The sequence below is a fragment of the Uloborus diversus genome, chromosome 4 (assembly GCF_026930045.1).
Source record: "Uloborus diversus isolate 005 chromosome 4, Udiv.v.3.1, whole genome shotgun sequence".
Taxonomy (NCBI): domain Eukaryota; kingdom Metazoa; phylum Arthropoda; class Arachnida; order Araneae; family Uloboridae; genus Uloborus; species Uloborus diversus.
The window spans coordinates 186,852,625-186,979,221 of record NC_072734.1 but is presented as its reverse complement, the minus strand read 5'-3'; the positions used below and the strand labels follow the sequence as shown (position 1 = coordinate 186,979,221).

The window sequence follows — 126,597 nt, the reverse complement described above, 5'->3', positions numbered from 1 at the left end:
ACCTCCCCTGCTGCTTAGGGATCTCCAAATGGCTGAAATCGTTTTAGCCAAAGGTTAAAGTTGTAAGGATTGACTACAGGAGGGAGGGAGGGGGGAAGAAAGTTTGGCTTAGGGCCTCCCAATATCTTAATCGAGCTTTGATATTTCCTGTTCTGCTAAACAGGGTGTTGGGGAGACAATCTAAACTAACCTAAAGAACCCATCGCATTAAAAAAAAAAAAAAAAAAAAAAAAAAAAAATCACCCCAAAAATATTTGATACATTGTTTCAATTTCAATCTAGAAAACTGTACGAAGCTTCTTTAGGTCAATAATTAGCAAGCATTTTCAATAACCAGTAATCCACAAATCTTGTAACCTGCAAGTAGGGTAAGAGTGTAGAATAGGAGTACATTGGAGCTTGGCGAGTTGTTTAACTTTCTATTTTGGCAAAAGCAGAAAAATATCTTTTATGTGGTAGTCATATTTGCGCCTCATTTTACAACTTAGTGGAACTTTTAGTAACATATTAAAGAACTTATTTTATTCTTTTGTGGGATTTTTTAAACATTTGATGACTTTATTTACTTATTTGACAGATTATTTTACATTTCATGGAGTTTAATCGCATTTTAGTTAAAAGTAACTTGAAAAGATTTAGTCCGGGATATCATAAAATAAAGTTTCCACCTAACTTTGACAAAACCTGGCGACACAAATACTATGGGTGCCATTCAGTTGTAAAACGTTCTAATTAGAAGATGATTAGTTTCCAGTGGTGATAAATCTGTTATATCACCTGGTACCTCTATTCTATACTTTTTAAGGGATTGAACTTATTAGTTTTTCCTTTTAATGAAGAAAATCTGCAGTTTTAATCGAAATTTTTAAAATGGTCATCAGTTTGTTAAACAATTTGGATTATTGTTAAGATAACATTATTACAATAGAATCTAACATCCTGATGGTGGATCATATACTATCATAATGTTATTCCTTACCAAAAAGGAAAGAAAAAAAAAACAAATCCTGTATGCAAGAGCAACATAAACACAATTAATGTGAAATGTTGAAATTGATATGCTTGATCAAAAGCATTTTTAAAACACATTTTAAAATTTTAGTTTTAACAAATGTATAATACAACTGTAAATATCATTTGTGTCTATTTGAATGTATATAAAAGGGTACGAGCAGAAGAGTTTGTAAATAGTATACAAATATTATGTGTTAGTAAACAAGAAGGGTAAAATTTAAGTAAGAGCTGAACTAAGCTATTTTCCAAACTTATGGAAAATAGCACACATCCAGGATATGGATGGATATGATTTTCTCATATGTCTCAGGCTTCTTCATAGCACAAATGAACGAATATGGGTTGTTCAAAGCTCTTTGTGGATCATGATTTTAATTTTCATTGGACAGGGGACTAACCTAAGCTTCAAAGGGTCAGCTTGTGATTGGTTTATTTTCTTTGGTAGTAGGGGAAAAAGTAGCTCGGGACTCTTTCCTTTTCAGCTTACGAAAAGAAAAGAGTCCGTTTTGCTTCTTAGATGCAGCACTAAATTTCACTCGACCCCAGATTTTAGTATAAGCTTTAAATTTCCGTACATTATCTTGTAAAAGAATACTTTCATTGAATCCCATTGTAAGAAACTGCAGTAAATATTAGAAAATCTCTAGGAAATTCAGATTCCACATATTTTCCAGTAACCGATACAGCTTCCTCTCAAATAGTGTAATAACGGTTCCATAAGAAGAAGCTGCATCTGTTACTGGAAAATTTTGTGGAATCCAAGTTTCTTGCATGTTTTGCAGCTGTTTCAGCATTATTATTATGTTTTTCCCTTTATTTTCTTCTTTTCCCTTTTTAGTGCTGGTATGCAAAAATAATTTAATTTTTACATCAATCGAGTCTAAATTTGATTGAAAGTGACACAGTGCTGCAATGTACAAGTTGGTTATAAAGTAATGTGGACCCTCTATTGTACAAAGTACTGGGCGAAACATCGCCAAATTTCATGAGCGCAGAAAGTAGACCATGGAATTACGTTTTCCGAAATAAAATATTTCCAAAACTTGCCACCAGGGTAAACTTTGGCTCTGCAAAAGTGTATTACAGTGGATATTGAAGAATTAAATGCCAGCTGGACAAAATATAACCGTCATTTAACACCGATGAAACACAGTTAGGCAAATGATTGCATTCTGTCCAGTAAGACTATAACTTCACTGTATAACTTCACTGGGGATTGTAAATTGACTAGGACCAGTCTAGCTGGGCCCAGAGCCTGTTGCTGGTCGTCACTTTTGTATTTGTATTAGTTTTTCTTTTTTTAACATGAAATTCTAAGTCGGTTTATTAAACCTCAATTGTAAATAAGATTTTTTTTTTTCATAAAATAAATGCATGCAGCATCTTTTCAAATTCAGTCCTACAATGCCCAGAATAATACACTTTTGCAGCGCCAAAATATCAGCTGGTGGCTTTTTTTTGGAACTATTTTATTTTATTTCAAAATCGAAATCCCACTATGTGCGCCCATGAAATTTGGCAAAGTTTCGTCTGGTATTTTATGCACTAGAGAGCTCTAAACACCTCATGTTATTTTATAACCACCTTGCATATACAACTGCTAGAGCTAAGAGTAATTTAAAATTTAGAGCAAGAAATTAAGCTTGCCTAAAGTTGTACCATGTCTTAAGGCGAGGCACTCTCCCCTAGAGCCAAAAAGGATTTAACAGCTTCTTTTTGGAGATAGTGGTTTTCTCATTTCCATAGATTTATAGAAACTCCATAAACATTTAATTAATCTTAACGGAAAACAAGTCAATTTTGAAAACTTTCCAGTACTTTAGAATGCAGAATAAGAAGAAGTGGGATCAAAGTTAAGATTAGCTCCAAACGATAAGGAAGATCAACAGAAAACCGTCAAGGGCCGGATTTCTTTGAATTCATTTTTGCTCAGGAGAAGTTGCAGCAAATGAAATATTAACCATAAATACCCTGTGTGGAACCTAACCTGTAAGCGAAGAAAATTGTTAAGTAAAATTAAATATGCTTGAAGTACAAATAGTTAGATAGAAAAACATAACAAATGTATTTAGAAAAGAAAGTTTACATCAAGAGACACATTTAATCAATTTTAATTGTAAATTGCAATAGATAAAGATGAAAATAACAATACTTTTTTACAAAGTTAATATGCAAGTAAGCCAAAATTGCAGCAATATTTTCATAACCTATAGTTTTATAAAAATAAACCCAAAACTTAATTTTTGATAAAATAATAAGAATAAGTGCATCAGCATACAAAATTTTATGCATTATTAAACTAATATCGAATCACAAGAGATTGAGAAAACAAAATACCACATGTAGTAAATACGACAGTCTTGTGTTCTTCGAATTTTAACTTAAATGTTTTTAAGAATGTGGCAAAGCTTATATTCAAAGTCTCACTTGAAATCAAAATGAATTCAGATCTTTTAATCATCTTTGTCAACACTAAAATTTTTGTGAATAATTATCCCAATGAAACAAGGATTCATAACATTACAAGCAACTTTTCAATAAACATTGTAAAGTGTACTTTTACACCTTTATATTTAAGTAAAACCTTTCTTCCAATTTGTACAAAAAAACTTCATTTGCTCATTGAAATTTTGCTTTTGGAGATTACTTGTGAGATGTGTTATTTTGTTAATGTCTCATACATGCCAACAGTTATTTAACAGCTGGATGTTCCTCTTAACACATTCATGAATATTTCAAACATTCAAAGTTTTAGTACTGTATTTCAGTGCATCGTTTAAAATAAAGTTATTCCAATACTATTTTTGTAGTCCTTAGTCCTTTTTTTTCTTTTAAAAAACATACCTTATTGAAATCAAACAATTTGAGAGCGCTTTCAGCATTCATTGTGCATTATAGCTTACATCTTTGAAAAAGGTAATCAATTTTAATACCTTGGCACAAACTATTAAAAATTGATGAGGGCCTGATTTAAAATGGCTCATAAATGCTTCTATGAAGCTTGGAGCAAAGGAGAATTAGAGGGGACATGATTCAGTTGCTTAATTTTATCAAATGAAAGACATTAATGGGTTAAATATTTGCACCAAAAGCAGGACAAGGAGTCATTGTTTCAAGCTATTCAAATCTCAGGCTAACTTGGATTGAATGTAGTCAACTACTAGTATTTTGCTGTTTGGGGTGTAATAAGCACCACCTAACCAAAAGATTACAATTTTCCCCCATTCCAATATTTAGTTACTTAATTTTTTTTACTTTTTTTTTTTTACTTTTTCAATACCTTTAAATCAATTATTCTGTTCCTATATGATGCCTAAATTTTAAGATTTCTACACTTGCATACAAAGTTTTGTAATTAACATGCATGGCTTTATATTACAACAGTACACTTATGCTACTATTGTAGCAGCATTTTTATATAAATAAACAGTACAAAAATCGTTGGCACTTTTTCTGTTTTAACTTGCTAAATTTCGTGGAGTGCACAAATACAAAAGTGACGACAAGCAACAGGCTCTGGGCCCAGCTAGACTGGTCCTAGTCAATTTACAATCCCCAGTGAAGATCAAGGGCCCTCTTAAAACTATCTACTCCCTTGCTCATTACCACCTCTTCCGGTAAACTGTTCCAAGGTTCCACTACCCTGCTAAAATAATAATTTTTCTTAACATCCATGTTAGCTTGAGATTTAAATAGCTTTAGGAAGAATTACTACTTCAGTAGGGTCATGGGCACTTGGAACAGCTTACCGGAAGAGGCGGTAATGAGCAAGGGAGTGGATAGCTTTAAGAGGGCCATTGATCTTCATTGGGGACTAATTAATTGACTAGGACCAGCCTAGCTGGGCCCAGAGCCTGTTGCTGGTTGGCACATTTGTATTTGGACTGAGAAACCACTCAAGATCTATATTTGCAAAATGAGGTATTTTGTTTGAGACTCAGTAGCAATTTCAGCGCGTCACATTTTTGCGGTTATTTTAAAAGTTACTTTAAAAAATGTGTTTTTGAATTCCTTTCGAGGACAGCAAATACTTTGCACTGAGGCAATGCAACCGTTAGCATACTTACAGTTGCAAAATCCTATACAAAGGAGAATTTTCTTTTATAGAAGGAACTTCTTTTAAATTCTTTGCACAGGCATCGCCGTGAGGGTACAGCTATTATTTCAATACTTCCTTAAAAATTAGCTCAGTTTTCTTTTCCCATTTGTGCCTTTAACCCCTTGGCATACGAATAAAATCACTTGTAGTAACAGCAATTTAACAGCTTTAACCTCATGATACACAATGGCATATAGAAGATGCCATTTATTCTATGAACCATTGTAGACTGTGATGGCACGGAGATGTCATGCACTTCAAGTTACCATTGCATACCGAGGTCTGCGAGATGTCATTCATTTCATAAGCCATTGCAAACTCTTTGACATCTCCGAGACTTCACTGAATGTCAAGGAGTTAAATTCACAAGAAAGGCAGTCAAGTCATTTCATGAAATGAATTTAGAGCTCATGCAATATTTTCATAAAACTGGCCCAAATGTATGTGGTACATACGTCGGAAAATCTATTAGATTTCATAACTCCATAGGCATCATTACCAACTAGACCAAGTTTAATAACCTTTATTTGGAGCTTTAATTTACAGAAGAAACAGATAATAAGTTGGACCTATTATAAGATGGAAGAGTTCTGAGATTGTGCCTTATCTTGAACTTGAGGAGTGCTTTTAATTTTCTGGAAAAGAGATAAAAGTTAATGCACATATCTTTGCAATGACAATAGAACTCACAAAATGCACGGAAAAGTAATTAATTTCATTAACTGGGAATAAAAACTAATATTTAAATAAAACATTACGTGCAGATATAAGCAATCAAGTTTTACTTTCACAAAGTCATAATTAAAAGTTTAATTTAGTAACTTTTATATGTATTATTTATAAGAGTCTACAATTTTTAGAACACTTTATGGTAAAGTCTCAACATCATGATTGGGTTTTCCATTAGGCAGGTTATATGTGCTCTTTGCAATTCTCTCATGCATGAAGAGTGTTTATGGAATGTAGAAAATTAAAAAACCCTTTGTCAGCATTAATTTAAAATGTAAACTAAAAGACAGCCTACTTTTAAGAGAATAATTTGCAAAAAATATATATTTGACTGTGCTATGTACTCAAACTAGGGAATTTACTGAAATTCTTGAATGGCTGAATTGAGGATTAATTCTTGAAACTAGGTAGGAATATAATAAGTAGATAAAGCACTTTTGTGTACGATTGCTGTAAGATCTAATCGAACAGTCACTTCTAAACAATGGCAACCTCCAAAGGATGGTGATAGAGTTGCAGAATTGAACACGCTTCGTAAGGTTTCCATGACATTTGATCTTTAAACAGCAAATTTCAAGCAATTGCCAGTCATACTCATCATCCTTATAGTTCATTAATTTTTAAAGAAATTGTTTTCCTTTTTCACTCCTTGAAGTGGAAATTATTATGGATCGTCTTACAGAACATAATCCAGCTACTAAGAACAGCTCAGATCTTACTGGTCTCGCACAAAAACCTTTACGCTGCAGGGTTTGTCATCAAGATCACAACTATGACATATGTACCCCTTGTCATTCAGTTGAAGCAAATAAGTCCAGAAAATGATCCTAACAAAATTTCTTACACTGAAAAATGACCTCAAAGTTACTAAAGATGGTTAAAAAAGAAAAAGTGCGCAAAAACCGGTGTTACTTTGTTTAGCGATGAAAGGATGCAAAATTTGTAAAACTTTAACCAAAAAAAAAGGTAATACTTTTATGGTTTGAAACTGGACTCAAAAACTAAATGCAGTAAAACAGGCTGGAAATCTGGATAGAATTGTGTAAAAACTGTTAGAAAAGTGTGTTAGAAAAATGTATTCATTCCAAGACTGGTTTCTCAGGAAAGCACTATAAAAATTGCAGAACAATTGAAAGTCAAAGATTTCAAAGGTTCGTTTAAGCTTCCTGACTAACAGACTTGAAAAATGATCATGTAAATGTCTAAGAAAAAACTCTTGCAATCATTATCAACCCAGAGAGAAAAATGCTTGTTTTAAAGAGAAAAACTATGAATGACCAATGTTCCCCAGTGTTATATAATAAAGCACTTAGTGGTTGAGTTAATAGTGAGTTTTACATTATTTTAAAGTTATTAAACTTGTGCGTTTTGATTTTCTGAAGAATCATTTTTCAAGTCTCCTTACAAATTACCTCCAGGACAGGATTTACAAATACAAATACGATACAAACACAAATGTGATGACCAACAATAGGCTCTCCGCTCAGCTACGCTGCTCCTAGTCAGTTTATAAGTCTCCAATGAAGATCAATAGCCCTCTTAAAGCTACTCACCCCCCCCCCCCCCCCGCTCATTACCGCCTCTTCCAGTAAGCTGTTCCAAGTTCCCACGGCCCTATTTAAGAAGTAATTTTTCCTTATTTCCAGGTTAGCTTGAGATTTGAATAGCTTTTAACAATGACCCCCCCCCCTCCCCCATCATTCTTTCCATGCAAAAATTTAACCTAGTAACATCATTCATTCTGATAAATTTAAACAACTGAATCATGTCCCCTCTGACTTCTTTGCTCCAAACTATACATATTAAGCTTACCACTAAGCCTAGGCTTTGGAGCATCCTAAAAATAACAGAAGACAAAAAAATCATACCAAAACATGGCTTTAATTTCTTTGCTATGGTATTTAAAAACAAGAGTAAGAAAGCTTATACATTTCGATGCACATATTACAAGTACAAAATATACTTTCAACAGTGCAGCATTGCAAGTAACAAAGCCGACAGAATGCTTGGGTTTATCAATAGATCTGTTTCAAACAAATCTAAAAAGAATCTTCTGCCTTTATATAGGAGTTTAGTAAGACCACATTTGGAGTATGCTGTTCAGTTTTGGTCTCCTTATCTCAGGAAAGATATTTCTGTATTGGAAAGGGTTCAAAGAAGGGTAACTAGACCAGTATTGGAACTTTCAAATTTAGATTATGATACCAGACTAAAAAAGCTTAATATGTATCAGGGGCGCCAACTTGCAAAAATTATTGGGGGGGGGGGGGGGGCTAAACGTCACCGATGATCCAGGGGTATGTAATCCCACGGAGCCCCCCCCCCCCTTTTTCCAAAAAAGAATGAAAGCTCAAGATTTTTGAACCTTGAAAATGCCAATTTACATATTTTCTGATTTATACAAACAAACAACATGTGGCATGGCGTTTTCAAAGTCAATCTAAGAATTGGTACACAAATTTTCTGGTTCAATTAGATCATGTCACTTGTCTTCCAATGAGGGACATTTTTACACTTCTGTTTTGGAGAAAGTCGTCGTGCAGTGCCGTGGCTAGGCATTGATATAAAGTAGGGCACTTTGACTTGCATGGAAGGGCACTTGACTTGCATCCCAGTGGCGCCAACCCACCAAAAATATTGGTAGGGTAGGGGACATACCGCGGGGGCAACCCCAGGAAATATTTTCTAAATTGGAGATGGAAAAAGTAAGTTTTACAGTTTTTTAAGCATTTTAGAGCAATATATTATCAACATTAGAATCCCGAAAACTCTACTCTCGCTAACTCGACACAAGTTTTGCTTTGAAAAACGGCAAAGAAAAAAAAACACTTGTACGGTATTTTCGTAAAAAGTTAATTTAATTTATAGTATACTAATTTTGTTTTTAGACTATTACAGAACAGTGAATATATGTCTATAAAAAGATTGAAAATATATTTAAATAAATCTTAAACAATCATTTAAAAAAAAAAAAAAACATAAAACATTGCTGTCGCACTTTGATTAATAAGTGAAATAGCTAATTTAAACTTGCTTTGAATAAGACTCAGAGTTCATTAAATAAAAATAATATTCCAAAGTTAATTTGTTTAATATTAGTTAATAAAGTTAATATAGTATGTAAATAGCTGGTTTTTATAGGGTCTTATATCCTAAAAATATTTAAGTATTTGAAAATAACTAATGCAGTACTATACGGTAATAAAATAGTACTAATATTTCGAAATTTTAACTCTAACATTCTGTATGTAGTTAATTAGCACCATAACATTATCCACACCACTCGTTTTTAGTTAACCTGCTTTTTACCGTAATAATTATTTGTTTTAACTCATTACGGAATGTATAGGTAACTATCTTCAAACGAGGAAAATAAAAAATACTAAGACAAATTTGAGTTTAGAAAGCATTAAATAGCTAATAATTTTCTTAAATTATTGGGGGGGCTCGGGCCCCCTCAAGCCCCATGGAGTCGGCGCCACTGATATGTATAGCCTGGAGCAAAGGAGGATCAGAGGGGACATGATTCAGTTGTTCAAATTTATCAAAATGAATGATGTTAATGGATTAAATTTTTGCTCCGAAAGCAAGACGAGGGGTCATTGTTTTAAGCTATTTAAATCTCAGGCTAACCTGGAAATAAGGAAAAACTACTACTTTAGTAGGGTTGTGGACACTTGGAACAGCTAACCGGAAGAGGCGGTAATGAGCAAGGGGGTGGATAGCTTTAAGAGGGCGAATGATCTTCATTCGGGACTAATAAATTGACTAGGACAAGCCTAGCTGGGCCAAGAGCCTGTTGCTGGTCGACACATTTGTATTTGTACATAGAAATGTGCCCTTTAACATTAAAACAGCTATGTTTCGCTCTCTTAGATTAGGTAGTTCACACCCTCAGTCAGCCCTAGCCAGTGGTAGAAGCAATATCAAAAACGGAGTGCAGTTGGAACTCTATAGCGCTTTTGTCAATTGTTATACTCAAGGGTGCCACTGCAGAGGCACAATCAATATTCTAATATTTCCCCTCATACCCTTTATTATTTTAATCAAGCTTTTAGACTTTAAAGAAAAAATCAGTACCGTTTAATATTCTTGCTCATCAACAAAAGGAAACTTCCCATAAATGCCAAGCAGGCAAAATAAAAAACAATACTCAGTAATATTCATAATAATACAAGCAATGATAAAATTAAAAATTAAAAAAACTCCCAACTGAGTCCCGATTGTAAAATCAAGAGGGAAAATTGAAAATAATTTTAAAAGTCTTATATTATTAAAAAACAATGTCAAGTATTTCATTTGCTATTAAATAAAAACTGGCAACAGATAAAAATTTTAAATCATTGCATTTTATTTCCTTGTCGGCCAACAATGAATTCCGTTATCAATCGTGTGAATAAAGGCTTAGCCATTATTAAAATCTGCTTTAAACAAACATTATAATTCAAATCCTATGAAACATGGGTGTTCCAAAAACATTCTATCAGACGCCGAAAAAATTCTCCTTATTTTGGTGTCAAATTTTAAATTTTTTAACTATTTTTTCACTGCAAAAATCACAAAAAACCTTTTAGAGATTTTTAATTAATATCTTTGTTAACTAATGCAATCCAAAGATGCAACCTAGCTAAGAACACTCTCGATCAATTCTCCTTTCAAACATTTTTTTTTTTCAAAATCGGTCCATCCGTTTAAGCGCTAGAGTGCCACAGACAGACACACACACACGTCAAACTTATAACCCCCTTCCTTTGTGTGTCGGGGGTTAAAAATTCAAACAAAAAACACTCACAGGAAGAATCTGTTTCTTATGAGAATAACATTTGTTCAGCCTCTTATGTTCTTCCCTCAATTCTATGAGCTCATAACACAGCTTTGTATCTTCAAATCTTAGTTTGTCCAAGGATTTGAATGTTTTGTTCTCCAGTACCTAGAAAATTTTCAAAATAGAAGTGAAACTGATACTTAATAACAGTTTTAAATACAAATCCAGTCGGGGTTACTCTTATATATGTTGCCGTTAAAGTATGAAATCCGTTTTTTTATAGAATACCTAGTTATTTCATGGAATAACTGATCGTGTCCGTTAAAGTGTAAAACTCTCTTGTATTACATGGTTTAACTAGTTATGTCATAGAATAACAATCTGCAGCCCGTTAAAGAGTAAAATAATCTATATCATATATCTTGCACGACAAATACATTTACCTTCCACCCCTGTGTTACCCCCAATATGTTTGTGTAAAACCCGGTGTGTCAACAAAAAATGTTTTTGTTTTAGAAGTAATGTTATTTGTAATTCCAAGTGTCATTTTAGTAATCCTTGTTGTAACAAATGATTTTATGGTACATTTTCATAAATACCATTTGTACGATGCATAAATTAGATAAATTGCTTCTTTTTCAATTTAATCAACAATCATTAGTTTATTTATGGAATACCCAGTTATTTCATTTTAGATAAATTGTTTATTTTACACTTTAACTGTCTCTCATTAGTTAATTTATAGAATACCTAGTTATTTCGGAGAATAACTAGTTAAAGTGTCAAATTAATAACATATTACACACTTTAACGGACATGATCAGTTATTTCATGGAATAACTGGGTATTCTATAAAATAACTGCATTATATACTTTAACGGTAACATATACACTAAACAGCTAGAAACATGTTTTGAAAAATGGAAGTCAACACTTGGAAGTCCAAATATCAACTTTCTAAAAAAGTTTGAATCTTCAAAGAAATTTTTCATTGATACTTTCTATTTGAGTTAAAGTTTGCATGAATTCAGAAGCAAAATTTATATTTGTACATGATCATGCACTAATAATTAAAATAATTAAGCAATTAAACATTCTAAAATTTAAAAGCAAGTGTAGAAGTGCATTAAATATTTTTAAAAAAAGCAAAAGAAATACATACACACATATATAAAAATGTCTAAGTAAAAACATACTTTTTTTCTGTGAAAACGAATATTGTAGTAAAATTTCTGTAAGATGGGAATTTTAAATTGAATCTTGTTGTTTTGTTATAAATAAAATATTTTCAAGATAAAATTGAAATTTCACTGAAATATTAGTTAGTTTGATGAAGGAAAAGTAAGATGAAGTAGCTCGCATAAATGAATCAGAGAATGAGGAAGTGAAAAATCAATTGCAGATACGAATGCAACTCTTAAGTCAGTTAAGAAAATTAATAAAAAAGTTGTTTTCAACTGAAATGGAACACAATACTGCCAGGGCGGGGTTAGTTGCATGTACATTTAGTGAGAATGTACGTAAAATGAGCTCATAATTTATATTTGTCTTTTATGCATATTAGTTATATGAGACTTTAGTTAAATCACATAAATAAAGATAAGTTTCTGAAAATTTCAGGAACTACATATTTAAACAAGGCTAAAAATGTACAGTCTTGAGCAAAGAAGAGACCGAGGGGACATGATTCAGTTGTTTAAATTTATTAAAATGAAAAATGTTACGGGGCTGAAGTTTAGCACTGAAAACAGGACAAGGGGTCATTGTTTTAAGCTATTTAAATCTCAGGCTAACATGGATATTAGGATAAATTATTATTTTAGCAGGGTAGTGGAACCTTGGAACAGCTTACCGGAAGAGGTGGTAATGAGCAAGGGCATAGACAGTTTTAAGAGGGCCATTGATCTTCACTGGGGATTGTAAATTGACTAGGACCAGTCTAGCTGGGCCCAGAGCCTGTTGCTGGTCGTCACTTTTGTATTTGTATTTGTAAACATCAGAATTTGGGGTGGGAGGGAGGGTAGGAGCATGCCGCACATTATCCCACCAGGTGTCACTTGTGCTAAAAACATCGCTGCATTTTTTGCAAACCTTGATTATTTGAATCCCTGATTTATCTAAAATTTCTACAGAAACTTCAGAAATATAGGGGAGGGTGGCCAAAGCGGGTAGGTTTTCAAAGAACGCTCAAAAATTGTAGTTTTTGACTTTTTATCAAAACTATTTTGGTTTTATATCCTAACAGGGTTATCGAACTTCAAAATAAAAGTGATTCGTGCATTATTTCAAACCCAATATTTTTTTTATTATCAAACTTTACAAACATTTGAAAACCCGGCTTTGCCTTACCAGGGAGTCCAAAGTGGGTAAGCTTAACTAATTGTGATTTGGCAGATTTGCCGATCAAATATGAAGTTATAAATGATTAAAATAGTTGACTAGCTACCTGCCGTTAAAAAAAATATATAAATATATAAAAGTTATACTTATCCAATTTAAAGTCAGTCATTTGTTTATAAAACATAAAGAAATAACTAATTAAATTAATAGACTAATTAATTGCCAACATAAAAAATAACTTTTTAAAGTTATACTTATCCAATTTAAATAGAAAATCTAAGTCAGCACATATTTCAAGAAATTATAAATAAATACATGATTAAATCCTATACCCGCTTTGCCCAAATGCACATTTTTTATTTCAATAATTATAACCTTAAATTAATAATTTAAAAAAAAAAACCGGAATGACATCGAAGTTTATAGGTGGATAGTGTCAGAGTAACGTAATATTATTGACAATCAAAAAAATAAGCTGGTCTTCGACTAATCACAAGTTACAAAACTTTTTTTTTTAAATGTATCATTTTTGAAAAATTTTAAGCCTGGTTGTGCCATGCCGCTTCACTGGGACTGATAATAACTCGGGGGTATTCGGGTATACACGACATACGTATTCATTGCCGCTCACACACCATGTGGGTAGGCACACCATGGTGGTTACACACCATGTGGGGGGTACCCACCAAAGTGGGTAGGCATACGAAGGTCTACCCACTTTGGGTCACCCTCCCCTATAACAAAAGAAAATAATACAAAAGCACCAAATAAATTTGAGTTCTACAGGGGCGATAGTGGATTCAAATAAATTAATTATTCAGTAATAAATTAATAAATTAATAATAAATTAATAAATAATAATGAATTAATAATAATAATAAATAATAAATTAACTATTAATAATAAATTAACTATTAATAATAAATTAATAATTAATAAATAATAATAGATAATTAATAATAAATAATAATAAATTAATAATTAATAGTAAATTAATTATTAAGTAATTCAGACAATTTTTGGAAAGTATGATAAAGTTCAAATTAAAAAAACTGGGGTTTTTAAATTTAATCTGTCGAGTGCCAATGTTTTGCACTGGTTAGCTAGTTGTTTTGATTTTTTTAAAGGCCTAACAAGTTGCAGTAAATTTACTTCAAAACTATGATAGATATAGATGAGCCCCTTTATCATAAAACATTTTAAAACATACTTTTATTTTCTTAAGCTCTTTTTGCAAGGATTCAATAAGCTTTTCTGCTTCATATTTCTTGATTCGGAAATGTGGGTTGTCTAAGATATCTTGCAGCAATTCCAAATCTAAGTGTTTTCCAAACTTTAACATCATTTCATTTGCTTTCTCTCTATGCACTCGGTTGATTTCTTCTTGCTTATATATTAACTTGTGTCGTAGTTTGTCAACTTTCTTCGGTAAGACCCTGTGAATATTGTTTTAAAATTCAGAACACAATATGCCAAAATTTCTTAAGTGGGTATTCTAGTCTAGAAATTCAAAAAAAATCGAAATTTTTTCCCTTCATATTCTCAGAGTTTAGATCTTTAAGAATAAGTTTTTAAGAGGATTTATGGAAATTCAAATTATTTTTGGAGTTACAGTTAACTTTGTTGAAATAAACTCTTTTGCTGAAATGAGAATGCAAACTTTAAAAGCATTTTTCTGGAAACTAGTTTTTTCGATGCGGTTGACAAGAGATCTCAAGTTCTAATGCACCGATTTACTTGAAATTTGGAACAGACTTTCTCAGTACTATCAAAATTGCTCCCACGTAGGGGTTTTTAAAAAAATTGATTTTTATTATTTTTAAAAAAAACTACCAAACTTCAAAAAAGGAGCCGAAAAATCAACTTTTTTTCAAAAAGATGCCATTTTGTGAGAAAATTTTTTTTTCAAATTGGCTACATCCAGACAATTCTACATCTTTGTTTAGTAAGAATTAACCTTGACTTTATGTTTCAGATCACCTGGAGGATTGGAATCACGTCAAGCAGGAGACCCCCTTTTTTTTTAGAATCCCACTTTGCCAGCCTCCCCAATTAAAATTTTGAATTTATTTTCAACTATTATGCATTTTTATACTTTTAAAGTATTAATAAAAAACTGATAAAAATGGATAGCGAAATTAGCTGCTGTTTTTTTCTATTACGCCTGTAAAATCACCTTAAAATTAAGCCTCATAGACTATGATACCCCAGGGTTTAAGCTGGGTTCAAAAGTTCTTTAGCATAAAAGCTAAAATTGAGGAAAAAATGTTAGCAAAATGCTAAAATGTTACACATTCTCATATATTTATGTATGCCTCAGTGTGTTTCATCTAAAGTTGAAAATAAAATTCACATTTCATCTGTGATATCTTTGAAAAAATAAGTACAACAGCGATTTTTTTAAAACATAAAATAAAAAAAAGAAAACACGATTTTTGTTTAGAACGTTGTTGTCCCCTCCTCCTAATAAAGCAGTCATTCAGGGGACATAATGCTGGATAAGACTAATAGTTATTGAACTTAATTGTAGTTTAAACATCTTAGCTAAGTTTTAAAAAAGATTAAGTTGATTATCGCCATGCACGCTTCCTCTCTAGGATCATACATTTCTTTTTTATTTAAAAAAATAATTTATTTTTTATTTGAGCAAAAGAGCGAAAATGCATTGCTTTATTTTCGCAATTGATATAGTGTTTTCGCATTATGCGAAAAATGCGACCGTAGCGGAAACCCTGGAATACCCCCTTAATTCTTGTTCAGGTTAAGATAAGAGAACTTTTAAAATTAGCATACCCTCAATTGGGGCAACTTTGCTAAGTGGGACATCTTCGCCAGTTTTTAAAAACAATGATGTTTGTTGATACACTAAATTCCAGCTAATAGATGTAGCAGTGTTTTATTGAACAAGGCCTATACTGCCGTGCTAAGCACAGATGTGGTATCTACACATTTTATCAAAATTGAGTTATTGTCACGAGGTGGTCGTTAGTCATTTAATTTAGCTAAATCTCAAGTTTTTTGGCAATTTGTGAACAAGAAATATTAAAAAAAGCTTTAAGAAAAAAGTCATAAATGCAAATTTGTTTAGTTTGCTAAGGCAATTTGAACGTAAGTGACAAATACTAAGACTTTAAAGTGGTATCTGCGCAGTTACCACTTTTTTCCTTAGTAATTTGTAGATACGACTTTTATACCTTAGTAAAGCAGCATATTTAATAACGTAGCACTTTATTGTAACAGAGTATTAAAATTAGTTTATCATTAAATAGTTGATACAGGTTGATAATAAAAACTAATACAATTTTGCATAATTGTTAAAGTAAATATTCAGCTTTTTCTATTTAAATGTTTATTTAAAATGCAAATTCTAAAAATGAAATGCATGTAAAATATTCATATCTAATTCTTTCATGCAAAAAAAAAAAAAATAAATAAATAAATAAAATAAAATGCATTTCATTCTACGGCCAGTAATATTTTTATTACAGTTTTAACTGTCCGGAGTTTTGAAAATGGTATCTTTCAGAAGGTAAATTCTGTTAGATTTGTATTAACATAATAAAGCGAAACAGCTAAGTCCAAAGAAAGCAGATGTTTTCAGTATTATTTAATGATACATTGAGCACGTTTGACTAAGCTATTTTTGCCGTATCTGTGCAGATACCCCTAAAAATGCCTAGTAATTGTCACTTACGGTGAAAATAGCTTAGTATGTGAAAAGGTTTTGAAAAGAAAATTTGTCGTAACTACATTTATTAATTTTAAAATAAGATTTTTACAAAAATACTCTCTTACCGTTCTTAGATAAGTTATTTACGAAACAACTATCGCAAGTTGAGCATTTAATTAAGTCATAAATCAAAGAAACGAGTTGTAAAACTTTATTCATCAATTTCTCGTTTTGAGCTCTGCTGCAGATACCACATCTGTGCTTAGCACGGCAGTATACCACATCTATTAGTTGGTTTCGAAATTCAGTATGGAGCCAAATATCATCAAAACCGTAATTCAATTTTCAAAAACTGGAAAGGTGTCTCACTTTGCTAAGTTGTCTCAGTTGACGGTACTAATTATTTCCTCATTATATTTATACTTGAAAATTAAAACTACAAAAATCCACTATAATATTAAAATCTGTTCGCGTCCGTCTGTCTGTCTGTCTGAAGATCGATCTTCTCGAGAACCACTGCGAATTGGGAGTCAAACGAGATACCGATCAATTCGAAATTTTCCAAAGAAAACAATAGGACCAATCTCGTAATTGTATGACTTTAATTAGCGGAGATATTAATTAAAACGTTAATTAACATAACGCTATTCAGGAATTTTTATTTCTTTCCTGTTGCCATTTTGCATATGGGTGAGCAAATAAAATTCTAATAATTGTGTCAAAAGAGATTTTTTTGGCTGCTGTCCAAATCTTAAAACAACGTTTCCATCTAGAATTTCATTTTTAATTAGTTTAAAATTGGTTGCTCTATTCGGACATTTATCGTCTGTCCTTTCTTATTTTTTCACATTCAACGTTCTTAACTCTTTTCAGCATATGAAAAATGTTTCTTTAGTAATGTTTATTGATTGAAGTGTAAGTTTATCATTCACCGGCCTCATATTTGGGTACATTTAGGATGTGCGACTAATTATGCTTATTTTGTTGGACTTTTTTCCGTCACATGGGTGAGTTTTCGAATTGTAATAAATCTCTTTTTCCTTCCTGTTTCGATTTTTGCAATACAGTTTGTATCGTTAAAAGAACACGTTAAATTAAGATTGTTTGGATTTCTTTTAGTGAAACAGAGTTGAACAAAAAAGATTGTTTTTAAGGATTTTAACTAAAGCTTAATTGGAATCTGATGGCTTGATATTAAATTAATGCTTATTGGTATTTAATAAGTCTTGGTGCTTTAGTTTCACATAATCAACAAAAAAGTGTGTGTCATTTTATGTAAAAAGCTGATCGTAATTGTACATAAATATTTCAGATATATTCTATCAGATTTAATTCAGTTTAAAGTGAGCACATATTATAGTTGAGAATGCATATATTTTCATCTTTTGCGCTAACTGAAAATACTCATAACTTGCATTATCGATAACTATGATTAACTTTAAAGAGATTTTTGGCAAAAATATGCTCTACTGGTGTTTTGCAAACCTTGCATTACGCGTAATTATTTACTCCTTAGCGCTTTAGAAAATGATGTCAGAATAATACCAGGGGTCTGTCCAGGATTTTTCACAGGGTCCGTTTTTTGTGAAAAATCAAATAATTTTGTGAAAAATGAATTAATTTTGTGAAAAATCAAAAAATTTCGCAAAAAAAAAAAAAAAAAAAAAAAAAAAAAAAAATTTTTTTTTTTGTTAAAACGAAATTTTAGAATTTAGAGATGGCACAAACTGCATCAATTAAACTTAAAGTTGAGTGTTTTCTTCTTCTATGACGAGAAAATCATTCTGGATTTTTTTTCTGATATTTGGCGGGGGGGGGGGGGGGCATCGCTCTTTTAAGTATCAATATTTATCTACCATTCTGCATTATGTTAAATTATACTAGATATATTTCTGTACAGTATTTAAAATAATTGTAACAAAAATATAAATAAATAAAACAAAATTCAGAATAGGGTTCAGCATTCATCTTTTTGACCCAAGACACTCTTAAAAAGCACGAAATTTCGTTTCTAACTTTTAAATTCCGTGATATTAACAAAAAAAAGATATTTCAATTGTTTACCTCTTAACAAAGCGTAATAATCATCAAAAATTCGAAAAATCGGATTCCCATAGCGGATGCAAAGAGATCGCAATTCTCAAAGTGAAGGCATCAAAAGTATAAAAACGGTTTGTAAAAGAAATATTTTTGATAAAATTATTTTAAAATTGCATTTTAGAGTCCTATGATAACATATCATTAATATCTGTGAACACAGTTGACCCCCCCCAAAAAAAATAATAAAATAAACCATCTATTCAACATTTTAATTTTTGACTCATAACAGAAAATGGAATTTTGCTTTAAAAACTTGAAATGAGAGTTCTAACAGAAATAAAAAAGAGACTTTTCATTTATTTGAATCCTAATAAAGCGAAGTTAGCTTGAAAAAAGAACAAAATATGATTCTCATATCGGATGTTAAAAGATTGCATTTTTCAAAATGTAGACATCTAAAGAAAAAAAACGGTAATTAAAAGAGTTTACTTAAAGTTAATCATCCTTGTTAGCATCGAAAAATCAAAACCCATATAATTCTCTCCCAAAATAACTATTGAACATCGCACCACACTGTAAAAACGCAAATATTGACAAGCCCACAAAATGATGAGAATATTTTCTAATCTCATTATAAAGGTTCAACGCCAGACGCTAAGTGGTGATAGTTTTGAAGTTGGTAACCATATCTGAAGCGATCATATTTTTTCCTCACCCTTACTATCCCTTTGCAGTTCTAAGTTCATTTTGCAGATATATATTATTATTGTTTATTAAATCATGAGCAGAGAAAAGTGCTTACCAATGCCTTTTCAGAAAAGTTTACAACAACACCGCTGTTAATTAGCTGTGATAAAACAAACAACCACTATATTTATTTGGCAGTAGCAATTATTTATCGCTTGCAGGAGCATCGGAACATCGCAAGAGTGCCGATTTTTGTTTTTTTTTTTTTTTCAAAATTAGCCGATTTTGTATAAGCTGATCCCTCTATTTTGACTTAAAAAAAGGTTCCAGAAATTATCGATTTATACACAGAAATATGAGTTATTTTGCTTTCAGATTTGCTCTTTCAATAAACAATTTGTGACAGATCCGATCTTGTTTATTAGAATTTTGTGAAGGGTCCGTTTTGTAAGATCGGGATTTTGTGAAAGATCCGTTTTGTTTGATCGGGATTTTGTGAAAGGTCCGTTTTGGTTGATCGGATTTTTGTGAAGGGTCCGTTAACGGACCCAAATATCCTCTGGCCAGACCCCTGAATACAAAAACATCAAATGAACAGCTCTTTCATTTTTTAAGTAGCCCGTGCAACGCCGGGCACGCAGGCTAGTTCTATGTAAAAAGCTGATTGTAATTGTACATAAATAGTTCAGATATAGTCTATCAGATGTAATTCATTTTAACGTGAGCACGGATTATAGTTGATAATTCATATATTTTCATCTTTTGTGCTAATTGAAAATACTCATAACTTGATTAACGTTAAAGAGATTTTTGACAAAAATATGCTCTACTGGTGTTTTGCAAACCTTGCATTACGCGTATTTACTTACTGCTCAGCGTTTTAGAAACTGATGTCAGAGTAATACAAAAACATCAATTGGACATCTCTTTCATTTTTTAAGTAGCCCGTGCAACGCCGGGCACGCAGCTAGTAATGCATCTAAAATTGATGGTCAAAATACAAATCCATAATTGAAATGACATGAAACTGAGCACTGTCCTTCTTTGTTCAAGACAATGCATATTGAGCATTCTAACTATCAAACAGCATGACCTTGAGGGTCACAGATCTGGAGGAAATTCTGGATTTAGGTCAGTTCACACTAGATATGAACCGAGGGAAAGCGGTTTGACAGCACAGGCCCTAGTTCGGCCGCAACAGGGGTCCAAAGTTGCTGCTAGAGTCCAGAAATGCAATGGTTTTTCCTTTGAAATTAAACTTTCTTTCTTGATTTGCATTGCCGTATGTGTCAATTAAATGCATTCACAACATCCCCCTCCTCCTCATTGCACTGAAAAGAGACTTAGAATATCTTCGGAGGGTAGATATTGCCCCAGAGTTTCAAATTCCAATAAAGACACCATTGCAATTCTGGAGTCCTGCAAATCATAGTAGTACAGACGGCAAAAACTTGAGCAGTGGCGTAGCTAGACCCAACTCTTGGACTAGTTCTAAATTCTCATTAACTGTTCGATCCGGTGATGGTGCTGCCATCTATCGGTATATAAAATAATGTAGGCAAGGCACTTAGTATGCAGTCCTCGACATAAATACAGTTGTAGTCAGTGTGACTCTTGAATAGAATAGAATAGAATAGAATATATATATATATATATATATATATATATATATATATATATATATATATATATATATATATATATATATATATATATATATATGTATAATCGCTTGGAATTTTTTCCTTTTCTTCTTTTTTTTTTCTTTCACTTCTCTCTTCTTTTTCTCTTTTTTTTGAGACTAACTTTTCGGGGGGGGGGGGGGGGGGGGGGGTTTGTCCCCTAAACCCCCCCCTTAGCTACGCCCCTGAACTTGAGCGTCATAAATTTGGGTAAAACTTCTGGATTTAGATCAATTCGTACTAGATATGAGCCCAGGTAAAAAGTTTGAGCACGTAGGCTTTAGTTCGGCTGCAAGGAAGGACCAACTTTGTTGGTTTGACTCCGAAACTGCAATAACGTTTTCTTTGGAATTTGAAATTTTGGACAATATTTGCTCTCCTAACATCTGTCGCGTCTCTTGTTAGTACAACCTAGGGGCGGTAGAATTTATTCTGTACTGTGAATGCGTTCAGTTGAGTGACACTGCCATGCAGTATCAAGAAAAGAGTAAAAATAGGTTAATTTCCAAGGGAAAACCATTGCATTTCGGAGCTAAACTAGAATTTTTTGACCCCCATTATGGCTGAACTAGGACCTATGCAGTCCAATTGCTTTACCTGGGCTCATATCTAGTGGGAAGCAACCCAAATCCAGAGTTTCCTCCAGATCCGTGACCCTCAAGGTCGTGCCGTTTGGTAGTAAGCCAGGAATAACAATCTAAATTTGAAAGCTCATTTATTAACCTTCTAGCTCTCTTTTTAACCCTTTCTAATGGCTTAATGTCGTTCCTAAGACGAGTACAGTAAACTCCTGATTATCCGTGGAATTAGGTGGCACGGTGAACGCGGATAAGCGAAATCGCGGATAATCCACAAAATCAGAAAAAAACAATGCTAGTGTATGCAATTGCTTAAATACAAATACAAAAGTGACGACCAGCAACAGGCTCTGGGCCCAGCTAGACTGGTCCTAGTCAATTTATAATCCCCAGTGAAGATCAATGGCCCTCTTAAAACTATCTACTCCCTTGCTCATTACCACCTCTTCCGGTAAGCTGTTCCAAGGTTCCACTACCCTGCTAAAATAATAATTTTTCCTAATATCCATGTTAGCCTGAGATTTAAATAGCTTAAAACAATGACCCCTTGTCCTGTTTTCAGTGCTAAACTTCAGCCCCGTAACATCTTTCGTTTTAATAAATTTAAACAGCTGAATCATGTCCCCTCGGTCTCTTTTTTGCTCAAGACTGTACATTTTAAGCCTTCTAAGCCTGAAATCATAATCTAAGTGAGAAAGTCCATTTATTAGCCTTGTAGCTTGCCTTTGAATCCTTTGCAATACATTAATATCTCTCTTAAGATAAGGAGACCAAAACTGAACAGCATACTCCAAATGAGGTCTTACCAAACTTCTATATAAGGGCAGAAGAACTTCTTTAGATTTGTTTGAAATAGATCTATTGATAAACCCAAGCATCTTATTGGCCTTGTTACTAGCAATGCTGCACTGTTGGCTGAACTTTAAATCCTGACTTATTAAGACCCCCAAATCAGTAACTTTGTCTGCCTGACTAATGACTGAACCTTGCAAATAATAACTAAATAATAATAATAATAACTTAAAGATATCAATAAAACTCGCATACATTTAAACTATGCTGAAACGGTAACATCATAAGTAAAAGCTAATTATTGCAAACGGATTACCCACACATGCGGGCAAATTGGAAACAGATTAAGTAAGATTACTCCAAAATCACATAGGGGAGAAGAGGGTAATTCTTTCAACACTGGCCCAGTCATTTGTTTATGCACGTAAGTAGCAAAGCTCTAAAAAATTATTAAATGTCATGCATGAAAAGTCTGAAATAACTTGTTGCCCTAAGCCGCTGCCTATTCAGTCTTATTACAGATTCAGTTCTACATGATTTAGAGTAGAAGCATAAAAATAAGCAAACTTTTCTTGAAGCTTTTTTTTTTTTTTTTGAATAATTTGAAATTAATAGACCTCAAATTTTAATATCTTGGATTGAATACATATTTCTGAAAAGTACATTGCTGAAAAGTCTTAACTTTTCTGACGCCGGTTGGAGCAAAAAATGATTAGGCGTAGGTTTCTAAAGCCCAAGATATAGTAATTTTATTTAGTATTATTTCTTCCTACATTCGAGAGGTGAAATAATTATTGTTCATTGACACAAAGTAAATCTACAAATGTATTAATTTCAATCAAATTTTTACATATACACCTTGATCTTAGGTGGGGAAAAAAAGAAACTTTTCAGTAAAATACGTTTTTTAAAAAATGGTACACAATTGAAAATATTAAAATTTCAAATTGTTGAAAAAAATTTAATAGTATTATATAGAAATTAAAAATATTTTCATTAGATTTACTTACTTTTGTTTTAATATACATATAAGGTACCGCATGTTGCTCTTCTCAGCAAGTTAGCTGACATAGGAATAGGAGGAAAAACTTTACTTTGGGTTAGAAAATGGCTTACTGGTAGGAAGCAAAGAGTAGTTGTGAGAGGAAATCATTCGAATTGGAGTGATGTTTTAAGCGGGGTTCCTCAGGGATCAGTTTTAGGGCCTCTTTTGTTTATTGTATTTATGAACGACATCAATGAAAATATTTCTGGAAGCATGAATTGTTTTGCTGACGATGTAAAAGTTATGGGGATTGTCAAAAATGAAGAACAAGTAAAACAGCTGCAAGAGGATTTAGATCATATTACTAAGTGGGCAGATAAATGGGGTATGGCAAGTGCTACACTTAGGTCATGGAAATAAGCGTATGAGATATCGTTTACAGGGTTCAGTCATAAATCAGGCAGAAAATGTTATGGATCTGGGTATCTTTATAAATCAGGACTTCAAGTTTAGTCAACAGTGCAGTATTGCTAGTAACAAAGCCAACAAAATGCTTGGGTTTATCAATAGATCTATTTCAAACAAATCTAAGAAGGTTCTTCTGCCTTTATATAGGAGTTTAGTAAGCCCCCATTTTTGGAGCATGATATGCAGTTTTGGTCTCCTTATCCGAGGAAAGATATTTGTGTGTTGGAAGGGGTTCAAAGAAGGGTAACTAGACTAGTAAGGGACTTTCAGATTTAGGTTATGATATCAGACTTAATAGGCTTAATATGTATAGCCTGGAGCAAAGGAGAGTCAGAGGGGACATGATTCAGTTATTTAAATTTATCAAAATGAAAGATGTAAATGGATTAAATTTTTGCGGGGAAAGCAGGACAAGGGGTCATTGTTTTAAGCTATTTAAATCTCAGGCTAACTTGGAAATCAGGAAAAACTACTACTTTAGCAGGGTCGTGGGCACTTGGAATAGCTTACCGGAAGAGGCGGTAATGAGCAAGGGAGTGGATAGCTTTAATAGGGCCATTGATCTTCATTGGGGACTAATTAATTGACTAGGACCAGCCTAGCTGGGCCCAGAGCCTGTTGCTGGTCGTCACATTTGTATTTGTATTTGTATTTCTCTGTGCTGTAGTTGGAAAAGAACTGATAGGGACATCGTCCCCCGAAATATATATGAGGCAGTGAGAAGCAAAGGGATGCAAGTGGACATTTTCAAGTTTCGAGTAAAAGACTATAAAGATAATGTTCTAGAAAGGCTTTCATTGATTCTCCCCCCCTAAATCATGCTGTACAGCAGGCTCTACCAGGGCTAATAGTACTATCTCTTACACAAAGACAGAGGAGAGATTCTCCTATCATTTGTGCTGGTTATCTCCAAATTTTTAATTTTGCCACTTACATCCCTTTGCTTCTCACTGCCTCATATATATTTTAATTGAAAAAATAATGCAAATGTAATGCACAAATTATTTTCCAAGCACATTTTCTATTACTGAGCACCCCCAAACCCAAAGATGAGTTCCCCAAATAATTTTTCCAAACTACAACAGTGTGCATACAGCTTAGAGAAAAAGCATTATATTCAACCCCTGTATTTATTTTCTTTTAATTTTCAGTATTTTATTCGAATTTGAAACCCTCTTTACTACACACATTTATGATGCCACATAGCAAACAGTTATCAAAAATAATCAAGCAAGAAAAAAAAATCCAATGAAATTGAAGGTAATTTCAAACTAAAATATAATATTTATTACATTATAACTGAATGAAACAAAAATGTTCAAATTTTTTACCTCATTTCATGTTGGAGCTCAGTAGTTGATTCTCTAATAGCATTAAAAGACTGCAGCCTCCCAGTAACATTTCTTACATCAACAATGAGATAGTCTGCAATGGATTTTGAGGGAATACGATAAAAACTACTAATTTCTTCTTCTCTAACAATAGAAATATTGATACTTTGAGGTTTTTCAGCAACTTCTGCATACTGCTCAAATTTCTGAAAAAAATAAGGGTATGGGAAAAAAATCGGATCGTCTTTTTGAAGTTCTCTCAGAGAAGAAAGAGACACACACAATCCACCACCCTTCAAAGTTCGAAATTCTGGATTATTGGGTTTGTCATTCTCTCTAAACGCAACAGAATGCTCTTTACCAGCCCAAAAATCTTCTAAAAGTCGTGAAATGAGTTTTTGTTCTGGACTCTGCGATTTCTGAATTGGGTGCTTCACAGAGCTAAAAAGTCTAGAATTTTCTTTTAATTTAATGACATACTTATTCGCTTCGTTTTCAAAACACCAAATATAATAATCGAATCCAGAATCCCGAAACAGAAGGGATCCGAAATCTATGAACAGCAATCCTTCCATTTTGGTTTCATTAGAACTTGAAGATTCAACCACATGTGTCTTTCTTTCGACGGAGACATTAGAATCATCGAGCGGATCTCTTGACACAAAATACGTCACACTTTCTTTTAGCTCATTCAAACTATTCATAAATAAGTTCAGATCTGTTTCAAGCTCCTCATCAGAAGGAAATAGGGAATAAGTATCTGATGATTGCTCACTTAGTTTCTGATGAAATGACGTATCTTCCAGGTTGTTTTCATCTACAACTTCTTTGATTTCCGGTTCCGAAGGCAGTGACAAAATGTCTCTGAAAACATTAAAAGACTTCTTAAAGAAAATTTTCATTAATTCTGACTTTTTCCTGACACATGTTCTTGTAACTTCTTGTTTTTTCCCCCCATGAGCAAGTCCTGTAATTTCATACTTTTTTTCATCACCTTCATCAGAATTCAGCGTTTCTTTGTCGAGCAATTCATCTGAATTTTGTTGCCTCAGTTTATTTTCAGATTGGAATTCAATTTCATTTTCAACATTGCCTTCACTGAACACATCGAGTAGAAAATATTTTTCCGGTGAAGTGGACACTTCTTCGACAATAAAATCAAGCAAAACGAGAACATCAATTGAATCATTTACTTCAACAGAAGCAGTGGCATTTCCTAAGGCATTTACAGACGCATCCACATAGTTATTAATCAAATCACTATGAGTTGATATAATCTCAGATATTCTGGACATTTCACTTAGTATTGCCTCTTTTTGCTCAGCTGTAGAAGTCTCTAGAGTATTAACATAATCAGAATGTATGTTCTCAGGATATAATATAACAGGCCAACTTAGGTTCACCAATCTACTCTCTCCTTTTTCCTAGTGAGGAAAAATATTCTCCATTAACTTCAAATCATTTAAAAGCAGTGATGTTCCCATCAATTTTTCTGAGGGTATACTCCCAGAACCCATTATGCACAATGTGTGTATGCGATTATAAGGTGTTCAAAAGGCATTGATTTATTAAGTGTTCAGAAATATAAAGAAATAAGGTTAACATAAAAACATTATTTTTGCTTTAGGAAAATTTAAAAATGCGATGATAAGACCCGATTTTAAATGAAAATTTTTGAAGCTTGAGAGTATATGCTATAATTTTAAAAAAGGTTTGAGAGTATATGGCGTATGTACCCTATGGGAACACCACTGTTTAAAAGTTTGATACTTAAAATAGAACCTAGCTTAACTGAAGATTCACAAGACGAACTAAGAGCAATGCCTTGTTATTTTACAAAAAAAAAAAACCCCCCGCAATCATTATTTTTAAAGTTTCAACAAGTTCTTCTACTTATCGTTGCTACCATGCTAAACTAACGAATGTGAAAATTGGCACTTTTCAGGAAAGCCAAAACACTGAATATAACTTTTCTCCACTTGATGCGTTCTGCTGTTTTCAATGCTTTAATTTTTATAGATAACTTTAAGAGTAAAAAAACTGTCATTTGAAGCAAATATAATCAGTAACCCTTGTTGAGTGCTATGGCAAACATCAAACTTGATCTATCATTCTTTAGTTTAGCATGGTGCCGACGTCATGTTAAGAAAAAATCAAATTACTAAGCTTGTTTAATACAGTCAATTCTCGATAACTCGAATCTGAAGGGGAACGACGAAAAACTTCGACTTATCGGAAGATCAACTTACCACTAGTTTTGGTTTTCGACATTTTAATATTAAAAACCATCGAATCCCTTGAGTAGAGCTGATTCTACTTCAGGAAAGGTGCACATCTTCATTCGCTTTTAATTCAGATTCATTGATTTGTACCGCTTTTGAAGTTTCTCTTTTAATATCGTTGGTAGAGTGTTTGGAGCTTTATTTCAATGCATTATCTTTCTTTTTGATTGTTGGATACCTTTGAATGCTATAAATAAGATCTTCTTTACTTTCTAAATCCAAGGTTTTTAGGTTTCGCTTAGACATCTATAGAGAACTCTCTCGGGAACTTATAAGTAAGTGATCGAACTAAAAAATGATGGGGAATGCATCTTAACTTAGGTCGACCTTTTAACAAAGGTACAATATATTGAGTTGGCTATTTGACAGCTAAAAAGCAGATTTGTAGTCCAGCAACATGTCTAAGTGTAAACAGTACATTACAACAAATGAAAACAAGCTATACTCATTTTCGCTAGTGTAACTCCTTTATAGCACACTAGCTCAAGAGGTTCTCCTTGCTTTAGAGGTCTATTGTGCAGGAATTGCAAGTGAAGGTGAATGAATTCTTCTCTAATAATCACTTGAATCTTTATATATAAAAATGGACTTTGGTAAATTTGTTCCCTAAGATCTCAGAAACTACCCGGCAGATTTGGCTGAAACTTTCACCGTTTGTTCTTTTTGGTACTGGGGAGGTTTGTAGACCAGTTCGATAAAAATCCGATTGATAGTTCCTTTTTTATTCTAATTTGTCCAAATTTTCGCATAAATACCCCGATATGACGGTTAAAAAATACGTGCACATATTAAAATTATGTGTCCATTGAAAGCGCTTATTTTTCTGCTGAAGATGGCATCTGTTAGAAAGTTCTAAGTTGTATGAAAAACGAGTTATGGGCTTTTTTTGTTCCATGTTCGAAGGTTTTCCTCAACCCAATTCATTATTTAGTGTATCATCTCAACTCTGAGTTCATAGTTAGAATTGTTGAATGTTTTTGTGTTTCGTCTGACTGTTTGAGGCTTTTCTCAAGTCAAATCTTAAAGTAACGTTTTCCCCCCAAGATTGGCTAATAATAACTATAGATTCGGTTGATTATTTTCCCTTTAAACGGAACTTTAGTGTAATTAATAGGGTTTTTTTTATTATTTGTGCTGATTGGATTTTTTAATCATTATCCAATCTAACAGCAGAAACTTTGCCAAAGTTTATGCAGAAAGATTTCAGTAGCGGATGCATTTGGCAGTTTTTTCAACTGTCGCGGTTTTTGAAGCCAAAGACTATTTAATAATGTTTGTCAGCTTTCACCATGTAAACAAAATATCGTCAATCAAAGAATCTTTAAAAACTTTTTTTACTGTAAAATAATCCAGCAACTAAATTAGGCAAATCCATAAACAGCACAAAAACTTCTATTAATGTGACTTTGTGCACAAATTCAAACCATCGCCAAATTTTACTACTTATTTTGTAAATATTACGGATGAAATTGTTTAGCGCCATTTTATGGTGACCAAAAGTATTTTAGCATATTGCGACAATATCTCTTTAACAAAAATTAGTAACATACCGTTTTCCAAAGTAAGGAGGGGGAGCATTATCCAAGGTATCCCAAAACGATTCCCGCAAATTCGGTAATATTTTAAATCGCACCTAGAACCCACAATAATTAAAATTTTCCAAAATAACTAAAGCAAGTTTAAGGGGATCACGGGCGTGCGGCTACATTTTTTAAAACAGTTCGTTCTTCAATAGACATACAGAGAAGGTAAGACTCAATGTAAAAAAAAATAAGTATTAACTGATAAATCTTTTTAAACATGTGAAGTTTAATTTCATATTTCGGAAATTCTTCAAATTTGTATACGCTTAAATTTCGTGTTTTCGTTTCTAAATGAATACTATTTTGCTCTTTTTACTAACTACTACTTTAGTTTTATGAGTAAGGAAGAAGCTAGATTTTAAGTCACGTCGAAAAGGTGTGTTTTAAGTTCTTTCACTTAAAACAGAAAATAAATGCAAGTAACGATTGTATCTCATAATTATTGCTAACCCAGGCAACGCCGGGTATTTTTGCTAGTTATATATATATTTCCTTCTTTCAAAATAAATTTCAAGTCATCTTTGATTTATTGAAAAAACTATGAGTTAAAGGAAGTTAACTTCGAGATATTGAGCATAATTAGCATGGAATTAAATACAAAGGGATCGGGACCTGATAAAAACTTCGAGTTATAGTAACATTCGAGTTATCGGACTTCGAGTTATCGCGAATTGACTGTAATTAATTTGTACTGTTCCATCTGAAAATCAAAGAATAAAATGGAAACTAAATAAAATTATGGCAAATGTTTTAGGTCTCTCAGCACAAAACCAATTTTTCATATGGTTGTTCTATCTGCATCAAACTGTGAATGCTTTATGTAAATTATAGTATAACTAATTAAAAATTATTAAAAGAAATCATTTGACTAAATTTGTAAATAAATGTAAAATAAACAAGACCAGCTCTAGGGTTAAATCACCAATGTAAAGGGCAGTGGATTCTATTGAACAGCAAATTTCATGGCGTAAAAATGAAAAAAAAAAAAAAAAAAGGTAAATGTTTATTTTGGTATCTTTTAAAATTAAAGGTTACCTTCATCAAAGATATTACTGACATTCTTAAAAACTTTTTACCCCCGTGTTTTCAACAGAAGCTGTTTCAACAGTTGACATGGCACCACAGTCAAAGCTAATGGGGTCATTCCATTTTAAATCAACAAATTTTCAAAAAAGTTGTTGCATCACCATTTTTGATTTTGATGAAAAATTGCATGTGCATTCCTTTCATTTCCTAGACCCCAAAAAATATATTTTTTATTTTAAAAAAAATTACCCTTTGATATATAGGCCATTTTTGTTGTTGGCAACAGCAAAAGGGCATTTTGATGCTTTGTCTTATGGACAATAACTTTTTTCTATCAAAGCTTTTGAGCTCAAACATAGCTCATTGGAAAGCTAAGAAAAAGATCTTTTCATATATGATATCAATAAATTTCAGGTTAAAAAAAATACCAATTTTTTCAAGGTCAAAGTTTGCGATGAAAAATTATTTTTTTACCACTTTTGAAAATTAAAAAACCCATGAAGGGTCTAGAATAACAAGCCCTATTTTTTCATCACATATTTATATGCATGGCTACTTATTGTATAAAAATAATTGGCTTGTTACTCCGACCCCTTTATGAGATATGCTCCCCCCAAAGTTGCAAATTTTCAAAAAAATCCAGTTTTCAACGCTAAAAAAATGCATGTGGGGGGGAGGGGGGGCAGATAATTTTTTTTTTATTTGTGGTATTTTAAGTACTTTTTACCAGCTTTCTAACAAAATAAAAGTTGCTTTGTTATTCAAAGGTGTTTGGCAGATATAAGGGTCTGAATTTTCAAATAATTTCACTAAAACAACGCATTTTTTTTTCCACTTTTTAATCTTAGGTTTTTATTGAAATGTAATTATATACCTTATTCTTTGCTTTAAATGGTTTTAAAAAAAAAAGACTTGAAGAGTTATGACGTATTGTATTTGAACTTTAAAAAGACAATTTAACATTTTTAACAGTTAGGAACATAAATCTTTCAATGCTGTTTTCTTCAGTATTTTGTTTCAAGGAGAAGAGTTGATAAATGTTCACTCATCACAGGTGTGATATTGTGACCTCTTCCTTGTGCAGACCATAGTTCTGATGCAATCAAGATTTTTAAAATGTCTTTCAACTGAACCCAAGTTTGGTCATAATCACTTGATTTTTTACTTTCTTCTATATCTAATATATAGAAGAAAGTATTGGATTCGTGCAAATTTTCGAATTTCGAATTTTGACGGATTCGAACGTTTTGAGGTGTGCTGAGTCCATTTCGACCATTTTTGGAAAATGTCTGTCTGTCTGTGTGTGTGTGTGTATGTATGTATGTGTGTGTGTATGTATGTGTGTCACGTCTGTGTGTGACCAGTTTTTTGTGGCCGCTCTACAACAAAAACTACCGCATGAAATCGAACGAAATTTAGTACACATATGTGCCCCTATGTGAACTTGTGCCCATTAGTTTTTGGCGCGAATTCCTCCAAGGGGGGTTCAGCAATGGGACGTTTTTCGAGTTACGCGTGCTTGCTATTCCTCAGGAAGTTACTGGCGGAATCAAACAAAATTTGGTCCATATGTTGGTATTAACAGGAACAGGTGCTGATTCAATTTTGGTGTCAATAACTCAAACGGGGGTTGAGCTATAGAACGTTTTTTGTCGTCAATTGTGACTGCTGTATCTCAAGAAATAATGAACGGAATGAAAGAAAAATTTATCGGCAAGTAGCCCTTAGTGGGTATAAGAACTGATTTTATTTTTGTGTCAACAGCTAAAAAGGAGGTAGCGCAATCACCCGTTCTTTTTTTCCATTTTGAGTGCCCTATCTCAAGAAGTAATGCTACGTTCTGGTTGAAATTTGGAATATATGTGAATCCATATGTAAACAGGCTTTGGTTCTATTTTGACGCCGATTGCTCCAAGAGGTGTTGATTTTTTTTTTGCGAATAAAAATATTTTTATTAATGCAACAATAAGAAAGATAAATCGTAATAGATTGTCGTCTGCGTATTTCTCGTGATTTTAATTGTATGGAAATGATCGGAAATATTATCACAATGATTTAAAATTTTTAACTGTTGCCATCTTATGTTTGTTAACAAATAAAATATTTGTAATTCATTCAAGCAAGGCTTTTAAAATAACTTTCAATTTTCGCTCTTTGCTTTGCTTTTGCAATAGTTCAGACATCGGGATAGTCGTCAAGTTTTTGCATGTGTAATTTCGTTTTTGTTGGGAATATTGCTTCCTCGTCAAGCATGGGGAGGGATCAGAAAAAAAAGAAAAATATAGAAGAAAGTTTCGTGATGGCCACAACATACTAGTTAAATGATGTTACAGGCCCTTTAGGATGAAAAATTGGATCCTGTATTCTTCTTCTACATTGAATGCTTTTACTTTCAACACTTCTCCTAGCCACAAGTCACTATCATACACACAGCAAACATAATCTGATAATTTCGATTGTATTCTTGCTTTTTGTTCAGCAGGTTGGTCTTTCATGACCAGAAAAATTGTAAAATCTGAGGGAACAGATGCACTTCTGACATGAATGATATGTCTGTTGATAGGGATGTAGCAGCGAAAAGACAGTTTGGGGTAGTGGCAGTGCTGCTTTATATCTTTTTTCGAGATCCTTTGCTACTATGTTAACATCATCACAGGAAACATAGAAAATTGTTAAACCATTAATATGTTCGGTGCAATAATCATGTACATCTAATGGATTTAAGACAGGGTTGGTTTTCTGCCGGCAGAAACTAGTTTTTGCCGTGCCAGTGGCAGAAACTGGTTATAACCGGTAAAAAGCGGCAGAAACTGGCAAAAACTTAAAAGTGTCTTTAATAACTCAAGTAATTAACAAATGATATTTGTTTAAGTAAACTAAAAAATTAAACATCATTTCATCATTTTAAAAAATAAAATCCAATGCTAGTGCCCTTGATTTAGTTCAGAAAGTGAACTTTTCAATTACAGAGGCTCATAGTATTTGGATTAATTTAACAAAGGATAAAAAATCATACGGGAGAGCTTAGAAAAGAGGAGTTACATTAAACAGGCATTACTGATTGTAATTTGCTCAGTTATATGCTTCCTCTAAATTGTTTGTGATTGAAATTATAATGTCATGAGCTTCAAGAAGAAAGTGCCAGAATTTTACTTGCCTAGAATTTTGTACCTAATGTCACGGCTTTGCAAAACAAATTGGCCCCATTACTCAAAACTTATTTTTCTAGTCAAATTTTTACCACAACCCCAGTTACTACATGGTGGACCAGTAATACAATAGATGAAAGTTTCACAAACATTGTTTGCTTCTTGATGCATTGTCTGCTAGTTCTTCTGTTTCAAGAATATTCTTAAGTTTCTCATTTGTGCATATTAAATTGAGAACGTGTTTAGATTTTAGAACCCACCTTTTCGAAGACGCAATTGCAGGGTCCCAACAATGTAACATTTGATTTTGAATTGTGATAATTTTGCAATAAAATTACAGTGCTTAACAATTAATTATTTTTTCCATGTATTTTCTGTTGTATTTAAAGAATTAATTTTTCATTTTGTGAGTTTTTGCCAGTTTCTGCCACAAATATGGCAGAAAGTGGTTTTTGCCATGCGGTTTTAACCGGTTTCTACCAGTGGTTTTAACCACCTCGGCAGAAACTTGCCAACCCTGAATTAAGATTTGATTATTAATTGGGAACTGTAAACTAACCTTTCGAACTAGCCTCCTTACTGTTCCATCAATCCAATCGCATGAGCCTTTCCCATGGGACGTAGCAAAAAAATGCCACTCTGCTTTTTTGGCTGAGGTTAATGAAGTTCTTTCTGTTTTTATACTGTGCAGCAGACCTATCTGAAAAGTAGGTTAATTTTGAAACTGAAGGGTGGTTTGCCATAATTTTTTCAACAAGGATCTTTGCGGTAGTGTTGTGATCCAGGTAATCACTTACAAAGCAAAAACTTTCAGCTTGAACATTTCCATTTTTTTGCCAGTATACAACAAAAGGATGAAGTGTGCATTGAACACCTGACCAGTGATAGGTCTGGACCTCATCTTGGACAACACAAGAAAGTTTTTCTGAGAAGTCTCCAAGTACCAAAACTTCTACCTTATCCAAGGGTGCCCATATGGTAGGTGGGGGGAGGGGCAAGTAGGGGCTCACTCCCCCCCCCTTATAAATTGGAAATTCCTTGCTTTTAGTACTGTAGAACATTTCTTCTTTTGCCACTAACGAATAAGTTATTTTTAAAAATGTTAAATTTTATTGACTCTAATCGGTACTGAAATCGGCTTCTACAGGAAAAATATCTTGCTAAACCATGAGGAAAATATATGAGTCCCCCTCACCCCTGAAAATTTTGCCTATGGGCGCCCATGCCCTTATCCAGAGCGTTTTTTTTTTTTTTTTTTTAAAAACTCTGCTTGCTTACTGGCAATAAAATGGTGGCTCTTCAGGTGTTCCAAATTTTTCACAACACTTAACCAAAAATTCTTACAAGGGGAGCGCACGTTTCAATAAAAAACTAAGATTAAAAAGTGAAAAAAAAAAATTACGTTGTTCCAGTGCAATTATTTAGAAATTCAGACCCTTACATTTGGCAAACGCCTTTGAATAACAAAGCAACTTTTATTTTGTTAGAAAGCTGGTAAAAAGTACTTGAAATACCACAAATAAAAATTTTTTTTATCTAGCCCCCCCACATGCATTTTTTTAGCGTTGAAAACTGGATTTTTTTTGAAAATTTGCAACTTTGGGGGAGCATATCTCACAAAGGGGTCGGAGTAACAAGCCAATTATTTTTATACAATAAGTAGCCATGCATATAAATATGTGATGAAAAAATAGGGCTTGTTATTCTAGACCCTTCATGGGTTTTTAATTTTCAAAAGTGGTAAAAAAATAGTTTTTCATCGCAAACTTTGACCTTGAAAAAAAATTGTTTTTTTTTTTTTTTTTTTTAAATCTGAAATTTATTGACATCATATATGAAAAGATCTTTTTCTTAGCTTTCCAATGAGCTATGTTTGAGCTCAAAAGCTTTGATAGAAAAAAAGTTGTTGTCCATAAGACAAAGCATCAAAATGCTCTATTTTTGCTGTTGCCAACAACAAAAAGGGTCTATATATATCAAAGGGTAAATTTTTTTAAAATAAAATATTTTTTTGACGTCTAGAAAATAAAAGGAATGCACATGCAAATTTTCATCAAGATCAAAAATGGTGAACCCCATTTGTTGATTTAAAATGGAATCACCCAATGGCAATATAGTTTGAGGATTTTGTGTTTTCTATGCGAATGATTTATTTTATACTAAAGAATTAAAGTCACTAAGGCACCAGCATGGTTGTGGCTGGTAGGTTATTCAAATGGAGATTCGCAAAAATTAAATTAAAAAGCAATGAATAAATAAATATAAAAATGCAGTTGATTCTCTATTTAACAATTTTCAAGGGACCACAAAAAAAAAAAATCATTTTTAAGTAGAAAGCATTTTTGAATAGAATGCTTCTAAAGCTACAGTGGAGCATCTGGGACAGTGAAAAGTCCTCTTTAGACAGAGAAAGTTGTTAATTAGAGTGCCGTTAAACAGAGAACCAACTGTACAAATAAGTTTAGTGAAAAGTAAGTACGCAGATATATGACTTGCATGTTAAAATAAATTAAGCCATCAAAGTTACTCAATCATTCACATTTTCTTTAGTTTAATGTCATACATACTATTCAGTGCAATATAACTATATTTGTCACAAACAAAATATCTTTCAAAAATCAGGGTCTTTAAGGTCAAAATTATAAAGTCAATAACACTATCTCTAACAGAATTGAAATTTGAATAGACACTCACAGCTTTAGTTTTTAGCGCCATTTTTTAGTGTAAAATTAGCATTCACTTCAACAAATGGCATTCAACAATGAAAATGTATTCACAAAATATAAATGAGAGTTGAAATATTCACCTGAACACGATTAATTTCACCAACCACTTGACACATTGCTTCATTAGTTTTCTCAATTCGTTTTTTAATTGCACTTTCTTTCATGTTGATTTGACGAACTTGGCGTTTTAATTTCTTTATACTACCATCAACATCTTGCCTTTTCATTTGTAGAAGCGTGACTATCATGAGTAGATTTTGGTCAACTTTGCTTGGATCAATATCTTTGCTGTTGTTCTCTTCACTATCAGTACTTTCACTGCTTGATTCATCTAAACATTAACAGTTTACAATCATTAGTAGTTAGTCGCAAACAAATTACAGTCTAATTAAAAATCAAACAAAGCTGGAATATAAAACCAAAAATTATCTCTTAAAGCAATTTTTTAGCTTTAAAGTGAAAAAGAATCAATTTTTTTATTGAATTAATAACAAAAATAATGAAAAAAAACCTAAAATTTGCTTCTGAATCATTCTAGCAAAATAGGGTAAAAAAGCAATAGTTTTCAAAGATTTCAGAAAGACATCCCTCTTTGAAGACTTCCGAAGAAAGAATACAAGCATAATTCATAGTGTTAAAAAAAAGTAAAGTGTTAATGTCTTCCTTCGTACGTTTTATTTTTATTCATTGATAAAAATAAGTGTCATATGACTCCTTATACAAATACAAATACGATGACCAGCAACATGCTCTGGGCCCAGCTAGGCTGGTCCTAGTCAATTTACAAACCCCAGTGAAGATCAATGGCCCTCTTAAAACTATCTACTCCCTTGCTCATTACCACCCCTTCCGGTGTAAGCTGTTCCAAGGTTCCACTGACCTGCTAAAATAATAATTTTTCCTAATATCTAATATCTTGAATAACAGAATGGAGCTAAAATGTTGCAAGTTATAGACAAGATAATACAAAGATGAACATGAGTATAATTTTTTCCCAAAATTAGTTTTCACTAGCAGCTTGCTGACCACATGAAAATTTCTCATGGACCACAGGTTGAAAAGCACTCTAGTCTGAATCATCTCATAACTACAAAAGTTGCACATGTTAAAGTGTAGTACAGTGCCCGCCGCTTATTAAAATCACATTCGTTCTGAGACATTTGACAGGGGCGTAGCTAAGGGGGGGGTTTTGGGGACAAACCCCCCCCCCCCCCGAAAAGTTAGTCTCAAAAAAAAAAAGAGAAAAAGAAGAGAGAAGAGAAAGAAAAAAAAAGAAGAAAAGGAAAAAATTCCAAGCGATTACACACACACATATATATATATATATATATATATATATATATATATATATATATATATATAATATATATATAATATATATATATATATATATATAATATATATATATATATATATATATATATATATATATATAATATATATATATATATATATATATATATATTATATATATATATATATATATATATAGATATATATAAAAGAACTAACCCCCCCCCGAAAGTCGGGTCTAGCTACGCCACTGACATTTGATTTTATAAAGCGGCTGATTTTATGAACCGGCACTCATGCACTGAAAAAAAAAAAAGGTTTTTTAAGTATAAATACTCTATAAAAGAAATAAATTACAATTAGTTGTATTTTATTTTTAGTCTAGTTGTATTAATTTTAGTTCAGTTGCAAAATACAGTTGACATTTTCACTTACATAAGGTACATTTTTAAAATTTCACAAGGCTATTACAATATTGACTTATTGTTGTTTGAGAAAGAGATTTTGAAAGTAAAAATTGAGAAATCCCTAATTTAATTGCAGCATCACACTAACTACATTTAGGAAGCTTGTCATACTAATTCATACTAATGTCATACTTCATTCTTCTTTTTTTTTCATTCAACTCCCCAAGAAAAAAAACGCACAACCTTCACCTTTTTTTTCGTCTTTGTTTATGTAGAGTTTGTTATTTTATTAGTGATGCACTGTTTTAAATCTTGAAAGTAAAAATAAAATCCTGGTTCTATTCAGAGAAGAATTTACATATGCTCTCCAAAAGTTTGATTTTATAAAAAGGCGAGGATGATTTTATTAAAGGATAATTCTAACATGTTTTGATATAGTAATGATTCTGTTCTTCCAGATTTGATTTTATAATCCAGTGATTTTATTAGTGGCGGGCACTGTAATGTGATGAAAAACTTTTTTAGATATCAGAGTCAAAATAGTACCGTATTTTCCTGTGTATTATACACAGTAGAGTATAATCCGCAGGTCAAAAGTCGGGCTGAAGGAAAAAAAATCTTCGTATACTCTGCGGTGGCGTATAATACAAAGTAAAAAAAAAAATAAAGTTTTTATTTCACATACAGTTTTAACAACTAAATTGAAAGCGTGAAGAATTAATAACTTTTAAGGTATAATCAAAATTAATCGAAAATATAATAATTTCTCCTTGAAATTGTGATTATAGTAAGCTAATTACTTAAAGATAAAGGAGCAAATGATCTAATCTTGTGCATATGAAGGCTTCTTCCTTGACTGTATGGTTGATTTTTTTTTTTTTTTTTTTTTTAAAGCCTGAATCTTCTTTGACAGCATTTATTTTACATAGCCGAATCGCACAAAAGAAACATTGAAGAACAAACCTTGAAATTAACAACCTAGAGGCAGCGAAATGATCTCGCCTCTATTGGTGAATCCTACTGTAGATATAGAGGTTCAGAGAAAAAAAAAACAACACAGACAATTTGCAGCAGCAAAAACACACACGTCATTAATTTTACATTTTTAACAGATAATCTGCAATATACGCACTAAAATATGGTAAAAAAAAAGAATTAATATTTATGATTAAGTCAGAAAAAATTAATTTTGAAATGAATTTTCTGGATTAGTGTGAGACTATAAACAGTGCGTGTCATTCCTTTAATCTTGATGAGAAAGCTTTTTAAAATGTATTTTTCAGTTTAAAAACATTTTTCAGCTGTTAAGGACAAATCTGAATTAAATAAAAATTCTGTAGAGCACTTTCAAGCAGGCATACATTGCAAATAAAAACAGATGAATTAACTAATTTTTGACTCAAAAATTGTTATGAGTCTAAAAAATTAAAAACAGTGCTCTTAAAGTAAGACAAAACAACGTTAGAAGAAGCACAAATTTGTAAATTACAGCAGACATGTGTTTCAGAGTTACAGGGAACGCCTTTTTCAATGAAAAGACATCCGACAAAAGCTTTTGTCAGATGTCTTTTCATCCATAAGCTCATTATTTTTTTGCATTGAAAAAGGCGTTCCCTGTAACTCCGAAACACGTGTCTGCTGTAATTTACAAATTTGTGCTTCTTCTAACGTTGTTTTGTCTTACTTTACTGTTCAGCACAAAGGTATTTATTTATCTTACAGTCCTCTTACTTTAGGAGCTTTTAAAACAAAATGTATAAAAGTTACCCTGTGAAGTTTCTTTTTCTTCTTCCCTAATGACTTTTTTCTTAAACAACTTTTTGAAATAGCCTTCATACTTGGGTTCTTGATCTATTACTTTTTGCAGTTCACTGCACAGATTTCTTAATTTCTCTGACTCTTTAACTTGCATCTCTTTATGTAAATACAGCTCATCCTTAATATTTGAAAGCTGGCAAATTTTTTGAACATAAATTTTAACGCCAGATTATATTGAATAATAATAATATAAAAAAAAACACTTAAAACATGATGCAGAAAGGGACAAAATAGATGAATCGTTTCAACATTTAAAAGGAAGAGTTCATTAAAACAACATCAAATAATGAAAAGTGTTCAAATATATTTTTCCATAAAACATTTATAAGAGGAAATATATTTGAGAACATTAAAAAGGGGAAATATATTTGTGGGCTTAAACATTTTCATTTTAAAAAAGCTTAATGTGTTTCATTCAGAAGGTTTTCCTTCGTGTCTTCATTTATTTAATTACATTTGGAAAATTAAAAACAATAGTAAAAAAACTATTAACCAGTTGTTTTTCTTTTTTCTTTCTTTTACTGGAAAAAACAAGATTTGTTCTTTTCATGCACAAGACATACGATCATATAATAGGAATTACTCACTGTACAAAAGTGTGAAAAGATTACAAAAAATAATAATAACAATTTAATTAGTTTTTGATGCAGGTGAGACATTCTGAGAGTTCCGGGAGTTTTCAACCAGTTGCGTAGGTGTCACCTGAGAATACTAGGAATTTTTTCAAAGCTAGAAAATTCGCTTTGACATCTTTTTAAAAGAAGACAAGGCAAAAAATTTGCCTTGACATCTTTTTAGAATATATGAAAATCCAAAAGACCATAATAGAAATTAATTCCAATAAAAAAAACCTAACTTTCTATGGATGAAAAGGAAGATGGGCAGGGAAAAAGAGAGATTTCTTGATTTAACATTTAAAATGTTCAAAATTTTGTATTATAAAAATAAAAGATTAAAAAAATATTTAAATGCAATTTTTAAAAAATTTCAGTTGCTTTCTCTCCCTCCTCCATTTGCCACCATGCAAAATTTTTATTTTTAATACAAAGCATGAAAATACGCTTGACTAAACATGATTCAGATTTTCAAGGCATGAAATAAGCTTGTAGAGGCGTTAAAAATATCTCGGGTTGTCACCAAGGGCGCCCATATAGGGGGCAAGGGGGGCTCGAGTCCCCCCCTTAGAAATTAGAATTTCCTTGTTTTTAGTACTTCTTTCTTTGCAAAAATGTCAAAACATTTGTTCTCCAGCCATTAATGAATAAGTAATTAAAAATGTCAAATTTTAATGATTCTAATCTGTCCTGAAATCTACTTCCATGGGGAAAATGTCCTGCTAAACCATGGTTAAAATATCTGAGCCCCCCCCCCCTTACAATTTTACATATGGGCGCCCATGGTTGTCACTATTGATGGATGTCACTATGAAATATTTTTTAACCCAAGTTAAGTGATCTTACATTTTCTTCTCTAGCAGAAGTTTAACTGCCAAGTAAGTGATTTTAAGTACTTTAGTTTGTTGAATAAAAATTTTGAATCATTTTGGGAGGAGCATCATCACTCTTGTAGGGGAGGGGAGATATCACATCTTGGGGGGGGGGGGGGTAAGGTACCTCTGATGTTTTTCATTTACATATAGATATTACACCTGTGGTGTAGATGGAAACAACTAAACTTGTCACACTTCTATCAGTTTGGAAGACAATATAAAATGTCTTTACGTAAAGTACATTTCTTAGTGTATTTTATACGTAATTAATTTAGAGTAATTTAATTTTTCTTCACATTTTTCTCTTTAAATGATTTAGGCTACATTTGGAGGGAGCACATTACCCAAGGGCCAGATATTGAATACTGTTACTGTAGAAAAGCTTCTTAAGCCTCTAAGCTGAGTATGTGTATCACAAAACTTTCTATCTCAACTCAACCCAAAGGCAGGGAAAGATCGATTGAGAAATTGTTCCCAATTCCCTACTAGATGAACTGAATAGCCATTTCAGTTCAACTTTTTCATGAACTCATTTTTTGAACCTGATTCAAAAGAATGTCAATACATGTGAAAATATTTTTTAAACTGAACCCAATCTGGAATGAAAATAAAATTTGAGGTTTTTAATAAATTACCTCTTTCATTTCAGCTGTTAAAATTTCTTCTAGTTCCTTCATAATATTGATCCACTTCTTTTGATGAGAATATGCGTCTTTCAATAAATCCAATTCCATACATTTGACATAAGATCTGTCAATAAGAGCAATTTTTAGGGAACCGCATAAATACTATGTGCAAGAAAGATAGATTAAAACCTTAGAATTGAAAAGAAAAAATAAAAACCAGCAGATCGTTCAAATGATATAAGATTAGACTTTTTTAAATAATAGAAAATGCTCCAATTTTAAAACTCACCAACAAAAGGATTATTTCATACTTTCATTGATTTTCAAAAAAAGTTTAAAGAATGTAAGATAAGCAGACCTTGTAGTGACTTTGAAAAAAAATAAGGATACATTATTACAAAAAAAATCAGGGCACTTAACATTCTTTAATGCATATACATTTATTAGGTAAGGTTTCAACTACCTCCCCCCCCCATTTTAGAAGCAAAGTAATTATGCATTTATGAATAAGTTTTGTTGTTTTCTGCAAAAAATGCATTGAGTATATACACCCATTCCGCCCCCTCTCCCCCACTTGGAAAATTTTTGTGAAAAAATAAAAACCCTGTTTTAAATAAATGTTAAACATTATTTTAACATTATTTTGCGTTGACTTAAAGTGATAGAATACAGAAGGGGGCTTCCAAAGCATTGAGGGCCTTGGACCTCAATATTAGATAGTCAGGCCCTGCGTGTATAATAACATTTTTGCGAAAGAAAGACCTTTTTTTCGAAAGTTTGTGGAAAAGAGAAGTATTTTCGCCCAAGAAAGAAATATAATACTCTTCCAAAATCAAGAACAAAGTTTAGTCCAACTCATCAATAAGTTAAGAAATTAAAGCAACTGAAAACAAATTAATGTTTTTTACTTTCTTCTATATCTAATATATAGAAGAAAGTATTGGATTCGTGCAAATTTTCGAATTTCGACGGATTCGAACGTTTTGAGGTGTGCTGAGTCCATTTCGATCATTTTTGGAAAATGTCTGTCTGTGTGTGTGTATGTATGTGTGTGTGTGTGTGTATGTGTGTGTGTCACATCTGTGTGTGACCAGTTTTTTGTGGCCGCTGTACAGCAAAAACTACCGCATGAAATCAAACGAAATTTAGTACACGTATGTGCCCCTATGTGAACTTGTGCCCATTGGTTTTTGGCGCGAATTCCTCCAAGGGGGGTGGAGCAATGGGACGTTTTTTGAGTTACGCGTGCTTGCTCTTCCTCAGGAAGTAACTGGCGGAATCAAACAAAATTTGGTCCATATGTTGCCATTAACAGGAACAGGTGCTGATTCAATTTTGGTGTCAATAACTCAAACGGGGGTTGAGCTATAGAACGTTTTTTGTCGTCAATTGTGACTGCTGTATTTCAAGAAATAATGAACGGAACGAAAGAAAAATTTATCGGCAAGTAGCCCTTAGTGGGTATAAGAACTGATTTTATTTTTGTGTCAACAGCTAAAAAGGGGGTAGCTCAATCACCCGTTTTTTTTTTCCATTGTGTGTGCCCTATCTCAAGAAGTAATGCTACGTTCAGGTTGAAATTTGGAATATATGTGAATCCATATGTAAACAGGCTTTGGTTCAATTTTGGCGCCAATCGCGCCAAGAGGTGCTGATTTATTTTTATTATCATTATTTTTTTGCGAATAAAAATATTTTTATTAATGCAACAATAAGAAAGATAAATCGTAATAGATTGTCGTCTGCGTATTTCTCGTGATTTTAATTGTATGGAAATGATCGGAAATATTATCTCAATGATTTAAAATTTTTAACTGTTGCCATCTTATGTTTGTTAACAAATAAAATATTGGTAATTAATTCAAGCAAGGCTTTTAAAATAACTTTCAATTTTCGCTCTTTGCTTTGCTTTTGCAATAATTCAGACATTGGGATGGTCGTCAAGTTTTTGCATGTGTAATTTTGTTTTTGTTGGGAATATTGCTTCCTCGTCAAGCATGGGGAGGGATCAGAAAAAAAAGAAAAATATAGAAGAAAGTTTCGTGATGGCCACAACATACTAGTTTTTCATGACTTTCTTTTTTTCTTCTTTTTCTCCCTCTCATTTGACAATTTCTCCCCTCTACTTTAGGTCTTATTTTAAGTATTTTATATTTTGGAAGTGGTCTTCAAAGCTGCTCTCCCTTGCCCCACTCTGGATACACTACAATGATTCTAATCCTTTGATTGTATTTGGTCAAATTTATATATATATATATATATATACTTTTAGGTAGATTTTCTATATTTTTACGAAACTTTTAGGGGAATTATTATAACTTTAAAATTATGGTACATTTACAAAAAAAAAAAGCCAAATTGGTCAAAGCAAAGCGCTTATTATTATTTTTACTTCCTTTTACAAAAAAAGGAAGTATTGTATTCGCGAAAAAATTTTCACCCAAAAATCTGCCTTAATTTCCATTTTGCTCACTCACTAATGAACGTTGAGTTTTTTTCAACCTGACCACACGTGAATATACGCCTAGGAACGTACAGACACGCGAAATATTCATAATGACGATTCCTGAGTTAATTACAACGACTTTCCCCGTGACGTCTGATGTACGTATGTATGTGCATATGTACGTACGTATGTCGCATAACTCAAGAACGGAATGTCCTAGAAAGTTGAAATTTGGTACTTAGACTCCTAGTGGGATCTAGTTGTGCACCTCCCTTTTTGGTTGCTGTCGGATAATCCAAACGGGGTCTTTTGCCCCTTTGTGGGGAAAAATCATTGTTAATTTCAATGTAAACTCAAGTGGTGTTACAATTTGACGGACACTTGGCGATATATCGCCAGTCTTTTGATCGCCAAGTTTTGTCGTCAACTTGGTGACAAATTTGGCGATTTAAAAAAAAAATTTAAATCTGGTTTCAATTTGGCCACTGTTGGTGATATTTAGAGAGTAAACTATTGAATCACATTAAGACTGCCAATAATGAGAAAATGACATTAAATTGGAGTAAAAGGAAGTCATGTGATGCACACATCAGCTAGTTTTTTTTTTGGTTTCATTAATTGGATTTCTTTTTCAATTGAAAAATTTACTTTCTTATAGCAAAATGATAAACTGAATAATGGAGAATCTTTGAAAAAAAAAATTGTTATGAGTGGCACCTTTAAATTATAACTTTTAGAAACACAGAATAATGAACGGGCCACAATTTTTGATTGGAAAAACTTTTAATTTTTCTGAACTGAATTCAAGTTTTTATCTTTTTTTGTCTTTGCACCTACATTTGTTTTTATTTGTCAAGAAATAGCATTTGGTTTTGTGAAATATTTAAATTTAATAATTAATCCAAATGTCATTAGAGTCCAAATTGTCATTATTGAATGAGTTTTACTAAATTGGACATTAACTCACCTAGTTTCAAGAAACTTCTTTTCACAATTCATTCTGAATTTGGCAGTGGACAGAAAATGTTGCATACTTATCGACATCTTCTGCTTTAAGACCTTTCTATATTCAGTTTCAACAGATTTTGAATTTTCACAACTTCAAGAAGAAAAACAATGAAAAAAAGAAACCAGTTAAAGATTATTGGATTCAAAATTTAAAATTGATTTAACTAAAGATGGCCTAATTTAAAGGTTTAGTCCCAAAATGATATGCATGAATTATAAATACATTTAAAAAAAAGACAATTCCTACTGTACAATAAACTACTAAAGAATTACTACATATGTCCAGAAATGTGTTAATACATACTTCTTAACAAAAACTTAAAAAGCTTTTGACTAAATTTCTAAAACTAGAGACTTAACAATCAGCTTTGAAGAAAGAGGATAAAGAACAAATAAAAACGTATAAGACAATACATAAACGTAAAGAACAAACAAAACGTATTCTTGTTTGAATTGGATTATTGGTAATCCACGAAAAATAAGCAAATTAATACACAAACACACGAACACACACCCTTACATATTTTGTGAAATCTTTTTGACTAAACACCTCTATTAAATGACCACATTTTCAAATGAGCAGTATTCTTCCCTTTACTTGAATGCTAACTGGCTCTTCAGTAAGCAAAACACTCCAGATGCCCTCAAACGACTAATTTTCACCCTTAAAGCATGTTCAAATGAGAAACCAATTTTATTTCTAGCTTACACAATGCAGCACATTGATGTAGCGTAGCAGAAATGAGATTTTTTTGATTAAATATGCTAATAAGGGAGTGAGCCTCTACAAACAGCTATGACGTTAAGGATGAGCATAGCCGAGAATTGGCATGAATAGTTCCTGCAGTGACTCATTTCATTTATGTCCAATGAGAAACCTTCTGATGAAATATGGTATCCTGCTAGGAGGCAGAGTACTAACAGGTGTCTGGTTAATACAATTAAAAAAAGAAGTTTGGCACTATGCCTAATAAGCCCATTGAGAAGGAATACTAATGGAGGGAGCCATAGCAAATGTCTCAGTGAAATAAGCTTGGGAACCAATGTTTCCCAGGTCAGGTGACTTGTTTGGCTGGGAAGTTGTCGCGTTTTGGCACGCAATCGCTCTTTTGGCATTAAATATTTTTCAGACAGCGCTTATTATGAAGTCGGGACTACAAATCAGAGCAACTCTGGCTCCAACTCCTTTACCGCATGATAAAAAATAACGGATACAAATACAGGCCTATCATTCAAACTCCCTCTCCCCACTTCTTTCCGGATTTTAAAATACAATGAAATTCCATTTTTCATGTATTTTAATGTTTATTCCTTGAAATGACGGGCATGTACAAATAGTTTAAAGTGTTCTGTAATTGATTGAAAATTTATGGATTCATATGTATTGTAATCAATGTTTTGAAATGATTTCATACGCAGGCATACTAGTAATTAAATTGAAGCATGAAAATAGCAGATCTTTATTCTTGCGCATCTGCTGTTCACAGGAGCTTGGCGAGAAGATACTCGCCAACAAAGCAAATTTACACAAATTACTTGAGAGCCGTTAAAATAATTACTAGTTAAGTAAAAAGTGTTTTTATGGAACTAAAATGTTATTTGCACTCAAGATATACAATGTTTTATAACTTTTATAGGTAAAATAAGTACAAAAATTCAAAAATTATAGGCAACTGTGGAATATGTTCTCGTTGAATGCATATAAATGTTATTTTTTCTTTATTTAGAAGTAAAAAACATTCGTACACGCTAGGGAACAGTCACTGGACCTCCTGGTGTGGCTTTTTCCTCACAGTTTTACAATGCCAGAATACTGCACTATTACTATAAATCTAATTTTTCCCTCCTACAGTTAAAGGTTGTTATCATGCATGGCTTCAGCTAATCAAAACTTTTTCAGCGGTTACGGTCAACTCGAAATTGCTCCCCAAGTCACATGGTACTGTTGCCGTATCAGGATAGTAGGGTTGCACTCTCTCCATCTATTCCTTCTCAATGATAAGCCCAGTTCTTACCCATTAAACCCAGTTATAACTCATTGCTAAAATCCCTCTGTAAAAGGAGGAGGGAGGCCTTATGCCTCTATTTCATTGGCTAGTGCAATCTAGAAGCAGACAGAAATTTTACATCCATACAGCAAACCTCCCGATTATCCGCAGAATTGAGTGGCACAAGTGCCGCAGATGACAAAATTGCAGATAATCGGCAAAAATGAGGGACGTATAAGGTCAAAATTGTCCTTTCACAAAAACTTAAGCTGAACTGATGCATAAAACTTTCATCAAACAGTAAAACAATATACAGTACAGTAAAAATGTTTTGTACACAGAACTTAACATCAGTAAGGAACAAATGTATGTACGATGAAGAAAGTACAAAATAAAAAAAAAGAGTTTATTTACAATATTTTGACAAAAAAAAAAGCCACTGGTATGTGCTTTTTACAGCAAAAATACATGTTCCTGATCGTTAAATACCTCGCGGATAATCTGCCCCATGCATAATCAGGAGTTTACTGTAATTAGAATAAACAAAAAACAATGCAAATGCTCTAAATTTGATGCACTTCCATACTACATTTTCAGAGTTTTTGAAATGTCATGAATGGCTCTATGATACTTTGTTCTTATTAAACGAGCTGATGTGTGCATCACATGACTTCCTTTTACTCCAATTTAATGTCATTTCCCCATTACTGGCAGTGTTAATGGGATTCAATTGTTTACTCTCTAAATATCACCAACAGTGGCCAAATTGAAACCAGGATTTTAAAAAAATTTATAAAAATTGCCCAATTTGTCTCAAAGTTGGCGACAAAACTTGGTGACCAAAAGACTGGCGATATATCGCCAAGTGTCCGCCAAATTATAACACCACTTGAGTTTACATCGAAATTAACAATGATTTCTCCCAAAAAGCGGCAAAAGACCCCTTTAGAAACACCCAAATGCAACCAAAAGGGGAGGTCCACTAGGACTCTATGTACCAAATTTCAACTTTCTAGGACATACCGTTCTTGAGTTATACAATGTTGGCATAAATTAAAGTTAAGTTTAAAATCCAGAAGTTAAGATATTTAAACTAAGCCAACATTAACTGGCCGTGTAATGTCAAGTTGGAGACAAGCAAAAACATGTTTCAGAAAAATACATTTATTAAATATGACTAGAATAACATCCCCATAAAATACACCCCCAAAATATCATAACAGAAGTGGTTCCAAAATATAAAGAAAAATGTCACCAAGATGTCGATGCAGTCACTTGCCACTCCGAAGGATCAGGTAGAAAACTCACAAAAGGTCCGCCGAATCACACTTCAGGAATGTCCGAATGAAAAGCACCATTACACAATTCGTAGATCGGTGAACATCACAGGTAGACACATGGAACTCACATCCCCGACATTTTAATTTGCCGGACACAACACAACAGGTTCTTCACCTGGATTCACTAATTCCAGGACTTGGAATATTAAACATCACATACCACAAAAACCCCCGCTAGCATCGCGGGGAAAAACCCCCCTACACGTGAGCCGGACTAGGCTTCACGTTCAGAACCAACCACTGGGGATAGTTGAAAGAAGAAAAACGAGAGAGAGATCGCCGCCACTCGCTACAATATTATGTTTTATCAACCAATGAGATTCCATGCCTCGATGACGTCACCACACTAACTTCTACTTCGACCATCACTCATTGCATATTCCACTACCGCGAATCTTCGTACTCCTCTCCATAGCACGTGCGGTCAACGAGTGGAATTAATTCGAGTCGATCAGGTGACAACTCAACTTTTCTGAATCAACACATCGAGACATGCAATCTCCGATGGTTTCAGTAAACAGTCGCCATTAATTATGGCGTGGGGGAATCGTCGATTGAAGTGTTAGCACCAACTAGTTGACAGGTTCTACTTTTACCAGACTGGGATTAAAGTAGGTACACTTAACTTTAAATTATTTTCTTTAAATTATCGGCTGTGGACCGAGAATAAAAACTAAATAAAATAAAATAATATTTTATGCTAACAAATTCCCCCCTTCTCGGTTACACAGCACGATACACTTCAAAACGACATGAAAACTGACATATTTTCACACAACAATTAAAAAATTTAAACACTTTTGAGAAACATTGAAAAAATTTACACATTTTGAATATTAAACTTTTACATTTTCATAATTACCAAAAATGAGTTTGCACATTTTTTTCAATGTACCCCGAGTCAGAGGCTTGGTAAACGTATCTGCAGGATTTTCTGCGCTTTTCACATATTTTTAATTCAAATGTATTCTCCTCTACTAAGTTTCTCAAAAAATGATATCTGACATCAATATGCTTTGTTCTGGAATTTTCTATAGGGGAATTTGAAAATTCTATTGCAGCTATATTGTCACAATTAATTACAGACCCGTTAAATTTATATCCAGCTATTTCAAAATGTGATGTTTTCTTCTAAAATTCTTTTTAACCACACCACCTCTTTTGCTGCTTCTGTCAAAGATATATACTCAGCTTCCATGGTGGACAATGAAACACACTTTTGTTTAAATGTTCGCCAGATAATGGGTACTTTGTCAATGTAAATAATAATTCCCCCCATCGAAATCCTATCGTCCCTATTTGCAGCATAGTCTGAGTCAGAAAAACCATTGATTTTAATTTCATTTATTGCAGATAGACTTAATTTATAATAATTTGTATATTTTAAATACCCTAAAAGTCTTAATAAACACTGCCAATGTCTTTTACCGGATTTGCTTGAAATTGAGATAATAAATTAACTGTATATGCAATATCCGGTCTAGTTTTCCCTGCTATATAGGACAAACATCCCAATAAGTTGCGATAAGGTACTTTCTCCATTTCTTTTATTTCTTGGTCCGTTTTTGGACAATCACCTAAAGACAAAATTGTACCTTTCGCTATTGGGAGGGTCGAGTATGGGTATTGATACTTTTCAAAATTTTCACAAACTGTCTTAATATAAGAATTTTGGTGTATAAAAATTCCCCCATTGATTTCTTCAAATTCTACCCCCAATAATTTTTTAGTTCTCCCTAATTCTTTAATATCGTAATGTTTTGATAAATCCTGAATTGTTTCCTGAATTATGATTTCATTTTTTCCAAAAATTATTATATCATCTACATACATCAATAAAAACACATTTCTGTTTCTTGTATAGACACAGTTACTACATTTAAATTTCAAAAAATTCAGACCTTGGAGAACCTTATCAATTTCCAGGTACCAATTTCTCCCCGATTGATGGAGACCATATAGCGATTTCTTTAGACGGCATACCCAGTCTTCTTTTCCCGGGATTACAAAAACCCTGTGGTTGTCGCATATAGATTTCTTCATGCAAATCAGCATAAAGATATGCGTTTTTTACGTCTAATTGAAAATGGCTCCAACCCAGGAATATCACCAGAATTGAGAAAAACATTCTTATCAGGGAGAAATTGATAACTGGGGAGAAAACCTGAGAATACGATTCACCTGCCACCTGCCTGTTTCCCATCGCAACCAATCTGCTTTTAAATCTGGCAATTTCCCCTTTAGCATTCCTCTTCAAGTCATAGACCCACTTATTACCAAGTACTGGTTTACCAACTGGCTGGGGAAACTAACTGCCACACCCCCCCTTTCTTGAATCACTTTCATTTCTTCTGACATGGCTTCTTGCCAATGTTTTACTTCTGGGGTTTTCAAGCATTGATTATAGTTTTGTGGAATTAGCACTTCTGACAAATTTGCCTCTGGCTCGGGTTCCATTTGTTCCTTAGGGGAATTAAAAATATCAAACAAGGGATTATAAGGCACATTTTTACTTTTGAAATCAAATAGTTCAGGATTGTAAACAATGTTATTCTTCTTACAATATTTTTCTACATCATTGGGTGACCTTAACCTGGTTTTATTTCCTTTTTCATAGTAGTAGATATCAGTACGGGTCCCCTGTCTTTCTTTTTACTGCATCCCTCACCCATTCAATTTCCTCACAAGGGGTGGGAGCCTTTCTTTCATCTATCTCTTTATCTAAGAGAACTTCAACTAATAGATTTAATAAAAGAATAATCATCATCATTGTCTACATTCCCATTCAAGTTTGATTTCCCCCAAATTAAATTTTCCCTGAAGACCACATTAATAGTTTCAAAAATTTTCTTTAGCTCTGGGTCCCAAATCCTATACCCTTTTGCTTGGGTTGCGTAGCCCACCATTATGCCTTTCTTACTTCTCGAGTCCAAATTTCTTTAGGTTTTGTTTTTGCATGCCTCTGTAGGCAATACATCCAAACCTCCGGAAAAATGCCTTACTGAAGGCTTGTTTCCCCAGAACAGCTCAAATGGGGGTTTTCCCCCTTTCTTTTAGGACTGTTCTATTCCTGACATAATTAAAGCATAAGGCGGCTTCCGCCCAAAATTCTTCCTTTAGTCCAGAGTCTTTCAGCATTGCCCTAACCCCATTCATTAATGTCAAATTGTATCTTTCTACTACCCCGTTCTGTTCGGGAGTATAAGGGTTGGTTCTTTCTATGCTGATGCCTTCTTTAATTAAGTGGGTTCTCAAAATTAGAATTTGTGAATTCCCTCCCATTATCAGACCTTATGGCCAAAATTTTCTTGTTGAGGGCTCTCTCTACATGCCTCTGGTATCTTAGGAAATATCCAAAAGCTTCATCTTTTGATTTTAGAAAGTAAATAGTGGACTTCCTTGAGAAATCATCAATTATGGAAAAAATATATCTTTTCCCCCCCTAGTGACTCCACCGGAAATGGCCCTGCTAGATCCATGAAAAAGAAGCTCAAGTTGTCTTTTAGACCTTATCCCTGGAGTGGGCTTAAATGAACACCTTCTTTTCTTTGCAATAATACAAGGCTCACAATCTGGCCGGTTTCTATTTTTTATATTAAGTCCTTTGACACAGTTCTTTTTTTTCAGTTTCCAAGATACTGTCATAATTAATATGGCAAAACCGTTCATGCCACAACTCCAGGTCTAATCCTTTGACCTCGGTTACATTTACATTTGGTGGTGAGTCACTACTTTGATTACTTAAAAATGAAGTGGGTTTTACAAAATACAATTTATCAATTAAAAATGCAGAAAAAAGTTTGATACCATCATTATTAAAAATACATATTTTACCAGGATACCACCTTAATGAAAAACCAAGACTGTCTATCCTGGATCCGGAAAGCAAATTTCGTCTAAGTGTTGGAGCATAATAGACCTCATTCAATGTGATGGTTACTAGCTTACCATCTGTTTTAATTTCGAAAACAATTTTTCCTACCCCCTCGACTTGACTATTTACATTGCCCACAGCTACTTCCATTTTTGTATTTTTAACAGGCCTCAATTCACAAAACAAGTCCCTATCTTTACAGAAATGTGCCGTGGCACCTGTATCCAGTAAAAATACTGGTATTTCCTCCTTCAAGTTTGTGTTGTTGGCCTGCACTCCTGATATTTTACTGATGGTGCAAAACATTCCAGCCTTAGGGGGATTACTTTGTTTGACAAAATTACGATTACCTTTATTTTGATTAGTTGGTTTTCTGCTCCAACACCGAGCCGAAATATGCCCCTTTTTCCCACATGTGAAGCAAACTCTCGTTTCAAATTTATTTACATTTTCAACTTTCCGCCCAGTCTGGTGTTTATTTTGAACAGAAAAAGCATTAACACTTGAACTACTATTTCCAAAATTTTCATTTCCTAAAAATTTTAATCTCCCCTCTTCTGCTAAGAGTTCATCCAAAACATTTGAAAAGTTAAATTTACTTTCATCCCATCTATAAATATTTTGTACTATTCCCCTAAAATTTTGATCTAAACTACGTATTAGTTGAAATCCCTTTAATTTCTCATCCATTTTATAGCCATTCTCCTCCAACTGTCGGAGCAAACACTTCAATCGAGCCGCGAACATTCCAATAGTTTCTTTTTCATTAATTCTGCTAGAAAAAAACTCCTCCCACAATCCGGCAACACGGGCTAAAGACGGAGGTTCAAAATTCAATTTCAATGACGTCCATACAGCATATGGATCGTCTAAATCATCTATTAATTGTTTTAACTCATCCTCTATGTTGAGGTAAATAATCGCCACTGCTTGGCCCCTCCGTTTCCTTATTTCTGCTGAAATACCTTCTTCTAATTTTGTTTGGGTTAATTCCCATAAATCTCTTTCTATCAGTACCATTTTCATATTTTTCGACCATGTTGCCCAATTGCAGGAGTTAAGTTTCTTAATGTTTCGATAGTCCCTTTCCATTATTCTGAAAACTTTTGCAAATTTGTCTCTAACCAAAATGACATTCGACCGAGCTCTGCTACCACTTTGTTGGCATAAATTAAAGTTAAGTTTAAAATCCAGAAGTTAAGATATTTAAACTAAGCCAACATTAACTGGCCGTGTAATGTCAAGTTGGAGACAAGCAAAAAACATGTTTCAGAAAAATACATTTATTAAATATGACTAGAATAACATCCCCATAAAATACACCCCCAAAATATCATAACAGAAGTGGTTCCAAAATATAAAGAAAAATGTCACCAAGATGTCGATGCAGTCACTTGCCACTCCGAAGGATCAGGTAGAAAACTCACAAAAGGTCCGCCGAATCACACTTCAGGAATGTCCGAATGAAAAGCACCATTACACAATTCGTAGATCGGTGAACATCACAGGTAGACACATGGAACTCACATCCCCGACATTTTAATTTGCCGGACACAACACAACAGGTTCTTCACCTGGATTCACTAATTCCAGGACTTGGAATATTAAACATCACATACCACAAAAACCCCCGCTAGCATCGCGGGGAAAAACCCCCCTACACGTGAGCCGGACTAGGCTTCACGTTCAGAACCAACCACTGGGGATAGTTGAAAGAAGAAAAACGAGAGAGAGATCGCCGCCACTCGCTACAATATATATGTTTTATCAACCAATGAGATTCCATGCCTCGATGACGTCACCACACTAACTTCTACTTCGACCATCACTCATTTGCATATTCCACTACCGCGAATCTTCGTACTCCTCTCCATAGCACGTGCGGTCAACGAGTGGAATTAATTCGAGTCGATCAGGTGACAACTCAACTTTTCTGAATCAACACATCGAGACATGCAATCTCCGATGGTTTCAGTAAACAGTCGCCATTAATTATGGCGTGGGGGAATCGTCGATTGAAGTGTTAGCACCAACTAGTTGACAGGTTCTACTTTTACCAGACTGGGATTAAAGTAGGTACACTTAACTTTAAATTATTTTCTTTAAATTATCGGCTGTGGACCGAGAATAAAAACTAAATAAAATAAAATAATATTTTATGCTAACATACAAGATACATACGCACATACATACGTACATACAGACGTCACGAGAAAACTCATTGTAAAGAACTCGGGAATCGTCGAAATGGATATTTCGTGTGTCTATACGTTCTTAGGCACTTACTTATCCACGTGTGGTCGAGTCGAAAAAAAAAAAAAAAAACTCAACATTCATTCAGGGGTGAGTAAAATAGAAATTAAGGTCGAGTGAAAATTTTTGAGTGAAAATTTTTGAGTGAAAATTTTTTCGCGAATACAATACTTCCTTTTTAGTAAAAGGAAGTAAAAACTCTGTAAATTAATAGAAAGAGAAAAAAAAAACTAATGATTACAAAGAAAAAAACTAAAACAATACTTTACCATACATTCTTGTCATTGAAAATTGGTACCATATTCAATGAAGATGTCCATTTAATCTAAAAATAAATGTTATTTATATTACAAAATGGGTCCTTCCACAGAATTTCAATGCATTTTCTATTTTTTTCTAATTCATACGAGAAGGAGAGAAAAAATTGATTTTTGCCAGGAACATGTTTGCAAGTTGTAATAACAGAAGTAAAAAATTGTACTGGTTGCAAAGCTATTTCCACAAACTGGCAATTAAAGCAAGAGATTTGGTTTATTATGATATACTCAAATTTTCAACGAAAAAAAAAGGTAAACCTACATATCTTACATATACTTCATGAAGTTTCTTGAATTGTTTTCAGGACTTTGAAAATTTTTCGTTTCACTCTACTGGTTCAGAAAACATATCAGATTAAAGAAATTCTGAAATTTTGTAGAAACAATACACACACACACACAGCTGGGGATTTTAACTTTTTATTTTTACTAATAATAAAGCTGAAAGTCTCTCTGTCTGGATCTCTCAGTTTTTTTAGGATCTCTGTGACACGCATAACGCCAAGACCGTTCGGCGGAATTTCATGAAATTTGACGCAGAATTAGTTTGTAGCTTGGGTATGTGCACCTTGAAGCAATTTTTTGAAAATTCGATTTTGTTCTTTTTCTGTTACAATTTTAAGAACATTTTCCCAAGCAAAATTATCATAAGATGGACGAGAAAATTACCAAGTTATCATAACGTGGAACCGTAACATGGGCCAGCTAATTTGCGAGAAATTCACCATACATTATTTGTAAATATACAGGTGAACCAAAAGACCTTTTAATTTTCTATTATGGTCAAAGCCCTGCAGGTGCCACTAGTTATTAAAATATATCATTAACACAGAACTGTTATCAATGAGAATTAACATTTTAGAACAGGTGTTTTCACTAACGAAGTATGAAAGAAGGGGGGAAAAAGTAAGTACAGCTGCCAGTACCTTATTTTTCCTCTGTTTCTATCTCAAAGAGAGAGAAAATAAAAAAAAATCTTGCAAATTTCAAGCAGTAAAAAAAGCAGAAAAAGGAATTAAAAAGAAAAAAAGGGGGGGGGGGAGTGGAGGTGGAGAAAAAGATTGAAGGAAAATCAAAATTTCACTGTTAAATTATTTCACTCACTTCTGGGAGCTTCTTTGCATCACTATGGGCATATTTAGAGCTGATATAAAATTTCTTTGATTCCTGGAAAGTACAAAATATAAATTGAAAAATTAATAAATTATACATAAAAAGGAAAGGGCACATGTGACCTTTTTTTTTCATTTATTTATTTTTCCAAAAATATTATCATTTTCTCAGAGCAAAAATTTGGCAGTGAGAAGCAAAGGGATGTAAGTGGACTTTTTAAAGTTTTGAGAAAAACTCATTTGAAATACAGATTTTTCGTAGGCTTTCATTTTCTTCTAAATCCTGTTGTGTAGGTAGTGCCAGGTAGTACCTACCTGGGATAATAGTACTAACTTTGGCCCTGAAACAGAGGACAGTTTCTTCCAATATTTGTTTAGGCTATCTCAAAATGTTTAGTTTTGACACTTGCATCTTTTTGCTTCTTTCTGTCTCAAATGTCCCCAAGATTTAGGTACTTTCTTTGTGAGAGGAAATTTTTGGAGATTAGAAAAAGAAAAATATTTCTATACTTAATAGTACTTTTAAAAAATGCCTTAGATTGTTTACATGCTCCCCTGTACGGGGCTCATGTGAAAAAACCTGGGACACATATGAACAAGATTTAAAAATGCAGGACAAGCATTATATTTCAACGACAAACTATTTAATATGAAACATGTACATAAATAACAATTACATTGAAGAGTTTGTAACCTATACTGTGTCAGTTTTATTTGTACAGTAACTGTGCAGTTAAAAATGTCCCCCCCCCCCCTCCCCCAAAAAAAAAAATCTGTTCACTCTCACTATCAAACTTTAAAGTTTCATAGCATGTTCTGACCACTGGACAGACAGGAAAAAAAACTTATAAGACTACAAAGTACAAAGAATAGTTTATTATTGTAAGTTTATTCTTATTATATATTGCTTTTAAGCTTCATACAGAGTATGATAATAAATTTTAAAATTATTTTAAACTTTAGTTTCAAATTAAAGTACAATATTTTGTCTCTTTATTTCCTGACAGTATTATACAACACTAAATTGCTGACTAACTACTCAGAAACAAAAAAATTTTAAAAATAAAAAATAATAAAAAAAAAAACCGCTGGTTCTTTTTTCATTACGACTTTTAAGGGACCATAAAAAATCGTTCTTAAGTAGAATGCATCATTCAGCATAACTTTAGGGGAGCACACGGGACCAAAAAAGTCGTTTTTAAATAGGGAAAGTCATTAAATACAGCATCGTTAAACAGAGAACCAACTGTATGTAACACGAATAATGATATTTCAAATAAACTTACAAACTGATTGTTGAAAAAGAATAAATTGTCAAGCATTTTTAACACTAATAATCCCCTACACTAATGCTAATATAATGGAGAATATGAGAACTGTTCACATGTGTCCCTAGATGTTGTGATCACAAGTGCCCTATCAAGAACTTACTTGCAAAAATAAAGAATTCTTAGTTAAATTTAGAAAAAAACGAGCTAATGTGTGCATCACATGACTTCAATTTACTCCAATTTAAAGTCATTTTCACATTATTGGCAATTTTAATGTGGTTCAACAGTTTACTCTCTAAATATCACCAACACTGGCCAAATTGAAACCAGATTTTTAAAAAAAAAAAGCCAAATTCGTCACCAAATTGGTGACAAAACTTGGCGACAAAAAGACTGGCGATATATCGCCAAGTGTCCGCCAAATTGTAACACCACTTGAGTTTAAATCGAAATTTACAATGATTTCCCCCCAAAAAGGGGCAAAAGACCCCTTTAGAAACACCCGAATGCAACCAAAAGGGGAGGTGCACAACTAGATCCCACTAGGAGCCTGCGTACCAAATTTCAACTTTCTAGGACATATCGTTCTTGAGTTATGCGACATACATACATACGTACATACAGACGTCACGAGAAAAAATCGTTGTAATTGACTCGGAAATGGTCAAAATGGATATTTCGCGTGTCTATACGTTCTTAGGCACTTATCGACTTGTGGTCGAGTTAAAAAAAAAAACTCAATATTTATATGGGGGTGAGCAAAATGGAAATTAAGGTCGATTTTTGAGTGAAATTTTTTTCGTGAATACAATACTTCCTTTTTTGTAAAAGGAAGTAAAAAACATTGTCATAAATTTACTTGAATGTTCATACAATGCAAAATAACAAATAACAACGTGTAATAGCACAGATTGCTGTGCTATTAAACACTCCTATTTCTTATTTTACTTTTCAAGAACAAAGATATTTATTTAAATTTGTTCATACATTGTTCTGCAATAATTAAATTTAACATATTAATCAGCTTAAAATATGTTTTCACGTGAAGACTAATAAAATTATATACAACATGTGCTAAAACAAAGAAGTCATCAACAGAGAAACAAAAAACTGGCTCATTGCTCCAAAAAGTTTTGCCAAGAGACTGATACTGTCAATACTCGAGAGTTTTTCAAGATTTGTTGCTAGAGTTCATTTTAGTAAAACTTAACATGTTTACATGTGTCTAGTGATCACCATGTGCCCCTTTTCCCCTACAATCCATTTAAAATATTTTCAGGTACATCAGTTGTACAATGAAAAAATGATGGTTTTAAGTACATGCTTTGTTTGTGTTCCAATCACTTCATTTTATTTTTTCAAGGAAAATTAATGATAAAATAATCGGGCTTAAATTTCAAACAGAAAACAAAAATGTCTATTATTACTTCCTTTGGAGAAAAAGGAAGTATTGCATTCGCGAAAAAATTTTGCCCCAAAAATAGGCCTTAATTTCCACTTTGCTCGCTCCCGAATGAATGTTGATTTTTTTTAGACCCTACTACATGTGGATATATGCCTAAGAACATATAGACACCCGAAATATCCATTTGGACGATCCCCGAATTAATTACAACGAGTTTTCTTGTGACATCTGTATGTACGTATGTGCGTATGTATCTCGCATAACTCAAAAACAGTATGTCCTAGAAAGTTGAAATTTGGTACCTAGACTACTAGTGGGGTCTAGTTGTGCACCTCCCCTTTTGGTTGCATTCGAATGTTCCTAAGGGGGTCTTTTACACCTTTTGGGGGGGAAATCGTAGTTAAATTCGATGCAAACTCAAGTGGTGTTATAATTTGGCAAACACTTGGCAACATATCGCCAAGCTTTTTTCCCAAACTTGGCGACAAATTTGGCAATTTTTTCTTAAATATAGTTTCAATTTAGCCACTGTTGGTGATATTTAGTGAGTTAACAATTGAATCACATTAAAGTTGCCAATAATGTGGAAATAACATTAAATTGGTGTAAAAGGAAGCCATGTGATGCACACATCAGCTGGTTTTAATTTTCATTTCATCAACGTCAATTTTTACAACTATAATCCACTTTTTAATACAACCAGGAAATTGTGTTATTTACCTTTTTAGTTTATAATTTTTAATTAATTCTGCTTTCAAATTTAGATCACATTATTAAAATGATAAGACCATGCTCACTTGAGATTGCTTTTGTTTGATTTCTTACATTTTCTTCCTTCTTTAAAATTTTTAAATGTAACACATTAACGAACAAGAATCATGTCGCAAGTAATAAGCAGTGATGTGTAGGTACAGTTAGTTGTGAATAAAATATGACAACGTATATAAAGTACAAATTGAGAATGGAAAAAGGTTAAAAAACCAGCAAACAGCGGTTTCGGCACTCTAAAATACAAGTGCCATCATCAGTGCATTAAAAACGAAGACAGGTTCACCCGACTAAAACACAGTCGAGGCGAACAATGGAATGAGAGACGAGTTGTAAAAGATATGAGAGCAGTACCGGAAACGATGACGTCAAGGTTACGTCAGAACTCCGGAGGACAGTTGCACTCAGGAGAAAACGTCACGGACAAAAAATAAATCAAATAACAGACTTCCAAACATTAGGAAAAGGGGGAGTGCTAGACAAATCATTGACGATTAAATTAGCATTTTTCCATATGTAATATGACTCCCAAAAATCTAAATCATGAATAACTTTGGCTAAAGAAAAAATAAAATTATGGCCACAAGACCAACAATGTTGAGCAATAGAGGAGCGTTTGAGATCCTGTTTCTTGACGTAAATTTCGTGTTCTTTTATCCGGAATTTGAGGGATCGTCGAGTCTGCCCAATGTAGGCCAATTTGCACTGGCAGGAAACACTATAAATGCCCCATTTGTCAAGGTTCTGAACAGGGTGTTTAAGCTGTGAAAATTTTAATTTATCAACAGGAGAAAAAGTGACGGAAAAATGAAACTTTTTTAAGATTTTGGCAATTTGTAGACTGATTTTAGGAAAAAAGGGTAAGACAACGGAACTCGAATAGTTCACAGGAGCAAGTGTTTGATTTTTGTTAGTTGAGCTACATAGCTTCTTATAAATGGTATCAATAATATCTGATGTAAATCCCCGATCCACCGCAATACTTCGTAGGTAATTCAGTTCTGATGAAAGTAAATTGGAATTTGAACGAATGGCTAAAGCACGGTAAATAAAAGATCTGAAAGCAGCCAATTTTTGTTTAGCAGGATGAACGGATAACATGTGGGTTAGTTGTACTATATTTTGACTTAGATCAAGTTAGCTGTGGCAGTTTACAATCAAAATTCTGTAATTCTGTTCAAAGTTAATAATGTGAGTTCAAATAGATAAGTTAGTTTTAAATCAGTATTTTGCTTTGTATCATACCATCTTAGTTTTGGTTCTTGTAGAATACACTGAAGGCTGAAAAGCATCAGAACATTTCTCAAATAAGCATCCTAATTAAAAATTACATTCAAACAAGAACAAGCTTTGAGAACAGGTATACTTTCATTAAAAAATATCGTACCATACGTCCACGCAGTTTGTTTTCGTTTAATTCCGTAACAGGAATGCAATTTACAATGCAACTGTTTACAGCTTTTGCATTTAAGCAGCAGTATTCGGTGATCCAAGGATTGAAAGATTTCCATAATTGATGTATCTAAAACATGAAAATAACAATGGCAACTGTTTATAAAAGCTGAGACTTTTCTAGGAGGCAAGCGAACATTCATGCTTACAAATTAAAAATAAAAGAAATAGATAAATGCAAATTCAATATGTATTTTTTTTAAAAAAAACTTGATACAGCTTTATAATTTTATGCTATGAACATTGCTTTACTACAAAATATGAAATAGCACAGTGCTTGAGGGCAATTATCAATAAAAAAAAAAAATGGAACATTCTATGGCTTTGAATGTATAACCCCCATTATTGAGGCATAGTTTTTAGAGAAGAGAAATTTTAGTTTACTGAAATAAATTTTTGACAATGCTATTAGACAGTAAAAATGTTTACAGTACAGTACTTTCAAATTTAATCCAGCAACTGCTATAATTGTATCTTAGAAAATCATATTTAACTCTGAGAATTAATTCTCTATCTGCAGTTTTGCAAAACTGAACTACCCATTTGTTAGCGTGTTCAGTAATATTAAAAACTGAAACCTAGCTTATGTATTTTTATAATTAAAATTCAACATTTTTTTTTTGCAATAAAGGATTGCTTATTTTTTTCTTGGCAACCAAAACTGGCTTCCCCCTTTCTTTTCAAAATCATACTTTCAATAAATGAATTAAGGAATTCAAACTTTACAAACCTTCTCTAGAACTAAGATGAACGTTTCTTTATGTTTATTAAAGGTATATACTGTTGTAGAATGTCGTTCAGATAGTCCATTTTCTTTGAACTTGAAAAGTAAAGCCTCAATTTCTTTGCATGCATCGCCAAACTTGCTTTTACTTATTTTATCTTCTAGACTTCTAAGCAAAGAAATGTGCTGAAAGAATACATTAGACAAAAATCAACTTTTTTGAATTCAACATTTGTGTTAGAATAAAGGGAACTAAATGAAGTATAAATTTTTCTTTTTGTTAAGAATTATCACTAGCTAATGTTATTTTATTGAAGCCAAAACATAATAAATCAGGAGCTTTTTTAAAGCTTTTTATAAATCCTAAAACAAGATGGAAGAAACAATTACACAACATTTTACCTAAAAGCTTTTAAGAGTGGTTCGATAATAGAATTTAGCATCAAATTCAAATAAATTTGATTCTGTATTATGGTAGCGATTAACAAGATTTTGCTAAAAGCCTCGGCTTCAATGGATATCATTGAATGGGGTGACTTTGTGCCAGCACGGTCTGAGATTGTGACCCATTATACAGGGTGTTTCGTTTTAACCTGCAAGACCTTTATTTTTGCAACCGTTAGTCCTAGATGTATACTTCCAACTGCAAAAATGTTCAAAATCAGATGCAGAGTTAAGATATTGAAAGTCTGAAGTAAAAATGAAAATGAGACAAAAAATACAAAATTTAATTTTTTATACGGGCCCCAGGTCCCTAACTTATATTTAGGGAAATAATCTCCATTAAAAATAATTCCAACACAAGAAGTTTGAAATTAGTACAACCAATACTCAGAGATATGAAACGAGGCGTTTTAAGATTTACACCACATTTCACTCGCTGTCAATAACACCTTTTGGGCAGAAATATAGCTGTTAAGTAGTGTTTGAAATTATATGTGTACATACAGTGTGGTTTTTAAAAATTTTTTGAGGTTTTGTTGTGTATTTTTGCGTATATCACGGCATAACATTTGAATTTATTTTTGAATAGCAATGAAAAATATAAATACCTTCTTTTTTCTTACTTTGACGACCTGTCATTCTTCTGAAAGGGAGATTAGTTTCAATCTCATCTTCAGTATGGTCCCTTAAAACTTTGAAATAGAATATCTTTTTCAGTTTTGGTTGCACAAATATCAAGTTGTTTGCGTCAGTAATAGTTTCAATGGAGATATTTTCTCTAAATTTAAGTTGGGCGGAACCTAGGGCCCGTATAAAAAGTTACATTTTGTATTTTTTGATTCATTTTAATTTTTGCTACAAACGTTCAATATCTTAACCTTGCATCTCATTTTGAACATTTTTGCAACTGGAAGTAGACTTCTAGGACTAATGGTTGCAAAAATAAAGGTCTTGCAGGTTAAAACGGAACACCCGGTAAGTACTACAGTCAGACCCCCGATTTAACGAACCTCTAATTTAACGAATTTTGCAATTTAACAAATTTTTCTTTTTCCCTGACTAAAATGAAGTCAAAATCCTCTATTTACCGAATAATAAACCCTGAATTAACGAATTATTTTAACAGCCGAAAAACATTTTTTTTCTTATTTTGAGTTAGAAAATTTGGATTGTTTTCCAAACGTTATATCCATATTGTCCACTAGTTGTAATAAGACTCTTTTTGGAATCAATCAGAAATTTTTGATGGACGAACTCCCAAAGAATATTGATTTTGATGCAGAAAAGCTATAGCGAAACTCCCATTAAAATTGTTACTTTTTCCAATGCTTTATATAGCCTGGAAACTGAAAAAACATATCTCATGCAGCAGCCTGCAAATGACACAGTATTTTCTTCTCACCATATAGTCGAAAGAGAACTATTTTGAGTAAAGTATCAAGGAAATTGTCAAACATCAAACATCATTACTTAGTGTTAGAAAATTTCAAATTAACTAGTGTGTTATAAGTCGTGAAATGCTAAATAAAAAGTTTCTAATTCAGTTTCACTTTTTAATTATGGATATTTTAGCGCAGTTGTTTATAAGGGGTTTTAAATAAGGTAAGTGCAGTTTTTTTTTAAAAAAATTTCACACCCCCGATATTGCGAATAACCCCGATTTAACGTATACAAGTTTTGGTCCCAATGAATTTGTTAAATCGGGGTTCGGCTGTAATACCAACACAAAAAGGTTAAATTAAACCGCTAAAGATAAAACAGAGTGCAGAATATTTCAAACCATCCATCTGATATGAAAACAGCATCCTACCTCTTATTGTTATATCACATTCTATGTGGCACAATCTAGCCCCTGCTGTCTCTAAGTTACCCCCATTTGATGGTACTTATTTAGACTTGAAGATGTCCTCAAACAGAAGATTTTATTTGGTATGTTATTGTTGTCTTGTACCTGCAAGGCTGGCAAATTAGGGTACTTAGTATATGATAGTAAAAAAATCGATTCCCCCCCCCCCCCTCCCTTAAAAGTACAAGATTACTCTCAATACGTACAAATGGCTGAAATTAATTCTCAAAGGAACCTTCTGTTGCTGAACTTCATGTCAATAACGATGAGTGAAATTGAAACCCCACTTGCTGTGGATCCCCAGACGGACACCTTGATAACTGAGATAGCTCTGGAGCTGGTGCTTTTTGTTACCAGGTTGTTCATATTACATGGTTATATCATCAGATTGACAGCTCTTACCAACTTTAAAGTGAAATCTTTGCAAAATCTACATTTGAGCATTTGTGTTGCACCCAAGGTTATGCACCTTTTCCTCTTTTAAAAAGATTTGACTGTAGTAAAAATTAATGTTTGCATATATTGTGGAAACGTTACTTCAACAGAGTTGCAGGACTTTTGAATAGTTTATCGAACACAACTGTTACTTTAAAAGAGGTGTGAATAGTTACAGGAGGGCTCTTGTTCTTCATTGGAGATTGATAAACTGATTAGAACCTGCCTTGCTAAGCCCATAACATGTTGCTGGCTGTCATTTTTGTACATCATTTTTGATTACTAAATAAAACCTGTTATTATTTCTTTTTCTCTCATGCAGCTTAATGCTTAAAAATTAAGTTACATTAAAAATATATTCAGTAGTTTAAAACATCCTATGAGTTATCTACGAGCTTATGAAATGTGTTTTGATACCAGATAACAATTCCTTATTTTTAGGATAAAACCACTGAAAAGACTTTTGAAATGATGTCCATAAAAAACTAATAAAATTCCATGTATAAAATCTGACACGCAAATTGTTGCAGCATCATTATAATTGAGGACTAATTTATCAAAAGGAAACATATCCATTTTCGAAAAATGTTGAGGAGGTGAAAAAAACGATTTAGGGTAAGAACAAAATAGTTTTATCTTTTCTGGGTGCTGAATTGAGCACAAAAGCGCAACAAATCATGGCCGAGTAAGAAATGCTGGTGTGAAAAAAACAAGGAGATGTTATCTTAATTCTGGATATGTGCCTTTTTGAACGAAAACCTGAACATTAAGAAGTTCCAATTTCACCAAAACCCTAATATATATTTCACCTTCTCATATTCTCTTATCAAAGTACTTGAACCTAAAGCTAGTGGATAAAAATTTGAGGATTTTGGACATGTGTTCCTTTGAATCTAAAAGTCTTCGTACCACAGATTCATTCAGGACATGTCCCGTTTTGTTCAAAATTAAACGTGCAGAGGACGGATTTGTTACCTTTTGGTCAAAAAATCAAACTTTACCCTTAAATGAAATAGGATTTGCCCCTTTTTGACTTCTTGAGAGTTTGTGATTTGAGAAAGGTCATATAAAGGATTTACAAAATGTCATAAAATGAGTTTTTCGAAAAATTGGATATGTTGTTCCCTTTTGATAAATACAAATACAAAAGTGACGACCAGCAACAGGCTCTGGGCCCAGCTAGACTGGTCCTAGTCAATTTCCTATCCCCAGTGAAGATCAACGGCCCTCTTGAAACTATCTACTCCCATGCTCATTACCACTTCTTCCGGTAAGGTGTTCCAAGGTTCCACTACCCTGCTGTAATAATAATTTTTCCTAATATCCATGTTAGCCTGAGATTCAAATAGCTTAAGACAATGACCCCATGTCCTGTTTTCAGTGCTAAACTTCAGCCCCGTAACATCTTTCATTTTAATAAATTTAAACAACTGAATCATGTCCCCTCGGTCTCTTCTTTGCTCAAGACTGTACATTTTTAGCCTTCTAAGCCTGGAATCATAGTCTAAGTGAGAAAGTCCACTTATTAGCCTTGTAGCCCGCCTTTGAACCCTTTCCAATACATTAATATCTTTCTTAAGATAAGGAGAACAAAACTGAACAGCATAGTAAAATTACTCCTCAATTGCAAGAGTTTTTCCTGCCAATTTTAATTCCTCAGCGACTTACAACAATATGGATTCAAATGCTTATCTTTCCGAAACTACATATTTTTATGAATACTAGCATGAATTGAAAAGTTCTGTTTGAAGAAATGAAAATACTCTTAAGAACAGCAAATACCACAATGACGAATAAAAACTTACTTCTTGTAAGACATTTATTCTTTCTTGCTTCCTCCTATTATACCTGAAAATGTAATCTGAAATAGGAGTATCTCCAGGAAATTCTATGACATTGTTATGAAGAGAAGCTAGTTCTTTTTCCCACAGATCTTGTTCTACGTTTTGCAGATCAATCTTCATCTTTTCTAAAATGCGTTATGAAAATATGAAATTAATTTGTTTAAACTGTCAAACTTTTAAAAAACAGAGAGAATGCATACAAGAAGAATGCATACAGAGAATGCATCTGAAACAAACTTTATATTAAATTTATGTGTGCTAATTACAGCTCTCTACTTCTTTTTCTTTTTTGGTAACAAACTTAAAAACAATAAGTGTTTTTCAAAATTCAACAAATTATAAGCTTTTAGCATTGTTGCTCACTATTAACACACTGAGCCCTAGCAAGGTTTTTCAATGCTGGCCCAAACAACTGCCCCCCCCCCCCCCACCCCCGCTCAGCCCTCTTCTGAACGAGAGAAGGGTTTGTTTTATTCTCATTTTATGATGACAAAAGGGGGAGTTTGGAGTATTCCCTAGGAATTTTTTTGAAATTTAATAATATTTTAATAAGTTTTTATTAAATCTTTATTTTTATTTTTTACTAAAATTTAAATAAGTTTAAAACCATTCATTTTTAATTACATTTCAGAAACCTTAGAAATCAAAGTAAGATATAATTTCTTTTTTAATATAAGTATATTTACTATTTAAAATGAAAGGAAATACTGAATGATGAAATTCAACTAATGCAGCATTTTCAGAAATACTATGTTTTGGAGGATAAAAAATGATTTTGTCACTTTAATCAGTATCCTCTTTTCCTCCTCAAAACTTAAACGTAAGTATTGGCGCACAAATTAACTTACTTTCCATTTCAGATGACTCTTTTTGGTTAACTTGGTATATACTTTGCTCTGAAATTGACGGAAAATTCATCAAATTTTGAGATAATGAACATCCACGAAAAGTTTGCAGTTTCATCTTTTTTGAGTCTGGTTCAATAATAAGCTTTTCATCTTCCACTTTTGATTTGAAACTTGAAAAGAAGAGGTAACCAAAAATTAAAATGAAATACAACACATTAAAATGTGTTTAATTATTTTTTTCCGACAATTTAATATTATAATATCCCGATTTTTATTTTGAAGTATAAAACATAATTAGTTGCCTTAGTTTGCAAGGACAGATACAAGGGAGGGGTGATGGGGGCGACTGCCTCTCCCTTGAGGGGCCCCTGCACCGGTAAATTTTCTAAAGTTGAAGTTTTAAAATGCATAGAATCTCCCTCCCAAAAACGTTTCGGAATTGAAGTTTCAAAAAAAAAAAGTTCAGACAATCTTTGATGATGTTAGGAGGCCTCCCCCCGGGCATTTTGAAAAATTATAGTCTTAAAGATGCGGTTGTAGATGTCTCAGGTGGTGTTATTAGGGGAAAGAATGGGTTCAGTGAGTTTCCTACAGTAACTTTTCGAAACTGAAGTTCCAAAAAAGCTCAATTTTAGACAACTTTCGATAGGGTAAAAGGGTTTTGAAACATTCCACGTCATTACCACGAAATTGAAGTTCTGAAATGCAATTTTACCCCTTCCTAAGAAATAAAAGGTTCGGGGATCGTCTCGGATAAATCTCTACATTTTAGTTGTACAGTACAACCTTGATATCTCGAATCTCTCGGGACGAGAAAAAATTTTGAGACATCAAGTTTTTGAGTTAACAAGGTTTTTAAAAAATTACACTACTAACTCTCACATTCATACACATGTACGCTATATGTATTTATATATGTACTACTGGACCACATCGAATTACGATCAACAAAGTTGTCTTCAATATTTCACTAGATTAGAAATTTTCTAATAGTCGAAAGTGCACAGGATGAGATTCTGAAATGTACATAAATTTCAACTTGGTTTTTTTTTTGCCTAAAAGTTTAAAAATTCTAATTTTATCTTCAACCAGTAATGTCGCATTCAAAAAGTTCTCATCAGCCATTTTGTAGGAGTTAAAAAAGCTGAATGAAGAAAACGAGGAACGCATTTTCCGTTTTCGCTTGAAAACTGACAGACGAAAAATCGAACCCCTTTCCTCAAAGTGGACAACATGTTCGAGAGAAATGCACAAAGATTCTAAATTCTGGGGAAAACACTGCACCCCCTTCATGCCAACACTCCCCTATTATCTTGCCCCAATCCCCTATTTACAAAATTTCCAAGAAAAGGGATGAAAAACGTTAAGCAATTGTTCCTGGAACTGGTTTTACTACAAAAATTGCTGAAGCAAAACGACAATTGAAACTTGCTTCTGTGCAAAAAATTTCGACATATCAAGGGTTTTAAAAAATAAATTTTGAGATAACTATGGAAAATACATAGGGGTTTTTATAGAAAATGTTGGGGAAAATTTTTGTTGTGAGACATCAAGGGTTTCGAGATAAGGAGGTTTGAGATATCAAGGTTTGACTGTATTAGATAATAATGATATATTTCTCCCCGCCCTCCTAAAGTATACACTAATCAGATACATAGTAGGAAGTAAGTTAAAAAATCAACTGCCTCCTCCTTGAAAAATTTCTGGATCCGTCCATGGTTTGCAAGAGCTAGAAAACAAACACATACCATAGGTGGCCCATAGGGAGGATAGGGGTGGGGAGTAACTATTCTCTCACTTCCAAAAACAAAGGGGTCTTGCCTTCTCACTTTTCGGAGATAAAGATTAATGATTGATTGAAAAAGTAAAAACTAAAAATTCCGTACAAATGGACTTCTCTCATCTTATTTCATAAAAATGGACCTTAGAATTTTAAAAGGCGTGGCTAAATTACGGTGGCTATCTGTCCCAATATTTAAGGCCATATTCCACATTGTTTGGTGGTCATAGAATCATTTGGAGGTCATGTTAAAAGCTTTTAAAATACCGTAAAAGCGGGTGACTATGGTACAATTTTAGTACATTTCTGTCTGTAATTACTCAACATTCATTCGAAAAAAATGAAGTTGCGTTATCATTATAATTTAGGATCTGGGTTTTCAATTCTGATCCTGAAATAATTTGGAACTTTACCCACACCCTCTCCAGAGCTGATTTTCTTTGTACCATTGTCACCTTTCTCATTGCGTTTGAGAATGGCACAGCACATGTTTCAAAGTTTTAATGTAGGTTTTGGTGGTTTGTACCATACTTTACCACTCTTATAATTTTAACAGAAGAGTTGTAGATGTAAGTTATGCTGAAAATTGAACTTCGGAGAGTCAGGTACATAATCAAATCGAGATAAAATAATGGCTTTATTTTCTTCATAATTTTTGAAGATGAAAACCAAATCTTATCTTCTTTTTCAGCTACTCTCAAACTTTATACCTTGCTTCAACATTGCTGCAACTTTAAATTCACTTGCTTCTACACCCCTGATTTTTCCTGGGTACTTTTCGAACTACTTACCCTCCAAAATTTCAACTAATTACTGTACCACACTCACCCTCCAAATTGTTAACTTCACTTGTAACTGTAACAACATTAAAATATTTTATTTTTGAATGAAAATCAGAGGTTACTTTCTTTATGTAATACTAGTGATACCTGCACGGCTTTGCCCGTAATAGAAAAATCAAAAGGTCTTTTGGTTCGCCTGTATATTTACAAATAATGTATGGTGAATTTTCTCGCCAATTGGCTTGTACCGACGTTACGGTTCCACGCTATGATAATTTCGTATCTCGCCAATTGGCTTGTGCCCATGTTACGGTTCCACGTTATGATGATTTCGTAATTTATGATATTTTTTTTCTTAAAATTGGAATAGAAAAAGAACCACATCAAATTTTCGAAAAATCGCTTCGAGGTGCACACCCCCATGCTACATACTAACTTCGTGCCAAATTTCATGAAAATCGGCCGAACGGTTTAGGCGTTATGCGCGTCACAGACATCCTACAGATATCCTACAGACATCCTACAGACATCCAGACATCTAGACATCCTCCAGACAGAGAGACTTTCTGCTTTATTATTAGTAAGGATGAAAGCGAAAGCACCAGTTGCTCACAACAAATAAATTCACAATCACCAGGTTATTCGTCTGGCAGGCCGTTTTGACAGAGATAACAACTCTCTCATTACCGCAGAACAGTGGCGTAGCTAGACCCGACTTTCGGGGGGGGTTACTTCTTTTATATATATATATATATATATATATATAATATATATATATATATATATATATATATTATATATATATATATATATATATATATTATATATATATATATATATATATATATATATTATATATATATATAATATATATATATATATATATATAAAAATCGCTTGGAATTTTTTCCTTTTCTTCTTTTTTTTCCTTTCTCTTCTCTCTTCTTTTTCTCTTTTTTTTGAGACTAACTTTTCGGGGGGGGGTTTTGTCCCCAAAACCCCCCCCCTTAGCTACGCCCCTGCCGCAGAAGGTTGCACAATAGCTCCTATCGAAACTGGGATAATCCTAGAGTGCACTACAAACGCTTATTACATCAAAACTGAGGTTTGTATCATTCTCACCCTCCAAACCATTTTTACCCGCTCTTACAATAACCCAATTTCACAAAAAAAAAAACAGCTTTAGGGACCATGCCGTTAACCCCATACACTTTTTTCACCCCCCCCCCCTTTTTTGGTGCACCAGCCGCTTATGACATATACAATTTTCAATACCACAGCTGCTAAGATTGAAAGCTAAAAATTAGAGAGACTGTGTACGAATGAATTTAATTGCAAAATTTTGAGTGTTTGAACATTTTAAACATTTTTTTAGAACGAGAAAAATGAAAATTATTTTAAAAAAATTCATTAAAACTTGAAACACATAAATGAAAAAATCCATACTTTTTAAAGCTTTCAGTTAAAAAATTATCATAGGAAATGACAACTTATGAAACATCAACTTACAAATTCCAATAGTTTTCCTTCATTAAGCGTGCATCGTCAACATAGGAACATAAATTATTTTCCAAACTCAGAAGTTCGTGTTTGACTTTTTCATGAAATGTTTCAAAAGGTTTCGATGAAGAATTCTGTATAAAAAAGAAAACTTTTATACTTTGTAATCATTCAATTACCTTGTAATGTACTTGTTGTATAATTAATAGTTTATTTCAAGCAAATAAAATCATAATATAAATTTCAGTTTTCTTTAAATATTACTTCTTTTTTTACTAATTTATTTTTTAACAATAATTACTGAAGCCAATTCATAAGTATTACTTGAAAGAATTCATCTGAAACTACTGAGTAAATTTGTTTAGTTAGTTATATGCTGGCTTCATGCCAACATTGGCAAGGCTATCCATAGCAAAAGTTCTCTAAGGGCCAGGCATAAGTATGTAACCCCTTCCCTTCCCCGACTACACACAGATGCAAACTTACCTCACAATTTTTATTTTTCCAAAAAATCTCCAGCGGAAAAAAAAATCTAGAAGTACAGGTATTCTTATTAGAAGAATCAGAAATACAGTACAACCTCGATATCTCAAATCTCTGGGGACAGGAAAAAAATTCGAGATATCAAATTATCAAGGTTTTAAAAAAATAACACTAGTAACTCTCACAATTACACACATGTACGCTATATGCATTAATATATGGGACCACTTCAAATTACAATTAATAAAGTAGTCTTCAATATTTTACTAGATTTGAAATTTTACAATTGTCAAAAGTGTTCAGGATGAGATTTTGAAATGAACAACAATTTCAACTTGGTTTTTTCACCTAAAAATTTAAAAATTCTAGTTTTATCTTCAATCTGTAACCCCACATTCAAAAACTTTTCAGCAGCCATTTTGTAGGAGTTAAAAAAGCAAAATGATGAAAATGAGGAACGTATCTTTTGTTTTTGCTTGAAAACTGACGGAAGAAAAATGAACCCCTTTTCCTCAAAGTGGACAACATGTTCGAGAGAAATGCACAAAGATTCTAAACTCTGGGGAAACACAGCTCCCCCCATCCCACACACACAAACACTCCCCTATTATCTTGCACCAACCCCCCCCCCCCCCCCCCCCCATTCACAAAATTTCCAAGAAAAGGGAGGAAAAACGTTACGCAATTGTCCCTGGAACTGGTTTTACTACAAAAACTGCCAAAGAAAAATGGCAATTGAAACTTACTTCTGTGCAAAAATTTCGACATATCAAGGGTTTCCGAAAAATAAATTTCAAGATAACTATGGAAAATACATAGGGGTTTTTTATAGAAAATGCTGGGGAATTTTTTTTTTTTTTCGAGACATCAAGGGTTTTGAGATAAGGAGGATCAAGATATCAAGGTTTGACTGTATCCTCATATATATAAAAAAGCCAATCATCGAGTAACGCTCCTGACGTCATCAAAAATGAAGCTCGCGCTATGGCATGATCATTTGATAAAATGTTTTGGTAATGTTCAACATGCAGGGAAAGGTTTTATTGTGACAAGGCTGAACTGGATCCGGTAACTTGACTGTTTTACTGGTACGAATGTGTCATTTCAGGGGAATGAACAAACGAATAAGTTGTTAACAATGAGCGCTATCTACTGAAGTTTAGGGTTAATCCACTGGAGTTAGGGTTAAAATTTCAACTATCAAAGTATCACCAATCAGGCAATTGCTTCGTTCAAATGCAAAAGCAATATTCAACTGTCATATCTTGAAGGGCGATTTTCTGGTTTATACAATACTTTTCAAATACAGAAAAGGTGTGTTTGAAACAGAGGGGGGGGGATTTGAAAACCAACTACATGTGATTCAAGATTTTAAATTGTTTAGCACAAATTTGCAAGGAAAGTAACATATGTGTGTTCGACTCTTGCATTGCTTTGTTTCCTCCAGCAGTGAAACACAACTACCATATGCAAGTTTTGGCAAAACTGTTGGATTTACCAAAATCTTTCTCTTTTTCTTTTTATTTACTGTTTGCTTCAATACTTCATAAAAGATTTGAAAGCTGTTGAAAATGTTCTTATAATTTCTTCAGTGCTTATGAAATGAGTATTATAACTCAAAAGTTATGCAGAAAGCAAGTGCAAACAGTCATTTTTCAGGTGAAAAGAATTGTCTTGATTTTTATTTAATTACCTTAAAAGAAATTTTCAATTCATCTGGGAACCTTTTCATGCTTTTAAGAGAAAAAGTACCAACTTCTAAGAAGGTTTCATATTTCTGCTTGATTTCTGTATAATCTTCTTTTATCCTCTTTAAAGCCTCGAAGTTTTCTCGCTGAATGCAACAATATTTTCTATACTTTTGATCCAGTAGTTTATCTTCAACTGACAATCCTTCAGGGAAAATGTCTTTTACTTCATCAGTCTGTATGGAATAGAATAAATGAGCCATCATTTGTGTCCTGCTTTTGTAGTAAATTTACAAACATTTATAGAATAATGAGAGTGATTATGCGCAACACAAATATGATAGACACCGGTAAACGATATTTATCCGCGTTCTCATTCCTAATGTAATGTAATATAAAATTTACTTTATTCAAATTAGATTAACTTCTCAACTCTTTCGGCACGTGTAAAGTTTCAGTTTTAGGTTGGCATCCTTTGATGCCCAATCATATGTAAATGAGGCAAGTATAAATAGTGAACGATTCCAATCGTTCTCTCTCTCTTCTTTTGTGTTCGTCAGCCTCTTGTGAGTTAGGTCTGATAGGTGTTGGGGAGTTGCGAACTCCACCTCCTCTTATGGCCAGGGTTTATTCTTATGAACTTATTTTTGTTAGTTTATTTATTTTAGTTACTATGGACCAATAAATTTTTGGTAAGATTTTAACAAGTTTCCAATGTTCATTTCTTCACATTAACATTTGATTCTGCACCTTCCACTGTGTGATATTATCTCTGCTTGTATAAGCATGTAACATTGTTGACTGACTTACGAAATTTAGCCCTTCGGCTTTTCGTTTAAACATCGTAAGTTATCAAAATATCTGTGCCTCAGAGCTAGAGGAGAGTAAGTCACATTTTAATAATTTTACAGCAGAGAGGAAAAACTTTTTTCTGGCGCATGCAAAGGACAGGATGCACGCTTTTTTAACCCTAGGAAAAATTGAAAATGATTTTTTTAAAGAGAACAATGTTCACATGGCTCGATGCCGAACAGACTTCTACATACAATGCACTAAAAAACAGAAAATTGCAATTTTCGGACTTGCGTCCTTCTGGCTCTGAGGTACAGATATATGGAAGAATGCGCACACACACACAGGGGTGCCCACCTGGGGGGGGGGGGGGTCATGGCACAAACTGCGCTATTGAAATTTTTAGGGGGAGCTGTCTCAAGAGGTATTTTTCACGTTTGGGGGGCTCTTGCTTGACAGACATCGGTAAACTATATTCAACCGCGTTGTCATTTCTAACGAAAAGTAATGTAAAATCGTCTTTATTCAAATTAGATTAACTTCTCAACTCTTTCGACAAGTGTAAAGTTTCAGTTTTAGGTTGGCATCCTTTGATGCCCAATCATATGCAAACGAGGCATGCAAGTATAAATAGTGAACGATTCCAATCGTTCTCTCTCTTTGTTTCGTCAGCCTCTTTAAGTGTTAGTTCCGGTAGGTGTTGGGGAGTTGTGAACTCCACCTCCACTTATGGCCAGGATTTATTTTATTAACTTTTTTTGTGCATACATTTATTTCAGTTACAATGGACCAATGAATTTTTGGTAAGCATTTTAAACAAGCTTCCAATGTTCATTTCTTCACATTGATATTAATTCTGCATCTTCCACTGTGTGGTATCAATTTTGCTTGTATATTCATGTATTATTGTAGACTGACTTACGGAACTTAGCCTATTTGCTTTCCGTTTAAACATTGTAAGTTATCATTGCTTTGGGTGGGAGGGGGGTCTTTGCAATATTTAGGGGGGTGCCCTCGCTCTTAGGGGGTGGGCACCCGACATACAAAAGCACACAAATATGTACTTCATTAATACAAGTTTTTAAGGCTTTGAGAATAACTTGACCTTTCTCATTGATTTGTTGTCTGATAGCAGCTTTCTTCTGCTATTTGAACTTTCAAAATTGATAGTTGTCTCTTAAATTTTTTTGAAGTGACAGCCACAAAAGATCTGAATTTTAGGAAAGAATTACCCATAAAGAATAATCAGAAAGAGCTAAAAAAGCTTATGTGCTGCTTGTGCATGTGTGTACCACGGAAAAAACTCATGAAGGAATGAAAAATAATTACAAAATCTATAAGCAGATAACAATTTTAATAATAAGTGAAGCAAAAAGTTTCATCCTGAACTAAACAACTTTTTGTTGTATACCAATATCGAATTTCTAGCATCGGATCAATACGCGTCTCAGCTTGGGCTTCGAATTATTTCAAATTTAACTTTGAAAACTTGATTTCTAAAAACAAAACATACCTGTTCTGTAAAACAAAAACTATTATTTAAGATAAAATCAATATAAAACTCATTCCCTCAAACTGTCAACCGTTGTTCCAGTAAATTGCAAATTTTTTAATTGATGCATTTTTTTGCTTTGATCATTTTAAGTGCAAATTATCTTTTCTAACATTTAAGCATAAAAGTGCAGGATAAATACATTGTATAACTTAATTAGAGTAATCATTTTTTCCCATAAAAAATTTCAATATGAATGCATTTTTGAAAAAAAAAGATACGAAGAGAGGAAGAAAAAATAGGATATAAAAAAGAAAAGAAATAAGTTAACAAATAAATTAAAAACACTTTTCAAGCTTTTCTAAGAGAAATTTATCTCAACAAATAATAATAATTACTATTATATATTATTTATAAAAAAAAATAGTATATCTAAATGAGTTTTTATGTCACTAGGGGGCTCTGCCCTTGCTTGATAACGCTCACCAACCCCCAAAGATTTTTTTTTTGTTAAATGTTACACTTAAAACGAAATCTTTTAAACTAAGCAAATCATTTTTCTTAATGAAAACATTAAAAACTATGTACAAACTCACATACATAAGTTAACATAGGCTTTTGCTCATAGTCAATAACTTTCTTGTATTCATGAGCATTAAAGGAAAATAAAAACAAATTTCCATCTTTTCCACCAGTTACAATCAAACTGTAAAATAAAGAACTTGACTCAAAATCCCAATCAAATTAAATTAATCACTTTACTGAGAAACTAATCAAAAAAAGGCTTTTGAAGAGCTATATTTTATCATTTTATGAATTCTTGCAAAATTATATGATATAGCATTATTTGTGTGGAATGATAGAGCATCTTTTCATGCTTTAAATGTTTATTAAATCCTAGTGTAAACAAATTTTTTACAACTTCCTGTATGTACTTAGTATTATATTTGTCAGGTGGCTTTGCCTGAATAGGAAGGTGTGCCTTATGCATGTCTGGTAAGTGCCATCTTATCTTGCATCGATGATTAGCTTGATGTGTGAACCAAGTTTAGTTGATTTTAAATATCTTAAATTCAAGGAGGGTGTAAGTCCTCTGAAATGCAGCTTGAGTAAAAACTTTGAGGTCAGTATAAAACGTTTGAGACCACCGGAAAAGGAAATAAGAGATATATAAACATTATTGTACCATTATTAATTAATGTTTATTGCTAAGAAATAAAGCAACGAGCTGGATTTGCAAATACACAATTCATTGTCTATTACAGTATGTTAAAATTACCCTGACCATTAATTCACATTTATCTTTCAATTGCTCAATACCATGAATCTATGATATACGATTGCAAAGTTGCATTGTATTTAGGTTGCATTGTTGAAATACAATTGTGCAAAGTACATTCATTAACTTATGGAATGTATATTTAGTAGACCTTTCTCACTTTATAATGTTAGATGTCCTTCTAGCTTTCAAAAATACATGATAATAGACCTTATGCTAGTTAAATAATTTTGAAGACCTTTTCTAACAGACTTATTTACTTTTCTTTAAAGCTGGTTCATAAAAAGTATCTAGTAAACTTGCAGAACATTATTCAATATTGATGGATATTTAGATGTTTGTTTTCAATTGCCATCAAAAAAACCTCCACAAGAAATGAACTGTCAAGAAGTGCACACTATTAAATATATATCTTTAAAAAAAAAAACTATGGAAAAAAGAAAAAGCGACAATGGTTCATTTCATACTATGCAAAAGTGATGAAACAGACGCAAGAATTACCATTGTGAGTAGTCTGAAAAAATGCAATCTATTCTCAAATAACTGTGACAGACAATCACATAGTCCTTTATGCAAAAACATGAGGCAAATATCTACTTTTATTCTTGGTGTATTGCGTTGCTATTTCTATCAACTCATTTGTTTATATTATTATATTTTTACACTGACACAGTAAGTTCCAGCAGGCTGGGAACTAGGAGATAGATACATTTTTTGCAAATCTGTAGTAAAGTTATGGTTTCTTGCAGGAAAATACACATTTATAATATGAACTCATTAAGTTGAATTAATTAAAAACAAGACATACCTTCCATCTGAAGATATCTTCAAACAATTCACAGGACCAAAATTGGCATCATGAATCTGATACTTTATAAATTCATTTCCAGAAGAAGGAATGAAAGCATCTTTTAAGTGACAGATAGTAAGAGATCCATCTTCCATCCCCATAAACAAGAATTTTCCGCATGGACTGCAAAATTAGGGGGACAGTCAATCTTATTAGCATTATTTTAGAAAAATGAAGAAATGGGAATTACATCAACATGTTATTTATGAAAGCTGTGAAATTTCCATAAATATAGCAAAAAACATTTTGTCACGTTTTGTTTTATAAGATTCTGAATTATGTTAAACACATATGAAATAAAAATGATTGGATTAGGAAATTGAGCTTATGTGTGCATCACATGACTTCCTTTTACGCCAATTTATTGATAATAGTAGTGCCTTGGAGTAAGCAAAGAAACACTTTAAATATTTTCACCCCAAGTTTGTTGTAAACTGAGCAAAAAAAAAGCTTTTTTTTTCCCAGACAGATTTTCTCAATATTAGACATTTAAATGTGATATGTCGCCAAGTGTTTGCCAAATTCTAACACCACTTGAGTTTGCAATGGTATTAACAATGATTTCCCCCAAAAAGTGGACAACTAGGAGTCTACATACCAAAGTTCAACTTTCTACGACATACCCTTTTTGAGTTATGTGAGATACATACGCACATACATACGTACATACGGACGTACTGCAGACGTCACGAGAAAACTCATTGTAATTAATTCAGAGATCATCAAAATAGAAATCAATCATTCTTAGACATATATCCACGTGTGGTTGGGTTGGAAAAAAAACTCAACATTCATTCGAGGGAGAGCAAAATGGAAATTAAGGCCAATTTTTGTGTCAAAATTTTTTTGTGAATACAATACTTCCTTTACCTCATAAAAGGAAGTAATAATTGATTCTTAAAACTTACTAGTTCCAAAAATTTTAAAGGAGCCATACAATTGAAATAAATATATAAGATTCAACCACAGTAACTATCTAGGCTCAGGTCCAACTAAGTTAGCTCCAAGTTATTTACTCATTCCCAACGAGTTGGTGCTTCCTGAAATCCTTCATCAAAAGTTCCCACTCTGAAAAACTATGCATTGCACTTAAAAACCCCGAAACTATTGATTTTTTTTGTTTCAAGATCAATTGTGGCAGTGAGAAGCAAAGAGATGTTAGTGGACATTTTCAAGTTTTGAATAAACCACATAAAAAGATAAGGTCCAAGGTAGGCTTTCATTGATTTTTTTTTCTAAATTATGTTATGCAGCAGCACTTACTAGGGCTACCAGTACCATCTCTTGCCCTAAGACAGAAGAGGGGTTCACCTACCATTTGTACTGGTTATCTCCAAATTTTTAATTTTGCCACTGACATCCCTTTGCTTCTTACTGCCTCAATTTTTCTTCCTCTCAAGATCAATTTGGAATTCCAATTTTAAAAATGACCAATAATTGTGAGTTATGTACACAAATTGAGACTAACATGTTTTATTCAGTTCAGTTTAGGGGTGGGGGGGGGGGGGGTCTGGACCTCCATAAAGATTTTCAAAAGTATCTGGACCCTAACTAAAATAAATTGCCGACCCCAGTGCATTTGTAAAAAGTGTAAAGAGCTCTTGGACAAAACAGAACAAGGTTCTCCAATGGAATTGTTCTGGATGGCAATAACTTAATTGTCATTAAAATGTTAATCAGTTAGCTGCTGTTGCTCGCCTTAAACGTATACTGATTCATACAGATAGAAATAAAAGGCATTTAGAGACTAGAAAAGGGGAGGGGGTCTCAGGGAACACACAAAAGGGCCTGCAAATATTGCTTATCTTATTTGGCAAATTACTTCTAAACATGAGCTCCGCATTTCTATGAATCAAATTTTCACATTCCTGACCATGGGGTCGTTTTACAAAATTTTAAAAGTATTTTTTTCTGAAAGAGCATACTTAAAAACATAGGATCTAACCATTTTTTTAAATAATTTGTTTAAGTTTAATATTTTTAAAAAATTACTAAAATCGACGCACTTTCATTGCTTATGCTTCGACCGATGACGATCACAAATGATGAAATGCCGTTCATTGTTGCGATTCACAGATCAAATCATTTAATTTGCATCTTTATTCATTGTGTATTGGCAACGATAGGGTTGATAGCAAGCGTAGAGCGCAGTATTTAATTTGCTTCTTGATTATCATAACGTGGAAATGTGGTAGAAAGATACGCCAAAGTGCATCATTTGTGATGTCATAAAGATCACATCTTGTTTGAAAAATCTGACATTTAAAAAATTAATTAAAAAATATCTGTTAGGAAAATGAAAGTATTTTCTCACTCCATGTTTTTTTTTTTTTTTTTTTTTTTGCTTATTCTATGAATTTCAGTGACTAAAAGTAGTACTTTGACTGAAGGAAACAACCCCATTGAAAAAAGCTCTTCTTTCATCCCAAAAGACTCCCTACAGGGTTCGTACTCAATTTCAGAAATAAAGTAAAGGAGTTTTGAGGGAGTAAAATGAGATTTTGAGGGAGAACTGATGGGTTGTCATTAAATGATGTCTCACTTTTTTTCAACATATTTGATCAACTTCCCCCTTTATCACAAAGAGTCACACTTCACCCCAATCCTACTCTTGTCACATGTCATATGTTTTATAAACAAACTGTTACAATAACTGTATGATATCACTTAATACAGTACATCTACTTATGCATTTTTAGATATTTTAAGAATAATTAGACAACCTGACTTTTGCTGCTGAGAGTGTGGTGGAGGGAAAACAATAATCATAAAATTTTAAAAAATAACCAAGCACCATTTAAGCATGTTTTACTTCACTTATGAAATGTCTCAGTCTTCTAATAAAATTCTCACCTTCAATTTTTATGATCAATTTGTAAATCACATCTTTATTTTAAAAAAAATATACGAAATTAATACATTAAAATCGCCCTTCAACAATCTTCTTTGCGACAAAAATAAGCTGTCAATCGAAGTATTTTAAGTGACAGTCATAGAGGAAGATTATGCAGTCTTGAACTAAAAAAGGAGTTTTGAAGGAGTTAAAACCAAAATGAAGGAGTTTGAAGGGCCCTTCAAAAACATTTCCCAAATGAAGGATTACTGGAGGAGTTTTGAAGAGCGTACGAACCCTGTCCCTAATTGCTCACTCTTATGTTCTTTTCTGATGTTAGCGAAGGGTTTTCTGAGCCTCTTGTCCAATACTTTGGCAGTAGAGATGAGTTTGGGCTCATTTTTGAGAGCCCGAGCCCGAAAATTTGTAACCGAGCCCGAATGATATTGTCTCGGACCAAAATCCGAGCCCCCGCCCGAGCCCGAAGGAAACTTTCTTGTACCAAAAACTGAGCCTTCTACAGTCTGACATGATCTCTCTGTTAATGAAAAATGTTACGTCAAATGTTCTGCATTAACAGAAGTTTCTAAATTTTCTTAAAATGCTCCACTTCAAATGCATTACTGTATGACATATTGCAATAGTAATCGCAAAAAAAAAAGCAAAAATTATAAATAAGCGTTAATTTTTTTGGGGGAGGGGGGGGGGAATTTGACATTGATTAAACTGATTTAAATGTTCCTTTCATTTTCTCACAGTGGGAAAATGTTTATTTGCTTTGAATTTGTATGGAGATTGGCGATTGAATATGTGTGCTTGAGCCCGAGCCCAAAACCTATTTTCGGTTTTAGAGCCCGAGCCCGTCTCATCTCTATTTGACAGTAGCCTCACTAAGTTTGCATGCACATTTGCACATTTAAGTGACATTTAAAGCAATATTTATCTAGGATCAAGGGATGTAGTATTTAAATTATTTTTAGAAAATATATCCCTCTTCCAAAAGTTCATCCAAAACAAACATACCTATAACACATGGAAAGAACTGAAGCAGATTCAGCAATTGAAATTTCCAATACGCTAATAGGAATCAAATTCATGGGTTCATTTGTAATTGGTTCAAAAAGTTGAAATTCAAACACATGTCTCAAATCTTTTTCCTAGAAAGAAAAAAAACAAAAAACAAAAAATTTTATGGTTTTCTTTAGAATGACATTATGATAAATACAACAAAAATATAAAAAAGTAATACTAACAAATGCAGTAGAAATGTAAGATGTTTCCTAATTTGTGTGCACATAAACATATATGTGATGTACTTTCAATGTAGTCTTTATTTATTACTTACGCAATCAAAATTATAAAATTTCAAAACATAAACATTTAGAGCAATAGAACTTATGTCAGAAATTCCAAAAAAGGGGGAAGGTAATAAGTCCTTTCCAAAACAGTTTGTAAAACAAATTTAATTGTTTATTGATTCTTCCAGTTGAACTTTATTTAATATATAAAATATAAAAACTTACAAATGAGAACCACAAGCAGTCACTATTAACCGACTGCAAACTGCATAAAATTTCAGAAGGATAAGATGGTCCTTTCAAACCAAGTTCTGTTCGTTTTCTTTCTTTTTCTTCTAAAATGTGAAAAATAAAACAAACCTTAAAATTTAATCATTTCGCTAAATTTTATCAAAATTCTTAAATACAATTATTTAAAGTGTATTTTTTTTTATCATTTAAAATTTCAAAATATTAGGGATCCTTAGATGGAATACAGTCAAGTAAATTTAATCTTTCGTTTTTTTCCTTTTAATTGAATTTTTTTAGGAACAACAATCACCATTTGAAATTAATATTTATAAATGGGAATATTTTGAATTGTAAACAACATCTCCTTTATATTTTTCATGAAAATAATGCTTCAGAAATTTAACATGAATTCACTTTGTGTAAGGGGTTAGTTGAACCAACATGAATAAAAAAAAAGAGGTTTCTTTATCGTTAGATTCATGAAATTAAAGAATTTCAAAAGAAAAAAATATACTTTTAAAATTTTGTTTCACCATAAATACAATAAGTCCCTTATAAAACAGAATCAAAGCAACACAGGAGGCCCATTCATCTGTACCAATTAGTAACAAGTTCTGTTCTGATAAGAGAAACTCTGAAGAAAATAATTAAAATAGGAGGAATTTTAAACAAAATTTTTAAAAAATTGATATTAATAGTTAATTTACTTTTTAAATGCAAGCATCACAAACCAGATATGACACACTAAATGTAAGGGTCAAAAGATTTTAAAAGGCATTCGTAATTGCCTCAAAATGCCCAAATTTTCCCCTTCCTTCAAGATTTGTAAATTAAGCGTTAAAAACACAATGCAAACAAGCTAGGCATCTGCTTCAAGCATGGTTATTGAATATTCCAGACTGATGTGTCCATAACAAGGACAAAATTGCAGACTCTGGATATCATAACCGGGTTAGCGGTAAATTGCGTGTAGTTTTTTCCTAGCCCTAGCTTAAGCTTGATTAATTACTGCTTAATTTTATCATCACTTTTTTAATATCAGTTTTTCAGAATGCATCCTGATAAAATTGTAAAGCACCAAAAATAGTTAACAAATTAAAAAAAAAGAAACAAGTGTTTAACATGCCTCTCTTTGCATCATACTTTAATCTCCTCTTGACTTTTCTTTCTTCCTTATTAAGAGAACTTAGTTCATCATTGTCATCAACTTTTTCACCAAGCTGAAAGATTCAGTTTAATTCAATTAAAATGAACATAAGCTATGGGCAGAAAACAAAATTAAAGATATGAGTTAATTACACAATTTAGAATAAAAATCATGTTTACTTTGTAAATTTCTCCTTTTTTTTTACTGTGATTTTCAACAATGATAAAGAAAATATTTGTATAAAACAATGAAAATTGTAGGAAATATCTTTAAAATTATCATACTGATGGTGATAGGTAATTTAAAAAAAAATCATACTCTAAACTTCTTTAAATCAGAATAAAATTTTATTATTAAAAACTTAAAGTTAAAATTAGAAGATAGTAAGACTAAAAAAATCATTAAGTAAAAAATTTTTCATCAGAATTCACTTTGACAGCACATTTGTTGCGTTCTGCTTAATTTTTTTGCGGAATGTTGTTTCGCATAACGTCTATTACATTTGATGGATTCGATTCCAACCCAGATACTCAATTGATGAGCTAATTGTTCACAACTTTTATCTTTGCTGGAGAAACAGGAGCATTGAGGATCACAAGAGAAAGAAGTTCCAGAAAAGTTAAAGAATCATCCAATGCCAAAATGATAACAAAATCCACTTCTTAGTTTTTAGTTACCCTTGCATGTTTACAGTGCCTGTTCTATAGAAGCATGGATTGAACTGGTTTTGAAATAAAATTGGGTATGGTTTTCAACCTGATTGAGAAGGAGTCACTCCAAATCGCTTTGTAACACATATGTAGTATGGACCTAGAAGAATCAAATTATGAGAGAAAAAAACTTTTGAAAATTTATAGATTGAGCTCATTTTAGCCCTAAATGCTTCATTTCTGAAGGGTGTATGTACACAATGAAGGTGATGGGAAAGCACTTTTTTATTTATCATGATTCTTCTTTAAGGGGTCTAAGGATCCTTAACCTTCAAAATGTTCGACTTTCTGGAAAAAAAATGTTATGCCTAATTTAATTCTGAACAATTTGATACCTTATTTATTACCATACGCAAAAAAACTTTTCATGTTATCGAAAAATGCATATACTTTCCCCATAGAGATTTATGCTAACAGCAGCTGTTTAAGCCTCTTTTTCTCAGGTTGCATTTTCTCAGGTTTCTCGTTTTGTGTGCGTGATATATCTCAGAAAGTTTCTTATATAATTCTGTGAAACTTTTCATGCATGTTTGTCTGGTATATTTTTATGATCTGAACCTAAATTTATTATTTTTTTAATTTAATTTTTTTTTTTTGAAATTTTATTAAGTTATATCAAAATTTTGGGTGAAAATATTTTTTTTATTAATTAACTTTTGTTTTTAGTTAAAATTTAGGTTCAGATCATAAAAATAAAGCAGACAAACATACATGAAAAGTTTTATGGAAGTACAACAAAAAGCTTTCTACGATATCATGCACGCAAAAAGAGAAACCAGCACCTGAGAAAAAGAGGCTTGAACAGCTGCTGTTAGCATCAATCTCTATGGGGAAAGTTTACGCATTTTTACGATAACTTAAAAAGTTTTTTGGCGTATGGTAATAAATAAGGTATCAAATTGTTCAGAATTAAACTACGCACAACATATATTTTTTTTCCAGAAAGTCAAAATTTTTGAAGGTTAAGGGCCCTTAGACCCTTTAAAATGTATTCATGAATTATTTTATGAAGCCAATTTTGTATTTTTACATGATATGTAGTATTTACTTAAGTTTTTCCCTTTTTTTAAAATGTACATAGACAAAAATTTAAAACTGGCTTCAGAAATGCATGCAATTCATGCAAACATGAAGTCAGGTGCTAAGCAGCATTTAAATGGCATAGCTTTGAAGATTCCAACAGCTTGTGAAGCTTTTGATCTTTGCAGTTAAATGGTTTTAGTTAAGCACTCAAAACAATTGATGTTATATTTCATGTACTTCCTGATGAACACCACTTACTTTGTAATATTCTTTTAATCCATTTATGGTATATACTTGAGCATCCTTACTTTCAATACCATAGGTTTCTTCATTTGCCTCTTTCAAGGAATCGATGCGTGGGAGCTCAAGTTCAATAATGTAATTATACTTGCAGATGAGTAAAAGTCTTTCATCACCCTGAAATTTGAAAAGTGTGATGAAATTTTTGAGGAAGAAATAAGGAAAATACATTTTAACATAGACGGCTGGTGCACAAAAAAGTGGTAGATCAAAAGAGGTGTTTGTGTATGGGTGTGTGTGTGTGGGGTGGGGGCTACCCCAATAGTTGATCTTTTCCCTCAATTTTTGTAAATTAAAGCTATATGTTATTGAGTTTTTACAATACTGATTAAGTGACCTCTGAAAAACGTGGACATGACCTAGAAAATCGGGGCGAATGATTACTGTAGACTTCCCCCTTAAAATTAAAAGATTCATTCTTATGAAATAGCATGAAAAAAGTCCATTTATTTGGAATTTTTAGTTTTTATTTTCGTGAAATAATCAATTTACCAGTAAAAAATTGTTTTTGAATCGATCGTTAGTTTTTAACTGTGAAAAATAAGGAGGCAAGACCCCTTTACATTTGGAAGTGAGGGGGCAGTCACCCTTATGTCCCGCCTCCCCCATGCATTTAAAATATGTTATTATATTTATTATTATTGTTTTTGTTTTTTCAAAAAATAATTTTAATTTTCCCCTTTTAGACAAACCTCAAGTAGCTGCTATTACTTGCACTCAATTTCTCTATCACCTTTCATTAAAAGCTACACATTGTCATTGATTTTGATTAAAAATTATTGACCATTCATTTTAAGTATTCAGTTCCGTTTTTAACTTAAACTCAGATTTTTTATTTGATATTATTAGTCTTCCTTAATGCAAGCATATTGGCATTTTCAATCATATTTAACTGTGCAAGTCTCTTGTTTTTCAAAAACAACTCAATCTCTCTTTTTTCAATACAGGGTCTACAAAGAGCTAACTTTTAAGCCGTTATTTGTCCTGTACCTACTGTTTTATTAGTTTACTATTACTATCTCGTGCTTACTCCAGGCCTGTCATTCAGAGGTGTCTGCTTTTTGCTGTTTTTTTTGGTACAATTTGCGTTGAGTATCTTCGCTTTGCACAATGAAATGGCACAGTCTGTGCCATTGAAGACCATCTGTATCATCCGACTCCTCCCTCCCAGTGGGCACCCCTGCCCACAAGGCGGAATTTTTGGTGTCTATGCAAAATAGAAGTTTTGCCTTTTTTGCTTTGAATGATAGGAAGGATTACAAAATTCATCATCATATCAGGAGGGTTTGAATTGATCTAATAAACACATTTAGTTTAGAAAGACTTTTCGTTTTTGCTTTAAAACCTACTTTACAAAATTATATCAGAACTGCTGCTGTACAATGAAAAACGTTTCACATTCAAAAACTCATTGACGATGAAGCAAAAGTAATACTTTTTTGATAATAAATGTTACTGAAAAAATAAAATAACGCAAAGATGAATTTTGGTGAATGACGGAATATGAACAAAAAATAAAATATTTCCTGTTTTGCTTACATAAAACATTTATTGATTTTTATCACCTAGGTGAAAAAAGAAAGAAGACTGAATCAACATTACATAAAATAAATTTTAGAATTTGAAAGAGAACAGTAAAAACCATAAAAAATGCATGGTACAGTTTCAAAACTTAACAAATCTTCAAAATCACACTAGATGCAACATAACTCAAATGTCAAGATTTCACAAGTTTTAAAAGTATGCAAAAGTAAAATTATCTGTAGGAAAAAATGGGGATTTATTCACCATTGAGTTATATACCCAAGCCATGTCTTTGACAGGATGTCTGTTTGTATAAAATCCCAAAGGAATCAATTCATACTTTTCAATGCAGCAAAAAAACAACTTCTCATCATGGCCCTGAAATATTACATTTGTATAATGTACATAATATTCAAATAAACGATACAAATAAATAATACATGTAAAATAAAAATATCAAAATAATCATACAAAAGATACTTTAACAATAACAAAACAATAATAAAAATACAGCTAATTCTCTATTTAGCAACTTTCAAGGGACCAGAAAAAATTGTCCTTACGTAGAATGCGTGCTTAAATAGAATGCTTCTAAAACTACAGTGCAGCATTTGGGATCATGAAAGTCGTCTTTAAATACACAAAATCATTAATTAGAGCATTGTTAAATGGAAAACCAACTAAACAACTAGAAAAATAATAAACAAACAAAATAAAATGACAGAAATAAAATAATCTTTACTAATAATAAAGCTGAATGTCCCTCTGTCTGTCCGGATCTCTGTCTGTCAGGACCTCTGTGCCTAGACCGTTTGGTCGATTTTCATGAAATTTGGCACAAAGTTAGTTTGTAGCGTGGGGGTGTGCACATCGAAGCGATTTTTCGAAAATTTGATTTTGTTCTTTTTCTATTTCAATTTTAAGAACAATTTCTGGAGCAAAATTATCCTAAGATGAACGAGTAAATTACGAAATTATCATGGCGTGGAATGGGAGAGCGAATGAACGTAGCCAATTGGCGAGAAATTCATCATCCTATATTTGTAAATATACAGGCGAACCAAATGACCTTTTAATTTTCTACTATGGGCAAAGCCGTACCGGTGCCACTAGTTGAAAACAAAAGTAAACTTTTAGATGAATATGAACTAAAGATTTTACTATGACAGCATTTGATGATATAGCTGCATTGGTTTTCCAACTGTACCGTAATTTGGTGTGAAGTCCGACTTCCACAGTACACACTTGCCATAAGGACTCATTTACAGGGTTGTCAATTATTCACAGCTTGACAACACATTCACACAAAGAAAGGGCAAGGACAGAAGAGAGAAAAGTGCATCCATGTCTGAGCCGGGACTTGAACCTGGGATTCCCTATCGCAGCAAGACTTCTCCGACCACTAGACAATGCAGGCGGCGACTGAATAGTAACATCAATAAATAATGAGCTAAAACAGTCATTTTTCATTTTGCTCTTTTATACAGTAAAACTGGACTTAATATAAGGTAAAAATTAGGAATATTTATCAATTTGTTAAGCACGATTTGAGAGTAATTCTTACAAGTCACATGAAAAAGATTCACTATTTTATGCTTCTAAAAGAATACTACTAAATACTAGTATTTTTTATAGTATTCTAATCTATACATAGTGAAAACAATATATGCACAACATTTTTTCAAGGACAAATCCATAATTTTTTATGAGTTATACAAACTATGAAATACTTACCTGAGTGACAAGAATTTTTGATCTTTTACTGATTTTCATACACAATATGTAATCTGAATGTAACTTAACAGCAAATTTCAAACTTAATTTGCTTTCTCCTTCAACTAAACTCAGCCATCGAATTGAACCATCCGAAAATCCAACTATAATAGAAGAACAAGTTTCATCTATCTATAAAGGGGGAAAAAAATACATTAGTATGTTTCTGAACAATAGTTTCAATTACTTTATTTTTAAAACTTATTTATATTTTTAAAAAATAACATTAAAATGAGTTTTTTCTACCTGCACCTATGAGGTGAAGGGCCCTAAGTCACAAAAATAAAGTTAGCGAGGAGATGAGTTTAAATTATTTCTTCTGTGATGATTTGTATTACTGGATTTTCATACATGGGTCTATAAAATGAAAGTTTGTCTACCAAAATCTTAATGCTCTATACTTCTGGATAAAGTATAAAAAGTTGAGTAAGAAGGTTATTACATTCAAATTTTGTAAAAAGCAGACATAGTGCGCTTTAACCTGAAGTACAAACAGGTTTATGTGCATTATTCAAGAGCTTCAACTCCATCTCTTTACAATCATACTGATACTATCACCATCCTTGTGAAGTCACATTTTTCAACTTCTACCTCAGATATTAAAAAACGTTTACTTGGCAGAATGTTAGGAAGGATGAGAAAGAAAACTTTGCAAATGCATTTTAAACCATTTGAATAAAACAATTAAATTTGTTTATTTATTTTATATAAATATTTCTTAGCTTACTTTCTCTGTCATAGTGCCAGCATTTTGCTTATGCTTTTCAATTGTTTCCAAAAAAAATAAACATAACCACTATTAAAATTTTTGCAACATTATTGAACGATTGTCTAAACAAAAGTTTTAAGAATTTAAGCACTTCAACTTAAATAAGTACAGTACATAATTTGATCTTCAAGATTGTTAGGGTGAGGAAATTTTGGTTACCACTCCACTAAAAGTTTTAAATATTCAAGTTCCAGAAAGAAATTTTAGAAGACTTTCAATGATGTCAGTGAAGAGAGGCTCAGGGGCCGTTCCTTTACAAGTCATCTTCCTAAATTGAAGTCTTAAAATCACGATTGTAAGCCCCAGTGTTGGTAGGGAACTGGGAAGGAACAGAGTTTAAGGACACCCAAGCAGCACATTTTGGAAATTGTAGTTCTATAAATGCAATTTTAGACAATTTTGGGTGGTATTTCGTGAAAGAGGCCTGCCATATTTGAGATAGTTTATGGCCTCCTTAAGTCTAAATAAGGCCCTGCTCTTACAGAAAATTTAAATACATTTTTCTGAAACCCACTATTTTTTTGCATTTGTTCTGGTTATCCACAATGCTTTTTTATGAAACAGCATCAAATGTTTTTTTTTTCAAAACTATTATTTTAATTCTAAAACAATTCAAACATGATGCTTTATTCAACTAAGTAATAAATAAACTACATTCTTATTATTAAATCATTGTTTACCTCAGGATCCACCCAAATGACAGAAGTTGCAGCCACAGGGAAACAACATAACTTTGAAACATTCTTATTGATGCAATCAAACACTGTCACAATTCCTATAAATGAAATTAATGTAAAATTAAAACAAAAAGATAAATTTGACCAGTTACTATAAAACAAATAAACCCATTCATAACAATAATCCTTTGGTCTTTAAACTTAAAACATCTTAATAGAATTAACAAATGTAGCATATTATAAATATATTTATATATATATATAGTAGTAATATAATACTTCAGCATACACAGTATAACTCCAATTTAATGATACACAATTTAACGATTTGCTCAATTTAATGATACATTTGAATGGTCCGGTAAGAATGCATTGAATTTATATGCGCCTTGATTTTACTATAACTTTTTCCAGTCCCTTGGCAATGGTTAAATGTAAGTTATACAGTACATATAATTTTGAAGTTTCTTGAAGATATTTAGTAGTACAGTAACTGTTCTTTTTAAAATCCCACGCTAAATTTGAAAGATGAAATTATTTTCTCAATAGTGGTATTAGTATACTATTTATAGATAGTAAACATCATTACCATCCTGAGTCCGAATGAGTTACTTTTAGTGTTACTTTGCAATTCCGTTCTTTTTGTGCTTGTATGAAGTCAGTGGTTCCCAACCTTTCCTCCCTTGAAAGCCCCTTCCAAACTCCGAAAGAAGTTGGAGAACCCCTTAGGTACTAGGTAATAAGTAGCAAAAAAAAAAAACCCGCACGCACACACAAAGACAATAAAATTGGGGAGATTTTTTTTTAGTTTGATGCTGCTCCATATTTTATAACAAGAACGAAAACATAATTGCAAACTATAGAATTACAAATATTTCTACGAACTAAAATGATAGTTAAAAAGTGAATGCAAAACAAATTCCTACCCCCCCCCCCAAAAAAAAAAAATTAATAAATAAACACACATATTCTGTGTTGAGCTTCAATCAACTTTGAAAATATTTTAAAAATGGGATAGTTGTGGAACAAAGAAGCTCAAAATTTCGCTGAAATTTTTCTGAACCAAGGGTACATAAATCGTTTGATTGCTGAAGACTTTTCTTGTAATTATGCTATAAGTGTGGATTAAAATGCATACATTGAAAAATAATATCGGCGTCTATTTTTCAATATACAAATATACTCTAATTTTTACACAAAAGGTAATTTTTAACACAAGAAATATTTTAAAGCTCACTTACTACAAGAGAAATTTTCTACACAAATTTCATAAATTCCTTATTTACATATTGCGCAATTTAAGTTGCATGGTTAAATTCTGTTGATTTTTTTACTGCATAAACCTCACACTGCCAAACGTTCACCCACAAAAATTTGCTAAAGTAATTAATTTTTAATACATCCTGTGGTAGTTTTGGGTTGCTCACCATTCTTTTTTTTTTTTTTTCGACAATAAAGCTTGACGCAAATTGTAGTCTATGTAAAATGAAAATTATAGCAACAAACAATAGTGTGATCTCACTTCTATGCATTTTTGACTCAACACCAGAGAAGAGCAATATAGATCTTCGTCTTACTCAAATGGTAAAAAAACTGAACATCAAAATATTTGAGATGCTCACATATACTCCATGTAATGTTTTCCTCGAGTTTAATCAATATTTCCAATCAAAAGCTTCTGAGGAAACCAGCATTTTGCAATGACAGACTAAATTCTTTAAATGTAAAATATGTCAGCAAGTATGCAAATATTTTCATGCTAAGAGTATCGAATGTGCGAGACATAAATGAATAAAAAAGAAGCAAAATTTGCTTGAAACTACTTGAAGATGAGACTTAATCAAAAACAGGCATTAAAACTCCGCCATTGCAGTATTTTTTTCTCGAATCCCCAGGGGTTTGCGACCCACTGGTTGGGAACCGCTGTATTAAGTGAATGCTTGTTTGAAATACGTAAAATTTTAAGTAGTCATATTTTTTATTCTTGTCAGGCAAAATATGTCAAACTGTCATCACCATCCAGCACAAAAATTGTAAACATATAGTTGGTAATGGTAGACTGAGGATAAAATCATACTAAATGCATTATTTATAATGTTTTAGGTGGTTGACTTTTTAAAAGTTAATTTTTCAAACTTTGGATGCTTTATTCTATAAGTTTAATCAAATCTTATTAGAAAAATTAGTTGATGACCCATCAACTAATTTATCATGAGTAGTTTTAAACATTTTAAATAATTTAGCATTTTTAGTATATTTATTGTGATTTCAGAGAACACATTTGATGAAGTATTGATTAATCAAATGGTTCAAGAACCAAAATTAAAGAAAACTAAAAAAAAATTGCATAATGACTTTTTGAAAAATTTACAAATTTAACCCTCAATATCTCTAAAATAAATGAAGGTATTTTATGAACTTTTGCAATTTAACAATACATATCTTGTCTTTCCAAAAATGTCAAACTGCACCATTTGTAAAAAATTGAAACTTTGAAAAGTTTAGTATGCAAAATAACATTTTCCTGATAAATCGCCCATATCTGTTATAAAGTTCATAAAAATAAAAAAGACCTTTAGAAGATGCAGCAGCAATCAATGGATAAGTAGGACAGATTGCAACATCCATGAAAGTATCACAGCCAAGAAGTAAATGAGAATAAGATACAGAAAAATCATCGGCAATATTTAGTTCCCAAAGACATCCATTAAGATCCTAAAGTTTGTAAAAAAAATTAAGTAACTGTTAAAAATTATTCAAACAAAAGCAGTACTTTTTTTTAAATTAAAACTTACATTTTATATTTAATGATTAAAAAATACTCTATCAATTCATTTAGTAAACTTAAAATATATATTTATACATACAGTGAAACCTCCGAATAGCGGACAGTCAAGGGACTAGAAGTTTTGTCCGCTATTAGGAGGAACTATTTAATTTACCTTTTTCAAAATGGGCTGTTGTTCACTTTGTAGAGCACAATCGAAACAATTGCGAAAGGTTTACTACATTTTACGTCAAGTGTATTTAATCTGCTTTTTCTCAATAAAGGTATACTGACAGCACACACTTGTCTTAAAAAGCATTTAATCAATTAAAGTAAACAGTTAAAACAGTTTGACATCTCTTTTTTGCATTACCAATGGCGGCAATTCGGCGGAGCAACCCCCTCCCCCCACACACTTTTTATGATTAATTTATTAATTTTATCTCGAGTATCACTATTGCATGATTGACAGTTGGCAATATGACCTTGAATATGGGCAAATCCTTTTCATGTCTAAAAATTAAACAACCCAACGAAACCACGGCGCCATAAAGCCGACTACTACCGGCGCCGGTCTGCTCAATTGCATCTCCCGAGAGCCCCACTTAGAAAAAACACCCAGTTTCCTCTTTTTTATCTTAACTTTTGAATAGTTATTGTGTACAAAATTCATTAAAATCTTAAGAAAAACGTACGTTAATTGTTAGGCTGACATCAGTTCACTTATCTGCTTCAATACTCTCAAAACTAGCCGTTACAAAATTATGACTTTTTTTACTTTTTCATTTTTTGCTGCCCGCAAAAAGCACCATGTCTTTTAGTTCTTTTTTTTTCTGCCCCCAACTTTTAAGCCCGAATCGCTGCCTCTGCCCCTTACCACCCTTTTAATTCCAAGAAACAGTGATAAGGAAATGACGGGGGTGGGGTGGAATATCAGTTGTGGAGGATGAAAAGCTTTGTAAGGCAAGCAGTTACTAAGATATTCTGTGAAAATAAAAATAAAAAAACCGGAAGCGCTACGATCGCAAGGAAATTTTTTTGTGAAATAACTGTCCGTTATTCGGAGTGTCCGTTATTCAGAGTGAATTACATGGAATGGCCTATATTGAGAGACTGGGACTTGCAAAAATGTCCGTTAATTAGAGGTGTCCGTTATTCGGGAGTGTCCGTTAAGGGAGGTTTCACTGTATATGCAAATATTTTAAAACTTTTTCATAAAATTTGCATATGAACTTTTTCATTTAGTTCAAATTTTCAATTAGGCCAATGACTTCTGAAAACTCCATTTTTTTTCCTCCATGTTTGGCATTTGTAAAACAAATAAAAGTTTTATCATAAAAGGCTTTCTTCAATAATAGTTAAATTAGTTTCAAATGAGTTACCTGAAGTAAAAGTTTTTTCTCACTAACATCTTTATAGACAATAGCAAATGAGAAATCTGACGTAACAGAAATTTCAACTTCTTTTAAAGGTGTTATGAAAACAAATTCAAGATCTTTTGGTTGGTCTTCTGCAGTTTCAGGCTCTGTAAACTCTTCCATCATTGATTGTAGAGACCAAAACTAAAAACCAAAAAAGATTTGAAACTTAAAAGTTACATAACGAAAAGTAAAAACTCATATGTAGAAATTTTCAACCAGATTTTTGATATGATTCTTTTACGCTTCAAACGAGAAAAAAAAAAAACATACTTTGATTCTGCCATCCGATCCAAGGGTCAGAAAGTAGTCTTCCAAAGGAACAATGTAAGAAATACGACCACTGTGACACGGCTGATTTTCTCCAATTAATAATTTTGTGGTTTGGTAACTTTCATGAACTGCCCTCCATAACAAAAGATATCCATGACCAGTACAAGACAAATACTGAAAATAATTTTAAAGTAACTTTATCATTTCAACTGAAAAATTTCAACCAAATAATACTGACTTGAGGACAGGGTTTGAAAATATCATGATAGTTTTGAAAATGTCAAATATGTCCGATATTTTGATACATATCGGATATTTTGACGTAGTATATTTGATATTTTCAATTAGCACAAACTGAAGTCTTCAAAATAGTAAATGCATCCTCAAATCACTCTTTATTTTGTTATATTATAATTACTATATGTAGATTTAAAATTAAAGTTTCTTTTATTATTTATATCTAATATTTCATTTTACATTTCTAACAATTTTAAATGGGGTTAATTTAGCATTTGCTGTTTTACTCATTGTTCTTCAGTTAGCTACTTTTACAGTTATATGACTCAGAATTACATAATATACATTAGTCACTGCACAGTCATAAGATATTTTCATTTTTTATGAGCGATGTGTAATATTTAATTAGGCACATTTAATATGAGTTAAAATTGTTACATTACTAATAATTTTAAAAATAAAAAATACAAGCAAAAAAAAATATATTATATTACTTTGTTATATTAATGATGTATTAATGCATCAGAAAAATATAGTACACAACTTTTTGGTTCTGTTTAATAATAAATGAACAATATTACTATGATTAATGTACTTTTTATATTGAAAATACCATAGTTAAAAAATAAATATCCAAAATGTCATGATATTTTCAAAATAAATATTGGATATATATCGTGATACATATCATGATATATATCGACTCATATATATCGGCGAACCCTGCTTGGGAGGTTAGAGTACCTATATGAATTAATTTTAATTATTTTTGATAAATTAAGATTAAGGGCAAACAAATTCACCAAAAAAAAGGTTGGAGGAATAAATTCATTTTTAGTCGATTAATGAGCAAATTTAAACAAAATAAAATTTGTGTACAATGTACAAGCTTTAAAATGACTTCACATAAGTAATTCAAAAATGAAGCTTACTTTTACTCAAATCTCATTATTTAAATTTCTCTTTTCGTTCTCATAAAAATGTAAATACATTGAAGCAAGTATATCAGTATTTCGCATAAACTATTTTTGAAGCATGGAACTAATAAGAGTTTTTTTTTTTTTTTTTTAAGTGGCAAAAATACTTTATCAACATGAAAAGACAAAAATACTGCATCAATCATAAATGAAAGTTACATGACATTAATTTTTTATACTTTTGGTTGGGACTTTTGGAATTTAACCCTTTCAACACCAGCTTTTTCGTTAAAAAAAAAGTTAAATTATGGCTTTAGTAGCTTAAATAAAGCAGGTGAAATTCGTAAAATGTTACACTAAAGTGTCAGTGTAACCACAGAAAACCAGTGACACATGCACTCCACTAAATTTCAAGCTTATTATTTATCTCATAGGATGTTTTGAAAATGTCCCGGTGGTGCCGAAAGGGTTAACATACAACTGGGAGAGATGTATAACAGAGATGACGTAGACCTATAATTGATAGAATAATGTTGTAAGGTATTTCAAAAAAAAAAGTTAATTACATCACATACAATCTTGTCTTGATTGATTTTTTGACTATTTAGAAAACTTTTCACACAGTAAAAACATATACAACAGCTTTAAAAAAGCACCAATAAATTTATAATAATTGGCCAATACATTTTCAAATATTTGGTAATATTCATGATAAGGGTTTATGCTGCCCCCCTTTAAAACTTAGTCATAGGTTGTGAGACCGACATAAGCTAAAAAGCAGTTTTCGGAATGTTACTCATAAAATTTGTATCTGAATACAGCTAGATGGATAAATGTTAACTTCTTAATTGGCCATGTTTTAGACAAAAAAAAAAAAGATAATGTTTCATATAAATATTAAACAGTTTTCAAATTCATATGCAGTTGAACCTTCTTATCACGTCACCTTTGGGACAGTCAACAAAGTGACATCATGACTGGAATAGTTAAAAAATTCATCATCATACAATAGTTTATAATAAAATTACAGATTTAATAGAGACATTAATGTAATATAATATTAAATATAGTTGATGTATTTATTTTGATTTATCTAATCTAGTTTTGAATTATTGGTAAGAAAAACTAAAATTAAGAGAAAATTTTTTTTTCTTTTTCTTATTCTAAAATATTTTTCAATAAGGGTTTGCTTGATTACTGAATAACAGTTTTAACACTCCTACTTTCCATGAACTTAATTATTAAGTGAATAAAAAGAAAGGTTTCCTTTAACTATCAACAACAAATAAACCAATTAAGGACTTTTCACTTTTGGCTGTAATTTGGTTCGATTTTGACGGCTAAGTACCCACCTTTCGAAAGTAAAAAAAATGCTTTCTATTTCTTTTTTACATTTTAAAGTTGTATGTTTCAATTCAATCTAATGAGGGGCTCGTTTTTTTCTCATGGGAGACACTTGCAGAGACCACCTACACCTTTAGGTAGCTATGGTCTTTCTCTTCTGGTATCCGTCGTTTTCAGAACTTAACTACTAGCCCCCCGCTATTCTTGAGGTGTCATATGTGGTCTACACTGCCGTTTGCAGATAAAGGGCAGCAACAGCAAATTTTTCATTTTTGATTTTTTTGCATTTTTGTCATCTATTGTAAATTATCTTTACTGTACAAGCTCGCTTATTTGGTTTCCGCTGAAAAAAAGGCGCGAAAAAGACGTCTAATTCCAACACTTCCCTATTGTTAATATGGTATCCAAAACACGTTGGTATCAAAAATGAGTTTCTTCAAATATCTCAGAAACTCATTTCTGCAGATATTGCCGTTTACCTGCACACGGCAGTACAAGTCTCTTATCTCTTGTCAGAGTCTGAAATTACTACAATAAACTTTTCCAGATGTTTTCATTATTTTACTGAAAAATTTTTAATTGAAGAGAAAAATTTGATTCTGATTCTGTGCAAGCAACTCAAGGTGTCGTTGTAACTGGAGTTTTACCGATAAACACTGTCTACTCTGAAGCTACTAAATATTAAGATTATACGGCATAAGTTTGGGACTTTGAAAAAGTGACGTGATATCTGGAGTGCTGTGAAATGCGGGTGTCGCGAAAACGAAGTTCGACTATTTGTTTCTTTAATTTTGACATGTTTTACAATATTTGAGTAAAAATAGTTGCATGATTTATAGTTATACATAGATCCAAGTACGAGTAGCAAAGCAACTGTTTGGTAGGATGCTTAAATAGAGGTTAAAATTAAAATGATTCTGGAAAAAACTCGAAAAAGCCCGTTTTCTTTTTTTCTTAACTTAAAAAACGCCAGAATTTGATAAAAAAACAGGTAGGTTGGCTTTTTCAAGCCCCCCTCCCCCAAGTTTTTTTCAAACTCTGGGTAAGGTGAAGTGGGACACTTCATAGACAGCTCTCTAACATGAAAAATACAGCAGAGCTGATTTATTTACAGAAATTTATTTAGACTTTTCCCCTATAGAAGGAGAGAGGGGTGTTATCTGTCACAAAATAAAATGTTATTAGGACCAGTTTGATGCTCATTGTATTTTTTTATTTTGCATATTTATTAATGTATTATTTCAGTCTTTTATCTTCAAAAAAAAAAAAAAAATTAGGGCAGAAATATAAGAACTTATTTTGTTTTAAGTACATGATAAAATAAGCATAGCCCAACTGTAATTTACTAATTCTTACCAAAAGTTTTGAGAGTGCAACAGTGCAGTAAATATCAGTTCTCTCTTGAAATTTCTTGGTAGAAACCTCTATTTCGGTAATTTTTTTACTCATATTTCTTTTTGAAACAGTGTGCCAAAACCTGAATGAATAAAATGTAAAATATTACTTTTTAAATATACAACAGAGCACTTAGCTTAGGGCTCATTCATTAAAAGGGTACACATCCATTTCTCAAAAAATGTTTCGAAGGTGGAAAAAACAAATTAGGCTAAAAGAAAAATTTTATTATATTTTCTGGGTATAGAGTTGAGCATAAAGGCATAACAGTTTTATGTCCCAGAGTAAGAAATTTTCATATAAAAACTCAAAGGAGATATCGCCATTTTAATTTCGAATATGTGCTGTTTTGAAAGAAAACATGAGTGTTGACAGCTCCAATTAAACTGAAAGCCTAATATATCATCACCTCATATTAAAGTACATGAACCTTAACCAAGTGGATTAAACTTGGAGACTTTTGGACATGTACTCATTGAAAAAAACAAGTTTTGTTCAACAGATTCAATCACAATATGTTCCCTTTTGTTCAAAAAGAAAACTGTGGCAGACGGATTTGTTACCTTTTGATTGAAAAGTCAAATGCTGCCCTTTAATAGACTAGGATTTGCTCTATTTGGACTTATAGACTATGTTTGATTATAGTCATCTGGAAGGAATAGAAAGTGCCAAAAATGAGTTTTTCTAAAAAGTGGATATTTCCACTCCTCAACTGATTGCTTGATATTCACTATTGCCTTGGAGAAATAATGAGAAAATGAGTTAAATTATTTCTAAAATCTTCTTCTAACACAGCTATAAATAGTTCAAAGACTTCAAATCATTTTTTCATTAAAAAATTCTTAAAGGTTACACATCTACTAGTTCTAATAATTAGAAATAGTATGTTGCAGCAAATTCGTTCAAAATGTTAAACCCCAATTAATAAAAAACAAAGGTACTCTCAATGCAAAAATACTAAAAATGAGATTTCTGATGTCTAAATATCACATTATAATATTGCAGTTGATAAAACTTTTGGCAGTTATACCTCTTTCATTAAAACTCTGCCCTCATTTTATTAATAATTAAACGGCTCCGGTGCTTTTAAAAATGAAATCAATACAGTTTTCGAAAAAATTATTTGTTTACTAACTTTAAGAAATCTGATGTATTCAATCCTTATATCATAGTTATACTTAAATTTTGAAAAAAATGTTTGCTACATTTTGAACCAAAACTTGTGGGATCAATTATCACAATAATATTAGCAGCATTATTCAATAAAATTGATGTCTGTATTAAAAATATTGAGATTACCTAAATAACTAAACCACATAAAATAAATACATAAATAAATAAATAAAAATTACTCGTCACGTAGCAAAGGATGAAAATCAGCGGTGATGGGGAAAAAAAACATCAGTTTAACTAATCAGTTAAAAAGGAGACATTTCAACAAAAATTGACCTAAAATTCAAACCCTTGAAAGCATACAAACATTAAACACTCAAACATTCAAGCACTCCATTGTTAGTTATCATTGCTAACTTTTGCCAAAAAAGTAGAAAGAAAAGTAATAAAAAATTCAAAATTGAGAAAATATTAACAATAGAATTAAAAACAAACAAAACTCAAATCAAACAATTATTCAATAAGTCCAATCTAATGACTCAAATAGCTGGAAATCAGCATGTAAAAATAACAACATGGGAAATTTTTTCATTACACAGTACAGTAGAACCCTGATTTAACATTTTTGGGTGGACTGATGAGAAAAATTGTAATAGGCAGGAAAACGTTACACAGGAGACTACCAAGGTTTTACTAAAAACTATAAAATAATTTTAATGGAAGTAAATTCATAGTGTTAAAACTATTTTACAGCATATTTATGAAGAAAAATTGATTTTATATACAGTCTGAGAAAATAGAAAAGATAATTACAAATTAGCTGTGTTTTAAAATTTCGAAAATTTTTGCCTTCCTCACATTTTTTGTATTGATCTCGGAAAGAGCCTTCTCAATCACCGAGAGGCTTTGTGAGTGTTGCTCTTATGAACGATATTAGCCCATAGGGGTTTTTAAGTCATTTAGTCATTTTATAGCAGCATCAAGCAAAAGTGCAGTTCCAAGTTTGACTTTGGTATCTTCACTTTTACTGTCTGATGACTACCATGTCTGATAATGTTGGAACTGCTGAGATGATAAAATTTGCATTACAACCAATGAATTCTACAAAATCCATAATCAATCAACAATCATCAAAATTCAGTGTATTTACCTCTTAATTAGAATCCCGATCAATGTTCATAAAAATCCAAATTTAATGTAGCAATGAGCAATGTAGCTTTGTGTTACATTTTCCCATATAGAGATATAAAATGAAATGCCTCCAACATATTTCTGTAAATACAGCTCTTCAACTCTCGTTACTAACTTTACTTACACAAATAAGACAAGTCCTTTTCTTTGACGACACTCACATTTAATTTCATACTAAATACATACAAGGGCGCGCATATGCAAAATTTTAAGGGGGGGGGGGCTCAGATATTTTCCCTATGGTTTAGCAAGATATTTTCCCCATAGAAACTGATTTCAATACAGATTAGAGTTACTAAAATTTGACATTTTTAATAACTTATTCATTAAATGCTGGAGAAGACATGTTTTTACATTTCTGCAAAGAAAAAATACTAAAAGGAAGGAAGTTCTAATTTCAAAGGGAGGGCTTGAGCCCCCCTTGCTCCCCCCCCCCCCCCTGCGGGCACCCTTGAATACAAACACTACAGCTATGAACACACGTAACACATAAGTTAACACTGAAGAATATGGTCTCATCTGGAACCACAATATGATTTTTCAGAGTTCTGGTCTGGGACACTTGCTTGCTTTGACCATGGCACCATTAAATACGCTTACAGGCGTTGACATTTTTTGACTTTTCTGCGTTAAACCGATACAGCTCATGCATCCACCAATCAATGGCAACGTTTCAATGCAGCTCATACATTCACCAATCATTAACAATGTTTCAAAGTTTGTCTATATTTTTGATTGGACATCGCCCATTTGGAATGCAAGAGGAGCTACTGGTAACCCCTAAACTCACCAATCAATGGCAAAGTAATGGAAACAGGGATGCCCTGTAGCACCCTATTTGTTGCCATGGGTTTCAGCGATTTCCACGGCCTATAAAAAATTAAGTGGGGCCATGCTTTGACTCAAGTGCACGTCTCTCCTCTTTTGCACTTTCACACTCTGGAAAGTGTTTCTCTCACAAGAGGGCGCTTTAAACAACAGTTCTTTAACTAAAAAACACTACTGCAAAACAAAAGTTCACATTTATCGTTTATGCCATGTGCTTTTTATTTGTAAGCTGAATGGAAAGAAGTTATGAGAAATAGTTTAAAACATGTTTCTGGGAAATATGAGTAATTTGTTATAGAAAAATGAGCGAAAGCTAGTTGACATTATTTGGTTGCAAAGCGGAATGCAGTGAATGTAAATACCCGGGAAGAAATAACACTAACAGCATTGAAAAAATTTGGGACCAAAAAGAAAAAACTTTAAATGTGCGAAGATGTTAAATCGGAGCTCTATTGTATAATCTATCCCAGCGGCCGGCAACCTAAATTGACTGAAGATCTACTTTCCAAGTTTGGTGAATACGAAGATCGATTTGGAGGGGGGGGGGGTAAACAGTCATGTTGCATTCACGGTTACATTGAGATTATGCCGACTTCAAATTATAGGCAAAATCTTACCAAAATAGACTTTACTACTTATTAATTAGTTGTTTTAATTTGATAAAATAATGTCATGTAAACACTGTTAACTCACATGGAAATATTTTCACCCATAGGTATGTTGATTGTTATAAAATTGATAAAATAATGACCATTAAAAGTTCCGCTGAACATAAAAAGTTTGGAAATTTTTCAAATAATTTGGACAATAAACCTCATTTTGTTTCAGAAAATGGTACTCGATAGAAACCAAGGAAAACATATAGTCACGATCGAGGGAAAATAGGCTCGAGATCGATCGCGATCGACGGTTTGCCTTAACAATTTGTTAATTATCTTAACTAACAAAAGCATAAATAATAATATTGATCTGAGTTAAGAATGAACAAAAAATACATAAATGAATGAATATTGAACACTTACTTAACATGATGCTTTCCAGAAGTAACAAAAATATCTGGATCAAAGTTTGAAAAGTTTAAATCATAGATCGGCACACTTTGTTCTCTTGCATCATAGAGCATTAACTCTTCAGCCCAAAGCCAAATGATGACTTTATTTTCTGGATGTGAGCTTAAAGTCACCAAAAGTTCTTCATTTGAACTGAAAGATAAAAAATGTTACACATACATTTAGTTTACTGAATTATTTAATATTATAGCTTACAGTAGGTAATTATAAGGGGCGTGGTGGCCTGATTGGTAAGGCATCAGACTTGTGACCGGAGGGTACCTTGTTCGATCCTCGCTGGATCGATCCACCGTCTTTATTAATGGTGACTGGGGGACATCAAATATGCTCATGGGGCTCATTAAATATGCTCTCAAAGTCCTCCAAGGATACCTCTGGGGGTGCTGGACCAGAGATTTCTCGGTTTCTGGTCTGGTTCAAAAAATCAGAGCTGTCTTCAGGGTCCTATCCAACTGGTTAAGCCACAAGTAGGTACGTGGTAGGTCCGGGGGACTCGAGTGAAAAAAAGGAAAAGTAGGTAATTATAGTGGTCTATTCAAAAGAGAGCCAAAAAAAAAACAACAAAAACCAAGCAGTCTTGCCTAAAATGAATCTCAACATTGATCACAGCTCAACATTAATGTATCTTGCTCAAATTTTCAATTGTTAATAAAATACTTTTTATCTATCCACATATGTTCAAATACATTTTTTTTTTTTGAACTTGTAGGGGATGACATTTGATGTTAATACAGCTTTTTTCCAAATTTTAATTGATGTATTAAATTAAATTTTTTTTTCCCACTTAATATCGCAATTCTGTCACATACATATTAAAATTATTTCTTACTACTAAATAAAAAGTAGGTAACTAAAATAAAATGTTCCTTGTTGATTTACGTTGGAACTGATTTTATTTATTCATTCATTTTTATGTTACTGGTTTAGACTTTTTGTTATCATTCCCGGAACCCCCTTCTGTTCTTGGTTCTTTAAACACCAATCATGATAAACATAATACATATTTTACTAGAGATTATATGAGGCAGTGAGAAGCAAAGGGATGTAAGTGTCAAAATTCAAAATTTGGAGATAACCAGAGCAAATAGTAGGTGAACCCCTCCTCCATCTTTGGGTGAGAAATAGTACTGGTAGCCCTGGTAGGCACTGCTGTACAGCAGGATTTAGAAAAAAAACAATGTTAGGCTACCAAGGATGTTATCTTTTAAGTTGTTTTATTCAAAACTTGAAAATGTCTACTTACTCTTTGCTTCTCACTGCCTCATAATATGAGGCAGCATATTTTGCGATAACTTACTGATATTTCATGGCATGGCATGGAAGTTTAGAAGTCTCATGTTTTAAAATGTTTTCTTTTCTTAACTCAGGATATGAAAACACTTGTACGGAAAATTTTGAATTCCATTCTGAAGCAGCAAAATATTTTTTTGATGGATGTACCTTAAAAAAAAACAGAATAGAACAATTATTAAAGGTGAATAAACTCTTTTTTTTTTTCAATATAATAACTTCACATTGTCAACTTTAAGTCAAGAAATGTGAATAAAAATTTTGTTTCTTTCATTATTTTTTTTTTTTAATTTAAATATGCTATGTGCTAACTATCAACATTTCTTATACCAATCAAACTTACTTATGAAACATTAAAACAAAAAAATAATGAATAAATAAATTTCCTGAGAGCATGAATTTATGAAAATGTGGTACATATCTGCATTGATCAAAATGAAAGATTTCTTCCTTTCAAATCTAGTTGTCCCCCATCTCAATCCTTCCCCATGAAAAAAAATTTCTGACAATTTTTCTCAAAAATCATCAAAAATATTCAAAGGAAACTGATACACATCAGTGAAAAAAGAAACTTTAGAAAAAAAACTTACAGCGACTGATAGAAATCCAATTCCATGCTCAGAGGGAAGAAAACTCTGTTCCAAGGTTTTGATATTATAAAAATTCAAGAAATTTCCTGCAACTACTATTATTGTTTCATCATTTACGAAGGCAATATTAGGACCCAACTGATGCTGGTATCCAAAAGAATACCTAAAACTGCTATTAAGGAAAATAATGTATTTCATCAAGAAAAAAGTTTGGGCTAAAATCTGTACCTCAGAGCCAGAGTGACGTAAGTCCAAAATTTGTGATTTTCTGTTTATTAAGTGCTTTGTATGTAGAAGCCTATTCTGCATTGAGCTATGTAAGGGGCCGTTCATTAATCATGTGATTTTTTTTTTTTTTGGCATTTTTTAACCCCCCTCCACCTTGGTGATACATGGTGAGGTTGAAGACTACCCCCCCCCCCCATTATATCACGTGTATTTTTAGTACCTATGAAAAATCTTTTCATTCTTTTTAAATATTTATAAAATACAGGTATAAGTATCATCTAATAATGAAAGACTACAATAATAACAACAAAGATTATAATAATTGAAGGTACGTGAAAAATATTAAAGTAGAGTATCCTCAGACCACAGATGACCAAGGCTTAATTCCATGCCAACAACTGGATAAGCATCTTTAGTTGTAGTTGTAGGCAGTTCTTAATTCATCGAGATCCACATCGGTTTCATTGAACCACTCGGCGTCGTCAATTTTGCGCTTTTCGGTTGAGTGTTGCGCATTCGTCGAAAAAATAAATACACGTGATATATTACTACAACCTTCCTTCCCCTATGTGATGTTTCGTGATTTTTTTGGACCCTCTCCCCCCTCCTTTCAAGCCTAATGTGATTAATGGACGACCCCTAACATAATTCTCTTAAAAAAAATTTTTTTTTTTTTCATTCTTTTTACCAGGGATAATAGAGCATGTGTCCCATCCTTTGCATGCGCTAGAAAAAGTTTTCCTCTCTCCTGTTAAATTACAGTAATGTGATTTGCGTTCTTCTGGCTCTGAGGTACAGATATAACGCTTGAAACAGTTTTTTAAGCACTGCACCATTAATTTCTAACAAGAAACAGTAGTACACTTTGAGAAGTGAAACAGATTATAAGCTCTGATTATATAGAGAACTTCCTCATATAAATATCATCCTCATATCATAAACCTTCATATCATAAATCCCCATATCATAAATCCTGATATAAATATCAAAAGATCTATTACAAACAAATCTAAGAAGGTTTTTCTGCCTTTATATAGGAGTTTAGTAAGACCTCATTTGGAGTACGTTGTGCAGTTTTGGTCGCCTTATCTGAGGAAAGATATTTGTGTATTGGAAAGGGTTCAAAGAAGGGTAACTAGACTAGTAAGGGGACTTTCAGATTTAGATTATGATACCAGACTTAATAGGCTTAACATGTATAGCCTGGAGCAAAAGAGGATCAGAGGGGATATGATTCAGTTATTTAAATTTATCAAAATGAAAGATGCTAACGGATTAAATTTTTGCACGGAAAGCAGGATGAGGGGTCATTGTTTTAAGCTATTTAAATCTCAGGCTAACTTGGATTGAATGTAGTCAACTACTAGTATTTTGCTGTTTGGGGTGTAATAAGCACCACCTAACCAAAAGATTACAATTTTCCCCCATTCCAATATTTAGTTACTTAATTTTTTTTACTTTTTTTTTTTTACTTTTTCAATACCTTTAAATCAATTATTCTGTTCCTATATGATGCCTAAATTTTAAGATTTCTACACTTGCATACAAAGTTTTGTAATTAACATGCATGGCTTTATATTACAACAGTACACTTATGCTACTATTGTAGCAGCATTTTTATATAAATAAACAGTACAAAAATCATTGGCACTTTTTCTGTTTTAACTTGCTAAATTTCGTGGAGTGCACAAATACAAAAGTGACGACAAGCAACAGGCTCTGGGCCCAGCTAGACTGGTTCTAGTCAATTTACAATCCCAGTGAAGATCAATGGCCCTCTTAAAACTATCTACTCCCTTGCTCATTACCACCTCTTCCGGTAAACTGTTCCAACGTTCCACTACCCTGCTAAAATAATAATTTTTCCTAACATCCATGTTAGCTTGAGATTTAAATAGCTTAAAACAATGACCCATTGATTGAACAAGAAATATAGTTGGGCTCTCCTTTAACAACTTTCAAGAGACCATAAAAAATCGTCCTTAAGTAGAATTTGTCCTTGAATACAATGCTTTTGAAACTACAATGGAGCATCCGAGACCGTGAAAAGTTGTCTTTAAATAGAGATAGTCGTTAAATAGAGCATTGTTAAACAGAGAGCCAACTGCATAACCAGGGCCTGATTACTGAATTTGCCAACTAGGTCATGGCTTAAGGCCCTCTCTCTTTTAGGGTCCCAAATGGCTGAAATTGTTTTAGCCAAAGGTTAAAATTTTAAGTTTTGATGACAGGGGGCTCCCAAAAAAGTGCTTGGCATAGGGCCTCCTAATATCTTAATCGAGCCTTGAATATAATGTTTGGGTCACCCAACCTCACCACTTATGATGCAAAAAACACCTCACCAGTTAAGTATTAAAGTACTAGTGAGATAATATTTTTATAAAAACTAATAGTGTGCACATAAACTTCCATCTTGACAGAAACATTATATTCTAAGAGGGAAGAATTAAATTACTTATTTTTCTATCATCTTTATTATCAAGAGACATGCTTTTACGCAAAAACTTAACAGGGAAAAATTGCAGGATTCTGTCAACATCGGCAAACAGTTTCCCCTCACAGGCACTGTCCAACATAGCCCCACTCTAAGTTACTAAAGTATTGCTAAAAGTTACATAGGAACACTTTTCATAACAACTACATTTAAGGATACAAAATTTGAAGAGACTCATAATTGAGAATTCTGTCTGAGGACTTCTTCAAAACATCTGGTTTAAATGTAGCATGCATGCCCAAATAATTCTTCACATCAACACAGCATTCATAAAACTATGGATATAAGAAATATATTAAAGATTATTTTTAAAAAAATTTTAATACAATTGTATAGCATTTAACAAGGAATTTTTAGTTAAAAAAAAAATTGAATTATATTACTCAAAATCAAACAACACTATATATGAAAAGCCTTATTGAAAAAAACCTTATATATATATATATATATATATATATATATATGGACAATTTCACAGGTAACTGACTGTCACTTTCAGAGCAAAACTGTTTGCATTTTGCAACATTCAACGCAAAACATACGTTGTGCAAACAATCTTTTCTCCTAGATTATTGTATTTTTAAACTGTAGTTGAATTCTTGGAACACATTTTGGATGATTTAACAAAAAAAAAAGTATCAAAAGCATGGTAACTGACTGACATGCTACTGTTTAAATTGCCAGTCAATTATCGTGTTTTTAACAAATTTTTAAAAATCAACCAAAATGTATTTCGAAAATTCAATTAGACCATTCGATTCAGCTTAAAAAGGTCAATAAACTAGGATAAAAGATCGTTTGTACAACGTATGTTTTGCGTTGAACATTACAAGTACATACTTGATAATGTAATTATTACACGGCATTTTTACTTAGTGATTAGGATATTATACTCAGTAATAAACAAACTACAGAAATGTATCTTTTTATTTATCCATAGTACATGTAAAAAAACATATTATTTTTAGTTGCAAGCATTTGTATTTTATGCACATTTCGTTCATTTTTCTGCCAACTATTGTAAAAAAATCTACAACTTATCTAGTTGCTGTCATAAAAAAATTTCTCAACATGCTGTCAGTTACCTTAGAATTACAATTGTTCCAAATAAAGGCTGTAGTAAATCTAGAAAGGAAATATTCCTTGCAAATTGAGAATAGGCTTCGCTTTCAAAAATTTTAGGGCAATAAATATCAAGTTTTGATAACTTAAATGTAATTTATAAGCTGGATTTTTGTAGTGGATGACCAAACAATTAATATTTAATCCTGAAAACTACAATAGAATACCATAATGACACATTACAGAGTAGAAATATTTTGTCTTACGATTTGATTCTAGGTTAATCTAAACGGGCAATTTGAACCCTGATTTTACGTTGTCCGTTTTGTACAATATCTTGCTTAAAATGTCATTTTCCTGCTGGTCCCGGAAAAAAGCTAAACTGATCATGCTAAAATATTCTGGATTTTACTTTACCCTTTTTCAGAAAGTTTACTTGATAGGTTTGCTATAAACAAATCAAACTAAATTTTCATCTACAAGAGAAGACTTTTTTTTCCCTTCAAGATAAATTCCTTTTATAGCTACAGTAAACTCCCTCTAATACGGACACTAACGGGACAAATTTTTGTGTCCGCAGGACAGGGGTTTAATTATGTTATTTGCATTGGAACTGGGGAATTAAAAATTGTCCACATAAGAGGGGTGTCCGCCATTGAGGGGTGTCCGTTAGGAGGGGTTTTACTGTATTAGATACTGCCCGGAAAATGTTTTAGGTGTCTTACTGTCCTATGTCTGTAAGAGGAGTTTCTTCAGATCGCCGAGTCTTCCTTCGTAAAAATTGAGGACTAGACCTGCTAACACTATTCATTGAAAGATAGCATGCAAACAGAACAACTTGCTTTAAACTCATCTTTTCTGCATAGCACCTCATATGCTGATCATGCATTTTGGGTATTTACCCGGGAAGATACTGTCAAAAATAAATAGTACCCGGGTATTTTACATCACTGAATGTGACCCATATTTATATCCTTTCATCTAACATTTCTTATTAAAAAGTGACAGTACTGATTATTTTAGAATTTTTTGTATCTTAAAACGAGCAATTACAATGTCCTGCGTTGCTAAAAGTGACAAATTTTGAAAAAAGTTATGAAACTTACATCGCTCGTTTGCAAGAAGACTGCCTGAATACAAAATTTTAAATTTTCTCTTTTTTTTTGCTTAAAATGCTTCAAAGGACGTAATCTTCTTTAGAAAATAATGACAGATTTTTTGTTAGAATTCCAACCACTGGAGAGCACAGCAAACTTACTTTTCTTACTAATTGCCTGATGAGTTCAACTTCAAACCAAGGGCGCCCATATAGGGGGGCAAGGGGGGCTCAAGCCCCCCTTGGAAATGAGAACTTCCTTGCTTTTATTGCTTTTTTCTTTGCAAAAATGTATAAAATTTTCTTTTCCAGCCATTAATGAATAAGTTATTTAAAATGTCAAATTTTAATATCTCTAATATGTACTGAAATCGTTTTCCATGGGGAAAATATTCTGCTAAACCATGGGGGAAATTTTTGAGCCCCCCCCCCCCCCCCCTTAAAATTTTGCATATGGGCGCCCTTGCTTCAAACGCTTCTGTAAAATTTCATTTCTTCATATTGTGGCACTCTTCTTCCAAATGAGCGATATATAAATATATATATATATATAGGATTGATTATAAAAAATTAAAAAATTGAAGTGGAAGCGCAGATAGCCTATAAAGACTCTTGGCCATTAAACCAAATACAACCAACAACTATGAAGTGATCGTACTAATGCAATATATTCATCGATTTATTATATAAAAATGATATAACGAGAATGCATTAATGACCATCGAAGGACATTATTAGTTTTCCCTAGTATAAGCACACAGTGTTATCGACTATATGGAAAAGAAAAGCTCAAGCACTTATTTAGTTAAAAGTTTGATAAATTTTCAAAAGAATTATTTAAAGAATAAATTAAGTTTACAAAACTGCTCATTAAAATATTAATAAAAGCTTAACCTTTTACTTTTTTCCAACATTTCAAACGACAGCTCACGATTTCAAAACTAGCGCACAAGAATAACCCGGTTACGATTGCAAGGACTGGTTTCTGTTTTGACATTGAGACAAGTAAAGAAATTATATAAAATAAGAGCAAAACATTCATAGGGTTTACTTTTTCAATTGAAAATTATTATCAGTATTTTATTACTGCATATTTTACAACAGTTGTCATTTTTTAAATATGTTATACCAGGCCACAAGTTACTCGTTTCGAAGAAGAAAACATCCGAGACCTTTAAACAGTCTGCAATATTTACTGCAATCTCATTGGCTGGCATATTGCATCTTTGTTGTCTATCCTCAGCTGTTTTATGTTGACGATGGTTATAATGTAATAATATTCAAGCGTTCTACATGAATTTGACAGTATGACATGATATGTACATTCCTGCCCCGATTCGAATCAAGTGCACCTCTTTTGGTGCAAAATTATCAAAATACAGCCAAAACATTTTAAAGATTTTGTTATTTTAAGTTTCATTGTCTTTGTTATTTTCTAATGCTTCAATGGCTGTCCTTACAGTTCAGTAGCAACTTGCTTCCCAAATTAAATCAACTATAAGTTATGCTGTGATCTTCTATTTTTATTATTTTTTATAAATATGGGAAATTGTTTGAAATCCGTTTCAACTGATGACATATCGCTATTACGTGAAAATCAAAGCGCCAGGGAATCTTCATCTGATCAACTTGGACCCCCTCCGCCTTATCAGGTTTTTAACTTATTGATTTAATTTTTTAATAATTTTTGTTGACAATAGTTAGTTTTGTGCTCAAAATGTTATTACATTTTTGACTTATAATTTTTTTTTTTTTTTGTTTCGTGAAAAAAAAATAATAATAATAGCACCTACACAGCTGTTTTTCTGTACTTGTTTTTTTTATCCTCTTTTATATGAAAAGTCCTTTTTTGGAGAAAAGTTTTGTGTGTCTTTTCATGTGCTTGAATTTAAGCTTAATTAATTAACATTATGTTTGTAAGGATCAATAAGTAAATTATTCACACACAAAATACAAAAGTAGTTCATCAATGTGTACTTAATCAACAACATGCATTTATGTGCACTCTTTCATGAATACCATGGGATAAATTAAATATGAATTAAGTTTTTGCTTTTATCTATAACTCCTAAAGAAAGAAGTAAATCTATACAGCTGATGTTAATAGGCTTAATGCAGTGTCTGTAAAAACTATCCTATATTATAATACAAATACAATGATGACCAGCAACAGACTCTAGGCCCAGCTAGGCTGGTCCTAGTCAGTTTATTAGTCACAGTGAAGATCAATGGCCCTCGTAAACCCCTTGCTCATTACCACGTCTTCCGATAAGCTGCTCCGAGTGCCCCTACTAAAGTAGTAGATTATTCTAATTTCCAGTTTAGCTTGAGATTTGAATAGCTTAAAACAATGACCCCTCATCTTGATTTCCATGCAAAGATTTAACCCATTAACATTTTTCATTTTGATAATTTAAACATTTGAATCATGTTTCCTCTGACTCTCTTCTGCTCCAGGCTATACATTCCAAGCCTTTTGGATCTGGTATCATAATCTAAATCTGAAAGTCCTTTTACTAGTCTAGTAGCCCTCCTTTGAACTCTTTCCAATACAGAAATATCTCTCCTGAAATAAGGAGACCAAAACTGAACAGCACATTCCAAAATGCATTTAAACTCCTATATAAAGGCAGAAGAACCTTCTTAGATTTGTTTGAAATAGATCTATTAATAAACCCAAGCATTCTGTTGAATTTGTTACTTGCAATGCTGCATTCTTGACTAAACTTGAAATCCTGATTTATTAAGACCAGATCAATAACATTTTCTGTCTGAGGACTAATAACCAAACCCTCTAAATAATAACTTAACACCAAAATTACCCCTTTAATAAATGGTGTTCACAAAGCAAATTTCAATCAGTTTTTAGTGTGGGGGAAAAAACAAATTTTTTTTCAGACTTAAATCTATCTGTGAATAGATATGTCCATGCACAAGAGCATTATTTTATTGGCATAATTAATGGTTTATAATTTATGCAAGATTTTTCTTTACAGAAGATCTGAGATACAATCATGCAAGATGCTGCACTTGATGCTTCCAAGATTTTTTTCCCTTATTATTATTTTTTATTCTTATTATTTTTTTATTCATTCATTAATTTATTTTTTCAATCTGAACATAAATTCAGGTACTGCACTTAAATGAGAGAGACCGATGCTCTGGTTTTTACTGTAAAAAATAAGAGAAAAAGAAAACTAAAAAAAACGAATGTCTTTTAATGATTTTTCAAAAAACTGTTAAGGGAAAAAATTCTCTCAAGTCTCTTTCCCTGCGTTACACATTAATTTTTTTGAACTTTTTAACTAGTCTTTTAGAAGAAAGTAGTCTGAAGTTGCACTTACTGTACCTTGAAGCTCAAATTGGAAAATATAGCTCTGAATATTTTGTCAATTTCAAGATTTTCTTGTCTCTAATCTTACAATTCATTTTTCATGGGCACCCATATGCAAAATTGTAAGGGGGGCTCCAGTGGCGCAGCCAGAAAAAAGTTCTGGGGGGGGGGGGGGTTTCAAAATCGAAAATTCTTGCATTATTTTTCATTCATTTCTTATGTAAAAAATTATTATTCAATATATCTAATCAATTAACTGAAATTGCTTAATAATTATTCATTTGCTGAAAATAATAAATAATTAATATTGCTGTAACGATGGGTTTAAGACGAAGAAAAGTATACAATATAATTTATTTTTAAAAAGATGCTCGCAGTGTACAATGAGAAAAAAAAATCTAACTACCTGCTTTCCAGCTCTAATATGTACTCCAAAATCCTGTCCTGAACAATTAGTAACTGATCTTTCAGTGAACTTGACTGTAAATGTATCAGAGTCCTGGTTCTTTTCACTCGAAGAGTGTGCAGAGAGAACACTTTCCATATAGGTTTTCTCTTTTTTCGATTTTTCAAAACATGTTGAAATATCATGTTTTCTCTTTTTCGTGGGTTTCAATGCAGACATTGTGGAAGATTCCAGATCAAACCTGTTGTATTGCTTGTTGTACTGCACATAAACGCGTATAAAAATGCTAAGTCAAAACGTAGAGCGTGAAAATCAAGATAACAGTAGAACGATCTCGATCTTTCGATGAGAAATGGGAAAAATCAGAGAAAATTCGGGGTTGTAAATGTGCCTGTCCAGAGTTCTATGCTTATCTCCTGTCCCTTGGTCCTCTCTGCACGGCTCAGTTGGGATTTGCGAATCCTGTGGGTAACCCCCAACCCCTTTTATCTTCCCATCAAATAGTGACAAGTGTCCTCCCGTCTCTGCCCGTTCCACGTGGAGCAAATTCCTGCAGCGTTTTCCCTCAAATTAGGAATGTAAAACATTATACTATTTCAAATTTGAAATTTCCTTTTTAGGTTGTTGAGCAATTAATGGATTAAATTAAAGATTTTTTAAATGTCTTTCTGGCAAATTAAAAATCTAAGGCAGAAAAATTGGTGAGGAATATGAATTTTTTTTAAAAAAAAGGAAGAATGAAAATATAATAAGATTCAAACATGGTAATCCAATATCTATCAAAAAAAAAAATTTTTTTTTTGAACCTAGTTTTCTGAGAACGCTCAAAGAAAATGTCGAAAAACAAGCAGTTTGTTCAGAACCTATAGCTTGCTTTTTATGTACAAACATCAATTTTGTTGAATAGATGACACTGATGCTTTAGCTTGTTTCAAACCTTCGTAGCAAATAGTTGGAAAAGTATTTTTTAACAATAATATCTTTGATATAAAGAAGAAATCATTAGTTATAATCAGGACTGTTACTTCGAATTTTTCCCGAGGGAGGGGTATATTTACAATATAAATAAAAACCAAAAACAGGAAAACCTGCCCACTTTTTGTAAAAACATTAATTTCCTAAAAACAAAGAGGAAAATTGATCCCCCCACCCGAACCCCAAATGACGACCCTGGTTATGATGAAAACCCATATCAAATTTATTCTGTTAGTAATAATAATTTTTAGATTATTATTTTTTTTTCTTTTCATTTTCTATAGAAGAAAGTGAATACTGAGAGACACTGTTGTGATTCTGAAAGCAATTTCAGTGCAGATTAGCGTTTTCTAAAAAATAATTTGGCCGAAAAAGTGGTAATAAAAGCAAGGAAGTACTAATTTTTAAGGAAGCTTGGTGTCCCCTCTTGCCTCCCTCATGTACGCTAATGGTGCTACCCAACGGACCCCCCCCCCCCCTCTTCGCCCACCGCCACCCCCTGTGATAAGCTACTGGATGTCACCGAGTAACTGTACTTTAAAATATTGGGGAATTTTTTCCGAATTGATATTGTTTCATGAACTGAAAAATCCGTTTCGGGTCCAATGTGTTTACTTCCAGAGTAAAAGCAGCAGCACTGAAAATGTCAAGTTGAAACGAAACTTCGACGCCAGGATCATTGAGTTCGACGCAGCCTATGCATTCATTTCTCATTGTCCCCGATATCACCTGTCGAATCCTGATCCCGCACACACGCCTCTATTCACGCTTGTTAGCTCTTGAAGGTGGTGGAAAATATTCTAGGCTGCGTTCAGCTATTCAAGGTAGAATTCAAGGCACTCGGACGAGTTCGACTATGTATTCTGAGAAGGAAAGAGTTAAACCCCTGAAAATTCGATTGGATAGTTTCACATGACGTCATAGAAAATGATCACATGACAAAATCATGTTATCCTTTTACAAAGGCGGCACACATGGCAGGTAAAATAGTCATGTGACCTTGGTCAATTCAGTAAATTTCAGTATCATCCGTTCAGTCAGTGGCGTAGCTAGACCCGACTTTCGGGGGGGGGGGGGGTTACTTCTTATATATATATATATATATATATATACATATATAATATATATATATATATATATATATATATATATATATATATATATATATATATATATATATATATATATATATATATATATGTATGTATAATCGCTTGGAATTTTTCCCTTTTCTTCTTTTTTTTTTCTTTCTCTTCTCTCTTCTTTTTCTCTTTTTTTTTTTTTTTGAGACTAACTTTTCGGGGGGGGGTTGTCCCCAAAACCCCCCCTTAGCTACGCCCCTGCGTTCAGTAATTTTTTTTTAAAAACCAATCCCGTTTTGAAAAAAAAAATTATTTTTATGTGAAGAAAAAAATATGTGCCAGGAGTTCTGGGGGAGGGGGGGGGGTTAACCCCCGGTGGATGTGCCACTGGGGGGCTCAGATATTTTAACCGTGGTTTAGCATAATATTTTCCCCATGAAAACCAATTTCAGGACAGATTAGAGTCATTAAAATTGGACATTTTTAATCACTTATTCATTAATGGCTGGAGAAGAAATATTTCTACATTTTTACAAAGAAAAAAATACTAAAAACAAGAAAGTTCTAATTTCTAAGGGGGGGGGGGACTTTAGCCCTCCTTGTCCCCTATATGGGCGCCCTTGTCATTTTTCCTTGATACTGCAGTTGGCTCTCTGTTTAACGACTTTCAAGGGACCACAAAAAATCGTCCTTACGTAGAAAACGTCCTTAAATAGAATGCTTTTAACACTAGTGAACCATCTGGGACCGTGAAAAGCCATCGTTAAATAGAGCGTCGTTAAACAGAGAGCCTACTGTAGTATTTATAATATTGTTTTGGGGACTTCCAATTGGTAGTAAATTCAAATTTCTCTTGTTTACTTTGGAATTTCTATTACATAAAGTTAAAATAGTTGTTCCTTCTTAATGTTTATATTTTTTGCAATTGCTTGCCACAAAAAAGAAGTAACTCCAAATTTCAATTTGCAACAGGTTAGCATTAAAGCTTAAAATACCTAGTTACATTTTAAATTTTTAAAAATTTTTATGACTCCTCTTGTATAACTGTATTGAGAAAATGGGAAGTATATAAGCAGAGGTTTTAAAATGTAAAAAAGAAAAAAGTGAGTTGTTGTTTTATGCAGGATTGCTACATTAAATTTGACCGATATTGGGGGGGGGGGGACACCCCTGCATTACGTGCCTTTAAACACAAAACTCGCACCACATTTTCAAAAGGTGTTTGCAGAAATTCAACAAGTCTCCATTCAACGATCTATGATTGCTTTATTTCATTTGCTTTTTCACAATTAATAGTTTTTTTTTCTTTTAATCATGATTGGATAATGTATGGTTGATTTAGAATGTAAATTTTGTATCAAGAGAACAAATTTCTTTATTTTTATTTACTTATTTATTTATTTTGCAGCTAAGGTTTTATCTTTTGAACAGGCAATACATTGAAGCACCATTTATTCGTTTGTGAAGGGACTGTATGAAAAAGCGTACAAATGAAAAAAGGTAAAATAGGTATAAGTTATTGTGTGTTAGACTCTGCAGGGACAAATTTTAAAACCGTATAATTGATAAAAACCAAAAAAAAAGGAAACGTATTGACATTGGCACAAATGCCACCATTTATTCGTTTGCGAAGGGACTGTATGAAAAAGCGTACAAATGAAAAAAGGTAAAATAGGTATAAGTTATTGTGTGTTAGACTCTGCAGGGACAAATTTTAAAACCGTATAATTGATAAAAACCAAAAAAAAGGAAACGTATTGACATTGGCACAAATGCCACCATTTATTCGTTTGCGAAGGGACTGTATGAAAAAGTGTACAAATGAAAAAAGGTAAAATAGGTATAAGTTATTGTGTGTTAGACTCTGCAGGGACAAATTTTAAAACCGTATAATTGATAAAAACCAAAAAAAAGGAAACGTATTGACATTGGCACAAATGCCACCATTTATTCGTTTGCGAAGGGACTGTATGAAAAAGTGTACAAATGAAAAAAGGTAAAATAGGTATAAGTTATTGTGTGTTAGACTCTGCAGGGACAAATTTAAAAACCGTATAATTAATAAAAACCTATAAAAGAGAAACGTATTAATGGTGCTTCACTGTATGTTTTATCAAGTTTATATTTTTGTTACTTTTGTCACTGTAGCAAAATTAGTTTATTAACTACTAGTGGCACCCGCACGGCTTTGCCCGTAGTAGACAATTAAAAGGTCTTTTGGTTCGCTTCTATATTTACAAATAATCTATGATGAAGTTCTCGCCAATTGGCTTGCCCATGTTACGGTTCCACGTTATGATAACTTGGTCATTTTCTCATCCATCTTCTGATAATTTTGCTCGGGAAAATGTTCTTAAAATTGAAATATAAGAGGAACAAAATCGAATTTTCTAAAAATCGCTTCAAGGTGCACACCTCCATGCTACAAACTAATTCTCTGCCAAATTTTATGAAAATCGACCAAATGGTCTCGGCGCTATGTGCGTCACTGAGATCCTGACAGGCAGAGATATCCAGACAGAGAGACTTTCACCTTTATTATTAGTAAAGATTAGGTATCTATTATGATTGTTTACTCATTCTGCCTTTTAATTTCAGGAAACAGTTTCTGTTCCCGTTTATTATCCATCTCCAAACGTCAGTCGTCCAGCATCTCAACTAACTGAAGAGGAGCAAATTAAAATTGCTCAAAGAATAGGACTTATACAGCATCTTCCAACAGGGAAATATGATGGGAGCAAGAAAAACAGAGAGTAAGTATTATTTTGTACAAAACAAATAATTAAATTTCACCAATGAATATAGAAAGATATTTTGAGCAATTTGCATTTCTTAATAAATGAATTTAAATTTTAAGAAATTGAGTCTACTGAATGTATTGATTTATTTTTAAACATTGAATGTGCAAAGTTATTAAGCCTCTTATTCCCATGCTCCTCCACAAATGCCACAAAAAGTAACTAAACATTGATATCTTTTTCTTCAGAGCAATGAAGAAATAAAGAATGAAGCAATAAAGAATTTTTTTGGTTTTTAACCTTACCTTAATTTTTATAAATTCATCCGATTTCTGTTGTTATTTTAACATTTTAACTTGGTAAACTGGAAGATGAGGTGAGGCAGTGATTTTTCGGAAAAATAGATGATCCAGCACTGTTTGAGAAGTGACCATTAGGACGAACATCCAAAGAAAGTTTGTTTAAAAATTTCGAATCGCCCCAACCAAAAAAATCGGCTAGATCCGCCACTGTATATGCCCTCCCGTGTTGGGCTGAAAACGCTCTTGCATCCCTCTGTATCTGCACACATTGTTGAAATGTCTTCTCTACGTAGTATAAAATTAAGTCTCCAAAAAGCGTTGGTGTGTTTGAGCTTGCAAAACTCGAGAGCTACCCGGCCGATTTTGCAGAAATTTTCAGTTTGTTCCTTTAAATGCGGAAAAGTTTTTCAGACCAGTTCGAAAAACATTTAATGAACAGTTTTTTTTTCTTTTAATTCCAATTTAGGCCCAATTTTCATATAAATTCCTGAATATGGGAGTGAAAAATTACTTGCATATATTAATATTATATATCGTTGGAAAGAGTAGAATTCCCCGCCATTCTACGCAATTTGTTTCAATGCTCTAACCTACTTACGGCCGCAGTTATTTCTATTTTAACTCGGATTTGTTTAGGCTTAGCTGAAATTTAGGCACTACTTTCTTTATTAAATCTATCAGTAAAAAGTGAAGGAATTGTCCCACAGTTTTCTTTTTGACACCATTGGAAAAATCGACATTTTTTACTCCAGATCTATCTTGACCTATGATCGAAAAACTAAGCTTCCATCTCGAAAGGAAAAAAAGTTGCAAGCCTTTTTAAATCAAGTTCAAAAATTCGCCTTTCCATTCAAATTGTTAATCATTTTCTTACACATTTTAATTTCTTAAACTGATTTTATTTTGTGTTTCCATAGTTGTGCACTTTTTATATCCATCTTTCTTGATTTAATTTCTTAGAAGTACTTTATATCTGTGGTCATTGTTTGGAAAGGAAATTTTGCATGATATTTTTTTAATAAATTTCTTTAAGTCTGATTGTTGAATATACGTCACTTGACACAATTTGTATTTTCAAGGTGGTCCAGGCAAAGCCGGGCAACGCAGCTAGTTTCTTATAAAGCATTGCTTGATTTTTTTTGGGCAATCACGATTGCTTATTGTTCTCATTTGACTGTTTTTGGCATCTTTTGATTTTTCCCACCACCACCCTCCTCACCATCACCGTCGACCGGCTCCTCACGATGCTGCTCCTATAGCGAAAACCGTCTCCAGATTGCATCCATGTCCTACACACACGCACATACATACACAACTACACACAAACACATACACCTACATGCACACATGCATACATACAGACACCCACACATACACACACAAAAACATACACACACACATACACACAACTACCCACACATTCATGCCTGCACACAGACACAAACACATATGCCTACACACACATACCCCCCCCCCACACACGCACATACATACACAACTACACATACACACAAACACATACACCTACATGCACACATACACACATGCATACATACAGACACCCACACATACACACACAAAAACATATACACACAACTACCCACACATTCATGCCTGCACACAGATACAAACACATATGCCTACACACAGATACACCCCCCCCACACACACGCACATACATACACAACTACACATACACACAAACACATACACCTACATGCACACATACACACATGCATACATACAGACACCCACACATACACACACAAAAACATATACACACAACTACCCACACATTCATGCCTGCACACAGACACAAACACATATGCCTACACACACATACCCCCCCACACACACACGCACATACATACACAACTACACACACACACAAACACATACACCTACATGCACACATACACACATGCATACATACATACACACACAAAAACATACACACACATATACACACAACTACCCACACATTCATGCCTGCACACAGACACAAACACATATGCCTACACACAGATACACTCCCCCACACACACATTCATACACACAACTCCCCACACACTTACGCCAGCACACAGACACAAACACACATGCCTACACACACATACACATAACCCCTACACACAAACACATACGCCCACACACAAACACACACGCCTACATACACACACTCGTGATTGCGAAAAACATAATTTGGATTCAAGATATCAAAATTCAAATTATTATTATTATTTTTAAATATTCATTCAATTTTTCTCCCCCAGGTGTGTCATATGCATGGGAGAATTTTTGATCGGAGATGCCATTCGATTTCTGCCATGCATGCATATCTATCACACGGACTGTATCGACGATTGGCTAATGAGGTCGTTCACTTGCCCTTCGTGTATGGAACCTGTGGATGCAGCTCTTTTAACCACATACCAAACAAACTGAACTAAGTCAACTTCTCCCAGAGAGGTGGTAAATTTTTGTGTACTATGTGAATATGTCGTGCGTGGCACCGTTACGCGAAGAGTAAAACTAATTCGTACCACTAGTTATATACATGAGTAAGTGAATGCCTTTGCTGCAAACTATGTCAAAAAGTAAGACAAAGTGAGTAAAATGCTTAGATCCCTGTCATACAGTTGAGTATTTCACGTATTGATAGTTTTTATTATTTATTTGTGGTTTCTTTCCAGTCAAGTTAAAAAGTGTATAAATTTATTGTCATACACTGCGTCTTATCCTACTCTATTTCAAGTTTATTTGCTCATTCTTTGAATTTCATAATCAACTTTGTTTTAAGTAGAGATGGACAAGTGTTATTTGGATGCATAACAAAAATATTGCACGCTTTTGAACGTTTCGGATAAGTGTTGGATTGATCTTATTACGAATTCGGTAGTTTTGGACTAATGTTTCTTTAAATTAAGATATTTCTGAGCATTTATTTAATGTTAGATTTGTTTGTATTATTCGCTCTAAAGTTATTATCATTCTAATTTGCAGAGTCAGTTGCTCTGATTGACAAAATCTTTCTCACATGCAATTTGGTAACTAATTATGATGAACTTATGATATAAAAATCTTGTCATTACAAATCGAGCTTAAATTTGCTTTGAAATATTTACATCAAAATGCAAACCATTAACACACTTGTTTTGCAAAATAGTGATGTGCATAACAAGCTCTTAAAAAATAACAATGAGTGGTTATTTTAACCCATTCCTTGCCCCGGCCGATACAGGATCGGCCGCGCAGTTTGTGTTAATACTGCCCCGGCCGATTCAGGCTCGTCGCAAGAAAATGGTTCCTAACTGCCCTCGACGATCCTGTGTCGTCACGGCGTTTTTAGCAGTTTTTGCTTCGGCCGAATATGTGTCGGCGATCCTTCCAGGAGCAGAACCCTGTTATTGCGCTTCTCTGTTGGGTTCTGGAGCTTTTAGGGGAGCGGTAATCAAGCTCTTTTCTTAGACAAAAGGGATGTAACTTATAGTATTTCACAGAACTTGTTGTAATTTATTTCATTTTACTAAGATATTAACTTTTCAAGTACTCTTTGATGGGACACGTATAATGCTTCAAATAATCAGGCATTATATTTTTATCTTTTCGTGGAAGCTTTGTTTCTTAGCATTCTGGCATTTGAACTCCTGATGAACAAGTGTGAAAATATTTCCTTACATATTTATCAATATTTCTATGCCTGAATAAAGCAAATAAACAGAAATATGTTTTTCTTGTTATCAAAAATCCACCTTCTTACGCAAGTATCCTTCACTAAATTGTTCATAATCCTCAAATTTTATAATTTATTTTACGCAATATTTTTTTAAAAATTATCTTACGTATCTTAATTTTGTACGAGTACGTTTTTTTTTATTATTATAATGTGTTTACTACGCTTTTTATTTATTTGTATACTATTATTATTTTTTAGTGCTTATTTATTTTTAAATCATGATATTTTGAAACGTAAATTATATCTTTTTATATTCGCGGCACCCTTTGATGGATTTTTAGTGATACGGTTTTAAATATTTTTTATTTCACGAAAAAAAAAAAAAAAAAAAAACGACGACCGCATTGACTATACGTAAAAGTTGACTATGTAAAACATAAAACAGATACGACAGTACGAATAAAATGATAATATCTTGAGTTCTTCTTTTGTACGCTTTACTCATAAGAAACAAAACATTCCTTTTCTCCCATTCTTTTTCAGATTTTATTTATTGTCTTAAAATAGCTCCAATGTATTAATTGTACCTTCTTTTATGAGATTTTAAAAATATAAATTAAATATTTGGTTTCTGTTCAATAATCAAATTGCCATAATTAGTAAATAATCCTATGAAACTAACTAAAATTTATCCAAGTATTTAAAAAAAAAAGATTTAAAATCCGACTCGATTTCAAGCAAGATCTCCTTTTTTTCCTTCTGAAGACATGTTCCGTCATATAAGCATAAAAGCTTGCTTTGAAATTCCTTTCTGAGCTAAACTGTTTTGTTGTAAGAAAATAATGTGGAAGGGTTGACCACAAAACACTAAAACCTTCTGACCATTCTTTGAATGGAACTAACTTGCTCGGATGTTTTCAAAGAGGGTCCTTGGAGAATACAGACCTCCCAGTCGGTCTAGTTATTCCTCTCTCAGCTGGGGGCTTTTAGTTGCATGCACAAAAGTATCCTTTAGGGAAATAGGGGATTAGCCGCAAGTTTTGATCTTTTGTAATCATTTATCTTTAAAATACTTCCCACGCTTGAGCAACTGATATCTGGGCATTCAGAAGGGATTTAAAAGTCACCTGAATTACGATAAAAGTCGACCATAGTCCTGCCATCAAAGGGTTCTGTGTTTATTGGTCGTTTTGAAGTGTCACAATATATCAAAAGGCACCGAAGAATACTTTTTATCCTCTTAGAATATCATTCCCACACTTAAAGCGTTTTTGTCCATTCAGCGTTTTGTCCGCTTGCTCACACGTTGGATCGATCAGTCAATTGTTTGAAGAATGTTTTGTTGAGGCCTTTTGAAAGATAGATCATCTTACGTTTAACAGTAAAAGAAAAAAAAAAGATATACTGAGATAAAAGCAAAAAGAAAAATAAATTAATAAAATAATTAGTGTTATGAAAATAATATATTTTCGTCCAATCCTCTATTGTTTCTTATTTTCCTGTTATGTACTGCGTAAATGTATGAATATTTCAGCACATATTAGCAACCTTGTATTTTATTGCACTATTTAATTCAGCGCTTAAAAACAAATAAAGCGAAGCGATTTTCGAATGCAAGCTGAACAGCAAAAACAACATTAAAATACCGATAGCAAAATGGGGAGAAAAGTGTTATTACAACGTAGCAAAAAGCAACTCCGTTTCGTTATCTGCTGCATGCGCGTTAAGGGTTTTCGGGTTGGTCATCGAATGGGTTAATATCAAATTAGTGTATAGACTAGTGTACTTTAAAACATGTGCATAAATACGTATTATTTTTATACATTTTTTAAAATCCATGTACAGCAGTCACCCTTTTCTTGTTTTGTTTTAAATCATGATTTTTTACTATGTATATTTTAATATTCCTCTTCCTTTGAAGAAATAAATCCAACCAATACTCATCCCTTTGTTTTTTAACCCAATGAAAAAAATTACTTATGTCATCCTTTTTCTTTTTTTTAAAGTATTTTTGGTTTGGCTATTGCTATTAGAAGAGCATTTTAGATTACTGTTTGAAAAATAAATTTTAATTTTTTTTATTAATTTATTTCTCAAAAAGTGTTGAAAAAATAAGTGCAGCATTAAAACAGCATCAGTGCTTATGCATTTTGCTGCTTTCATTTTTGTGTGCAGTATTAATTAGATTTTAACTTAAATGCTCACTTTAGCATAATTATTTCCAGGTTCAATTTCAAAATGGGAAAGCAGCAATTAGCAAAGCATTGGTTACCATCGTAACTTAAAGTTTAATTTTTTAAACATATTTCTGTTTTGAAATTGTTTCATACTTTTAAAAATTGCTTTTGGAACTTTGAGATAAAGGAATATTGGAGCTTTAAACTTAGATTCGACTGTATATGTATTTAATTTTACTATTTTTTTGACTTAATATAAATAAATTCTATTTATTTTAATGATCTTTTTTAGAAGACGGAACAAATTTATTGCTCAATAATTTGTTTCACAGAATGATAGGTGATTGGTGTGAACTTCTAAAAGTTTTCTTGGTATTAAAATTTATGACAAATTCTATTTGCCCATCTCTTCTTTTAATTGTTGAAAAAGAATGCGCTTTGTATTAAGTTAAATAAAGTCTTCAAATAGTGTAAAGACATTCAAAACCACACCTGAAATTAATTTTATTCATTTTTTTTGTTGTGAAAAATGTATTTGACACAAAGCATATTTTATTCTTTGGGAATGTCTTTACAATTTTTCAATGTGATAGTGTAACCAATATTTTTCATGTAATTTGTCTTAGCTCTCACAATGTACTGTACGAAATCTTATTTTTTGTTTGCAATGTTATATTTGTATGAATAATGCTTCAAAAACTTAAAGCTGAATTAAATGTAATATTAGAATATAAATAATTCAAAATCAAAATTTCAATTAGGAGGCCATCCATTATCAATCATCTGGCAGCTCTAAATTTTCCCCTTGAAGGTTTAAAAAAAATCTATGAATTTGTTAAGTGTGCCATTTTTATTGCTGTAAGTTTTTAATTTCAATGTGGAATTTTTTCAAGCATTTATTCAATAAATATAGAAAGATTTTATGATTGTGAGAATTTTTGAGACAAAAATGAGCTGAATTTAATATATTTTGGATTTGAGAAGAAAAATCGTACTCATTTAGGCTTCATGATGTAAAATACTTTTCTTTTAATTGATTTTATACTTAAGTATTCATTTAGATTTTTTTTATTTATGTGCATTCCTATATTTCACTTAGTTGTGTGAATTTTCTTACATGATTACAGGTAAATCATTTCGATATAACAGTACTAGACTGTCAAAGTGTAAAAGTTTGATGCCATTTATTTAACTTCATAATTTTTCAACAATGATGTGTTACATACAATACTGTAGAGTATTATGAGAAATTATTTCAACAGTGAAACAAAGAGATGCATCAAAAGCATGGTGTTAGTATCTGTGGTCATATCTCTATCTGATAGGAAAAACAGCAATTTGTTTTCAGACAAGCACTACAATGCAACATTTCAAAAATCACCCCTTTTTAATTAACAAATTTTAGCATAGTTAGTATATTTTATTTAGTTTTTACTTTCTTCTATATCTAATATATAGAAGAAAGTATTGGATTCGTGCAAATTTTAGAATTTCGAATTTTGACGAATTCGAACGTTTTGAGGTGTGCTGAGTCCATTTCGACTATTTTTGGAAAATGTCTGTCTGTCTGTGTGTGTATGTATGTATGTGGGTGTGTATGTATGTGTGTCACGTCTGTGTGTGACCAGTTTTTTGTGGCCACTCTACAGCAAAAACTACCGCATGAAATCGAACGAAATTCGGTACACATATGCGCCGCTATGTGAACTTGTGCCCATTGGTTTTTGGCGCGAATCCCTCCAAGGGGGGTGGAGCAATGGGACGTTTTTTGAGTTACGCGTGCTTGCTATTCCTCAGGAAGTAACTGGCGGAATCAAAAAAAATTTGGTCCATATGTTGCCATTAACAGGAACAGGTGTTAATTCAATTTTGGTGTCAATAACTCAAACGGGGGTTGAGTTATAGAACGTTTTTTGTCGTCAATTGTGACTGCTGTATCTCAAGAAATAACAAACGGAATCAAACAAAAATTTTTTGACAAGTAGCCCTTAGTGGGTATAAGAGCTGATTTTATTTTGGTGTTAACAGCTAAAAAGGGGGTAGCGCAATCGCCCGTTCTTTTTTTCCATTGTGAGTGCCCTATCTTAAGAAGTAATGCTACGTTCTGGTTGAAATTTGGAATATATGTGAATCCATACGTAAACAGGCTTTGGTTCAATTTTGACTCCAATCGCTCCAAGAGGTGTTGATTTTTTTTTTTTTTTTTTGCGAATAAAAATAGTTTTATAAATGCAACAATAAGAAAGATAAATCATAATAGATTGTCGTCTGCGCATTTCTCGTGATTTTAATTGTATGGAAATGATCAGAAATATTATCTCAATGATTTAAAATTTTTAACTGTTGCCATCTTATGTTTGTTAATAAATAAAATATTTGTAATTAATTCAAGTAAGGCTTTTAAAGTAACTTTCAATTTTCGCTCTTTGTTTTGTTTTTACAATAATTCAGACATTGGGATGGTCGTCAAGTTTTTGCATGTGTAATTTTGTTTTTGTTAGGAATATTGCTTCCTCGTCAAGCATGGGGAGGGATCAGAAAAAGGAAAAATATAGAAGAAAGTTTCGTGATGGCCACAACATACTAGTTATAAAAGTCTTTGTGCGGTAAATTACTTTTGTTTGAGTAACATTGGAAACTATTGCAATGTCATAAAACATAGAATGTATTGCTAAATTATCAGAGGAATAAATCTTACATAATTAAAAA

General features: G+C 32.5%; 2 protein-coding genes across 2 annotated transcripts; one reads left to right on the top strand and one right to left on the bottom strand.

The window, feature by feature from the left end:
• Positions 1-5,685: 5,685 nt before the first annotated feature.
• On the bottom strand, positions 5,686-108,955 carry LOC129221052 (cilia- and flagella-associated protein 44-like). Its single transcript, XM_054855489.1, has 27 exons — positions 108,828-108,955; positions 104,319-104,481; positions 102,391-102,581; positions 98,198-98,318; positions 94,344-94,517; positions 94,035-94,214; positions 92,459-92,600; positions 89,889-89,983; positions 88,401-88,571; positions 86,931-87,044; positions 85,101-85,259; positions 83,089-83,182; positions 81,957-82,066; positions 81,457-81,590; positions 77,559-77,723; positions 76,072-76,177; positions 73,193-73,333; positions 71,026-71,150; positions 66,955-67,124; positions 66,068-66,231; positions 39,448-39,582; positions 36,348-36,351; positions 36,027-36,277; positions 25,181-26,604; positions 14,158-14,383; positions 10,635-10,772; positions 5,686-5,748 (listed from the first exon to the last, which is right to left on the bottom strand). Exons 1-27 carry the CDS (start codon positions 108,953-108,955, stop codon positions 5,686-5,688), a joined length of 5,088 nt encoding a protein of 1,695 aa, XP_054711464.1.
• Positions 108,956-110,739: 1,784 nt separating this feature from the next.
• LOC129221345 (RING finger protein 11-like) lies at positions 110,740-120,480 on the top strand. Its single transcript, XM_054855812.1, has 3 exons — positions 110,740-110,850; positions 117,594-117,748; positions 120,309-120,480. The coding sequence occupies exons 1-3, from the start codon at positions 110,740-110,742 to the stop codon at positions 120,478-120,480; spliced, it is 438 nt and encodes a 145-aa protein (XP_054711787.1).
• Positions 120,481-126,597: the final 6,117 nt, after the last annotated feature.

Bases quoted from the DNA above. Each gene is read 5' to 3' on its own strand.
- LOC129221052 (XM_054855489.1), bottom strand. From the start codon at position 108,955: ATGAGTTTAAAGCAAGTTGTTCTGTTTGCATGCTATCTTTCAATGAAT. The intron at 71,151-73,192 runs GTAATTAAATAA...TTTTTTATACAG, and splicing joins AATTGAAAATTTCTTTTAAG to AATTCTTCATCGAAACCTTT. The intron at 5,749-10,634 runs GTGAGTGTTTTT...TCTCTTTTCCAG, and splicing joins ATAAGAAACAGATTCTTCCT to AAAATTAAAAGCACTCCTCA.
- LOC129221345 (XM_054855812.1), top strand. From the start codon at position 110,740: ATGGGAAATTGTTTGAAATCCGTTTCAACTGATGACATATCGCTATTA. The intron at 110,851-117,593 runs GTTTTTAACTTA...TTTTAATTTCAG, and splicing joins GACCCCCTCCGCCTTATCAG to GAAACAGTTTCTGTTCCCGT. The intron at 117,749-120,308 runs GTAAGTATTATT...TTTCTCCCCCAG, and splicing joins GGGAGCAAGAAAAACAGAGA to GTGTGTCATATGCATGGGAG.